This window comes from Misgurnus anguillicaudatus, chromosome 5, assembly GCF_027580225.2.
Source record: "Misgurnus anguillicaudatus chromosome 5, ASM2758022v2, whole genome shotgun sequence".
Lineage (NCBI taxonomy): Eukaryota > Metazoa > Chordata > Actinopteri > Cypriniformes > Cobitidae > Misgurnus > Misgurnus anguillicaudatus.
Window position 1 is genome coordinate 39,763,090 of NC_073341.2, and position 141,459 is coordinate 39,904,548.

General features: G+C 36.5%; 3 protein-coding genes across 4 annotated transcripts; 2 read left to right on the plus strand and 1 right to left on the minus strand.

The window, feature by feature from the left end:
* Positions 1 to 5,031: 5,031 nt before the first annotated feature.
* ptpn18 (protein tyrosine phosphatase non-receptor type 18) lies at positions 5,032 to 34,612 on the minus strand. The gene is made up of 17 exons (XM_055168754.2): positions 34,317 to 34,612; positions 29,670 to 29,778; positions 29,344 to 29,420; positions 27,256 to 27,351; positions 27,102 to 27,140; positions 26,938 to 27,006; positions 26,648 to 26,710; positions 26,180 to 26,322; positions 25,676 to 25,742; positions 23,616 to 23,693; positions 20,144 to 20,221; positions 15,942 to 16,033; positions 10,288 to 10,586; positions 7,258 to 7,280; positions 6,344 to 6,374; positions 6,048 to 6,143; positions 5,032 to 5,579 (listed from the first exon to the last, which is right to left on the minus strand). Exons 1-17 carry the CDS (start codon positions 34,395 to 34,397, stop codon positions 5,506 to 5,508), a joined length of 1,515 nt encoding a protein of 504 aa, XP_055024729.2. The 5' UTR covers positions 34,398 to 34,612; the 3' UTR covers positions 5,032 to 5,505.
* Positions 34,613 to 36,227: 1,615 nt separating this feature from the next.
* Positions 36,228 to 42,192, plus strand: mon1ba (MON1 secretory trafficking family member Ba). The gene is given in 6 exon segments (XM_073868166.1): positions 36,228 to 36,989; positions 38,469 to 39,122; positions 39,125 to 39,239; positions 40,881 to 40,892; positions 40,894 to 41,023; positions 41,169 to 42,192. Coding segments are annotated over 6 exon segments (1,299 nt in total). The 5' UTR covers positions 36,228 to 36,775; the 3' UTR covers positions 41,343 to 42,192.
* A 2,103-nt stretch (positions 42,193 to 44,295) lies between these two features.
* On the plus strand, positions 44,296 to 115,492 carry gripap1 (GRIP1 associated protein 1). Of its 2 annotated transcripts, XM_055167693.2 has the most exons (28): positions 44,296 to 44,560; positions 45,754 to 45,820; positions 46,200 to 46,261; positions 48,811 to 48,837; positions 48,962 to 49,069; positions 49,158 to 49,302; positions 49,407 to 49,525; positions 50,714 to 50,759; positions 50,942 to 51,012; positions 51,473 to 51,520; positions 51,666 to 51,697; positions 52,368 to 52,415; positions 55,140 to 55,239; positions 55,519 to 55,596; positions 61,865 to 61,957; positions 63,097 to 63,231; positions 64,569 to 64,664; positions 66,501 to 66,713; positions 68,528 to 68,641; positions 68,857 to 68,934; positions 74,189 to 74,284; positions 76,612 to 76,668; positions 78,459 to 78,558; positions 81,309 to 81,442; positions 84,498 to 84,614; positions 86,488 to 86,581; positions 100,735 to 100,901; positions 111,560 to 115,492. In XM_055167693.2, exons 1-28 carry the CDS (start codon positions 44,519 to 44,521, stop codon positions 111,638 to 111,640), a joined length of 2,568 nt encoding a protein of 855 aa, XP_055023668.2. In that variant the 5' UTR covers positions 44,296 to 44,518; the 3' UTR covers positions 111,641 to 115,492. The 2 variants fall into 2 exon arrangements, with proteins under 2 accessions (XP_055023668.2, XP_055023669.2); XM_055167694.2 differs by lacking the exon at positions 61,865 to 61,957.
* Positions 115,493 to 141,459: the final 25,967 nt, after the last annotated feature.

Genomic DNA, 141,459 nt, shown 5'->3' on the forward strand with positions numbered 1-141,459 from the left:
CACATTTACCCTACAGGCTTTAATGCTAACAGAGCAGCCATTAGCACAACACCAGAAAACAGTCCAGCTTTCCTCACAGACTTTTATTTATTGCTATTTTGGTTTTCAACTTCTCTGTTTCTCTTTACTTTCTCTTCCCTTTCTGTTACACAACCATCTGTGGAGTTGATGCTGGCCTTGTGTCAGTAATACTGAAACACTCAGAAATAATCTAACTAAAGCTTAAAAACATGTTTGGATATAATAAGGACATTATTTCTGTTCTGGATGATTAAAATTGTATTTAAAAAGTACATCAAAAATAACGACTAGGTATATTTCTATTATGTTTTGTCCTTTACTGGTCTGATTATTTTGCGTTGTTTTATAAAAGTTGATATAAACTATTGCGAAATGGCGGCATTTCCATTATCCGATGTTATTCAACTAAAATTGAATTTTCCCTCCTGCGATAAGTCCTTCCAAACGTCATGGCGATAGATGTTGGTAGGTTTAAGTATCACGGCCACAGCACTAGCTCTTTGGTGCGTTCAACTTGATGCTAACATCAAACTACTGCGAGAGCAAATCGAGAAATCATACGAAGCAGTTTGTTCTCGAATTCTTTTTTGTGATACTTAAATCTTCCTGTCAGTCTATGCAGCGCCACATTAAGTCGAATACACCTGTTTTTTATCTGAGACGCAGGCGTGATTTCCAAGTGTTGATGGTAAGGAAAGCCTCTTAGTTGAGAGTGGCCTTGTATGGGGTGTTTCCAGGAAGTTTTGTGTTTTTAAAGCATGATCACGTGACTTTTATGCATGTCAGGTGACCTGTAAATGCAACAAAATTAGCTACGTTTCCATTAAAGATTTGCGCAAAACTTAAGTTTACTTTCTAAATGTCGAGAAAAAACTTGCGAAATGACTGTGTTTCTATTAACAGACGTTATGCGACTAAAGCGCAGTTTGTGGTCCCGTAATAAGTCAATCCAAAAACCATTGCAATGGATGTGCTCGAGTTCATACAACGCTACACAGACCGTCATGCAGATGAGAGAAAAATACCACGGAGCGACTTGAAAGCATACAGAGCCAACCTGATCTCACAAATTTCCGTGTTATAGTCACAGAATATTTTGGTCATTTATCCGTTTCATTGTACCAAGCTGCTAAGGTGACATTGGAGTAAAAAAATCTAAAGTTTAGTTTCATGTGCGCACGTGAAACTATCGGAACACTTGAAACTTTTGCTTTCACATGCCCAGGCGGTAGTTTCACGTGTCGCGAAAGTTTCATGTGCGCGCACGATAGTATGACGTGCGCACGCGAAACTAGACTTTATTTAATTTTTTCTCTGTGTTCCCTTAGGGGCTCTGTATCATTGTCACGGATCTCCACATTTTTCCGTGTCCATACCATGGACTTTCTTTTCCGTGTCAGTTTCACGTATCCGTTACTTAATTCTTTTTCCTATTTTCTTACCATTTTCGCGTGGGTTTGTGGTTAAAACGACTTTGTGTAACATAAAATGACATCCTAACCTAAACCCCAAATCTAACCCATAACGTCAGGCGACAATTGTTTAAAAATCTGGAAAAAATTCTATAAATCAATAGTTAAAGTGACATCCTAACCCAAACCCATGCAAAAATGCAGAGATCCGTGACAATGACACAAATAAATAAGCAAAATATTCCGTGACTATACCACAAAAATTTGTGAGATCAGGTTGCACAGAGCAGTCAACTCCCAAATTGCTTGCGCTTTATTTTAATTTTTTTTGTGCTTGTCAGTTCTTGTGACGTCACATGAAGTCGACCACACCTCTTCTTTCTTGTCCTCCAATCAAACATACCGCCTGTATTTAAAGACCGATCATGCGACTTCTATGCATGTCAGGTCACCTGTAAATGCAAAATAATTTTATCCATCGCAGTTTTTTGATATATATTTATTTTTCGAATAGCCTGAAAAGCCACCTCATCTGAGCATATGAACTTTTTGCTATATATGGGAGTTTATGTGAAATTTTAGGCGCATTTTCAATTCGCTATTTCAATTTGTGCAACTTGCAGGAGTCGTTAAATGTAGCTAGTAGCTTTGTTTCCATTAAAGAGCACCTATTGTTCAATTTACGTTTTTACATTTCCTTTGGTGTGTAGATGTGCTTTTTTGACACTTTGCTTATGTTTAGCATGAGGATTACAACTCTACAAACTTTGTTAATAAGTCAGAATGCATGAAATAGCATTAAACCACCCCTTTAAATTGCTAAATTTGAAGAGTAATGGAAATGTAGCATGTGTTTCCATTGCAGTTTTGCGATATATTTCTTTATCAAACTGAAAAAGCACCTCATGCTGCGAGTGTAAAAACTCTTTTGTGATATATAAGAGTTTCCGCAAAATTGATGCATCTACTCCATTTTATATATTTTTTTAATTCACAATTTGAATGGTAATGGAAACGCATCTGTAGTTATTGTAATTTTCTATAATACAGTATTGCTAGGGGGCTTAGACCCCCTCATACAAAGACCTTTAATGTGCAAAATTCAATCTGTGTCATGCATATGTTTTAACACCCGCACCAATCAGCATCTATGCTTTATAAAAAAAAACACCAAGCATTTTATCATCATAAAACTTCATGTGCTGTAGCCGCAATAAAGCAATTATGTTTAAGCAGGTGATGTATGTTTAACACGATGTAAACAACAGTAGAGAACATCTCACAGCGCTTCTGTATTATACTGCTGTTACCATACAGCATGAGTGATTCATCATCACACACACACACACACAGATCCAGGAACAGTGCCAACATACTGTGCATCTGGGAAAACATGCTTACTGCTTTGAGCACAACTGAAGATACACATTGATTTTCATGACGGAAATAAAATCGCACCGGAGTTTAGAGGGCAAGCTTTATAGTTTCATCTCTGAGATGAGAACAGATTGTCTGCACCAAATATAGATCTCTTTATATACTAAAATAAAAAACAATGTCATGTAAAAGCACAGTACTTTCTTCTGTTGCAATGGTTGATATGAAATTATACAGGGAATGATTCATATTCGGTAGCTTTAATTCGTGCAAAATCCTTTTAAAGGATAGTTTACCGGAAAATTTAATTTCTTTGATAATTTACCCACGCTCATGCCATCACAGATGTATATGACTTCATTTCTTTAGTTGCACACAAACAGTTTTCATTTTTTTATTAAAATGCCTTCGTGTTTTTATCTTCTATGGGGCTCGACATCATCCAAAGCGCATCATCCATCCTTTAATAATTGTAAATAATGACTTCTGTGGGTAAATATGTCTTCTGAAATGAAATGATACACTTGTAAACAATTTATATTTTAAGCAGATCTGGCAAAACTGAAATGAAAACAAACAGAGTATGGTAACACTTTAATAACTTCGAATCTCATTGGCTCTCGCGTGACCCCATGTTTAGCATCACAAAAGGTCATAAGTTTAAACCCAGGGATCAAACATGTAATAAAAATGTATAGCTTGCAATGTACTGCTTTTGATGCAAGCATCTGCCAGATGCATAAATGTCATTGACAAAACACACATAACAACTAAAGTTCACTGGACACTGGTTGCACATGATTGAATTAACATTAATTAATTAATATGCAGGGTTCCCACACCTTAGTTAACTTCAAATACAAGGACCTTTCAAGGTCCAATACCCTCAAATTCAAGGACTAAATGTGGGGACACATTTCAAGTGAGATCAAGGTTACATTGTGTTACCTTTTAAGATACATTGTTACAGTTCCTTTTCAAGGGAACTCGCGCTGCATCACTGCGGTGACACTTTGGGGACGCCTCCAGTGGTAAGTGTGTCTGAATGTGTATATCAAACTCAATCAATGGTGAGGCTTAACGACAAAGACAGGGTGACGTGGTAGTCAGGAAGTATATCGCTATCTGAAATATTGCCAAAGACGGCGTTATAGGGACGCAGGAAGTATGGCAAGAGAGACGCAACGTCTCATTCCCTTCTCAGGGAACAACAGTTACATACGTAACCAGAGACGTTTTCATGTGTCAAACACAACTATGCAAAAAAGCATTTTGGTATGAATCAACATTTGCATACAGAAGATATAAGCATTTAAAGTGAACAGTTTAGCAAGTGTGCTTAAAAAGGTACAGGGAATAATATGGATTTTTTTCCAGAAAACTTCTTGCATAAAATAGATTCAAGCACTTTCAATGACCTGTATCTATACATGTATATTTTAGGGAATCCTGCATATACAGGGGAGTCGTGCAACATTTTTTTTTAAGGAGGCGCAGCATGCATACTTTGTGCATACATTAAAACAAGCTTTCACAGTCTTTTCCATGGCACTTTCTAAGTTCTGAGCCCCCTGCCTTCATGTAAAAACCACCTAAATAAATGTGTTGACTAACATTCATATCAAATACTGATATCAATTAATTGATATTTACATGACGTCTGTGACTGCGCGGTTGTGTCTGCCGCCTACATAAAGTAACATGTAACACAATCAAACATCTACCAAAACGGCAAAAATCTCTGAAAAGTAACAAGGAGGCGGCACAGATTTGATAATATTGTGCATATTAAACAGATAAAAAGGCAAGTAACAGATTAATGGACACTTCTTTGATTTGGGGTTACATGCAAAATCCATTTGGCTCGCAGTTTGAATGGGCATGATGCCTCTGGCCATATACATCATGCATGGAGTAAAATATGAGATTTTTTATCTCATAAACTACTTCTTTAATGATTAAAAAAAGTGCACCAAATATCACAAAATTAAATTCATAAATAAACTTTTGATTTTTTATTACACTGACCTGAGTGATCATGCTGTTTTCGAGAGTTAATAAGTGAAATTACACCTCAACACTGCCCTCTACTGACATTAACCCCATATCACAACAATAACACAGGGATCATTTTGTAAGAAATCCTTGATCTTATCAAATATAAACGTTTAATGTGCAGAGAAAAATTAAAACCTGAAAATGGTTTTCGACTCTTTGAGGATTATTATTTTTTTTTTTAATGAATCTTGAGCCATTATATTTTTGCTGCCTGTTTTATACAGATGAAAACATCATGATTTACACACATCACCATCCACATTTAAAATGTCAGTGAAGGCTACTCAACGTTCAGGAAGCCATTCTTAAAATAATTCAAATAGTTATTCTTAACATCAGAGAAATATGCAAAATAGTCAGCAAAAAATAAATTGCAGCGACTGTTTCCATTGCAAAAAACCCCAAGATTTAAATAACCGTGCTTGTGGTCAAATTGTCGCACCAGCATTCAGACTTGTATTTATAAAATATCTATTCTACAAACATTGATAAAACAATAATTATGCATTATTAACATAAAAACCAAAAAAAAGGATATTTTTTATCAGTCCCAAAACAGCTGCATCTACTGAATTTGACTCTTAGTCCACAAAACACGCCTGTCTTGCTTTCACACAAGCAAAAACCTGCGTCTGTTTCATCTTTCTGCACGACTCCAGTCAGCCGGTGGGTCTCGAGGGCCTTTGGGTTTCTTTACACGGCTGTTGAAACCTGAAACATACAAATAAATGACCATCAAAACAGATGAATAAATGTGATTGAAATGCACCAGGATTACTGTTATGGGTTTGTTCCTAACACTAAATACGAGTAACAGTCATATCCGTCTAAGCAAAAAAACATACTTGAGATGTGTTATGATGAATATTGTTAGTCTTAAGATCTTGTGGTGCTTTCTGCGGTGTGTATGATCTAGAAAGCTCAGCTTTAACCATTTAAGACATACATTCATATAGATTGATTTAGATTATTAGATTATAAGGCCTAAATTACAAGTAAACAGTTTATATGTATACACATTATGGGTGCTTTTAAATACCTAGTCCTAACATTTTGAAAAATTATAATACAAACATCTCCAAAGACAATAACCCAATAAAAAATAATCCAGACCTAAATATTCATCTAGGCCGAGCTTATATTTCTAATGTGTGCATCAGATATAACCGTGTTACCCACCCAGACTGCTAGGTGCAAACAGGTTGCTGGTATCTTTTACATTGCTTGACACATATTCATAATCATCATCATCATTTGTAAAGGACTGAGTCTCAGCTGAGGAAAAAACACAGATACAGACGATAAACAACTCAACAACCAAGCAAGTGAGAAACCGAAACTGTGATCTCACACGTTTGTTTGCTTACTGCTGATAAGGAGTCTTTAGGAAAGTCTGATGTCATTAACAACAAGAATACCCCCCCCCCCCAAAAAAAAAAATATATATTTATAGTTACTATAATAAATTAACTTACATGCACTCGATGATGTTGAAGACTTGTGTGGCTGAGAAAAAGAAATGATATATTCAATGACATTTGTTCATGTGATAGGAAAAAACTGCATGCATCAGTTCAACACATACTAGGGTCGCTAAATTTGTCAGGTTATTTTTAATTCAATACACTGTGTGCATGCTAAAGCTTGTTAATTTGAGTGTGATCTCAGTCTTATATCACAGGAAAAGGCAACGCTGATGAGAAACACAAACAGAAGATAAAACCTGACACATTAACATACAGTACGGTACAGTATACTGTGTGTATGCATTATAAATTCTTTGTAAAACAGTTAGATCCTGTCCTTGATTCTTATTGGTCAATAGCTGTGTTTTATTTATGATAAAACAGCTCTGACTGCTGTACTTAATGATTTTGTGTATGACTGTTCACAGTCGGTCAGGGACTATTTTTCTAGCGGAAGGATATTTTCTCATGAAAGTTGCATTGATGCATAGTATTGCTTAACCTCGTAAGACCTGGATGTCCACATTTTATTTTTTTTTGCACTATAATAGTTAATTCTGTGTAACTACCTGTTGTACACAAACATGGACAATTACACTGCTTCATGTTCAAAGAAAAATATATGGTTATTATATTTATTTCTTCTCCCTAACCCCAAATAGCTGGAAGAAATCCGAAAAAAAGACGAACCAAAGCTCAGGTATTAGGAGGTTAATATTTGTACTGTAAGGTTAGAAAAAGCAATGAGGTACGTGTATAAGTCACGGCTGAATGGGTGGCAAAACCCCCCCCTAAGCTGTGACTTATTCACGATGCAGCACAGCCTTTTTTTTTACCAAATTTCTAAGGGGGCAGTTATCCGATGATAGCACTTTTTTAAAAGTCTGTCATGATGAGAAACAAAACTTAATAATGAAAGTTACCTGTGCATCTCTGCCCAACGATCCTAAAAAAAAATGCAGGCACAAATAAAGATTTATTCATGTAAATTCAATTTATTTATGGGTAATGAAAAATAATTATTTTCCTGTCAAATAGGCATCTTTTGTATGTATATTAAAACGGGGGTTTCAATTGCATTGGCGCTACCGTAATATGATCATGCATAAATGCTCAGAAAATGGTCCCTATCTGTCTTTTCAATGGGGTACCCTTTCAATAAAGTATACCCAAAGAGTTCATACTAGTACCTCTTCATACCACTACCATATCATACCATATTATTATATAACGGTGTAAATAATATGAATGTTTGAAGGTTAACCACATTCCTGGAGGTTTAAGTGACATTAAAAGCAGATCAAATATTTGAATAGAGGATTTCTATCTATAACACCAACTTTAACACATAAACACAAAAGTTTGATCTGTTTAAAACTGTCACATGATCATGTTTCTTCCTTTAAGCCTGCATTTCATGCCAGTTAATTTTTTTGTCTGTTTTAATTCATTTTCAATTTAAGAGGCCATGCATGGGAAATTTTTCCAACCAGAGTTTCACATTTACAAAGAGCATAAAGTAACTGGTGCGTGGCACTGCGAAACCATAACGAAAAGGGTGTTGCTATGTGTTTGTCACACTTATAAATATAATGCTGCCAGACACCATGAAAACAGACACTTTTGGTTCAATAAAGAAACTTTAACATCCCAAAACATCTTTCTGTTTAACAAAACGTTCTTTGTAGTGGAGAAAGAAAGGATCTTTTCTTCTTTAAAATCCCCCTGTGGTGAAAATTAAGTTTTTATTGTTGTTTATATGTCTGTGGTGTTTTTAATAAGCTTTAAGACAAACCACGTGCAGAGCATTTTCTCCATAAAATTGGAAATTTCCAAAAACAGTCTCATTCTCACAGTTTAAAATCGCTGTCACAAACATCTAACCAATCACAGTTGAACGAGTGGATCAGTAGTTCAAGCTATAGATATAATGTAAGTATGCCGCATGGACTTACACACATGCATGCATGTGAATGCTCTCTAACCTCTTAACATAAGCACTAAAAAATAAAGTTGAATTGTGTGAAACTGGACTTCGCAGTTATGTGTCTGAAAATGTGTCTGTCAAATGTAGCATCTATTTACATATATATCTATGGTCAAAGGTGGTGTGAAACAGTGGAGGTGGGAACTAATTAGCATATTCATAAATCTGCGTATACTAAGGCTATGTTTACATTAATGCGTTTACCTTTTAAAACGCATTACTTTTGCCAAGTTTACGCCTTTCATTTACACTACGCCACCGTTTTTGACCCTCATAAACGGAGTCGTTTGTAAACGCTGAAGACCCTGTTTTAGTTTGCGAACCTCGGGGTTGCGCTGCAGTGTAAATGAACGTAGACGGAGTCTTATGTAAATGAACAGCTGATGTTAACGTGACAGCGCATCATTTTCAAAGTAAAAATTATTTTTATTCAGGTAAATGTAGGTTTGCAACGGAGGTTTTGCCAAAAATAGTAAACATCTACTAACCAGCTATTATAAACGCTATATGAGATCGTTTTAACATGTATCCTTATAGATAATGTCTGTTTTATATTTATGTCTGAGTATTGTTGGGTTTGAATATTGTTGTAATGTTGTTTATGTTTTGTTTAAATTTAGTTAGCTTATTACGAAAGATAGACTGTAATTTTAAACGTCATATAGGGCGTTGTAAAGGCCAATATAATGGGAGAATTGTAATGGGTCAGACATTATTTTTGAGTTTAATTTAAGTTTTGTTTTTTACTTTAAAATGAATTTCGTTTCATATAATTTGTCTCTTAATTTTAATAGATATTTTCTGATAAGTTTTGTGAATATAAATGAATAAAAACAATAAAATCAACGTCATATTAATATTTAATGCTCGGTTAGCCGATTGCGCTTTTTGCTATTTCTGTGTTGCTAGCAGAGGACGTGCACGAACCTCGCACACTTTTAAAAATTAACGTCAAATTAATTTTTATTCATTAATTGCACACTGAACAGCGACAAGTAAGAGAAAATAAGTTATTTGGTGTTTTTCTGAAGAATACAATCAGTTTTTTGAAAATGTTCAAATGGACTATAAGATCATAAATATGAACTGCAAACAATGAACTATTATAAATATAACAGCGTGAAATGGCTGAAGAGGAACTCCCTACACATTAAAGGAATAAGCATTTCTGTAGGCTAAGGCTATACTTCACCTCTTATTATGTTTGATTTAAGTTTGCATTTGCTAAAATTTATTTTTGCTTCCAGTTCGCTACTGTTTAGTACTGTTCACTTGAATGCTTCCTTTTTAAATCATAAAGACCTTTCTGTTTGGTTTATAACATCAACATTAACCTATTAATCATATTAATATGTTGTGGGGGGAGCTAGAACAATATAAGACTTTCCCAAACACATTTTTATAGGTTCAAAAATAGTGTCTGTTGTAGTTTCCGGCAAAGGATCCAGGTATACATTTTTGTCAATATCGCACACCCCGAGCCTTCATAAATGCGCAAAGGTAAGCTATTATTAGAGTAATAAGTTATTTTACACTTTTATGCACATGCCCAGTTACGTGATTGGTCATGTTTCATGAGTTTATGGTTGTGTATAGTGTGGATGAAGTGTTTCTTTTAAAAAATGCCAGTATAAACAAGGATCGTTTTTATTTTAAAATGCCGTTTTAAAACGCAAATGCTCTAATCAAACAGGGCCTAAATAAAGCAAAGGTGTAGAGTCATATTCAAGCTGTTTTAAAGCATGAAGAAATTACTTTGAATAGTCATACTTTTATATATGCTATTATAATACTAAAAGATGAGTACAGGGGGACTTTAATGTAAACATATGGACCACTTTTGCCTTTTTTTCAATCATCAGGAAAGATTCAAAGCTCACTTACTCCTTACAAACGCCACACATACAAAATTAAGATCAAATTGAACATTTAGCTTAATTGAAAAGCAAATACAAACTTTCCTTACCTGGCAATACCTCATAACCTTCATTATCTGTCCTTTTGGATCCCACCGATGCTCTCTGATTGGCTGTTGGTCTGTCATAAGCAGTTGTGGTTGGTAATGTCATGGGTAAAGCTGATAGAGGTCTGTTTTTAGGTTTAACCGTACTATAGAGAGCATTGTTATTGCCTCGGTTTAAATTATCATTGTCATATTGATGTACTGTGGGAGGATGCAGTTTGGGCTTGTTGACCACAGCGTAAGTGTCATTCATACTGAATTCAGGAGGAGGATGAGATAATCTGGACTTGAGAGGTGGATATCTGAAACCAAAGACAGGTACATGATATATCTATTAGTTAATTAATAGTACAATAATTACAATAATAGCTAATGCATGTTCCTGTAGTTTAATTAGTAGAGCACTGCATAGCAGCGCAAAGGTTGCGAGTTCGATGCCCAGTCAACACACACATATACATACATGGTATAACATGTACACAATGAATGCAATGTGAGTCACTTTGGATACAATCATCTGCTAAATTTCCTCTTATGATAATTCATAAATAACCTCATGCAAACATTAACATTACTCATACGAATGATTGAAGCAAACTTTTGTTTGTGTTACAGACATGAGTACATATTTATTTTAAAAAAATGAATCTTGAATTTAAAGAGGGACGTGAGTCATAAACAAATCAAATAACAGAGACTTGAAGGTTGGGCTCTTGTAACAGTACGCTATCATTTTACATTAATATTTAGGCATTTGGCATATACGTTTATCCACAGCAACTTACAAAAGTACATCGAAGCCATGCATGTGTGTTTTTTACATAAAATAATTCTTTATACAAAAAAAGTAGAGAACATTTGGTGAAAACATCACCTTAATATCTTTAATACAGACTAAGGCCATGTCAAAGATTTGATTAATTTCAATTTCCAAAAATTATGTTTTAGAGAATTTCCTGTTTTAAAGGTATCTCATTTGATCCAGAAACATTTTTAGTTATGCTGGTTAAAAGACTCCTCACATCCTGATAGCAATCACTATGTTAAGTTGTTTAAATGTATTTGTAGAAATGTATGTCATCTGTGAAAGGCATAGGATCAAAAAATGTTCAACCAATCATAGATCTCGGACCGAACGGACGTTGCCTTTTTTGTCCCTCATCCGTAAGCGTAATTTGATTGCCCACCGCGCACCTTTTTTACGCAGACACCATACGTCATCGGCGTGTTCACGTGCGCTCACCTCCCGTCTGTAAACAGAGGGAGAACGGCAAACTTTTCTGCTGAATTGACAAACTGCACAGGAGCCACAAAATGAAAGACATCTTTTATAACAACAACGGCAAAAACTGCCTGGATCAGCAAAGAACAAAAACCCAAATGAACATCGCTAACTTTACTGCTTTACCACGAGATGCAAACAGCTGCAGGAGGCAAAGGGTCTGAAAAGGTTGTTGCACTGTTTATTTTGGTAAGGTAGGTACGCGATATGTTTGTATTAGGTTGGATTCAGATATTCTACTTTGATGAAACATTGTGTTGCTTACAGTATGAAATTTGTGTTCGTTTACGGATTAGCGTAACGATATAGTTACTACTAATTCTGATGTAAACACGTTGTTTATGTTGGTTATTTTGGAAGTGTTATTCACTTTGTACTGCAAAGTTTTCTCTCTGGTGAATGGACATGAGATGTGGACGTCTGATCTGGGTGTGTTTATGTCTTTTGAAAGAGGCGTGACTTTGGATGTCGATTTGAAAAGGAGGGTGGGATCATGATTTCATTGGTAATCGGCTACCATTTTTCAAAATGTGATACTCTACCTTTAAAACAAGCTTATATTTAATGCTGCATTACAAATAAACTATAATCAGTCCCTCCAGAAAAACGCGATTGTGCGATCGCGCGATATATTGCATCAGCCAAAGTCTGCATATTTATGCGGGGCTGCATTTTTCCAAATACGACGCACTTTCACCGCATTAATTACATATTTCTGCTCACAAAATATGCGGGGCTTGCATGATTTCATAATCTCCGCATTTTCGTAGCAAAAAGTCACATATATATTAGCAGAAAGTTGAAAAATGTTGCATTTACTTCCCAAAAGCGCAGCCGTGTCCTCTATTGCCATGGGAACGTTATGAAGTGACGTGATTATGTGACGTGAACATCATTGCAGCTTTTGCAAGTTTCCGCAGTTTTTGCAAGTTCCGCAATTTTCACAAATTCCTGCAATTCCATAGCATAAATTGCACAAATATCCCGCATATTCCATCACATTTTTTTAGAAAACGTGCCGCAAAATCGAGGATTTTTGCCCGCAACAATCACAAAAAAACTCCGCGTTTTTCTGGAAGGACTGTATAATTTACCTGTCCGTGTCATATGAAATCTGAGAGTCTCCCATTTTTAGTGATAAGGAAAAAAAGTCTTGTAACCAATATGGTAAAAATTCTATTATATAATTATAAATATTTTAAGGTAACAAATACATTTAAAATTGTACAACCTAATGGCAAAAATATAAAGTTTATAAAGTATATTTTTACAATTGAATATACTTTTAACATTTTCAAACTTTTATGTTTACAGGTTTGTAACACAAACACCAAGTATTTTTTCCAGTGCGATGTGAATATACATATTTAAAATATATTTATTTTTATATACATTGCGAAATAGCATTTTTTGTATATTTTTTAAATATATTTAAAATTATATTATAAAATATAAATTTTTTGCTGTATGGGAAAACAGGTTTATTAATATATATTTGGGGTGGGCGATAAACCGGAAGGTATGATAAACCAGTAGAAATTTTGGACTATCGTCGCTATTGAGGTTACACGCCCACTTCAAGATACACACACGCACACACACACAATTATTTATAATCTTTATTACATCAGTCACTATTTATCTTCAGTGAGCTTGAGTTTTGTCTTCTTTTTATGCTTGTGTTTGTTTTTTGTGAGAATGATAAAAATTTGATGGCATTGAATATTTTAAAAACAAAAACACCTTATATTACTGTGACCCATATCGTTGCCGTGATATAAAATGAATCCTGCCGTTATATAAGATTTTGGTCGTATCGGCCACCCCTATGTTCAAAAAGCGTAGACACTTTCAGCACATTGTACCGCATTGAGCGGTGAATGTGCGCTTCAGGTGCTGCGTGTCATATTCAGACTCAGATTTTATCACGCAACAGCATCCAAAAGCAGCTTTAAAATGTTTTTTAAAACGTGAGGTTATCTTGTCAGAAGTTGGGCTACAAAACAGATAAGATGTCAAAGATGTTGAAGATGACACGAAATAAGAACCAAGCTAAAGTCACAATATTTATGCCTTGCCCTGCACTGACCCGATTGTCGTTTGTGCAAATTAATATTACGGTCCGTTTTCACTTCCTAATGATAGAAAACAAATGAAATAAATGATATAGGAAGCAACATGTGTTTCTGTGCCTAAAGTCAACACAGAGACAATTAAAGTCAATGTTTTAGCAAGCCAAGTTTAAGTATTTTTGGGTAGAATAATAAAGCGTAAATCCATAAAATCATTAATCTTAGTATTTTCAGTATTGTCATTACAGCAATAATCACAAAAGACCATTTTTTGGTCATATTTATGGTTGTGACTAATTTGATGCTCTGTGGTTTTACGGACAGGGATTATCTTAAACCAGGACTAGACCTTAGTTTAATTAGGAAATATAACTAGTTTTAACAAACATGGATTACTAAAAACATTACTTGTGTGCATGTTGAGGCTAAACAAAGGGCACTTGTGTATTTTAAGATAGTTTAAGTTTGGACAGCTCTTACATTTATTTTAGTCTAGGACTATTCTAATCCCTGTCCATCTCAAAATTAAGACCTATTCGCACAAGATTAGTATTACCTGGTGAGCTCTAGTGATTTGATTTATTGCGGAGATTATCCGTGATCCTAATCCCGTGCGAATCGACCATGTCTGTAATTTGTTAAGTAAAAATTCCCCCGCAATTGACCTACCGTATTTCGCCCAACACCGAGGTCCTGTGATACTATTTGTCTGGTGCGAATCGGCATCTCTGCAACGTGGCAGGACGTATATCATTTTTCAAGGCTTTTGTTATCCATGCGCCTATTTTTCTCTGTTTCTCTCGCACGTCAGCTCATAAGTGCACATACAGACACACATCCCTTTGCTTCTTATGGCTTTCCTTGTGAAACTTGAGGGATTTGTCATATATTTCTGATCTTTCCTCATCCATATTTCATAATTAATATTCAGAATGTGCAGAACTGTCATTAATTGAGATCTCTGAGTTCAGGCAAAGCTGTCAGCCACGTCATCGCAGAACCGTGTGACGCCCGACGTGACGGCTTCGTGACGCTGATGATTAGGACAAAAATATGATTAACATGGTAAAGGTAAACTCTCAGAAAGGATGTGTTACTTTTATTTAACACATTATGTGTTATTTTAACACAAGATGTGTTATTTTCACACATTCACTTTAAGAGTGTACCTTTTACCGCATGTCATGCCGTTGTGTATATAGGACAAGGTTTGACGCAAAGCCTGAGCATCAATTCTGGGAGATAAGTCAATAAATTTAAGTAAAGTCACAGGATTGCTTGTGCCGTGTGAACGGGCCACACAAAACTCAGATGTAAGGGGCGAATTACTAAATCAAGGTCCCCAGATAATACTAGTTCTTAGTTTATGCACCTTTAGTCGGGGTTTCACAGGCGGGGTCACATTTATTCTGTACACATAAAGGTGCTTCACAATGCCATAGAAAAAACATTTTTGGCTGAATTATCGACACCCTAGCAACTCCATTTGCATTGGGTTAAAAAGCATTGCATAGCAATCTCCTGGCAAGCCTGTACATTACGACAACAGGACATTTTCCATCTAATCAGAAGCAAAAATATTATTCTTGTGTGTCCATTACTGAATTAACTGTACAAAAATAAATATCTCATAACCATATGGCCAAGAGTTTAGAAATCACGATCCTCAGAAGATTCACTCATACAGTGAAATAAAGTTATGTTTTGACACAAAGGAAATGCTTTATCTCGAACATTTTGCCTTGGGCGGCTCGAATACATTAGCAAAATGCGGCCCGCGTATCTACAGCAACGTCTAATGACCGACTGCCACCATTGGCATTCAATATCTGGTATGAAATATGTTATTGATCCACGGGGAACAACAATGGCATAACACGGTGATTTAGGAATGATTAAATGCTTTGTTTGCTCAGCATTAACATTCAAATATTTTGATCAATCATCATTACGAGGGCACCCAAAACACAAATCTTACCATAAACCAGTGAGGGCTGGATGCATTATTTGACTGCCAATGCAAACATTATGAACTATGATAACCTTTTCAAAAATACACCAACTACACAAAGATTACAAGAAATAAAAAATTGTACAAGAAATCATTCCCTGTAGCATACAAAACTAACTAAACGCTCGACCGACTAAACGCTCGACTGACTAAACGCTCGACTGCGTCACAACGCTCTAGTTACCAGATTGGTACTGGTTTTCAATCTTAAATTAGCCTGTGGTTGTGTTACCCGCACTGGTTTTGACTGCAAACAGTAAAAAACATGGCATATGGTTGTTTGCGGTCTTACCTTGTTTTCTGCGGTATGTCGATGCAGCTTAGAGATCCTGACTTCAACGGAGTCTTCGGCAGAACCGCATTGATGTAGAGAGACTCTGAAGCCTTTTTGTTTCAAATATATAAAAAAAGGAAGCAAAAGAAATGTGAAGCACATGCACGGTGCGTGAAAGCCGTCACTTATAAAAACTTGTCTCTGTGTTTAACAGTTAAAGGACAACTGAGCGTTTTGCATAGAGGAAGCTGACAGTGTTTCCTGCTATACTTCTTTTTTCAAGCTCTGTGCTGAACGTCTTGAGGAAGTAAAACATGATGTGTGATGCATATCTCAGTTGCACACCGGCTGTGTATTAATCAGTAAAAAGAAAGATTCAGAGAAATTAACCGCAAGGATTGAAAAAGCGCAACCTCAGTCAAATGTTTACTATAAAAGATCACGAAACTTTGAAAGCGACAGTTTTTGTTTACATTGATTTTATTACTTCAGGGGAACATAAAATGCAGTTCTGTTTTTAATACAATAACAAAAAGAAAATGAGGATGAATAAACACAATAAACCCATTCCATATGCAGAACAACTAATAGACTTTGGAGTGTAGTACTTTTACTAGTCTGCACTTTTTCACTTGTATTCAAAGGAAGATGAAAGTCATTAAACATTTAATTTATAGTTAACACTTTACAATAATGTTGTATTTGTTGACATTAATTGATGTATTAGTTAAAGGGTACCTATGGCCTTTTTTACTGTAAGTGGGCGGGGCTTTATCAATGTGACCTCACATTTACAAGAGAATCAACTGCTTTGGTTTAATGCGGATTAAAAACAAGGAGTGGTTGGATTTTTTCAATGTAGGGTGGTTGTGTTCACACACTGCGGACAGGGATTAGCTTAAACCAGGACTAGGCCTTAGTTAAATTAGGATATTTAAGTCATTTAATGTATAAATAAACACTACTGGTGTGCATCTTCAGACACAACACTCACACTGATATATTTTAAGATATGACAGAGGAAGTTGTTTTCGGTCAAAACAACACTAACATGTAAGTTAGTCTGGGACTAGTTTTAGGCCCTGTCTGGGAAACTACCCCATTATGTCCAAACACCTTGTAAAAGTACATTTTGGTGCCCTTTAACCTGAACTAACAATAGTTTTATAGCATTTATTAATAAAATTAAAAGTTGATATTTTAGCTGTTTACCAACATTTATATATAGTTGCAGTCATACAATAACTGTATTCACAACCTCTCACTTTTATTCACATCCAAATTGTCTGAAGGATTTATGAATTACAGCGGTTCAATATGTCACCCCCCTTTCCCAGAAAAGGCCAAAAGCAATGGGACAGCCGACTCAAAAGCTGTTTTATTGACACATATTTTCTAGTTGTAATTTTCTCATAAAAGGATGTTAAATAGCACAAATTATCAGATTCATGATTTTACATTTCCTTTGGTGTGTAAGTGTGTATTAGTTCATGTTAAAGGGACACTTCACCCATTTGCATTAAGCTTTGTATAGTTAGAACCCCAGTCATGTTTTTGAATGGTCATGCATCATTTCTTCAGTTCCCGCTGAGACGGGAGAAATACAGATTTCAGTGTTGCACTTCCTTCTTTCAATGATGTAAAAATCATCATTTTGCATCATTGAAAGACGGAAGTCCAATATCTTTGTTGAGGGAGTGAGACTACAAACACCCCTTTTCTCGGTCAAATAGGCACCAAAATCTAAATGTATGTTAAATTTCACCTACAAATATAACACACTTTCAATAAAGATTAATGTTTCTACGGATGAAATGCTCCTTTAACGATATGCAAAAGGTACAAATCCCAAAGTAAACGATAATGTGAGTTATCGTCTCCAACATAAATCTCTTTTCTTGGACTGCAGCAAACACACGGATTGTAGGCAACTGTTTACTTCCCGGCCTGGTTGACGTGAACACGGCGGTCATTATCATAATCGTGTTGTTTCTATGATCACAAATGCAGATACGGTTTAAATGTTTTAGTATCCTTACCTTACCAATCTGTTACGTTCTGCCGCGCTGGTAAAGTTGATCAATCAGTTTGGTCATCGGCATTTTCTGGATCAAATTCGGCTTGTATTGATAAAGTATTAAAGACGATATTAACTCCTGTCAGCATTGCATTGTGAGCGAATGGTAAGGAGCGTCACATTTCCAGCTTACGTCAGAGGTATTCAGGCCAATCACAACGTACAGATTAGCTGGTCAATCATGGACACAGCGCTTTTCTGATCGATGAGTTTTGTACAAAATCAGTGCATTTGAGAAAGGGAGGGATTTATGGAGCAACAAAAATGTACGGTATGTAGAAAATAATGCGTTTTTTGAACCATTAACTACGTGAACACATTCCATTATAACCAATACACAAAATAACCTGGTTTTTAGCAATGAAATAGGTGATCTTTAAAGGGACACTCCACTTTAAAAAAAAAAAAATGCTCATTTTCCAGCTCCCCTAGAGTTAAACATTTGATTTTTACCTTTTTGGAATCCATTCAGCTGATCTCTGGGTCTGGCGCTAGTACTTTTAGCATAGCTTAGCTTAATCCATTGAATCTGATTAGACCATTAGCGTTGCCAACCAAAAGAGTTTAGATATGTTTTCCTATTTAAAACTTGACTCTTCTGTAGTTACATTGTGTACTAAGACCGACAAAAAATTTAAAGTTGAGATTTTCTAGCAAGCAAGCAAACAAAGCAAGCAAGCAAAGTCCTTTGGTTATTTTTGAGCGCAATGCTAATGGTCTAATCAGATTCAATGGATTATGCTAAGCTATGCTAAAAGTGCTAGCGCCAGACCCAGAGATCAGCTGAAAAATTAGCATATTTTCAAAAAAAGTGGAATGTCCCTTTAAAGGTCTGGAGTTGATTTTTAATTGTGGCGTTTAAACTTGGAAGCTATGGGTGTGAGCCCAAATCATGTGGTTCAGTGAGATCTCCATACAAGTGAAACATACCATATTTATGTTTCAAAAACAACAAATCCATCAGTCAGACAGGGGCATTATTAGGAGATGACAGATCAACAAATACAGGTTGTGACTAAAACAATAACACACTGGTGTGCTCAACAACAAAAGAAATCCTACACATCCATATTAGGTAACAGTGGTGCATGATGGCATTATCTCGCATGATAAAGAAAAAAACCTTTACGATGTTCAGAGAAGTGAAAGATTAATCCTGCATGAAAATGCATTCATACTGCCTAAACACTTTTTCAATAAAGATGTTGTCTGTTCGTATAATGAGATGCTCTTAAACTTCTCCATCATTGTTATTCTCATTAGTCTTTTACAAGTTAATATTGGTTTCATTTCTCCAAATAAGGCTTTTATACAGCTTTTCTGACTTTTTTTAGGAGTCTAATCTACCCTTCCTATTCTTGATGCTTTTGCATCTTGTGGTGATCTTCTTGTAAGATCGTCTCTTTATTGTTTTGATTGACAACGCCATCTTTACCTCCTTCTTCATTTGGACATAATAAAGGGTTTGTCTTTATCATGGAGAGGATAATGTGATCATCAACCATTGTTATCGTAAATGGCGTTCATTTTTTATTCAGAATGTACCTGTAATTGTTGATCTGGCAACTACTAATATTCCTCCTGTCTGACTGATGGATTTATTGTGTTCTTGAAACCTAAACATGGCCTGTATCACTTGCATGGAGATCTGTAAACATGATGTGGGTTTACAGCTTTCAAATGCAAATGCCACGCCTAAAAATCAACTCTGACCTTTAACATCCTTTATTTATAAGGAAATGATTTGACAAAGAGACAATACCCGTCCCTAAAACAACTTTTGAGTCAACTGTCCCACCACTCCTGACCTCTCCAAAAAGGGGGAGTTACATATTAAACATAAGCTGAGAGTGTGCAATTTAAGCTAATATATTTATTATATTACTCTAACTATATATAAATGTTGGTAAACAGCTAAAATACACAAAATGTGCCTTTGTTCCAATATTTATTGAGCTGATTGTAAGTTAATGCACAATGGCCAAACATTGGTATGAACATTGGCTTTAACTAATATTAACAAAAATTAATAAATTATAAAAAACTATAATACTCTTTGTTAGTTTATATAAGTTAATCTATTTACTAAAGTTAACAAATACGATCCTATATTAAAGTGTTACCGATTTATACAACATCTTACCTTGGTGTTTTTGTTTCGCTGTTGCAAAAGCTTTTCAAACATCTGAGCCACCGTATGAAAGACAAATTCATATTGCTCCTGCGTGCAGATTCACAGAGACACTTGACATTAAGATATATAAACATTAAAGGAATACTGTGGATAAATACCTGAACATGTGCTTAGTGATACAAACACACGCAAGATTGTGATTATGATAGTCTTCAAATAAAATTGATGATTTAGATCAGGGCTTTTCAAACTTTTTTTGTCAGCCGAACCCCATCGACCTAAATTATTTACTTAAAGTACACCGTGTGACAGGGCCGCTGGAAGTCATTTTGAACAGGGGGTGCTGTGAATTTTTTTTTTTTTTACAAAAAAACCTATGAGCCTATAGGCCCATTTAAAATCCATTTTAAAAATAAATACATTGAGTTTCACACTACTTTATTGTCATATACACTTTAGTGCACACAGCAGGGTCTGAAACACACAGACGTCAGTGACCGGTTGCATAAAACTTTAAGACTAGTCTTAAAAGTTAGTCATGAATTTTTTTCTTCAAGACTGATCATAACTATTTTAAGTATGTTACATAGAAAGGTAGATTGGTGTTATTTAAATCCAAATAATAAGACTTATTAGCCCTATCTAATTGCTAGTTAGTCAGAATTATTCTTAAGACGCAGTCTTAACGTCACGGCTATGTTTATGCAACCGGCCACAGATTAATATATGCGCTATTAATAATTAGAAGCAGAAATACTTATAACAATTCCAGGGGAAATTCGTTACAACTTCAGACATACATTACACACACACACACACACACACACACACACACACACACACACACACACACACACACACACACACACACACACACACACACACACACACACACACACACACACATATATATATATACATATACATACAACATATAATATTATAACAACATATAATATTAAATAAACTTCAAAATTTTCAATGTCCAGACGAACATATTTTACTTTCGTTTTTAAGTTAGTATCACACGTCGATTAACAGTGGTAAAATATTCTCAAAATTACATACCTTATAAAGACCTTTTTTTACTAAATAGTACTATTGCTGGCTTTTTAAACTTATAAATAATTCATACATTGAACAAAAATAATAATGGGTTTAGTTCTGATATTGTATACTTTTATAAAGAAATACATGCTGTATAATTACATTTTTAGAATATATTAGGCTTTATATAAGGTTTGTACTCTAAAAATACTTTATTTGTTACAAACAAGAGATAAAGAATTTACAAACGTTCTCATTTCACCATATCCACAGGTGAAGAGTCATTATACAATAAATTCGTGGGGAAGCATTTAAAAAACATTTAAAAATAGATGCATTTGTTTAAAAGCAAAGCATTTATTTAGATGAAGCAGCTACTTTGCGTCTTCTACGGTCTCATAATCGGTCATCATATATGTCCAAGAGAGTCAATAATAATCTTTTACATTTAAATCCTTTAAAAAGGAGTGTTTGTGCTGCTTCGCATCCATGTATGTGATAACAATCCCGTTAATACTGTATGCGCATATTATCAACGCGCTCTTTACTCTAGCAAAAGACACTCGCGTCGCGCATTGCGCCGGTTGTATAATAAAGTCCAAAGTCTCTCAAGAGGGGACTAATGCCCAAGGAGTTCAGAATTTCTGTATGGGCATGCATCAGCCAAAGGTGTGTGAGTCTTTTCTGGGTCCTGGTGAGTGCGAACCCAGAAAAAGACGCAAGGCGGAGAAGTGCGCTCGGATGAGGCCACGGAGATGGGTAGGCACATGAAATTAAAATCCAAAATACACGTAATAACCTACGTGTGTCAAAAATAATTTCCTAAAATATTCATAAGTAAAATATAGACGGGGTTGCCGGTTTACAAACATTACAGGGTGTGCGAGCATCCAGGAGGCAGAAAGCCCGATTGGTGAGCTGATATGCTACTGCAACAACCTTAATTATTGAAGCGTTCTTTATTGTTTGTATATAAATAAAACTTGGTTTTAGTTGGAACTGTTTTTCTGTCTTTATTTTTGCAGTGTTACTGTGATACATGTATGAATTATAATGTTAGGCTAGTAATGTAATAGTCGCATTTACTGGTATGTTAACATCAGGCACCCAGCACTGACTCTGTTGGTACTATTATCCACGCAACAACTCCTTTGCATTTTGACTTACAGACACAGCTAGCCTACAACACAAGGCACGTCTCTTCTTTCTGCCTCTCGCAACCAGTTAATGACGTCGCCGAGCAACCCATCTATAAATTGTACAAAAATTTTTACTTAAAAAAAATCTCCCTCTCGCCAACAGGGGGTGCTGCAGCACCGCAGCACCCCCACTTCCCGCGGCCATGCCGTGTGAGTTTTTAAGTAAACATTTTAAATAATTGAATAGTGCATTTGAATAGTTAACTTTAAAAGATGTATTTTTCATCTATTTAAAACATTTTAATAGTATTATTTTCATTATAAATACCGCCATATTATTTCATTATTACCAAACCCCTGCAATTCCCCAACAAACCACCAGGGCCGGGTTCCCAAAAGCATCGTAAGGCTAAGTAGATCGTAAAAACGATGGTACGAATCATCTTAGAATTACGGGCCATTTCCCAAAAGCTTCGTAACTTAAGTAGCACTTGAAAATCATTGTAGATCTACGAGTGGTCTGGAGTAATCGTTAATTCATAAGTGCATCGTAAGACAACACAGTTACGAGGTCACCTACAGGACAACCAGCAAATTGCACTCCTGCAATGACGATAATTTAATGTTTTAAATGTTTATTTATTTATTGGGTTCTTCTTTGTTTATTTTATATTAAATATATAATATAATATATTTAAAATTCAAATGAGAAATCAAATTTAAATGACTAAACATAAAATAATAAAAAAGGAAAACGTATTTGGTACAAGTTGGTAAAAAAGTTTTTTTTGTGTTTTTTTTTGTGCAAATTGATAAATGGTTCCTACCGATTGATACATCTAAAAAAAATTTGAAGGTAAATGGCATCTAATTAAAGAAACCAAATAAATATTTATGGTACAATGCAATAATCCACAATAATAAATAAACATAGATAATATAAACTAATAATAATAATAATCTAAACTAAAATATTAAATGCAGAGGGCATTTCGCAGTGGGACGACTCCTAACTAAATACGGAAAATAATATTTCATTATGCACAAATTATTAAAACATTTAAAATAGTCTTTGAACAATTATGAATAATAAAATTAAAAATATTAGTGCACATCGGCTGAAAATAATTAGCCTAAAGAAGCTTCTGCAAAAATTTGCACGTAGACGAACAACGAATGTTCATAAAGTAGCTCGTAGAAAGCGCTCTTAAGTGCTAAGTTCAATCGTTATCGGGAAACCCAGCCCAGATCAAGATGATAATTCTGGCAGTGCAAAAATCATTTTCAGATGTTACCTTAGTCTGCACAGCTGAAGGTCTCTGTCTTCTGAGCTCTAACACAAGGTCCAAGATATTAAAATCCTCCTTTATTTGCTGAGAGAAGAACATAGGCCAAAAATGTATTATGAATAATTTACTGCAATAATTCTAAATATTAGGCAAAGAAAATGAACAATTTCAAGAGCTTTCAAACAATTAAACCATATTAATATAAACTAATAAATTAATACATGTATATAAATAAAAACATACATCCATGTATGTGTGTGTGTGCATGTGTGCGTGTAAATGTTTCTTGAATATATACATGGATGTTTGTGTATTTATTCACTTTTATTATGCAAACACAAACTTTTATTTTGTATATTTTGTATGCGATTAATCAGGATTAATCGTTTGACAGGCCTATTTGAGTTTCTTTGTTAATGCCTTCACAAAATGTATTCAGATCTGCTTTCTCCTCTGCTTTCTAAACTGTTGCTATGTCCTGCTGACTTATCACCTGTTGGCGTATCACAACACTGTGGAAACCGAGATGTGTCATGAAAGTCACATACAGCATAACATGTAGCTATCCTCTACCAAGTAATTACAAATCCATAGGGGTTAGAAGCAAAAAAAATGTGGGTGGGTTCAAAGCTTTTACGGGAGTGGATGGCATTTTCTTCTGGTGCCCTTTAATGAAAACATTTGCTATTATAGCCTAAAAGCTTTGATTATCTTGTTGTGTCACGGGAGTACAGTTGCCGAAAGTAGTATAAAACACAAAATGGAGTTTAAATTTTATGGGCTTTAAAGGCGGAGGGGGGGGGGCATGATCTCTGAAAGCCAATGTTGATATATGAAATCACATAAACAAACACGCCACTACCCCAATAATAATAATCTGAACCACCTTTTGATAGACCCACCCCACACATATGCAACCAACGATTTTGGTGAGTAGACACGCTACTTACTGCTGATTGGCTACAACTCTCTTTTTCAAAGCGTTTTTCAAAAATCATGCACCCCGCCTTTAAATGAGTGAAGTGGAATGGATTTGAGGATGCAGCAGCGGGAAAATGTGGAACGGAGTTTAATTTATTATGGCTTTCCTCTCTAGTGGAATGAGTTTGACTGACGGTGCTCTGACAAGCAGTGTTGGGTAAATTACTCAAAAAAAGTAATTAATTACTAGTTACTAATTACATCTTCAATTACTCTCTCCAAAAAGTATTTAATTACTTATTACTAATTACTTTCTAAATCCTATTTAGTACATGATACAAGGATAGGCTTAAAATGGCTTGAAGAACTAATATATAAAAGTACATCAATTATTCTGGTCCCACTTTAGGGTCCAATTCTCTCTATTAACGAACTATTAACTACTTTTGCCTCAATATACTCCAACTGCTTATTAATACTAAAGAAGTTGTTAATTTTAAGTATTGGTACAAATGTTTATATGCTATTAAGTATTAATAAACAGCCAACATCTAATTAATATTAATGCTAATAATAATCAACCAGATTTGTAAACTAAAACCATGTTAAATCAACTATTGAATTATAGTATACATAATTGTTTTATAGGCCAAACACATGTTATTAGATTGCAAGAAAAATAAGAGTAATCCCTTACTTTACTTTTTCAAAGGAAAAGTGATTAAATTACAGTAACTAATTACATAGTAACTAGTTACACCCAACACTGCTGACAAGTGAACAGACAAATGCGCTAAATAAGAGAAAAAGTGAGTGGGTCCAATATCATTAAAGTGGTCTTATAATGGTTTCACCGCTCATGTACAAATCCAATGTGTGGAAAATATCTGTACCATATTACATTTCATAGCATCATATTTTTTCATTGCATCATACTGCATTGGATGACATTGTGTTGAACCGTATCAGTAGATTTACGGAGATGCACATCCCTAATATGATGATGTATTTCAGATTACTAAGAGTGTAATACTTTGGGTTGGATTTAAATATAGCAAAATTTAATAAACACAGACGTTCACTAAAATCAAAACATGCATAAAGATTTGTTGCATATGTGTGTTGTACAGTTATGTGTTTAATACCTCTGAAAGCATTAGATCATTGACATAGTCAATAGCACAAATGACCCCGGTCCTGCCACAGCCGGCGCTGTAAAAACAAGAAAACCTGTCAGATTTACATATGGTGATATGATCGATCCTCTCCTGAATCTAGTTTAAGGGGTCAAGGGGGAGATAATAAGCCATATTGTCAAGCAAAGCCTCTCTCGTGTACATAAAGAAAGGGTAATGAGGGAATTTGTGCTCAAGTCTGGAAGTTAACTGGTTCTCCAGCTTCACATCAGGTGCTGAATATTTAACATGTCTCGCTTCATTTAAATGGTGACATTAAAATGCATGGAACCATAGAGACACAGGCCGGCCCTGCTGCGCCCTACCAACACGGACGGGCTCGACCTGATGAATTTTCATGGACAGATGGGTCATTTGTCAGAGGCGTAGAAAAACACGGAGGCAATCACGCAATGGGGAGCGGGCGGGGGACTTGGAGGAAAGGATTGAGGGATGTGTGTGTGTGACACAAACCTGCAGTGGATGACTACAGGGTCCGTCTGGTTGGCCTGTTTTTGGCGAACCAACTCCATCATACCCAGAATGCCATCCGGCACGTCTGGAATTCCATGATCCGGCCAGGTGGTGTACTGGAAGTGAGATACTTTTCGAGTTTCCTGTACAGAAAAAAGAAAGTACGTCCTGTGCTATTTGTATGTCATATTGAAATGCCTGATGCAATGGGAAATATCCAACAGTGATATCATCACAGCACTTCCTTATTTGGAACATTACAGATTTTTACAAAACATTTAAAATAGCAATTTTGTGGTTTGATTTAATAATAATAATAATAATAAGTGCCGTGTGAAGTCTAAAACTTGGTGGTTCCTCTAATGCAACTCTTTTGGTTGTAATTGAGTAACCATTGGGAACAGATAAATATAAGTGTCATTACATCAGGTCTACATCATATCTACTTTGAAAACGGTGCACACTTACATCAGAAAATTTTACAACCAATGTCCGAACAACGATTTCTTCATCTGTATGGGACTCCTCGAGCTGCAGAAGAAACTATAGTAATCAGAAGACGAATTTCCTCTTGTCGGTCTTGCAATCTACACATGCATCCAACTGCTTACGAAAACGTCAATATTTCACCAAGCGTGGAGATAACATCAAATGTATGTGATTGCGTATAAAGACAATCCTGCTTGTGTCATGCACTGAATGACATCATCAGCTCTGAATGACAAAACACAAATACTGTTCATATAGACGACACTTACAGTCGAGACAGTAAAGGGGCCGAAAATGGATTTTCCTGTGGTTGATTCCCAGTAGACTTCACATTTTTTCTAAAAAACAGAGGTGAAAACAAAAACCTGCAATCATCTCAGCTTTTGAATAATTTGATGGATGAGACGAAGCGGTTGAAGAAGATAAAGATTACCCTTGCCATCTCGAACTCTCTACAAGCCATGATTATGACCTATCAGAACATAACACAACAAAGTCAATAGCATTTGTTTAGTATTCAACTTTATATGATCATTAATATGCATTTATCAGAAACAATTAGACATGCTTGTAATGCTATAGATCACCTTAACATTGTGTTGCCAAATCATACGCCAAAAATCCACCACAGTGTTGTTCAGAGGACCTTGAGTAGCGATGTATGTCCTGTTTCCAGACGCTCCCTAAAAGAAAGATATGAGAAAAACTGGCCTTAAATAATATGAAAACTCTTAACCCTCAACTCTTTTCGAGTTAACTCGTCATCCAAGAGAAAACGCTTTCTTGTCAATGACGAGTTTTTACGGCAATCCATATTTCCGCTATTATCCACTCGGTGGCGCCCTTACACAACCTATAAAACACTGAAGCATCCACTGATCCAAAATCAGTAAAAAATCTGTGTATGTTTGATCATCTCTCTGAATTTGATCTCTAATAATGGTCCTTTACAAAAAATGCAATAATTTTAGCTTTTTGCTCAAAATTTGGTATTTTTTAAGAAACCTACCCATATTTGAGAGGTGATAAAGAGAGAACAAAAAGATATTTTGTTTGTTTGTTTGTTTGAAAGGAGTGGGTCTGTTCTTTTATTTTATATATTGTATTGTATAAAATACAATTTATTAATTATACTTGTTCTTATATTTATAAAAGAAAATTTCTGGAAGGCATTAAACTTTTGTGAAAATCACAAAAAATGCTGAGGCTGGCTTGCAACTTAAAAAAAAAACAAGTTAATAAAATATTTTTTAATTCTTGTTTCTATATATGAAATATTTGTTTGGAATGTTTATAAATGTATTATACTAGGAGTGTCACAATATACCGGTATTGGCTGTCACGGTTATGAAATTTAGCTGACCGTTAATTGCCTAATAAATTGTGACGATTATGATGACTAATTGTCTGTTTTAGACATTTAATTCTAATTTTTTTGTTTGTTCATGAAATAATTTTCACACAGAACAGTTTTACCTGGCAGTTAATATTGCTTATCAAAGTTTTGCAGCATTTCTTTAAATGCTGTTTTTCCACCGTATTGAATGGCTTTCCAATGTATCGCATTACACTGTTAGTTAAGGAGCGCCATCTGATACGGCCTCATTTATACATGTGCTGCAGCTCCCCCTTGTGTTTTTTAAAGAAATGTGCAATCATTGCAGTGATCTGAAATCATCGCAATGAAGTTAAACAATTGCGATGAGACGATTATTTAATCATTGTGACAGCCCTAATTGGCAATAACTGTAAAAAAAAATACCTTCATGATTATCGATATTGTGACATGATACTATCGTATATAATTCAGCATCAGCCTTTTAAATGGTTAATAACTACACCTGCGTGTAGCATCATAAACAAGCGGCTTTCGTGGTCAACACGTAACTTCCGGTAAACTCTGCTAAGAATAACAGAAAAGTAGTTTATTTATATAACAAGCAAAATAAACATCACATAGATTACATATAGGAAACATTTGTTATTTTCGACGAGGTATTTGTTCAAGAGTTCAGTTTAGCAACTAGTCAGACCATTAATAAAACTGAAACTGGAAGTAAAGTACGGACCGGATGCGTAATCGCGTCACCGCACGTGTGTCCGATGATACCGTCTATAGTCATGGCAAAAAATCTCACAGTAAATGACGTCAGATCTGAGAATAGGTTTAGCATTACTACACAGACGTCATATCATTATAATTAAAGGTGCAGTGTGTAAATTTTTGCGGCATCTAGTGGTGAGGTTGCGCATCGCAACCAACGGTTCCGTCCACTGCTCACCCCTCGCTTTTGAAACTCATAGAGGAGCTACGTTAGCCGTCACCAGACAAACACGTCATCGTCAGAGACAACTCAGTTAAAAAAGTTTGTCCGTTAAGGGCTTCTGTAGAAACATGGCTGCACAAAATGGCGGCTTCCATGTAAGAGGACCCTCTGTGTATGTAGATAAAAACATCTCATTCTAAGGTAATAAACACATAACACTTCATTATAAAAAGGTCTTTATATACCCCTGATAATATAGTTTTGTATAATATTTAGCATTTATGTCAAGAGATTCTTCTAAAAATTACACACTGCAACTTTAAAGCAACTCCTCACTTTCTAAAGGCTCTGTACAGTTTCACATAATCAACAGAAAATACACAATTTAAAGCAGAAAGGTTGCAGTACCTTGACATAGTTGGCATTAATATAATCAGACTGATATTCAGATGTGGTCGGAGTCAAGCACACTCGGGTCTGATCATCTGGGGGTAAAAGAGAAAATATTGCATGTTATATTATGAGTGGTAATTTATCATGCTACACATTTTGGTAACTCAGTTTTAGCACATTTGAATGGCACTGTGATGAGAACATAAAATGACATGACACGTAGTAAAAACACAGTAGTCTACCCATAGTTGTGGTTTATGACAACCAACTAACTATTGTTATATACACAATTGATATACAGATAAATAGGAAAACTAATAAAACTTTTGTGTAAAACATACATGGAAGAATATCCTTATAGCGGTTTTTCTTCATATTATCTTTCATTTCTCCTGCTATGGTGGTGAGGCCATAATCCTCCTTTATCGAGTTGCTCTTCTGTCGCACTAACTGCAGAACAAAAGAGATAAACAAACACATAACATAACATCCTAACACAAGTTTAGACATGCTAAATACATTCATCTATCTCGTTTCAAAAAAATGTGAGTGGGTTGCATCATCTGACCACAAGGTGGCCTGCTTGTCTCTGCTTACCATGGTGGTTTCCTTAGCTGCGCATGAAAGACTAAATGAGGGCAGCTTTATGTTTTTAAGTCTGTAATATTAGGGATGTGGTTTGTAAAACGTAGGCAGACCAACTTACACTGCTATGACCAGACATGTGTCAAAATATAACCTTTATAAGAGAGATATTTATGGCCATGTAAATGTCCTAAAATAGATGCTCTTTGTCTTTAATTCTTAAAGAGAAGACATATGAATTGGTAAGTTCAATCGAATAGTTTTACATAATACAGTATCTTTAAGGTGAATACCTCAATTGGTAGAGTAATGCATTAGCAGCCCAAAAGTCATCATGAGTTTCAAATCTCAAGCAGCAAACATCCAGAAAAAAATGCATGCATACATTGTAAAGCATTGTAAGTCGCTTTGAATAAAAGCATTTGTTAAATGCATAACTGGTTGTAAATAGTGATTAGTATTGAGAAGCAGGTACTGTTTCGTCATGACTAACTACTTTTACTTCCATTCTCTAAATGCAGAACCGATCTGCTAACATGATCTATATTCAGTATGATACTCGGTTACTTCTCAGTAAAACCAGCCACAGGACATCTTCAGTCACTTCTGCATCTTTACCGCAAGCATTTAGTATCTGACGATCTACCTGAAGTGTGTAGTAGTTCACACATGCAGATATATTTTCACTAATATGAGCAAATGAGTCAAAAAACAACAGACACTTCTTTAAGACTCTGGCCAGATCTTAACAAAAACCAAAGCATAAGGTAAGAGCAAGCTGCTATAATAAGTCTGAGATGATTTTAAAGATTATTATAGTTCGCAAAGAGCAAAAGATAATTCACTAAAGCAGCCTGTTTAAAATCTATCAGACCTGTGTTCAGTTACAACAAACCTCTCTTTGTTTAACGTACATGATTTGTTTAATCAACTTATACTTCAATTGGTAACACTTAAACTTTTTGAGTTGAACCAACTTTTCACTTGTTACAATGTATTGTAGCTGCTAATTTTTAGATAGATTGTGACAGTGGCAAGGCTACATAAGGGCCAGGGTGGCACTGGCCCACTCAGATTGACGGCTGGCCCACCCAATCAGAAGAGACCAGAAATAAAAGCAAAAGAAATCACGCATAATTGATAATAATCTCTTTAATAAAAAAGGCTCATCATTCAGAAATAAATAACTATAGAAAGTTTATCATTTGCCTTATAAATGTTAACATTCAAGCCATTATAAACTTTTTGAGCGCAAGATGTTAAAGTGAGCTGTTTTCTGTGCGCAAAGACGCACACACGGAGATGCGCATTTCAAAATGCACGCGAACGCAGAATCTCCATAATTATCTTGAAAAACCACATTGTCAAGTATTATTATAAAAACAGTCATGTGTTAAAGTGAATGTGAACAGTGTATGAATCCGTGCTTATCTGATTTTAAAGTGGCAGTATACCATCACACTTTTGCAATCTGCTTATGTTTGTGTCCTTAGAACAAAAGGAAAATCACTTCTATAGCTTTAAAAAGATTACCATATTTAATTTACAGAATGAAGATGACAGTGTTATAATTCATTTGATTATATTTCTGTACCTAAATACTACTGTTAGACTTTATTTGTAACTTTGTTCTTTTTGGAAAAAAAGGAAGTTTTTTTTGTTAACATGTATTTTGTTTTGTTTTGTTTTTCTATTATTTATATTTTGTAATTGCATTTACATGTTCAAAATACAAATAAAATAAAAATAGTAATACAAAAATAATTTTCTATTTCTACGTGCTTATAATTTATTTTCCTTATATCCATTTTTTGCTGATCCGAAAATTATCCGATCCATGATCCGATCCATTTAATCACTATTGTAAAATTATGTAATTTAAGAGTAGGCATTGAGGTCCACCATATTTCCCCAACATATTTCCCCATGGACACACAGCACTGTCAAAATAATTTTTGCACTTACATTTTTAAGTTTACTCAACTAGGATTTACAAGTCAATTCAACTATCTTGATGATAAGTGATGAGTTGCTGTAACTTAATAAATCAAATTAAATTTGCTTTAGTTATGTCAACTTTATTTTATAAGTTACAGTACTCGTCATCACTAGTCAATAAAGTTAAAATCACTTGTAATTCTGAGTTGATTAAACTTAAAAAATTAAGTGCAAAAATATTTTTTTACAATAAGTGAAAAGTTGGATGAAAATTACTTTAATTAGTAGCACCTAAAATTTTTCACCTAAGGGGGTTAGATAATTTTTTAAGTTGATCCAACTTTTGACTTTTTACAGTGTTCTGTAAAATAAAAAGCAAAGTAAAATTACTTTCTTTTCTTCTTAACAAAATATTTAACAGATAACTGCATTTATTAAATGTAAATATAATCATTAGAAACATTCTTTTTTTAAGAACTGTAACTAAATGTCAAATTTAGCCATACATCGAATTACAAAACATTTTGCAAAAGTTTTTTGTATATTATTTCTTCCAGTAAACACGGATCACTAACATTGGGCAAAACAACCATTGACTGCCTCACGTCACCAATTACTGTCATGGTATGGAAACAAAAGAAGCGTCAGTATTCTGTAACATTTTTCCTTGTGAAATAATTCATACATTTTGAAAAATCACTTTGGTTAAGTTTTTGCAAGTTGGTTCTGTAAAAAGTTTAGCATCATCTACTGGCATGACACTTTGGTTTGACAGTTCATGATCTAATGCACATTCAAACACTTTAAAGTGTGGCGTAAATTTTCCATGTAACAACATACTGTACAGTAAACCTGAACAAAGAAGAAGTCAAAGAACTTAGCTAATTCTAATAATATTTATAACTTCATTCATTTATTTCTAACTGAATTATTTCAATACAACTGCCTCATTTTAACAAACACTGCACATAATTGTAAACTGTTGGTGGTTGTGTTGAGTTTTATGGCATTCAGTCTGCCAGTTAAGCTAAGAAAATTGCAAATTTACTTTAGTTTAACGTTAAAACAACACGATTGGTTAAGGAGGATTTCCAGTTCCCATGAGCCTGCATGACGTGAGCATTTTTGGATATTAAGTGATAACTTATGTGGTTTTCAGTAAAGAGAAAGATTCAACAGTGTTAAACTAGGGCTGCTCAATTATGGGCAAAATCATGATTATTATGATTATTTTGGTAAAAATCACAATGAGGATTATTTAACACAATTATTTATTAAGTAGTGTTGCTACACATCGGTTCAGCAGCACGCACATTTTATTTCAATCACACAATAATTGTTTTACCTCGATTATCTTGTTTTTGTGATTGTTTGAATCAAAAAATTTAATTGAAAATCAAAAAGGATTAATTGCACAGCCCTCTATTAAACATTAATGTTGGAGATTTAAAAGAGATTCCTTTTTTTATTTTTGTGGTTTCCATTGTTCAGAAGTGAAGTGCTTCTGCTTAGGCTGTTGGACCGATATGTGTTGCTTTATCATTTACTTATCATGAAGTGAATGCCATCACTTCACACTTGCTTACACTGTTCATGAGTCACATTGTCTTTTTCTATGACTTACTTGTGAACATAACATAAATTGTAAACACTATGTAGTAGTTTCAACTTCAACTTCATTTGTATAGCACATTTAAAAACAACCTACCTAAATATTAAATACAATGAAATATAAACTTTAAGTTTGGATTAAAACTGACTTTTTTAGTTGGTTTAATTGTTTTTATGTAATCTCAGTTTCCACAAAAGTTAAATACTGTGAACATATAGCGGCAGTTTCCCAGACAGGGATTACCTTAACCCAGGACTACAGGCCTTAGTTAAATAGGGATATTTAGGTAATTTTTAAAAGCATAATTTATCAATAAACATTACTGGTGTGCACCCAACACTCACACTGATATATTTTAAGATATGTCAGAGCAAGTTGTTTTAGTCTGGGACAAGGCTCAAGCCCTGTCTGAGAAACCCATAGGAACCCATAGGGTTTTACAGTGGGTACAAGGTACAGTATTAGTTAGCAGTGTACCTTTGGCACAACTGGTAGAGCATTGCAGTTACAGTAGTAGATTAAATGCAAAAACGTCTGCCAAATCATTAAGGAGGAATTTACACGTTTTCCTTAATTATTGCATAAATATTGAGGGGTTGTAATTGCTAGTTTTGACCATTGCCCCCTGAAAACTAAGTCCCTGTACCAAATGCATGAATGTAAATGATAACACCATTTACATTGCAAGGTACATCATAGTAGCATAATACGTGAAATAGTGCCCAAAAACATGGTAGTACAAGAGTCCTACGTAGGCTACTTTATAAGATTTGTTAATCATTTTAAAGTACAATATTTTCCAGTATAAAGTCAATAATACAAAAGAAAAAACTCGTATGAATGAATAACTCACGTTGAACTCCTTGGAGATGAGTTGATCTCCTGACAGACACCGGACCCGCTCCACAAACTTCAACAGGTGCGTCTCCATCATCACCTGTTCACTCTCATCAGCATCTTACTCCGCGATATATTGATACTGAACAAGTACTGAACACTATTCTGTTTCCGTTTTTGCAAAGCAGCAAGTAAATACACGAGGAAGTTTCTACCGCTAATCTCTGATCTGTTCTGCCGGTCACCACTCGCATTACTGCAGTGCGTAGTCAATCATCTGACACGGCCACGCCCATTTCAGAATTCCAGCCAATCCGCTGTCAGAATGTCACCTGAACAAAAATACACCGTGTTGGCTGCTCTGACTGCAGTTTGTCAAAATTCATTATTGGATTCTTTATTAAATATTTAACAGTAACAAAAACATAGCTTAAGACAGACACAGAAAAGAGTGATACATTAAAAACGAAAATGAAAGAAATGGCTGAACTTCATTAATCTAAATGATTGACGGCTGTGACTTTCTCACAGTCGCTGCGTGTTTGCAGCTTATAGTGGAGAAGATAAAATATACTGTTGTTAACCACAGTTTCCGTCAAGTAACTTAATAGTTTAATATCTACTGACATAGCAACTATTAATCTTCACGGTATTAAAACAATTAAAAACAAACAAATTTAAAAAGTTTATTAGCCCGAGTACCCAGGTCATTAAATCTGTAATCAGCAAATGGCTTTAAAATATGCTCTAACATAAAAACTTGAGACTGAGACAGTAACCCACGTCGCACAATATTCTTATCTCACGTAAGGTACAAAGGTAACTCACTCAATTTAGCATCGATAAACACCTCATCGATTTTACGAAGGAAATGGAAACCACATAAAATACAGCAATGGCGTGTATTTTTAACATACATGTACGTTTCGTATGCGTCTTGTAAAGTGGTACTGTGGGGCTATTCTTCCCTTCTATTTAACAGCAATTACGTCTGTCCCGTGGTAAATTTGTGCTCTCATTGAGAAAAAAATGCAAAGTTTTAAACATGGAAAGTATCTTGTTCTTTCGAGTATGTGTATGCGAGGAAAATAATATTGTAGCTTTATTTAGTTACCTACAGTCAAATCTTGTGGCTAGAAGGTATACAGCTAAGGTCAAAATCTCGCAGGTTAAATTGTTTGTTTTAATCCTAAACCTAGCCCTAACCCCAACATTTTACGACATTGAGGCCGTAGCTGTATCTTATCTAGCCAGAATTCTACCCCTAAACTCAAAGTCTCGCGAGATTTGTCCATAGCTGTATCGCCTCTAGCCAAAGAGGTTCTCTGCAGACCACGCGAAATGTCATTACGTGATTACAAAATTAATGTAAATAAAATTATGATTACTGACGCATTTTTATTAAAATAATAATAAAATAATTCACTGTAAAAAAAACTTTGCTGCCTTAAAATTTTCTGTTAAAGATTTACAAGTCATGTCAACAAAGATGAGTTGTCATAACTTATAAAATATAGTTGAGAAAAGTCAACTTAATTTTACAAGTTATAACAACTCATCTGTAGTTATAACAACTCATCTCTAGTCAAGATAAATAATAGCAAGTTGAAATGACTTTTAAATCAGAGTTGATTCAACAAAAAATTTTAAGGCAGCAAAGTATTTTTTACAGTATATACTATAATAAAGTTATTTATATATCAATGTACAGTATTTTAATGAGATGTTTGCTTGTCTGTGGCACTCTGTCCTGCTGAAAAAAACAATAAAACCATGTTCTAATAGAATATGGCCCAAAACACACTGCAGACTATTGTTTTTTGTTGGTCTCTAATGGTATGTATTGGTTCTATTGGTTCTATGTATTGGTTCTAATGGAATATGTATTGGGTCTAATGGAATATGGCCCAAAACACAATACAGTGTAGTGGTTTCAATAGTAAAAGCTAATGGTTCCTATAGGTATTTTAATGGTAACTATTAGAATTTTCTGTAATGGTTTTATTTTTTCAGCAGGGTGGGATTTAATAATGCATAAGTTTATTTAACGAGTTTTTCATTTTGTTAATTTATTTGTTAGCATACAGTCATTTTGACAAGGCTGTTATACTGTTACTGTTATTGAAATAAACATAAGCAGTTCTTTCTGCCTCCTTTGCCTCAGCCACAGACCACTGAGAAAAATGCATTCAGTAAGTAATTAACTATCATATTTAACTACTGTAATCCCTGAACATCATGTGATCCCTTTGGAGTTTCAAAATGAGATGTAATAGAGGGCCACATGATCCATTGTGTAACATCAATAGATTGAGTGTTTGCACTCATTTAAGTTTGTTACGGCAGGAAAGAGGGATGTGAGACACGGCAAAATGCTCCTGAGAGAGAAAAGAGGAAGCTGGGAGTTTCAACCTGAGGAGAGCAGAGATCATCGCTCTGAGGAGTTTTCAGCCAGCTTGGCCCAAACAAAGCCCAATGGGCAGAAAGAGGACTGTTTTATGTCGTTGTGAAGATATGATGGCAGACAGCTGGAGGCAACACAGAAAGCATGTGTTTGTGCTGAGTGAGGCAGGGAAGCCCATCTACACGCGCTATGGAAGTGCAGAAGCTCTCTCCTTCACGATGGGTGTCATGATGGCGCTAGTCTCTTTCATTCAGGCTGGAGGCAACACTATCCAGTCTATTTTTTCAGATGAGAAGGACAAATTTTATTTGGCACTTATCAGTTTAAAGACCTTTTCTGTAACACCTTTAACTCAGTAAACAGTGTTGGGGGAAGTTACTTTTAAAAGTAATGCATTACAATATTAAGTTACTCACAAAAAGTAACTAATTGGGTTACTTAGTTACTTTTCATGGAAAGTAATGCTTACTTTACTTTTGAGTTACTTTTGCATTACTTTTTCTTGGCTGAAGCTTGATCTCTTTCAGGCCTTGCAGGTGTTTTTTATGACTGAAAAGTTCTGCATTCAGAAATTGCATATTTCATCACAAAAATGTTGAGGTCTGGCCTACCATCTCAGTTTCTGACTCAAATGGTTCCCACACAGGCGTATACGCATTAAGTTTAATTCAGTACATAATTTTTTAAATCAAATTAATTAAACTACAAAAGTAACTTACATTACATTTTAAAAAAGTAACTCAAATATCAACGTGTACATTTATAAAGTAATGCGTTACTTTACTCGTTACTTCAGAAAAGTAATATTATTACGTAATGCATGTTACTTGTAATATGTTTCCCCCAACACTGTCAGTAAATAACCTTTTCTTATTTCACTGTGGAGTTTTGGTTCCTTATATACAACCAGCATTGACGTGTTCAGGTTCTAGTATTGACATGTTCAAGTTTTATGCTTCGTATTTTTTTTCTTGCCAGTTGCTATGCACATTAAGAAAAGTGCTACAGAAATCAAATTAATTATTTCAGAAATAATAATTTTCCTGAAGTTAATAATTAAATTCTTAAAGTTTTTAAAGAGAACCTATTATGCAAAATCCACTTTTACAAGGTGTTTGGACATAAATACTATGAAAAAAATCCAACCATTCTTTTTTTAATCCCTATTATACCGAAGCAGTCTCATTAGACATGCTGTTTTGATTCCCTTGTTAATGTGACATCACACTGATAAAGCTCCACCCATGACCACTGACTGACTGGTTAATTCTTCACAAAAGCTTTTCTAAATGTGCTTGTTAGCGCAATGCAGCTAAATATACCATTATCTCAGACTGTATTCAAAGTAATCCGATCTATTTTTAACTGAAAGTGCTCACTGTCTGTTGTTAATGGAGTGAGGAGCTCATTTGCATATAAAGGTACACACAGGTACACACAGGTTTGTTCTGACCTAAATAGGGGCATTTTGGACATGCTATAACAAATGATCTGTGGGGTATTTTGAGCTAAAACTTTACGTATACATTTTGGGCACAGATGAGACTTATATTGCATTTTGTAAACCTGGACATAAAACGTGGAATCTTCTTTTGTGAATGTGCTTGTGAAACGATCTCATGAGGGCTTCATATTGTGCATGCAAATGTGCTCTTTGTATAGATTTTTTGTATTTACTCTGATGCTGAACATATTTGATCCTTAGATTTTAATTTTAGATATATAGTAATGAGAGATATGAGCGAGTAATCCTGAATTATCTTGCAGATGAGCGAACGATTGTCTTCCTTCAGAAGGGGCCGTTGGTGTTGGTGTCCGTGTCTAACAGTCGTCAATCCGAACAGCAGCTCTGTAGCGAGTTGCTCCATGTTTACCATCAGATCGTCAGCATGCTTACCCAGGCTTGCATAAACCGCATCTTTGAACACAGCAAGAACTACGACCTGCTGCGTCTGCTGTTCGGCTCAGAGAAGGTTCTGGACAGTCTTCTCGACGTCATGGATTCTGAGCCCAGCTTCATGCTCTCCGCCGTCCAGTGTCTGCCTCTGGCGTCCTCTTCGAGAGACGTTCTGAGTCGCATCCTTCAGAAATCCGGCACCAAGAAACTGGTTTTCTCCATTCTTATCACCAATAACCTGCTTGTCTCTATCATTCAGGAGAAAATGGTTCTGGAGGATGCTAGGTTAAAACCGGCAGACCTCCACCTCCTCTTCAACCTCACCAGGGCTTCCTTTGCTTTCCAGGCCGGAGAGATATGGACGCCCGGCTGCCTGCCCTTGTTCGATCATGACTGCTCCTTTAATGCCTATGTGTCATATCTTGACCCTCCTGAATGTTGCGTCTGTCTCGTACTTTTGTCTACAGATAAGGAAGCATTTTATGCATTGGCAGAGTGCAAGAAGACAATTGAGGAGGCTGTCACGGCCAGAATGCTTTGCAGTGTTTGGCAAACACTCAGACGTACTGTGTTAACAATATCGGTGTGGCTAATCTAAAACACTTAGAACAATGTAGTCAACTCCCACAGTTCATATGGTTAGTGGCTTAGTGGACATCAAAGTCAGGATGGAGTTAAAAAAGGATCCTTCTCTGACCCCACATGAATAATATTACATACAAAAGTAAAATAGGTTGCAAATGGTGTTTAATGTAGTCTTTAATGCCTTGGGACTGAGAAACTACTGTAGTACATATAATCCGAAGCAGCATTGCACCACTTTTAATTCAATTCAATTTCATTTATATAGCGCTTTTCACAATTGGTAATTGTTTCAAAGCAGCTTTACATTAATAGAAGCTGTGAAAAGCATAGAAAAATCGATAGATAGCATAACATAATACAGATAGCATAAGCAGCAAAATTTGCTGCGGCTATGAATCAACATTATAAGCGAGCGTATTAATAATATAATGTATAGAATAGGGTGCTTAGTTAAGCCATTGACGGCTGACTTCCCGGGTTGAAAAAACCCCTAGGAGAAAACCCTCCTGACTTTTAGCCGGGGGAAGAGTCCTAGGAGGGAAAAAAACCCTTGGGAGATATATATATATGTTATCACGTTGAAGGACGGCCAGTAGATCAGAGGTGTGTCGACCTTCACATTTACTGGAACTGGGTCTGTTTGTCTCATTGTCTCATTGTAGGGGGAAATGTAGTCGGCGATCTACTTTTTTCTCCTTAAAGGTTGGGTTTTACTGCTCGACAGCTTATAAAAACTTATTTCTGGGTTCTTTGGCTTGTTAGCTGTATTGTCACACAGCAGCTTTTAGGCATATTCTGTTTTTTGTTATAAGCCAGAAATGACAAGAAGGCGGCCTCTCGCAATACAAAGTCAATGGAGACGGTTGGATTATTTTTCCCCCCAGTGTTTTTTTTTCAAATTTGCATAACTGCGCTCTGTCTCTATATCCCAGCACTTAGAGTATATCTTACCAGAGTATCAACACATTTTAGACTGTTGAATAATGAGACATTTGGCTCATTCAAAGCCCCTTTAACTTATGTTTATCAAAATCAGTGATTCTTTTGCCATCAAAGACACCAGATGGGACTCTAATTCCCAACAAATGATGACCTATTAGCCAATAATTCCAAATTTGGTGAAAGATTAAACCATAGTGCTATGAATACCACAACAGTAAATGCTTGATTAAGTTAATCACATATCTGGAATGTTTCAGTGCAGAAATGTAAGATGACTTATTTGCAAAAATACAAGCAACTAACTGATCATCAAAGCGTTGAAACCAGAGAGACATCGAGTCATGGGTTACATAAAAGAAGCCTGTGGTGAGGATTAGAGCAGCTTTGTATAAACCATGTCTTTTTATAGTTGACAGTGCACTGTGTTTTTTTCATATGGTTTGTGTTGACAGCCGTTTACATGCAATGTTTCCATGTGATGCATATCTACTGCTGCTATTTGTGTTTGTCATAGTGTACTTTAAAAAAAGTCTCATGTATTGTTTCTGTCTGTTGCTGCTGATAAACATCATTCACACCACCAGAAAAAAAGTCATCAGGTGTCCCAATGTGTGGTGAGCAATAAGGTCCTTACAAGTGCATACAATATCTTAATTCACATAGGGAACTGATTAAGACACCCCTCAGGTTATAATCGATGATGTACGCCGCTGTTAGCACGCTATGTGAGTTTCCCTTCTAACTTTAATCAGTCCAGAGATGGAGATACAAAACCCAGGAGGAGAAGATACATCTACTGGATCTGTATCGCAACATGCACAGAAGGATCCACAGTGGCTCACGGCCTTTGAAACTAATTTACCATTCGACAGACAGAGAAACACTGCTGGCATGGGTGTGTATTTTTCCCCTATCTTTAGTAGTTTAATAGTGTCCATGCAAATAGTCTCTTTGTTTGCAACATGAATTTAATCTGGAACATTGATGAAAGCTTGATAAGGCCTTTTAAATGCTTCACATCTTTCTGCTTTGTTCTTTAGGTCACTAGTAAGTTTGAGCTGTACGTTTGCTTTTCTCCATTGGTCACTAAGAAATCCGCGATCACTGAAGTCACCAAACTGCTGCGATGGATTAGAAAGGAAGAGGACCGTCTCTTTATCTGCTCCCTGCCAAAATACTCCAACACGTCTCAGGCAGGCAGAAGTACAACATAGAGACAGTAGCTCACTTTTTTTTTAATAGCCCCCTGAAATCATGATCACATAATAAACATACTGGACACAAACCAGTTGTTGTTTCACTTCTATATTTGATAGTTTCGTGTTATACTGTAAAGTCAATATTTAAATCCTCTTTGCTTCTGTAAGAGGGATTATTGAGCTGACATGCAAATATGGCATGCGAGTATTTTTTATAATTCATCTGGCAAGGTCACTTCCTTGTTTGTTGGCTTGTGTCCATCATGATTTTTAGGTAATTCTGTTCAGGTATTGTATATTTTAAGTACATCTGAATACTTTGGCTATACAAAATACACTCACCTAAAGGATTATGGAACACTTGTTCAATTTCTCATTAATGCAATTATCTAATCAACCAATCACATGGCAGTTGCTTCAATGCATTTAGTGGTGTGGTCCTGGTCAAGACAATCTCCTGAACTCCAAACTGAATGTCAGAATGGGAAAGAAAAGTGATTTGAGCGTGGTATGGTTGTTGGTGCCAGACGGGCCGGTCTGACTATTTCACAATCTGCTCAGTTACTGGGATTTTCTCGCACAACCATTTCTAGAGTTTACAAAGAATGGTGTGAAAAGGGAAAAACATCCAGTATACGGCAGTCCTGTGGGCGAAAATGTCTTGTTGATGCTAGAGGTCAGAGGAGAATGTGCAGACTGATTTAAGCTGATAGAAGAGCAACTTTGACTGAAATAACCACTCGTTACAACCGAGGTATGCAGCAAAGCATTTGTGAAGCCACAACACGCACAACCTTGAGGTGGATGGGCTACAACAGCAGAAGACCCCACTGGGTACCACTCATCTCCACTACAAATAACTAAAAGAGGCTACAATTTGCACAAGCTCACCAAAATTGGACCGTTGAAGACTGGAAAAATGTTGTCTGGTCTGATGAGTCTCGATTTCTTTTGAGACATTCAGATGATAGAATTTGGTGTAAACAGAATGAGAACATAGATTCATCATGCCTTGTTACCACTGTGCAGGCTGGTGGTGTAATGGTGTGGGGGATGTTTTCTTGGCACACTTTAGGCCCCTTAGTGCCAATTGGGCATCGTTTAAATGCCACGACCTACCTGAGCATTGTTTCGGACCATGTCCATCGCTTGATGCCCATCCTCTGATGGCTACTTCCAGCAGGATAATGCACCATGTCACAAAGCTCGAATAATTTCTAATTGGTTTCTTGAACATGACAATGAGTTCACTGTACTAAAATGGCCCCCACAGTCACCAGATCTCAACCCAATAGAGCATCTTTGGGATGTGATGGAACCGGAGCTTCGTGCCCTGGATGTGCATCCCACAAATCTACGTCAACTGCAAGATGCTATCCTATCAAAACGGGCCAAAATTTCTAAAGAATGCTTTCGGCACCTTGTTAAATCAATGCTACATCGAATTAAGACAGTTTTGAAGGTGAAGGGGGTTAAACACAATATTAGTAAAGTGTTCCTAATAATCGTTTAGGTGAGTGTACATGTGATATACACCGATCAGCCATAGCTTCACCTGCCTAGTATTGTGTGGGTCACCCGTTTTGCCACCAAAATAGCCCTCACTCGCTGAAGCATGGACTCCACTAGACCTTTTTATCAGAAAAGTTAATGTGTTAGAAGCAGGAAAAATGAGAAAGCGTAAGGATCTGAGCGACTTTGACAAGAGCCAAATTGTGATGGCTAGTCGACTGGGTCAGAGCATATCCAAAACTGCAGCTCTTGTGGGGTGTTCCCGGTCTGCAGTGGTCGGTACATAAAGTGGTCCAAGGAAGGAAAAGTGGTAAACCCGGCAACAGGGTCATGTGGGGCTCATTGATGCACGTGGGGAGTGAAGGTTGGCCGGTGTGATCCGATCCAACAGATGAGGTATTGTAGCTGAAAAAGTGAACACTGGTTCTGGTGGAAAGGTCTAGTGGAGTCTATGGGTCAAAGCTTTGTTTTGGTGGCAAAAGGGGGACCTATACACAAAAACCAGGCAGGTGGTCATAATGTTATGACTGATCGGTTTATTATTGATATGTTGTTGTCCATAAAAAGATACAGTTTATCGCATTGGTCATTCATTGGCCTTTGGCAGCCAATTTTTGACATAAGAACATAACGTTTGTTATTTGTAAGAGCTGAACTTCCCTGTCTAGTCACTGTGTAACTTTTTTAGATTGTATAATGTCAATATACAGTAGTTGGCTTTTGTCCACTTTCATGACAGTTGATAAAAGTGAATTTTCACCAAGAATTCTCACATGCATGTTACAGAAAAGCATACTGTGTTTACAATACAGTATATTTGCAACTATAAAAGTAAACAAATAAACTACTCATGTGACACATGAGGTCATAGTTAATGTTTAATCTACTGATGCAGTAATATTTAATTACTTACGAAGATTATCAAAGTAATATGTTTCCCTTCTCAGGTTCCTGCTTAATTTAAAATAGTAGATGCATGATACTTTCATCTCAAACTAGATATACTAGATAAGTGCATTAACACTAGATAAGCGCTTTACTCAAGCTAGGCCACAACAGGAAACTCAGTCTTTCAGCTTTAAGCCCACTTTGAAATGATAAAAAACACTGGGCACTTGATACATTTTTGTGGTTGTATTTTTTTCTGCCTCACCACAGCAATGCACTACACATACTGACACACTCCAGGGCATGTTTAATGTTGTAAATAGCAAAAATAACTGGATATGTGTCCTCATGAGCAAATTAATAACATTTTATATCACTAAGGCACCCTAACATCTTGATTGTTGCACAAAGAATGCATTATATCCCTATTATATATTATAAACCATTATAATGATGATTCAAATGGTCTCAAATGTAGTGAGCTGCCTTATTTGACAGCATTTTTAACATCAGTCGCCTACAAATGCTGTCTGGTTAGCTGGAGGGTCCTGCGGTCAAGCGATAGAACGTGCACAGCGTACGCGCGCCACCTGGAGAACAGGTGCACACATGAACGCGCCTCTGTCAACTCAAGTCGTTGAGAGATGAGGGAAGTCAGACAGCTGTAGCTTTAGTCATAATTTTGTCATAATGACAACTCTTTCTGTCACATAGACCTGTCAGAAAGCACAGTAATACTACACAGAGAGTGTGTTTATTTCGTCTTGTAGTGTTTTGCTGTGTGGGTGAAGATGGCGCAAGCGTTGTCTGAAGAGGAGTTTCATCGCATGCAGGTACAAACAGCGTCTTATTTTTACTCATCTTAACGACATTAGATTGTAAATATGTTTAAAATCGATACTGCTTGTAAATAGGCAAACGTGTGTTTACTTAAGAGCTGCAAGATGTGATTGGTCATCTCCTCATTGGATAAACACCCTGTTAGCTTTAGCCGCTAGCATGTCCAGCTAACGGTTATCAAGCGAAAAAATAGATTTTATGGACATTTTAATAAATGAATGTAGTAGTTTGGTTCATAAGAAGACCGTCTGGCTAAATGTCATTTATCAGTGTGATTGATGGGTGTGTGACGTGTAACAGAGAGATGTGTTTACCCTGCTAGCATGCTAACGTGTCATTAGTGTTCATTAGCAGCGTTAGCATGTAATGCAGCTGTTAACATTTTATTCGTGAACCACAGGGTCTCTTTTAAATGACGTGGTGAATTTTGACAATATTTTATGTCTGTAAAATTTAATAACATATTGCCTTCATGATTTTCAGTCATAGTCATTGTTTTTTTTGCACTAGCATCCTCTTGTTTACATGCCCAGATGAAGCTAATATTCATAGCAACCAGTTTGTCAGACTCATTCATTAAAATTTTGCATTGCGTTGATAAACCCTTTATATGTTGAAAATCACTTATTAACTGAACTTTTTACTTTAATAGGAATACACGGGAATTAAAGTTATTTGTTTTATGTAATGTTGGTGTTTCCTTGGTGGTGACATTGCTTTTAAACAGTTATCTATATGATTAGTTATCTATATGGGCAATTCCATGCAAATGTCAACCTTATTATGAAAAAAATATATTTGTTTGAAATTATATATTTTAATATTTGGTGGTTTAAATACCCATGCAAAGTCTATTAAAGCTTTTATAGTGTTTTTATAGTTAAGTATTTGCAAATTTTAGAATTGTCACGTCCGTAACAGAGAAATGTCACGTCCATAACGTTGAAGAGCTGCCCTTCGTTCATTTGTTGGGTATTGTTGCATCTGGATTGTGCATTTTAATTAACTTTGACTTTATTACTATAAAGTATGTTTTCTTACAAAAACGTATGTGTCATAAACAGATGGTTCAATATTTTGGTTATAAATTAATATTTCTGGTTTTGACTGCAAATGTCACATTCATAATGCTGGAATTGCTCACATGACTTTTTATAAATCAGTCTTTTAATGTGTGTTTCCTCAGGCTCAGCTCTTGGAGTTGAGAACGCAGAACTACCAGTTATCTGATGAGCTGCGGAAAAATACTGCAGGTTAGTAATGACTGTTAACATACATAACCATTCCCTATTCAATACATTCACCCATATACTGTATTTGTTCACCATCTTATAATCTGTACTGCTCCATCAAAAGTAATCCATTGAGTTATTGAATGTCTTCTGAAGCAATGTTTTTTTCTTAGGAAACATTTATATTTCATACTTCATAAACTATGACCGTGTGCATGTTTGCAAAAGAGTTGAGGTCAGGTGGAAGGCTGACGACATTACTGATACGACATTACAAAAACTTGTTGAAAATGGGGCACTTCCAGTGCCATTTGTAAATCTGAAAAAGAAAGTCATGTATTGCATGCTGTTATTGGCATGACATAACATAATTAAACAAAGTGTGGTTTTTATGTTATAGAGCTGAACAGTGTTCGTCAGAAGATCTCAACCTTGGAGAAAGACTATGTGAAAGCACAGAGGGTAAAGACTTTTATTATCATGCACTGCAAAAAATGACTTTTTTACTTGGTCTTGTTTTCAGTACCAATATCTAACAATTCTTAAATCAAGATTAGTGATTGACCGATACTGATTTTTTTATTACCGATACCAAATATTTGGATGCTTATGTGCCCGATAACCGATATGCTTTTACTGTTATACTTCTGTTTTTGACAAAATTACTACAACACTACTCACCTGAACAAACCCTTATAATAATAACAATCATAGGGGTCTGAAAGAGTGATGAATAATTTGCTGGATAATATTAATTTAATGAATAATTTTACTGGAATAATACATTGTCAGGAAAGGAACAAACAAAACAGCTTACATATCATTGCATTTTTTAACTGGTATACTATTTTATGTCAGAATACACATTGTCAGGAAAGGAACAAACAAAACAGCTTACATATCATTGCATTTTTTAACTGGTATACTATTTTATGTCAGAATTATTAATATTTTGTTGTTATAGCTTATGAAATGTCTGTTGACAAAGCACTGTTTATGTATGCATTTACCCCTGCATTAATTGTATCAAACTGCAATAGCTCGCGGAGGTAATAAATAATTAATTAATTTCCACAGACATTTATTTAGATGTTTTAATAATGTTTATCTGGTAAATGTTAATATAACTTAGGTAAATCTTGTTAAAAGTTAGCTACATGCGGTGGCTGTGCTTCAGCCTTTAACCCGGTGAGTGCACATGAACATAATTTTACGAGGCTACTGATAAGCATAACAGATAGCAAACCAGCAGCGGATCCGCACCGGAGTCTTAAAACACCCTCAAGATTTATACGTGTAACGTTCAATCTGATATTAAAAAACCGATACCTGATAATGAATTAAATGCTTAATATAATGATAAATGATAAAATGCTTACACTGCAAAAAATTATTTTCAAGAAAAAAAATTCTTAGTGTTTTTGTCTTGTTTTCAGTAAAAATATCTAAAAATTCTTAAATTAAGATGCTTTTTCTTGATGAGCAAAACGACCAAGAAAATAAGTCTAGTTTTTGGACCAAAAATATCAAATTTAAGTGATTTTGTGCATAAAACAAGCAAAAAAATCTGCCAATGGGGTAGGCTAATTTTTCTTGAATATTACTTGAATTTTTAGTGTTTAAGAGAAATGTTCAAGAATTTTTTTCTTACCCCATTGGCAGATTTTTGTTTTGCTTGTTTTATGCACGAGATCACTTGTATTTGTATTTTTGGTCTGGAGGCTGGACTTGTTTTCCTGGGTCGTTTTGCTCGTCGGGCAGAGGCATCTTGATTTGGGAGTTTTTGGATATTTTTACTGAAAGAAAATACTAAGAAAATCTTTCTTGAAAATCATTTTTTGCAGTGTAAATATCGGGAAACAGATAAATCGGTCAATCTCTAGTAAAGATGTATTATCTTGTTGAGCAAAATGACCTTAAAAAATAAGTCTAGTTTTAAGAACAAAATATACAGTTTAAGTGAATTTGTGCTTAAAACAAGCAAAAAAAGATTCCAATGGGGTAAGATTTTGAAGAGTTTCGTTGCAAAACGAGATAAATCCATTTTTTTTACATTTTGTCAAAACATGTTTATTATTATGTTATCATGTTATTATTTTTGTTTTATGGTGCTACTTAGCTGTATTTGTTAAGTTATGAAGTTTTAAATCAAAACAAACCAACTGCAGTTGAATTTAAATTAATTGGAATGCACAACCAAAAAACTAGATTTCTGAACAATTAAAAAAAAACGGTGGTTATCTCGTTTTGCAACGAAACTCTTCTTTTGTTGTTGAAATTTTCTTGAATTAAGTGTTTAAGAAAAAAGTTCAAGATTTTTTTCTTACCACATTGGCAGATTTTTTTTGCTTGTTTTAGCTGCAAATTCACTTAAATATAAAAAATAAATATTGTCCAAAACCTAGACTTATTTTCTACGGTCATTTTGCTCGTTGCGTAAATGCATTTTAATTTAAGAATTTTCATATATTTGTACTGAAAACAAGACAAAAAAAGTAAAAAGTCATTATTTGCAGTATGAGCTCTGCTGGTGGCCTTTGTTTTCAGTACACGGCCTTGTAAATGTGCTGTGTGCACGCAGTTGACTGTGCAGTAATCGTGACTGTGAGTAATTGACTGTGCAAGTCTATTACAGTTGTTTGCCCATTTTCTCCCCACTTCCGCAGTCGAGTAAAGATGAAGTATTTGCACTGGAAGCTCATAAAATCTCTCAAGAGTGCAGAAAGAGTTCCCGCAGCTTCGTTGGTACAACACTGCGACATCAAGGTCATGGGTTTGACACCCATTAAGAGCTATACTGAATATGCACTGACCTTGTTGTGCGGATATGACATTGTGTCTGTGCCAGGTGTTTTTTAAATATACAAGTCGTGAAGTTCTGCCTTTTAACATCCCCAACATATCAAGCAGTTGCATTTGTCTTTGTATTTTGGGTGTCTCCCCCCTTTTAGCAGTTATTGCACTTAAATAGTGATTGATATGATTTTCCCTTTTCTCATTTTTACCCTCAGGCTTTGAACAAAAGCAAGAAAGCACAGGTGAGTTTTTTTTTTGATAAAAAGTGAATTTAATGTTTTTGAATTGCTCTGAATATTGAATATCACGCATGGAGGAATGTATGTGCATGCTTGGTAACTGCTGTATATATATACTTTTTTTAAGGAGGTAGATGCCTTACTCAGTGAGAACAAGATGCTTCAGGGGAAGTTACACAGTCAGGAAGATGATTTTCGATTGCAGAACAGCACCCTTATGCAAGAGCTGTCCAAGGTGCTGAGCCCACCCCTCCTTTTTCTTTAACAAAATAACACTTGGTATCACTCCTCAGTTTTTTGATCGGCTACCTTTCTTTGTGTAGTTATGTTCCCAGATTGAACAGTTAGAGGTAGAGAATCAAGGGTTGAGGGAGGGTCAAGGTTTGGAAAGACCCGCCTCCAGCCCCACCTCTGCTGAGCTCCTGCGGCTCCAGGCTGAAAACTCTGCCCTGCAGAAGACATTGACAGGTAAGGCAAGATCATGTCTGTGAGGCATACATGCTCCAATCATTTGCATGAGAAGCCTAAAGGAATTAAATCATTATTAAGTATATTTGCATGTGTTTATGTAGCTATTCAAGAACGCAAAGATGTCCTCATCGATGGAGAGGCTGACACTAATGGAGTCCGGTCAGAGGCCAGCGGTCACAGTGAAGACATTGCTGTCCCAGGCAGTAATGAAGTAGACCAGGTAACAGATAATGGGTTTGAATCAACAGTGCAGTTTTGTGAGGACTGGTATGTTTTGTAGTCAAAAAGCCTGTTATGTCAGTGAGATGTCTTCGTCTAAGTCTTATAGCTTACAGGGTTCCCACGGGTCCTTGAAATCCTTGAAAGTTTGTGAATCTGGGGGAAAAATTCAAGGCCCTGGAAAGTTAATATCATAAAAATTCTGAACTTTAAGCACACTTGCTAAACTGTTCACTTTAAATGCTTATATCTTCTGTATGCAAATGTTGATTCATACCAAAATGTTTTTTTCCATAGTTGTGTTTGACACATGAAAACGTCGCTGGATACGTATGTTATTGTTGTTCCCTGAGAAGGGAACGAGACGCTGCGTCTCTCTTGTCATACTTCCTGCGTCCCTGTAACGCTGTTTTTGGCAATATTTCAGATAGCAATATACATCCTGGCTCCCGCGTCACCCTGTCTTTGTCGTTAAGCCTCATCATTGGTTGAATTTGATATGCACATTCAGACGCACTTACCCCTGGAGGCATCCCCAAAGTGTCACCCCAGTGACGCAGCGCGGGTTCCCTCAAAAGGGAACTGTAACAATGTATCTTTAAATGTAACCTTACTCTGACTCGACATGTGTCCCCACATTTTGTCCTTGAATTTGAGGCTATTGGACCTGGAAAGTCCTTGAAAGGTCCTTAAATTATTATTAGAAGTTAACTAAGGTGTGGGAACCGTGAGCTTAATGTTTTGTTGAGGCTGCAGGTTGTCATGTCAAAAAGTTTGCATAGAAAATATCGACCTCATTATAATCTTGCCATAAAGCTATTCTTAAACCACTTTTTGAAACTACCAACTTCAATTTAAGAAGTTAATAGTATTTTAAGGGCATTGTTGATTCAGCTCTCTTCTGCTGAAGTTCTTGGAGGTCAGGTTTAATGCAGCGGTCACAAAGGCTGTGTAAATATTGGCAGACACAGCAGAGACGCCACCATCAGCCGTTTCTGAGACATCATCAGCACAGGAAAGATAAAGGCAATGCATGGACAGTAAACCAGCGTGTAGGTCAAATCAATTAGTAAATCAACAGCCAGTCTGTTTTTACCATTACAGACAACATAAAACAAAGCGGTTCATAAGAACAATTCCTGCTTTTAATCTGTCTGCTTAGTATTTTATGTCGTCTTTTTCTCTGCAGGCCGAAGTGCAGGATGTGAAACAAGAACGAGATAATGATCGTAGCGGTGAGTACATCCTTTCTTTTCAAATGTGTGACCTTATTAAACTCACAGAAAAGGTAATTGAGAGGTAATTGATCTAAAAGCAGCCCTTGGTTGCACAATGTTGTATCTTAAAGATATTTAGGCCTTGTCTGTGAAACCAGAGGTTAAAGGTTAGGGTTGATATGTTTATGTTGAAATTGCAGATGTGAAGTTGAAGCTCCAAACAGTGATGGAGGAGAAATGCTTATTGAGAGAGCAACTGCAGTCACTGGAGGTAAAACATCAGTGTTACCCAAAAACTGCTGATGATAGTGTGTGTTTTTTTTCTCTTTTTGCTTTTCTCTTTTTGCTAATTTATGTATTTTAAAACTATTTTCTGGAGTAATTAAAGAAGCAGACATCAACCAGTTACTAATTATCATAAAAATAACTATTTTGAGTTTTACCATTTAGTTGCATTTATTGCTGGATGTAATATGTATTTTTCAATTCTTTTTTAAAAATTGACACCGCCGTCGGTGTATGAATGGTTGAGTGAATGGGTGAATGTGAGGCTAATTGTAAAGCGCTTTGGATGGCCATAGGTCTGTTAAAAGCGCTATATAAATGCAGTCCATTTACCATTTACCAATAAATTGCTTAAACAGGACTCAAACCAAAGTCTTGGCAACAATTCAAATGTTGTCTTGGCATTTCTGTGATATTTTATATTTTAAAATATTTTAAATTTTCAGACATCCAAGCAGACAGAAATTGTAAAACTTCAAGAAGAAAATGCTAAGGTAAGACATGAAAACAAAATGTTACCTTTTTTACTGTCTCTGTCTTTTATGCATGTTTCAAAGGTTTACATTGTTTAAAAGAAAAGAATGTCTTGATGTTGTCACATTTTAATGTTAATGTTTTCTTTCTTTTTTTAATTACTAGTTATCTGACAAACTAAAGAAAAAACAAGAGAGGTAAGTGTTGGTTGCTTGCTAAAAATGTAGCTTTTCATTTTGTCCTAAATCTCTTTTCTAAAAAAACTCTTAAAAAAAACACAAACTGAATTGTGCAGTGCACAATTAATCCTGCAGTGATTTCAATAGTGATTAAGTGATTTTCTACCTATCCAGCTAAAATATTTAAGAAATAATCCAAAATAATCCACAGGTGTGGTGCGGATGACCATCATTTAATTTTCATTTCCATTTAAGTAATGCACTAACTTTTCCTATGGGGCTGTTTCTCAGACAGGGTGTATCCAGGTCCAGACTTAAATGCATGTTTGAGCTGCTTTAATTTAAAAACATCTTGCACTGCCGTATTTTAACATACATCAGTGCCATTGTTTTGTCTCAAGATGCACACCAGTATTGTTTTTTGTAAGATATGTTTGTTAAAACTACTTTAATGTCTTAATATAACTAAGGCCTAGTCCTGGATTAATCTGAACCCTGTATGGGAATCCGCCCCTATGTGTTATAGTTTCTTAGCCAATCAGATCCTCTTAATGCTAACTCAATGATAGGCCCATGTCAAAGAAAAGATTCTATACATGAACTCTGTCTGTTGTTCTTGTTTTCCTGGATCACAAGATATTATCTGTTATTTTTATTATTGTTGTGTCTATTTATGCTTCTGTTTCAGCTTTCAGCGGCTACAGGTTGAGAAAGAAGCACTTTACAATGACAGCAGGTGAGAGAGACACACCAGCAGGAGATTTAAACAGTGAGCGGCCTGCGTTCCTGAAGAATATTTTCGACTCTTTTTCTTGGGATTTCAGAAAAATAAGCTCTGTGTTTCAAACAATTAAACTAGTATTTAATTCTGAGAAAATGTACAAAACTGTGACATTTTTATTAAATTTAGGCATTTAGCAGATTAGAATTAGGGGTGGCACGGTTCATGAAAAAAATCCGAACCGCTCGGTTCGCTTGTCTCGGTTCGGAGCGCGTGTGTGCCGTACGGTTCAACGGTTCATGGCATGCGCAATGTAGCCTCGTGCCCTGTATGTGACCCCAGATAGCGTGTTTCCCTTTCGCGAAAAGCGCGAAAGAAGAGGTGACTGCTGTGGAGAGTGAGTGCTGCCGGTCATGTTACATGTAGAAATGGCAAGAGGGAGAGAAATGGAAGTCTGCCCGGAGTTGGAGGATGCCCCAGTGTCGTATAAGTTTGGTGTGTGGAAACATTTTTTATTTTATGTTACCTATGATGACAGCGGAAATAAAACAATAGATACAACCACACGCGACAGCCTTCTCTCCGACCATTTATCTAATCTAAGTTAATGAACACTGTTTTACGTCTTTTCGTATTCAGCGCTATTTTTAGCCTTTCATTTATAAAACGAAAGCGGCTGATTTCCGCGTAGTTTCATTTTGCTAGCGTGTGAAAGTTGCGCGATCTTATTTCATAAACTGCCCCTTAAAGTAATCAGAACAGAAATGGTCAAAAGTGGACAAAAGAGACGGATTTAAATATAACAGATATAAACGTTATGTTTCTCTCTCATCCACATATATACTCTCTGCAGTATTTAAGCAGCCTCTCAGTAATAAATCTTAGAGCTACACTGAAGTAGGCATTTTGATAAATGCAAGTTATCTTTGTGTGCTAAAAAGGCACATAAGTTCATGTAGATGGCAATACACATTCTCTTTTTTGCCAAATAAATGAAAAGCATGTTGAAATCATCAATGTCTTCCCTCTTGCTGTATCAAAATCTCACCTGGCTTTTCTCAGAGATGGTCCCAATAATGTCCTTAAAGTCAAATTCAGTTTGTGCATGATTACATGATATAACTTTTTTAATACTGTATCCTAAATTATGGATAATTAATACATTAATAAGATAATACATTTCTGGAGTGTTAAAAATTAAAAGAAAAAATAACAACAAGAACCGTACTGAACCAAGAACCGTGACCATAGAACCGTGATACGAACCGAACCGAGGGTTTTGTGAACCGTGCCACCCCTAATTAGAATATATTATAATTAGAATATAGCACAACTGTTAAAGCTACAACATTCTATAGCATTTAATATCCTATATAATATTGTTAGTGCGTTTAATGGGGCGTACACACTAAACGTGAAGAATGTTTTCGCAATGCGTTCCAGCTTGCATGGAAGATGCATATAAGGCAAATAGTGCATGTTTGCGGCAGTCTTGCCACCCAATTCGCATCAATCCCATCACTCCATGCATATTCGTGTCTTTGCATTGACATTGTATTAGGGATGTGAAGATTCCCGGATTTGCACCATGCATCGGCATAAAAATGTAACAATGCGATTCATCAGTTTAAAAACTGTGCATTGGTTACAAATTTGCATTTGCATTGAGATGCATCGTTCCTAACATATTTTGCATTGGTAAAAGAAAAATATTTATGTCTAGGGGTATGATTCTTGTTTCGGGTGCGAGAGGTCCCGGGTTCAAATCCCGGACGAGCCCCCAAATTAGTTACGATCCTCAATGGTGTTTAGTAGGTTTATTATACTTTTATTATTTAGAAAGTGACCAATATTTTGAGTTTTTTTTTAAACGCTGCTGACGTATCACAACACAATGGATACCGAGGCGTGTCCTTCACCAAGTAAATACAAATGAAAGCTGCATCCTCCAACAAGTACAAGTAAATACAAATTCAATGTGTAGAAACTATCTGTACCATTTAAAATTGCTTAGCATCATATTTTTTTCATTGCACCATGCTGCATTAAATGACATTTTGTTGAACCGATTCGAAAGTGGACCGCACTGCATTGTACCGTGGTAAATCGTATCGTGTCGCATCGGTAGCTGCTTCATATTTATCTTTAATGAATTGTATCGTAGGCGATGCATCGATATGCGTATCTTAGTTATGAAGATGCACATCCCTACTTTGTATGTAATCTACTTGCGCAAATCATTTAATTCGTGTTTGTTGTGTACACCCCATAAGGCTATATCACACTGATCCTACTACAAATGCTAACTAACTTTGAGTTAAACCCTATCGTCGTTGTATTTTTTTACCAACTAAAATTTTTCAATCTGCACTAGTCTGCTAATGGAGTAAATAAAAAATTTGAAGTAAACCAAAGCACTTAGTTGCCTTTTTAAGAAAGGAAATCAAAATAATATTTGTTTACTGTTCAGTTCAGCAGTTTGTGTGGATGTCATGAAACACAGGTAGAAATAGAAATCCCCTGAACAGAAAATACATAAATCCTATTCTGTATCTCATATCCTGGTATGCAGTTTTTAATATCACCTCTGTTCACATGACATTGTTTAAGCTGTGCCATAGCGCTTGTTTCTGCTGAATTTATATTTTTATTTTGATGTTTAGCTATGCCTGGAAGCAGAGCTTCCCAACATTAGTCATATCAAGACTTTGATGGCGTATGATATATTTGTTTCCACAGGACTAAAATTGATGAGATCCAGCAGAGGAAAGAGGAGGAGCTGAAATCCATAAACCTACGTGTGCAGAAAGTTCAAGCCGATTTAATGGCCGCCAACCAGGTGAGATCCGCCGGAGGCCACCCTGCCAAATTCCATAACATTAGAGCCCATTTGTTGCGGTTATCATTGACCGATCGATGGATGGTCACTAAGGGAATATGATGATAAACATTTGTAAACCCCTGAGAGTGCAGTCGGTGCCTGAGGGACGAACTTCTGCATCTGAAACGCATCTGCAGAGATTAATGGACCGTAGACACCCCACTGCATCCATCACTGTCATACTAAAAATGCATTGAATCTTTCTGGCTGACGCTTCATGTGTGTGTGTGATTTCAGAATGTGGCTGAGCTGAAGGAACAGTTGCAGAGTAAACAGAAAGAGCATGAGATGGCCATCCACGCGCTCAAAGATCAGGTAGCCGCATCCCTGTTTCTCCACTGCTGTACGTGACGGCAATGCATACAAACCAAGACGCTCAGAGTTGCTTACCTACCTGCTATTGGCATGCAGGATGCATAATCTACTTTTTACTATTCCTACAAATAAAGCAAATCTCTTTAAATATTAAGGGCGTACTTGCAATCTGCATGCTGAAACATACCCAAGTGCGTTTGACACCCAAAGTGTGGTTTGCTTGAATAGTGTGATTATCCTTGCCTATGTGGGTGTCGTGTGCTTGCCAAGGTGCCCATTGGTACTTTTTAGCACATTTGCAACCGTGTAATGGCATGTCCCAAATGACCCTAAATAATAATTGTGCTCGACTTCATGCAGCGCTGCAGACTCATCGGTTTATGGCATTAAATAACCGTGAGAGAGATTTAAAGGCATATAAGAAGTCTGCTCATGTGGCCATGCCTTCCGGTTTTCTTTAAAGCAGTCGCATCATAATGACCTTAGCATACTCTGGTCCGGATCAAAACGTGTACTGTGAATATACACTTACCTAAAGGATTATTAGTAACACCTGTTCAATTGCTCATTAAAGGGGCCATTGCATGAAAATGAGAATTTTTCCATGTTTAATGCTGGAATTGGTTCCCCAGTGCTTCTATCAACCTAGAAAATGTGAAAAAGATCAACCCAGTAACTTAGTTTTGGCAAACCATTATCTACAAGCACATAAAAAAATAGGTAGTTTAAATTTGGCCCTCTTTATGATGTGATGTCAAAAGGAGCTCTTTTTAGAATAATACCGCCCCCTTAATCTGCACTATCCAATCACAGCACTGCCATTTAGTGCAGAGAAAAAGAGAGAGAAAAAAATTCACAGTACAATTGACTTTCAATTGCAATAAACCACCATCATTGTGATCAGTGTTTGCACTTCATCAACTCATTTGCATTTTAAATGACACACCCAAAACGGCACATTTTTGCACACACCAACAAAGTGTCAATTTTAACATGTTATAATAACTTATCTATATGGTATTTTCTTGAGCTAAAACTTCACATATGTGCTCTGGGGACACCAAAGATTTATTTGACATCTTAAAAAAGTCTTGTGCCATGGCCCCTTTAATGCAATGGTGTAATGGTGTTGGGTAGGTTTTCTAGTTTCTCTTAGTGCCAATTTGGCAGTGTTTAAATGCCACGACCTACCTGCATACCTGCAAACTAGACGCTTTTTGGCGAAAATCAGCGTTTTGAATTGAAAAGGTCATCCACGTGAATCATGTAGATCCGAAGAGTTTTTGTTTTTTGGTGGGGGGGTCTCAATTTCCCATAAACGGGAGTTTCAAAAACCTACTGCGGTCTTCTTCACAAAAACAATAAAAGCTCTTTGGTCATCACGTGAGGTCATCACAGTGTGGTTAAGGTTAGGATAGCCGATTGGCCAATGGATGGGAGCTGAACAAATGGGGTTACGTGAAGGGCGGGTCTTTGCGTTGCCAGCAGCTTCAATAAAAAGACCTTGGCTGCATCAGCTTTGTTAGTTTTGAGGCACTTTTGCTTGTCCGATTGCTGCAGGTTTTTGAAAATATAAGCCATTCTTGCTGGCATTAATTAGGCATCGTTTAAAGGTGGAAATCTTACTGTTCAGATGCATACTAGTTCAAGATAATTTGCGATTTATAGATTTCACATCTGAAAGAAACGGGTACGCGCGTTTTCTGTGCGTGAGTTTGTTCTGTGAATCACACGCAGAGGTGTAAAGTACTTAAGTAAATGTATTTCGTTACTGTACTTTTTGGGGCTACTTTGTACTTGTACTGAGTATCAAAAATATAGGCAACTTTTACTCTCTACTCAATTACATTTTTGATTGGGTATTTGTACTCTTTACTCCACTACATTTGAAATGACACTTAACGTTACTCGCTACATTGTTTATTCGTCAAATAAAAACGAGACGAAAGTGTCATGATGGATAGAATCTGTGGTCGCGAGGTTAGACGCACACACACAACTGAGGGACCTCATGTGGGGCTACGCAGGGCAATCGTATGAAATCAAAGTACTGCGAGAGCGAATCAAATGCATATGGAGAAGTCTGGTCTCGCGGTACTTTGACGTCAAACGCTGAATGGCTTGCGTTGAGCCACCGTAGCGGGACGTCTGCGTGCTCCGTATGTCATAAACTGAAGAGAAAAGTTAGCGTCTTATCTGAGAGAAGACATAAAGCGCAAACATATGGATGCATATCACATTTGCTTCTGTCAAGGGACCCTTTGTTAAACATGTGATGCTACAATCAAAACAAAAGTGATGCGTGATTGCAGGAGGGCCATCCCGCACCTCAAAAGGCAAGCACAAATGTTTATATACTCTGATGCTACTTTATCAGCTAACCTGAGCTGGTTGATATAACTTACTATATAAGCCTAAATAAACAAGCGATGTTCTGTACTGATTGCCTGAGTAACTTAAGTACATTTTAAGATTGATAATAAGTGTACAATTTCACTGTCCTTAATGTGAGATAGTGGTGTTACGTCTACTACATGTGTTTTCAATTAATCTTTCAAATGAACAACACGTTTTTAATATGCATTTATCATATTTCTGTTACTGTATATTAACTGTAACAACCTACTGGACTCTAATACTGGAATTTTTGATATATTTAGATTATAACTTTTTTAGGATTGGCCTATGTAAGAGTACACAATGACACTAGACTAAAATTAAATGGGTTTAAATTAAATTTAATGTAGACTAAAATCTCATGCCACTTAGTTGAATAAAATTAGACTAAAACTAAATGAATTCAGATGACAAAAATAACTAAAACTAAATTAAATTTTAGTCAAAAGACTATGACTATGTTTAATCTGTGAGGTGTTTGATTTCTTTTCTATATTAGGAAGTAAAACCTCATAAATAAACTTTCTTGGTTTTCACTGACCTACAATGTCTCTTTGTGTCTAGGACTAGTGCATCTTTGAGCCAACATTCAGTACGAGTAAAAATACTTAAGTACTTTTAAATTGTGACTTGAAACTTGTAGTGGAGTAATTTTTACAGTAAGGAATCTGTACTTTTACTCAAGTATGGCTTTCAGCTACTCTTTACACCTCTGATCACACGTACGCGTTTTTGATAAATGATCGTAAGATCAAATGTACGCTGGTTTCTACGCAGCATTTTATAAATGAGGCCCCTGCTCTGGCAGTTAAGTTAGCCTTAAAGGAAAACACCACCGTTTTTTAATATTTTACTATGTTCTTACCTCAGCTTAGATGAATTAATACATACCTATCTTTTTTCAATGCGTGCACATTTAATCTTTGTACAGCGGTTCATGAATGTGTTAGCATTTAGCCTAGCCCCATTCATTCCTATGGCTCCAAACAAAAGTTTTATTTTGTGCCACCATACTTATTCATGTAACTACTCATGTAACAGTCTTGAAATAGGGAAAACATGGAAGTGTTTGGTGGCTTCTAAATTTATCCCTGTTTGGAGCCATAGGAATGAATGTGGCTAGGCTAAATGCTAACACATTCAAGGCGCTGTACAAAGATTAAAAGTTCACCCATTGAAAAAATATAATTTACCATTCACCAGTTGTAAGGTTGTTTAATAGCGGTGCTAATAAAGGTTGTTTTACCTGAAGAATATTTTGTCTACACTTATTTTCTTTTTCCGGGGGTGGGGGTGGGAGGGTTGCGGCCGCGTATACAATGTGTCACCTTTTTCAGCCCTTCTGACTTTGCAGGTATGTACCTGAGCATTGATTCTGACCATGTCCATCCCTTTATGACCACCATGTACAGATCCTCTGATGGCTACTTCCAGCAATATAATGCACCATGTCACTAAGCTCGAATCATTTCAAATTGGTTTCTTGAACATGACAATGAGTTCACTGTACTAAAATCGCCCCCAGAGTCACCAGATCTCAATCCAATAGAGCATCTTTGAGATGTGTTGGATTGGGAGCTTCGTGCCCCGGATGTGCATCCCACAAATCTCCATCAACTGCAAGATGCTATCCTATCAATATGGGCCAACATTTCTAAAGAATGCTTTCAGCACCTTGTTGAATCAATGCCACGTAGAATTAAACCAGTTCTGAAGGGGGTCAAACACAGTGTTAGTATGGTGTTCCTAATAATCCTTTAGTTGAGTGTAGATGCTGTGTTGTGCTCAGGTACGTTCCATACAGTCATGTTTAATATGCAGTTAAAAAAAAATAGAAGGCAGTATATAATATTTAGCACAGTTTCTAGTAACACAGACAAAGACGATTGGGGAAAAATACAGAAGAGTAAAAGTTAATTTCACTTTTTGTTTAATTCTTAAATGTTTATTCCATCACAGATGGTTGTTAGCACATCTCCAGAAAATCTGCTATTTAAAATCTGTTGGTTCGCTGTGTACTAAACAGGTTTATAAATGAAAGCAGATGATTAATCTGCATAAAATTAGTGCATTTTTAATGATAATAGGTGTGACGGATTAAATTCTTTGCCTAATGCGCCGCATGTATAAAGCGCATGAGACTCACGTGGGTGTTGTTAGCAGTGCGCAACATCATTACATTTCTACAGTGCTCCTTATCAGATCAAATAGTAAAAATTGGGATGTTAATTTAAGTGCAAGAATGCAGTTTTTTGATTACTTTGCTGTTTTAATCCTGCAGTTGTTATCTCGCATTTTAAAGAAATAGTTTAATGGAAAGTTAAAAAGAATTTACTTGCATGTTGATAAGTTTGGAAGAATGTTCTCTGTGTAGTTTAAGTTATTAATCAACAAATATTTTGATTATAAACTCGAAATATAGCACACAGTTTGTCATTCTCAAAAAAAAAAAAAGGTTTTCTTTTATCAGGGAAAGCCCATAAACGGCGTAAGCAAAAAACAATCGGCACAGGTAGTTTTTTGATCATTACCTCGATTTCGCGTGGCATGACCTTAAAGCAACACTATGTAGTTTCCATGTAAAAATGACTTACAGCTCCCCCATGTGGTTGAAAAGTGCTACAGTGCCTGGTATCAGACACTGTTCTGCAGGCGGTTTCCTACCCTCCACCGCCACTTTCAGAGTGTGCTTGTAGCAGCTAGGAGGCTGCTCAGGTTGCAGCAACAGTACAATTTGTCCAGTTAAAAGTTGTTCTATCACTGAAATAATTTTAGAGACATTATTTAAAGGTAAAAAACTACATAGTGTTGCTTTAACCTGCTTTCTCACGGTTTTGTCCATGTTCGCATGTCTCTGCGTTTGAAAGATAAAAGTCACCTGCCATTTTAGCCTCGTTTAAACTCTTTGGTGTACACGTCCACTTAGGGGCTAATCACACCAAACGCGTTTTAAACACTTGGAAACGCAAGGCGCACTGCACTGCTCCTTCAAAAACGTGTGCTGCGGCAGTCAGAAACAGTGCGCATATAACCCTCACGGGCAGATAGAAAATCATTCAAAAAGACGCCTGCAACTGGCATAAGCGCGTTTGGTGTGATCGGCCCCTTAGTGTGTTGTATAATTCAACATGCGTGTCGTCTTTCTTCTGATAACAAACTCCTCTCTCTGTCTTAAAGAGAAGTTTCTGGAGTTAATAATCTCAGGAGAGATGCTGATTTAATTGAGCGTTTATGCAAAAGTGGTGCTAAAGATCATCTGAATAATTAAGGATTAGTGGGGTTCAGCAGAGGCGGGTTGGGTCTCTGCGGGCCGCTCTCGGTCCTGCTGCAGGTCCTGCCACCAGAACTGTGAGGTCACACATCTTAATGAAGCAGCGAGCTGATAAGCTGATGTATTTTTGCTTTCTTTTCGTTGATGCAGAAGTGCTTGACTGCATCTATAAAAACCTGTATGACTTTGGTTTCTAATTCTGCCTGTTTTCTTCTCTCTTCTTTTGGCTTTTTTTGGGTTTGTTCTTCTGTTCCCACTAATGTACTCTTCCTGTTTTCATCATCACTCACCCCTCAATCCCACGCTGAATGTGAAAACGTCTGTCTTTATTCATCCCACACATGCCTGTGCATTTCCTACTCTCATTTCTCATTACTTTGCATTTCTTTCTTTCTTTCATCCATGTATTCACTTAATATTTTGGTTGTCTGTCCTTTGGTTCATCTGTTCTTTTATTCATCCTGTTTGGTTGTCCTTTCTTTTTTTTCTGTCTGTTCTGTCTATTGTCTCTACATTCTTTCATCCACTCCATCTCTCTATCTCTCTATCTATCTCTCTTTCTCTCTGGTGGTGTTTGGTGGTGTTTGGGCGGAGCTGCAGGTAGCATGTCAAAGTGCTGTCAGTCAGGAGCAGGTGGAGGGTATGCTGAGTGAGAACGATGCTCTCAGGACAAATCTTGCAGCTCTAGAACAGGTACCTGATTGTGATATGACATCATGACCTTCATCATCATCATCATCCTCATCATTATCCTTCTGTAACCATGTCTGGTTCTTTGTAACATTACATCTCTACTACAGGTGGATAACTGCCATCCTTATGCCGTGGCCATTGCTCATTATCAGTCTGGATCTTTAGTGTTTTAATATAAATATATAAATGCATTCAAATATATAAATATTTTAATGTGTTCTCCATGTTTAATACAAAACATTAACTCATTTTAGAAACAATCTATGCCCATTTAAACATGCAGTGTGTAGATGTTAGCGGCATCTAGTGGTGAGGTTGCAAATTGCAACCAACGGCTCAGTCCACTGCCCACCCCTCGCTTTTGAAACGCATAGAGAAGCTACGGTAGCCTCCACCGGAAAAACATGTAATCGTCGGAAACAACTTAGTAAAAGACGTTTGTCCGTTAATGGCTTCTGTAGAAACATGGCGGCACATAATGGCGACTTCCACGTAAGGGGACCCTCTATGTATGTATATAAAAACGACTCATTCTAAGGTAATAAAAACATTACGGCTCATTATAAAAAGGTCTTCATACATCCCTGATAATATAGTTTTGTATATTATTTTGCATTTCTGTCAAGAGATCCTTCTAAAAATTACACACTGCAGCTTTAATCTTTATTTGAAGAAGACTTCTGCAGCATGTCGGCTACAAAATCTGCTGAAACTGGCACTTTAAAATGTGTTGTAGTTTTTAAAAAGTTGTCCATATTTAATATATTATTTCTTCATTGTACTTCTTCCAAACTTGAAAGTTTGTCTCCATATGCATGCATAAATGCATACATTTATATAAATCTTGCATGAAGGGTTATATTTAGCTTAAAAGCACTCATGGGTACATTTATTGTCATATTGAATTCTGCTTTGTGCTGAATTGCACACTGCTGAATTTGTTTTAAGCTGTTGACAACCAGAATGCTGAACGCTTAATGTATTTACTGATTTCACATCTTTAATTTGGCATATCCGGAAACAGGGATTGATTCATTTGTCATCTGTTTGTATTTTTCACTCTTCATCCTGTGTGTGTGTGTGTGTGTGTGTGTGTGTGTGTGTGTATTTTAACCTGCCATGTGTGTCTTGTTTCTCAGATACAAACTGTGAAGACTCAGGAACTGAATTTGCTGAGAGAGCAAAACATGGCACTTAACAGCGAGCTTCAGCAGAGACGGGGTGATCAGGAGAGCTTTCTGGCACAAAGAGATGATCTGAACTCTCAGCTACAGGTCAACATGCAAACACTTTTGACACATTTCTTACTTTCTGAATGCAACACATTTCTATGTACAGCACAATATTTGCTGTGAAATAATGATTTAAATGAGGGGTTTTTGGATTGGAACAAACTATTGTTTGGTATTTTTTTCGGCCAAAACAGATTCGGTATGTCAACCGAAAAGTCTTTCAGATCATAAATTTTGTGATGAAATATGCAGTATTTGAATGCAGAACTTTTCAGTCATAAAAAACATCTGCAAGGTCTGAAAGAGATCAAGCCTCAGCCAAGAAAAAGTAACGCAAAAGTAACTCAAAAGTAAAGTTAGCATTACTTTCCATGAAAAGTAACTAAATAACGCAATTAGTTACTTTTTTTGTGAGTAACTTAATATTTTAATGCTTACTTTTAAAAGTAACTTCCCCAACACTGTTAGTCAGTAAATGAAATGCCGTATTTTCACGAATGTCTTTCACAGCAAAACCCTCTATGTGCATGTAAGCATTTTTGTCAAAATATCCACTTCTTTGGATAAGACATAATAAACAATTGCAAAATCACTAAAAATGCAACTAGAAACATTGTAAATGGTGAAAGCACACATTACGGGGCGCTGTTGTCCATGTGATTGCAACATACGTATTCAGGTCCAAGTACTTACAGGGGACAAAAGTTTGAATGGGATCCATGGGCGTTTTCATGCACTTAGAGGACAAGTGCACAAAGTCGATGTGGCGTTTAGCGGATCCTTATAACAATTCAACGTGGCATGAAACGGATCCTTATAACAAAGTGGTATTTCTAAATTGCGCTAGGCGGGGATTAAGCACATTTGAAGCAAAGGTATTTGATTGACATATAAAGCCAAGAGCATTCGGTCAATATCATTATCTCATTTTTGAAGGAGGTGAAATTTAGCGTATTTTGCATCTGAGCTCTTCATATTAATCTAGGTGCAAATCACATTATTTTAAAGAGTAAGTTACATTGTAATGACTGGTGTTATACATTCAATTTTCAAAAATCTAGTTTGGCCTTGTTATAAAGACTTTTTTTTCAAGAAAGTAAAGCAGAAATACTTTATTTGTGCAGTTTTTAGTTTTCTTAAATAATCTCCAGTACTTTCCTGTTTGAAAGATCTGTCTGAAACTTCTGACCGATACCCTTGATCTGACTTATCAGAAATAAGCATTGACGAAAGTAACGTAAAACACAAAACTGACAATGACGAGGCACTTCTGTGTGTACTGAATGTGTTGCAGAAAGTAACTTTGAATGCTGTGTGATATTGATGTGTTTGTTTAGATGTTCTTTATAGTAATTGATTTGTTTCTCTCTGTTGATCAGGAGTCAAACCGAGCAAACAGTCGACTACTGGAGCAACTCACTGAAGTGGGACTAGATAAAGACAAATTACAGCAGGAGTTAGAAGAGGCCAGAAAGGTAAAGATCACACAGCGGTCTATTTGAATATATTACATTACATCAGTAGTAAACCCTCAGAGAGAACCTGAAATTTGTTAAATGTCGGCCAGTTACCTCCAATACAACTGCATTGCAGATCGATCAGAGCATGACATCATTGACCTAAGTTTACATGTACACTTATAATGCGATAATATCCAATAATCATAGGATTTAATGACACTAAGATGTTTACATGACTGGAGCTATAACCTCTTCACTCCTCTTTACATGCAGTTTATATTTTTTGATTATTCACACATAGCCCAATGTACAGCACAAATAATGAACTCACATGTACTGTCCACGTTTTAATTTACTTGCGTTAAATGACATACACGTTCTGGACGTATTTCATTATTTGGTGCCGTGATAAAGACAGAAATATTATAGTTTTATACGCTGCTGTCGCGTTATTTAAGCTGTTTCTGGACAAAGGCAGACTGGTGCATCCTAATGTCAAGATTAGGGCTGTGCAAAAAAAATCGATACAGCTAACTATTGTGATATTTCCACGATAGTGTATCGATATTTCAATCTTTACTATATATAAATATATATTTTTTTAAATTAAAAATCCCTCTGTGTGAGTCAAACGACCTCCTCCGCAGCTGCTGTAGTTGTCGCTGTCCAGTTGTCTGTCATATACGGCCAATGTCTCAGAAGTTAGCGGGAGTGAAAAAATGGCAGAAATTTTAAAAAACACCTGCAGCTTTCGTGTATGGACACGCTTTGGCTTTTAAAAAAAAGCTCTATTTTTTACATTTTTGATATAAAAAAGAAAAAGCATTGCAATGTATCGAAACATGCAACGTACCGCATCGTATCGCAGTACACCGTGCCATGACACATGTATCATGATACATATCGTATCGTGAGGCACTTGCCAATACCCAGCACTTGTCAAGATTAAAACGAATTTGTGCTTAAGGTGCTTGCCAAAAACATATGCGCACTATAGTGCAGTATAAATGCGATTTAAAGTGTTTACATGTCCGCATACTGCGATTAAAAACAGCGTATGCCACCTGTTTTAATACGATTATGCTTTCTGAGATTATGAGCTTGTGTTTACATGAGGTGAAGTATAATCGCAATATTTCCAAAATTGCATTATAATCGCATTATGAGGGTGCATGTAAACGTGGTCATTGTTGGGATAGATGCACAGGGATTGCTGCTGCGTTACAAATCATAAACTTGTACTGTTTTCATATCAGGCTAATGTTATTTTCTCATAATCCTGAACAGAACACAAATCTTTTAGACATTAATCTTATAATATTTTATATAGAGTTTATTTTGCTGATATATGTACTGTTAAACACAGAGACACGCCTCTTTCTGATCCTTTTAGAGTTCACACAGTTTCAACATCAAAGCATTTTAACATAAACGTTTTCTGCTCTCTCCAGCTCCTGTAGTTAATTCATCAGTTTGATCTTTTGACCATCATAATGACTCGATTAATGCAAATGCAGCAATCCGATTTAGACATAAATGAGGTTTCTTTATATCAAAGGGACTGTATTTAATACTTTAATATCATTTTATTATTTCCCCTGAAGTCAGTTAAGGTAATTTGCATAAAAATGGTAATAATTAGTTTTCTGACCCTTAGAATTAAACGGACTGAATTTGCCACTCTACCTTTAAATTACTTCTTTATGTAAATTATGTTATAATTGATAAATGTCTAGTAGATTTTCATTTTCATTTGAAATAAATTATAACCGAATGGGTAGTTACATCAAAGACAGTGACACACAGGGCTCATCTCATACCTGACTCTCCAGCCTGTCCTTGTTCTCCCAGACTGCAGATAAGCGTAAGGTCATGCTTGATGAACTGGCCATCGAGACGGCACAGGTGAAGTCTCGGCACAAAGAGGAGCTCGGCGACGTGCGTCTACAGCATGAGAAAGAGGTGCTGAGCATCAGAGCGCGCTATGAGAAGGAACTCCGAGGCCTCCACGAGGAGAAGAACCGCACGGAAGAGGAGATCCGATCACAGCTGCGAGATGAGAAGGTGAGAACAGAAAATTAGGGTAGAGATGATGGATGGACCATAGAAGTGGTGTTCAGTTTGTGACAACATCTGTGCAGTTCAGTTGATCACCACAGAAAATTTTATTTGTACCTCAGTTTGTTCAAACAAGAGAAAGTCACATTTTCAGTGGATGTCTATGGGGCAAAGCATACTGGAGGGTTTGTTAAATATGTACAAACTTACGTTATTCCATACAAAATACATCAGTTGTGTAAGCTTTAAATCATAATTTTAGGAGCGGGACTGCAGTTTTATGATAACAAACATCTGGCAGGCGTTTTTATCCACAACTTACAGTGCATTACAAGGAAGTATACAGTTGATCAGTATGTGTGTTCCCTGCTATTGAACTCATTACCTTTTGGGCTGCTAATGCAATGCTTTACCACCAAGCTGCAGGAAGACATAATCTTAAATGGATAGTTAACCCCAAAACTCACCCTCATATTGTTTTAACCCTAATGTCATTCTTTGTTCTTCAAAACCTAAGCACAGATTGTTTTAAAGGGTTGTTTAGGGTTTTCTGGTAACTATGGGAGTGGATGGTGACTGAGGTGGTCACTATCTTATAACCAGAAAAGCATTCAAGTTTTAAAAGGACCTAAAAGTATAAAATAAATAATTCCACTCGACTTGTGTCATACATTGATATAAGCGTTTCAAATCTGGTAAAAATATCTTGTTTCTTTGAGGATTTATATATATTTTTGTATTCATCAGAAAATAAATTCATACAGGTTTAGAACAACATGACGATGAGTAAATGATGACAGAATTTTCATTTTAAGGTGAACTATCCCTTTAAACCCTTTGCAAAGTTCAGGGTTCCCACGGGTCCTTGAAATCCTTGAAAGTTTGTGAATCTGGGGGAAAATAATTAAAGGCCCTGGGAAGTTTTTGAAAATATACATGCATAGATACAGGTCATTGAAAATGCTTTAAATCTATTTTATGCAAGAAGGTTTCTGGAAAAAAAATCCATATTATTCTCTGTGTAGTGTAGGATAATATCATAAAAATTCTAGACTTTTTAAGCACACATGCTAAACTGTTCGCTTTAAATGCACATATCTTCTATATGCGAATGTTGATTCATACCAAAATGCTTTTTTGCATAGTTGTGTTTGACACATGAAAACGTCTCGGGTTATGTATGTAATGAGAAGGGAACGAGGCGCTGCGTCTCCCTTGCCATACTTCCTGCGTCCCTGTAACGTCGTCTTTGGCAATATTTAAGATAGCGATATACTTCCTGGCTCCTGCATCACCCTGTCTTTGTTGTTAAGCCTCACCATTGGATGAATTTGATATACACATTCACTTACCCCTGGAGGCGTCCCCAAAGTGTCACTGCAGTGACTCAGCGCGAGTTCCCTCGAAAGTGAACTGTAACAATGTATCTCAAAAGGGAACACAATGTTACCTTGCTGTCACTTGAAATGTGTCCCAACATTTAGTCCTTGAATTTTAGTGTATTGGACCTGGAAAGTCCTTGAAAGTTTCTTGAAGTTGAAGTTAACTAAGTTGTGGGAACCCTGAAAGTTTAATAGGTTTATAATCATGACAGGTGTCTCAAAGTTGTTTTTACAAACTTTTCCAAAGATTTTCAGTGGTTATCAACAGGATTTTAAACTCCTTTCTGAACAGATAACTGAAGGAGTTGTGAGTTCAGACTGCACAGGTGTTGATCTGTGAACTACAGTAGCACACAGCACTTAACCTCAGTGTACTTCAGAGATATTGACACTGTAATAGGCACTTCAGAAAATAAAATGCTTTTTGCTTCTTCTCAGGCACGCAACAAAGAGCTGGAGGGCCTTCAGCCGTACGTAGAGGAACTAAAAGCTCAGGTTCAGTCGATGGAGGGAACGAAGGGCTGGTTCGAACGCAGGCTCAAGGAAGCAGAGGTGCAGTGTTTTATACAAATGGGTACTGTTAATGTACCTGTGGCTCTATCAATATCAATCTGACCACTTGATGTCAGTGTTGTTTATGGCGTCACACTTTACTTTATAAGCTGAATGTTAAAGGGTTTTGAGGCTTCATTTACTCGTGCAATTTAAAGTTTGCATTGATCATAAACTATCATCTTGTTTATGTCATATTTGTGTGCACTGAGCAGGAGACTATGGAAAATAAAGTTCTGGAGCATTCAGAAGAGATCCAGAAACTGCAGCGAGAACACACAGTTCAGCTGGAGGTACACTCGTTTATCTTCTCCATTTACATTGACAGATCTTAAAGGCCTGGGTTTATGATGCATACGTTGTTATTATACATATTTATAGGCTCACCCTCTCACACCAAAGGACTTTAATGTGCCGGTGCTTGACTTAAAATCCAAACAAATGTGTCGTTTTAAAGACAGCATAAAGGTCATACTCTCTTTAATAGAAAGAATAATCTCCTTAAACACGTTGATAATGTGCACTTGGATCACTAGGGTGAGGGAGTGGCTATGCGGATCGTGCACTTTCTTCTGGGATGCACTCTTGTGGTTATGTGTGGGCGACCTAAAATCAATTTTTCACTTCGTGTCCGGTCCTGATCCCACCCCGGTGCTTTCTTCTCCTATTTTCTGCTGTCAAATACAGGCAAAATCCATAGAAATAAACAATATACAGTAACGTAGTTGGGAAATAGCATGCACTGGGTTTTATTATAATTTATTTTTCGCTGCTCATGCATGCTTGGCTACATCAGCAAGAAGGGAACGTTTTTTCAGGAGAAGTAGTTAGGTTATGACAACCTGATGTAAGATTAGCAAAAGTGTTTCTTCAGAATAACATCCACTGATGAATTGTTGACAATAAATGTATTAGGCCGCATTTAAGTTGCATGTTTGAAGTGACTCAATTCAGATTTTTTCTCCTTATGTGGCACTGATCGGATATGACCCATGAATGTGTAAGCAGGAAAAAGCCATAGATTCTGATATTCTCTCGGTTTCAGGCCTCATTCATAGGTGGAAATAAATTGGATACATGCATTCACATCCACAATGTAAGCGGACAGATCGGATATTACCATCTCAAGATGTGTTATGCATCATTGAAAATGTGACACTGGCGAATGACGTCAACTCAGGTGGACACCACCCGCGAATCGCGATCACATGACTCAGGGTTTCCACGGGTCCTTGAAATCCTTAAAAGTTTGTGAATCTGGGGGGAAAATAATTCAAGCCCCTGGGAAGTTTTTGAAAATATACACACATAGATACAGGTCATTGAAAGTGCTTGAATCTATTTTATGCAAGAAGTTTTCTGGAAAAAAACTATTATTCCCTGTGTAGTGTAGGATAATATCAAAAAATTCTAGACTTTTTTAGCACACGTGCTTGACTGTTCACTTTAAATCAGGGGTGGGCAACAGTTTTAGCCTGAGAGACACATTTACTTTGGCAAAGTTAGCGGAGGGCCACACTTGGGAAAACTGCAATTAGACATAGTTACATGATTAAATGGTAAAAAATTATTAATTAAGGCTACTCTACAGTTACTTTGACAGCCTATTTCAAGGCCAGTGCCCGGTTGCATGAAAGTCCTTAAGCTAAGAAATCCCTTAAATATAAGGTTAAGGGTGCCCTTAATGAAAACTGGGTTGCAAGAAAAACCCTTAAGTGAACCTTAAGGCTGTCAATAAGTATTTACCCTTAAATGCTAAAGTATTACCTTAAGTTCTGCTATGCGTTGCAACAAAGTCCTTAAGTCACATTTTCCCTTAAAAACTTAAGGGACTATAACAGGTCCCTTAACATCACACGCGATGGCTGATTTTGTGGTTATTTAAGAAAATGAAGTACCAACGCGCATTTCTAACGATCGAAATAATACCTAGAGAAAAAGATGCGCATTTATTAGGAGAATAGCGGTTTGATCGTCCGTCAATCTTAAGTGTTTCCAGTTTGAATTACTTTGAGGTTTTATACACGCGGCACTTTACAGTCTGTTATTTGCGATGTTTCATTGTACACAAATCCGCCGTCTGTTGAGCTGCGTGCGTTGATTTGTTACCGCTGTGAGATTTTGTAACCATAGCAACCGCGTCTCCGCTGCCGTGTTTTGGCAGAGACTACCATAAAATACTTAGTATAAACACTTAGGTAAGGGTGACAGTTAAGACCTTTGTTGCAACGCTCTTAAATAAATCCCTTACCTCAGGGATTTTTTCTCCCTCAGGGAAACCCTCAACTAAGGAGTTTCATGCAAACGGGCACTGATATTTATTTTTGCTAGGCCTGTCTGACCTAGGCTACTCTAACATTACAATAACTGGATTAACCCTTAAACAGGCAACGTGCACCACGGGATACACTCTCTTCAGTGTCTTGTTTGGGGCATAAAAAAGATTTTTCAACCAAATCCTTCTATCAGTTATCAAACCTTGGTCTGTCTTGAATATGTGGGTAACATTATTTGCTTCAAGTTTATTTTATTGATTGGTCAGCCCGACCTAAATCCAACATGGCCACCGGTTTTGCAGGACAGTCAGATTTTGTGGTAAGAAAATGAATATTAATCTTACTTTTCTTCTTTAAAAAAAAATATTAATACTGCTAATATTAATTGTGAGCATTGTCTTAAGGTGCTGAAGAAGAAAATTCGGTTATATAATGTTTATATTGTTATTTAGCACATTTTGAAATATACGTATCCCCTGAGATACATTGCCTGATTAGGGTATAAAAAAGGGATTAACCACAATATGGCCTATCTTTGTATTTTGAGTTGAAAAATGTAATAAATGATCAAATTTGCAGGTTAAACTGATATTCGTATATTTAGGTGACGGCATCTTAGCATTTTTAACTGGATATTTTCTTTCGCGGCTTCACAACAGCTAATTTTATGGTATAAGGAATGATAGGGAATATGAGTTATAGAGCCAATACCAATGAATTCTTCAGATTTTGAGAAAAGTGATGAAGATGAAATTTTTTGTGAAAGTGCAGTGGTGTATTAGAACCAAGAAATGTAGGTAATTTTCCTCATGCTAGGCATGCATTCCTCTAAATTGCAGCCAATAAGAGGCCCCTGCATGAAACACATATAGACACATATAGTTTACATTGAGGGGTAGTTCAGGTAGTATGCAAAATTAATCAATTCTTAAATAATTTACCAAACTAGTATTATCTAAAAAATATATATTTTTTGCAGGTGGAGCAGAAAAAGCACCAACGAAGCCAATGAAGACATTTAAAAACTGCTCATTCTTAGTTAGGCCTACTTACATTTAGTTGTGTTATTTACATGCAATGTTACTAGTAAACCTGTTGTTTACACAGTTTAAAATGGATGAAAAAATATATATGGCATGTTTTAGAGCAAGAGAGGAAGTCAGAATCACATAATTTTTGCTGCAAATAAAAAATAAATTTTGATGACTTAATCCTTTTTTTATACCTTAATAGGGCAATGTATCCCGGGAGATACAACTCATAAAATCCTGAATATATCAAATATTTTAAAAATTCCAATGAATATCTATTACATAAGTCCAGATGATACAAAAAATGTCATGAAATGATTTTTTGCTCATCGTTTTCCACTCTTGCCTGTTTAAGGGTTAAATTATTTAAGGATTCATTTCTTACCCTGCATATTGTTCAACTGTCATTCATACTACAGCAACACACACACACACGATTTATTATTATTATTATTTCTTTTATATTTTATTTTATATTGACAACCACAGTGTTTCCCACAGGATTTTGAGAGACTGTGGCGGTGATGACGTCACACACCGATTAGCATATATGTGACATCATTGCGTCGTGTTTTACTCTTTGATTTGTCACATTATATTGCATTTTAACACAACTGAATGCTTTTTTTTTTACATATTATCTGTTCTGTTGTCTATAAAATAGTGACTAAACAGGACCCAGTAACTCTGTTTAATCAAACCAGCTCTTTCTTTAACTGCTGCTAAAAACGCAACATCGTCTGAAAAAAATCATCATACATTTACATGTGCGCTTTTTTATTTTAAATACGAGTAGTAGTTTTATTGTATATCGCAGACAATTTCTTGCAAATTCAAAAATTTGAGAGAATACACGGTTGCTGTTACTACAGAACATGTGCATGGGCATACCGCATCATAGGTAGGGAGAGAGGTCGGACACAGACTCACACCAGAACGGGTATTTGTGGGAAACACTACTGCTAACCTTTTGTTAAGTCATGATGAATATGATCAGCCGTCTTCTCTGTTATAACATCCGTGACGTTAACGCGAAAAAGAAAGTACACGCAGGAACGTGTAGTTAAAATACTTTTCACTGTTATGTGAGAGAGCTGCGCTGAATGCTACATGAGAGAGGGGAGGGGCTGTTGAGGCGCTGCACGTAACGAGAGAGAGAGAGAGAGAGCGCTGAGTGCTCGCTGCAATGAATTAAGACGTTTTAAATGGTAAAAAAAGTGTAAATGGGAATCATGAAAAATCTATGTGGCAGCCAGTGTTGATTCTGTCACTGCTAAATCAATGTATGGAAACACGGCATGACAGTTTCATCTAATTTGCGAGTGCATCGCGCGGGCCGGATTGAAGCACTATGCGGGCCGGATCCGGCCCCCGGGCTGTATATTGCCCATGTATGCTTTAAATGCTTATATCTTCTGTATGCGAATGTTGATTCATACCAAAATGCTTTTTGGCATAGTTGTGTTTGACGCATGAAAACGTCTCGGGTTATGTATGTAACTGTTGTTCCCTGAGAAGGGAACGAGACGCTGCGACTCCCTTGACATACTTCCTGCGTCCCTGTAACGCCTTCTTTGGCAATATTTCAGATAGTGATATACTTTCTGGCTCCCGCGTCACCCTGTCTTTGACGTTAAGCCTCACCATTGGTTAAATTTGATATACACATTCAGACGCTCTTACCCCTGGATGCGTCCCCAAAGTGTCACCGCAGTGACGCAGCGCAAGTTCCCTCGAAAGGCAACTGTAACAATGTATCTCAAAAGGGAACACAATGTTACCTTGCTGTCACTTGAAATGTGTCCCAACATTTAGTCCTTGAATTTTAGTGTATTGGACCTGGAAAGTCCTTGAAAGTTTCTTGAAGTTGAAGTTAACAAAGGGGTTGGAACCCTGCATATCGCGGCATTTTACTTTCTCTGTAGTTTAAGCTGTTCTGGGTCAGTATGTTTACCTTGAATTGTTTTGCCAAGTGTTAAGTGTAAATGCTGATATTGGATACGAGTCGCTTTTAAAAGATGATGTAAGCAGGTTGTCTAAAAAATCGGATACAGGCAACAAATTGGAATTGGGCATCCAGATTTGCCTTATAGATGACCTCATAAAAAAAGGGGACAACAAAAAGGAAAACTGTTTATTAGTGACTTTAAGCAAGTAAATAGAGTCCATTTATGTTGAAGTTGTGTATGCAGACAGACTGATTTTATTTAAGAACATGTTTTCATTCCTCCTCCATTCAGGCTAAAGCTGCAGAGGTGGATGCTGTCAAACAGCAAGTGACAGAGCTGGAGAAGGAGAGAGAAGATCTCAACAACACAATCGGCAAACTGAAACAGGTGTGTGTGCGTGCGCACGTACGTGTGTGTGTGTCTGCTGGTTTCCTCATGGCTGTACTGGAGTGTCTGATCCTCAGTGTGATGAGAAAGCGTGTGTTTTAAGATGCTAAATAAAGCAACACTCAGATGGATGATATTATGGGGGTGTAATGGTTGGAGCTCACCGGTAATTTCAAATGTAACTTAACAATAGGATGATGGGATTGTTGGACTGTTAATGTGTGTGTCTAAACTCAGTATCGCTCATTTGTTGCTGGCTGCTCGTCTGCAATGTGACTCTTTTTAGAGCAACAAAGCTGCTGTTTGATGGTGTCATCTAACCATTAGATTTTTTTTACTATGACTGACCTTTCCAGTGCTCGCAAAATTTCAAAATCCCTGGTAGCCTTTTGGACAGGCACTCTTCAGTTTTTGGTAGCCCAAAATATATGCAAGTAGCCCGAATAAAAAAGACGTTACTATTATATATACGTAGAAAATTGAGACAAGACACATACAGTATACTGTAGCTTTTTCGCAATTCTCTTCATTGCACATGCAATCTATATCACTTTTAAACTTGCTGCGGGATATTTGATTTTTTATGTGAGGATAATTAATGACTGACGGGATGATGTTGAAGGAAATTTGCACACAGATACAGATCGTCAATGACAAATCAGTACTGCTTGCTTGCTTGTACAGTTTGCGGCTTTGCGCTATCACGAATGGAAAGTGAAAGTAAACGCAAGAACGCGTTTAAATGTGATTTAACCCTCCTGTTATGTTCAAATTTTAGTAACACTTTTAATGTTTGGGATCAAATTGTTTAATATATGCTAAATACCTTCATCACTTTTTTATATACATAAATATATAAAATATGAAATATATATATATGTATATATATATACTGCAAGGCACAATAGCCCCGGGATGTCAGGCTTGCGATTTTGTGAACCCTGCTTATGATGGTATATGTGTTTGCGTAAGTTAGCGTTGTTGGCTAATTCACATTGCTAATGTTTGTCTGATCAGTTTGTTGGTGCAGTGCAAACACAACTAATTTCCAACAGTCCGACAATCCCATTTCAGAAGTTTGTTCAAGAAAGCTAACTAATCCAATCACTTTATAAATCATGTTAATTTAACATTTTGTAAGCTAAAAAATCACACAACATTTATAAATGTAATTGAAATTAAAAAAAATTTACGGTTAAAAAACGTATTCCAACGTTAAAATGAACTGTTCTGGTAACGGATGCTTAAAGACCTTTTGGGGCGGTTTCCCGGACAGGGATTAAGCTACTCCTAGACTAAAATAAATGTAAGAGCTTTCCAAACTGAAAACAACTTGCACTTATCTTAAAATACATCAGTGCCCTTTGTTTTGCCTCAAAATGCACACAAGTAATGTTTTTAGTAAGGCATGTTTGTTAAAACTAGTAATTACACGGCTCTCTGGAATGCTTGTTTCTGATTGGTCAGTTGAGACATTTGCAGGTTCGTTCTTTTCAAATAATAACCGCTCCAAAGTAATAACGCATAGCCGGACTACTTGTATGTTTTAAATCCCTCCGTGTTTTACGGAAAAAACAAAACATTTAAACAGTGCATAGAAGAACGAAAAACGACAAGACACAGAGAGCTTACTGAGACTGAACTTGACAAAATAGAGCATGACAGCTACAAAGCCAACACACAAAAAAATACAGAATGGGGATTAAAACTTCTCAAAGACTGGCTAAATGAGAAAAAAAATGGAGACAGACAAGTATGAAGCAGCGGATCTTAATAAGGTATTACGATCATTTTATGCATCTGTGCAAAGTTTCGCGGAAGGATAAAAATGTTAATTTAAAACAAATATGCCAATAAAATGTTTCAAATTCATATTCATGTCCAGTTTTTTTTCTTATGTAGCAAGTAGCCGTGTAATAAGCGGGATAATGTAGAGGCAGCCGGTAGTTATTGGGAAATAAGCCCCTTCAGTGTGATACCTTCGCGTCGGGTCCTGATCACACGGGTCCTGATCACACTGTCGGGGCTTATTTTCCAATAACTACCGGCTGCCTCTACATTATCCCTTACTTATATTTTCTATTTAAACTAAGGCCTAGTCCTGGTTTAAGCTAATCCCTGTCCGGGAAACCACCCCTTTGTATTTTAGTCTTCAATGATGACATAATGTTAAATGTATCAAATCTGAAAATTGAAAATATATTAAACACTGAAATGTGTTCATGAAATACAAACTGGTTGATAAAGCTGTAACTTTGAAATGAATTTAAACGTTGGTCTTAAAATGAGGATATATGCCAAACTTCTGTAACATTTGTGTATTTCAGGAAATCAAAGATGTAGTGGATGGACAGAGAATCCTGGAGAAAAAAGGCAGTTCAGCGGTAAGTAAAGCCCTTCAAACAGCTAGGAAAAAGATGAGTCAGGGCTTTTCTTCTCTCCATTTCCCAGAAAGTGAATTAATATAGTCCCAGGCGAAGGCCAGCACACCTCTCTGCCCTAAAGACCTTAAAAGAGACCTTTCTTTGATAAGGACTTTTATCAATGCTCTGTCCTGTCCTATCATCACTGTCTATCAGCTTTCAGACAGTTAGTCGATTGTGTCTTCCTCTGTTTCCGTCTAAAGAAGCTCTCCAGAATTTTGCCTCTATAAATAAAAAATATTTGATGTAAAGATTTGGTTAGGTTTTTTTAGCAATGATTGTTAGGTTATAAAAGGTGTCTCTTAGGTCCTTTTTGGAAAGTTCATGCTTAAGAGTCATAATTCATGAGGTGAGGTGATTATGGGGAAAACAGAATATAATGTTGGAAATTTAATTCTGTCTTCACTAATGAATATCTCTCTCTCAGGGGTTTTTCTCCTCCTAGGAGTTTTCCCCCTGGACTAGCCAGGAGGGTTTTCTCCTAGGGGTTTTTTCATCCCCTGGAGAGTCCGCCACAATTGGCTTAACTTAATACTTTACTGTATACGTTACATTATTAATTCACTCACTTTTCTATGCTTTCCCTACATCTCTTAATGTAAAGCTGCTTTGAAACAATTAACATTTGTGAAAAGCGCTATATAAATAAAATTGAATTGTATGATGGGCCGTTGAATTATTCTAATATAATGCACACCCAAGGTGGAAATGCGGCACGACGCCAAGCGGACATTGCTCTGGTGGTCATTTATTAAAAAACAATGCATACCCATTGAACATTTCTCAGCCAATCAGAATAAAGCATTCCATAGCCCTGCGGTATAACCATTTATAACTCACTGGTCATTCAGACAACCCACCACCAATTAAATTTTAAAAGTGTATAGTCGGCACATCCATAGGAACACATTTCTAGGGAATTTGGGTAATGTATACTTTAAATTCATTTTTGGATGAAATCACATGCCAAGTGCTTCAAAAGAAGTTTTCATTATGTTAATTCTTATCATCTGGCTAAAAAAGAACGCTTTAATAGCTGTTTTTCATCAACATTACACAAAATGCCTACAAATTAAACTGTAGTTTTGGGCAGCATTAACAAGTACAGTCGATATGTACACCACAACATTAAATTACACATTAAAATAAATACAATGTTGTTACAATGTTAAAAACAAAGTTGTGACTGCTGAGTTAGCGCTATATGCTAGTTAATGCGTTATGCTATTTAATGCTATATGCTAGCGTTTAGTTCTACTATTGACGTTACAGTTACGTTTTGCAGGTCCATACTGAAATAACACAAACTTACCAATCAGAAACGTTCATTAACAATCTCCAAACTATTGTCTCTTCATCTGATACACATTCAAACATAAGATCTGTTTACACACACACAGAGCTACTGTTGGAGCTGCTCTGAGAAACAGCCAATCAGAGCAGAGCTCAACATTATTATTCATGACTCTTTCAAATAAGGTAATAATAGACGATTTCATTATAAAGACAAATCCTATGGTTGTAAATTGACATTTAAAATCATTTCTGGATAATTTTGCACTAAATAAAGCCACAAACCTTCTATGTAGATGTCAAAAAAACAATTTAACAGATTATTAAAATGCATTCTTTGGCACCTTTAAAGATACCTAGGTTATATTTTCACAGAATGTTCTTTACATCATATAGGTTAATGTAAAAATATTTCTATAAAATCCATGTATTTACAAAAACTCTCTTTTCTTTCACAGCTGAAAGACTTGAAAAGACAACTTCATTTGGAGAGAAAACGAGCAGATAAACTTCAAGAGCGTCTGCAGGAGATCCTAACCAACACTAAGACTCGTACAGGTACAAACTCTTATGTTTGAATCACAATTTAATTCACCTTTTTTCAGCTGATAAATCAATATGATGAATATAGGACATAAGCTGTTCAGCTGCTGTTACATCAGACATGGACGACATGAAACATTTCAAGCAGAGATGTAAATATGCAGAGCTAAGCATGAATGAGGAAGCGGATGGGCGCGTCCTCACTGCAGGTCACTACAAATGAAGATTATTTAATAAATAATGGTATTTGTTCATGGTATTTGTTTTTTCTACTATGGAAGTCAGTAGGTTCAATTCGTGTTCAACAGATTAAAGAAACTCATTTCAGATTTATAACAACATAATGGTGAGTAAATGATAACAGAATTATCTCTTTAAATATTCCAGGTAAGTCATTTTTAATCCTGAATATTTTGTGAGTGGAAAACTTGTATGGTACTTCCAACATGCCTTGAACTCAGACTCTTTTTAGTACCTGGGTGTTTATGTTTTACATTGACTCAAATCAACACAATGTCCCCACTTCAAAGGGACATTTTTTAAACGGTGACTCGTGTGAGGATGAACCCAACACACAGCAAGGAGCCAAAGCCGGGGGTTTTAAATATTTGATGGATCCCCCCTCTAAAAATACTGCTACAGATCCATGCATACGTGCATTTTCTCTCTGTAGACTGTTGGCCATGCCAGGGCACTCCTCTTTTGCGGCATTTATAATTTAAACGACTGTAAATGTTTAATGGTTGCTCTACAGAAAGTTTAGAATCAGACATTTTAAAGTAGGAGCTTTATGTTTGTCAAGAGGTCAGAAGGATTTAAAGTCCATAAGTACACATACACACGCTTACTGATAGTAGTTTATGGGCTCAAACTTAGAAAAGAGATGAAAGATAATTTAAAAAAGATATTATTAATGGCTTTTACTTATTTTACTTTCTTTTCAGTCCCTCCAGAAAAACGCGATTATGCATGATTCAATGCATTATCAGCCAAAGTCCGCATATTTATTGTCGCACTTTTGTCGCATAAATTGCAGATTTCTGCTCGCAAAATATGCAGGCTTGCATGATTTCATAATCCCCGCATGTTCGTAGCAAAAAGTCATATATATCTTAGCAGAAAGTTTAAAAATGTTGCATTACTTCACACATGCGCAGCCATGTCCCCTGTTGTCATGGGAATGTTAGGAAGTGACGTAATTACGCGACGTGAACATCATTGAAAAGCTGCAAACAGTTTTTGCAAGTTCGCGCAGTTTTTGCAAGTTCGCGCAGTTTTTGCAAGTTTCATTGCATAAAATTGCATAAATATCCTGCATATTCCATCACATTTTTTTAAGAAAACATGCCGCAAGATCTTAGCAGAAAGTTGAAAAATATTGCATTTACTTCACACATGCGCAGCCATGATGCCTGTTGCCATGGGGATGTTAGGAAATGACGTAATTGTGCGACGTGAACATCATTTAAAAGCTGCAAACAGTTTTTGCAAGTTTGCGCGGTTTTTGCAAGTTTGCGCGGTTTTTGCAAGTTTGCGCGGTTTTTGCAAGTTTGCGCGGTTTTTGCAAGTTGGCGCGGTTTTTGCACGTTTGCGCGATTTTTGCACGTTTGCGCGGTTTTTGCAAGTTTGCGCGGTTTTTGCACGTCCGCGCGGTTTTTGCACGAATATGCATATCCTGCATATTCCATCGCATTTTTTAAGAAAACATGCCGCAACAATCACAAAAAAACTGCGTTTTTCTGGAAGTATTGTCTTTTAAAGCTCTGATTGAAAACCTATCGGGCTTTCTTCTCCTTAAGCCGAAAGTATACTAGGGACTAGGGATGCATGACGTCATTTTCGTCATCAGGAGGGTCCGCGGTCGGACAGTGCGCGTACAGTCCGCGTACAACAGCGCATGCGCGTGAAAATATTTAGACAGGGCACTCCACTATAAACAATTATACAAAGGAAATAGACAGCATTTACACACTGCCCTTACAGCCTGGTAAAGTAATAATTTGAATAAGAAATCATTTGTATTGCGTAAAGTGTCAAACGCGGCCATCTGCGTGTAGCCGTGGGGAGTATACTTGGAAAGTTGAGCGGACGAGTGCGCACGCAAGCCGGACGTGGAAAAAAGGTATACCCCGGACTTTATTCAGCACCTTAACTGAACTTCAACCCCTTTAAGTATCTGATTTAAAATAATTTTCCTACACCTTTACATATATTTTATATTCAGACGTTGCAGAAAATGTGTGCAATTTATCTTTTCTTGTTGGAAAAAATCAAAACGAAGTAAAAACATCAAAAGTCGTAAGCATAAATCAAACAACTCTTTCCATTTTAGGGGCCTTGTTTTCGTTATATTGATATAGTTTAGCGCGATGTACACCAGACAATAAAAACGAAAGTAAAAAAAGCTTTAACTTCAACTTCTAACATTCACTTACTAAAATTGTTATCTCTAGAGAACTTGGTTAAAGCAACAGAACATACAAAGTTAAGATAACTAAGACCACATGGAATCTACAAGCTCAGCAGAACGACAGCCATCCTACACATTCCCACCTGCTGAGTGTTTATTTTTATTATCATGATGATGATTCATTTTGATAATGCATTTAGATACCAATAAGTGTGTAGTAGTTTTATCTCCTCCTCACACATTTTGCCATGTGTTAATCCAGCCTGCAGAGATCCAGAAGGTGCCTTCAGATTCCATCTGTTTCTGAGGAAGCCCACTGTCGCATCTTCAAATCTTCCTGTCTGTATGTGTGCAGGTCTGGAGGAGTTGGTGTTGTCAGAAATCAGTTCCCCGAGCCGTACGCAGCAGACCGGTGACAGCAGCAGCATTTCTTCTTTCAGCTATAGGGAGATCATGAAAGATGGAGCGTCCGCACCCAGCACCAATAAGGTAGATCCCGTGAACTATATGAGTGCTGTCTCCACACTTGATGCGTTTTCTTTTCAGCTCCCAGGGCTCCATTGCTTTTCTGTCCACAATCTGATGAAATTCCATAAATACAGTCTGCTGGTGAATAAATGGGAGCGAAAATTGTTTGACGTGACATGCTGGGAGTTAATTGAGGGCACGCAAGTGTGTTCTAGTGCAGGGGTTTTCATACTGAGATCCGGAGTCCCCCAGAAAATTTAAAGAGAAAAAAGACAAAGCAAAAGTTATGAAAGCCTATGTGTAAATTTTTTTACGTTTGTTATCAATTTGCTGTCTTTATAATATCACAATTACTATTTATAATATATATTAAAAAATGGTTCTCTCGCTATCGATAAAAATGTGAAAACCCCTTCTCTAGTGCATTATCTTTGTCAAACAAGCCTAATTTTGTCCTTTGTGTTTGACACATGAAAACGTCTCGGGTTACGTATGTAACTGTTGTTCTCTGAGAAGGTAACGAGACGCTGCGTCTCCCTTGCCATACTACCTGTGTCCCTGTAACGCCGTCTTTGGCAATATTTCAGATAGCGATATAATTCCTGGCTCCCGTGTCACCCTGTCTTTGTCGTTAAGCCTCACCATTGGTTGAATTTGATATACACATTTGGACGCTCTTACCCCTGGAGGCGTCCACAAAGTGTCACCACAGTGACGCAGCGCGAGTTCCCTCAAAAGGGAACAGTAACAATGTATCTTAAAAGGTAACACAATGTAACCTTGATCTCACTTGAAATGAGTCCCCACATTTAGTCCTTGAATTTGAGGGTATTAGACCTGGAAACTCCTTGAAAGGTCCTTGAAGAAGTTAACTAAGGTGTGGAAACCCTGTATACTACGTATAATAAAATATTTTTTTTATTTGAAATGTTTTAGGGGAAAAATTATGTGATTTGTATTTATGCATTTTAAATATATTTAAAGGGGACATATCATGAAAATCTGACTCTTTTCATGTTTAAGTGAGATAATTGGGTCCCCAGTGCCTCTATCAACCTAGAAAATGTGAAAAAGATCAACCCAGTAACTTAGTTTTGGTAAACCATTCTCTGTGAAAAAATAAGCCATTGAAATAATACCGCCCCTTAATCTGCACTATCCAACCACAGCACTGACATTTAGTGCAGAAATCAGCTCATTTGCATTTTAAGGACACATCCAAAACTGCACATTTTTGCTCACGCCTACAAAATGGTAATGTTATAATAAATTATCTGTGGGGTATATTGAGCTAAAACTTCACATATGTCTTCTTGGGATACCAAAGATTTATTTTACATTTTAAACAAAGTCTTGTGAAACGTCCCCTTTTAAGGGATAGTTCGGCCAAAAATGATATTAAACCCATGATTTACTCCCCCCGAAGCCGTTCGAGATGCATATGTCCATCATTTTCAGACGAATACATTTTCAGTTATTTTAGAAAATGTTTTAGATCTTTCAGTTAATCAAATGTGAAGCTATGCGGTCCACATCCTTGCAAGTCCAAAAAAATAAATACAAACGACTCCACGATGATAAACAAAGGCCTTCTGAGGGTAATCTGCGTCGTTTTGTTGTAGAAATATCCACATTTAAAACTTTATAAACCAAAATAGCTCGCATCCGGTAATGTCGCCATCTTAGTCACGTCCGCATTCAGGATGAGAGCTTACGCAGCTTACGGAGGTTTCTCTGCTGCTGCTCTGTGCCCCCGCCCTCCGAATTTGTCATAAGTCATTAAGAAAAAGTGCTTACAATACACTAATACTCTGAATACAGATGAGTCTAAGATGGCGGCACTATTGGAAGGTAGTTATTTTTGTTTATAAAGTTTTAAATATGGATATTTCTACAACAACACCGCGCGGATTAACCTCGGAAGACCTTTGTTTATCCTCCTGGAGCCATTTGGATTTCTTTGGGGAAGGATATATGCACATTTTTTGGACTTGAAGGACGTGGACCCCGTAACTTTACTGTTTAGCAGCTGAAAGATATAAGACATTTTCTAAAATAACTGAAAATATGCCTGTCTGAAAAATGATGGACACATGCATCTCGGACGGCCCCGCTGTGAGCAAATCATGGAGTTTAATATCATTTTTGGCCGAAGTATCCCTTTAAGATGAGTATTTTTGTATTTTCAAAATACATAAAATACTGGCACGCCACCCATGCACATAAGCTGCAGCTGTACAACTTAGTGACTTTTATGGAATAAGGTCGTGGTCAATGTATTTTGTGTATTTTCAAAACACAAAATAATGTATTTTGTATTCAAATACATTTTCCACCCAGTATTTGTATTTTAGTAATTTTTCCTCAGAGTATTTTGTATTTGTGTTTTATTTCCATGTATTTGTGCCCATCTCTGGCTGTGTGCAATGATTTGATTAATTCTACTATTTAATCTGCATATCATGTGAATAATTACAATACAGTACATTTTTAAGCAGAAGTTGACAGCCTTTGTAAAAAATCTAGTAGACCTTCAAATGCATTTATCAAAAGCACAGCGATGTCTAGGTTCCTAATTTGAACCATCAATTTAAAACATAATGGAGGGAAACAAAGTCATGCATAAGATGTATTTAATTGTCATCATCTTTAGTAAGAGAATCTGATTTATTAAGCCTGACGGACAGTGAGCCTCAGGAGACCAGAGAGCAAACGCACAGGGACGTTTAAGAGGTGACCTTCTTCAGGTTAGAAAATAGGCTGAGGTTCTCCTTGAAATGGCCTGACAGGAACAAACATGTGCATAAGGTATAAAGTAGCATTTTCATGTGATTGGGAAGGTGATGGAAATCATTCCTTGGACTTTTATTGGACAACAGCTTGTTTCCCTGCTTTGGTAGCTCCATGTAACTTTCACATTTTAAGATTGTTTGATCGGAGAAAAATTTGCATTTTCTTTCTTCAGGTAAAATAAACCTAAAGTGGACCAGCAGATTTAACAGTCATCGTATGATGGTCCGTACTATAATAGTTGTTATAGACACCTAAACAAGGTTTGCTTTTTCTCCTTCCACAGTCCAATACCAGCAGTCCTCAATCACAGCGACCGGCTGACCTTTCAGACGATGAGGTTAGCGAGCTCTTCCAGAGACTTGCCGAGGTCCAGCAGGAGAAATGGATGCTGGAGGAGAAGGTATGGCATTTGGGTTAACCAGTCACCGCAGTCTCATTTTACTCAGAAAAGTTTAGCATAGTAGAGAAGCCTAGATTTACAGCACATATACTGCAGCAACCATTCAGGCATTCGGCCGTGTAATCCACAGAGAGCTGTAAGTGCAGAATTGTGTTTTTGGATCGTGAAATATTCATGCAGATATTGACGTTTTCACATTTTAATCGATCGGTCTTGTACAGTAACTATTGGAATAGAGTTGTGTAGTTAGAGCTTTGACAAGTAACATCTTTACTTCAGCTTTAAAAGAGACAAGAGTCTATACGTGCCAATGTCAGTCCTTATAAACATGTTATGTCATAAACTAATTCAATATCTATTAAAGTGTTGTAATTTTTAACTCAAGGCATCTGGAGAATCACACAAGCCTCATAAAACATGTTTTTATTATGGTTACACTTCAACTAAAAACAAAAACACTATTTTTAGGTATACTATTTTTATTTTTTTGTTTAAGGGGACACAGTGTGCACAGACATTAAAAGTAAAAAAAATTGAAATATTGGAAGAAGCTACTTTTGAAATGGCCTTAATATTTATTTACACCAACTGTTTAATTCTACTTAAGGGGGCGTGTAAACCAAAGTATTTAAAAATGGCTGAAAGTGCCAGTCAGACACCGACTGTGGGCGAATGTCAGTGTTTTTTTTCCAGCTAAACGATTTGGCTGCTATGATGTCGTTGAAAGATGCGCCGGTTGGTTGTTGTGATATTTGTCCTGCCACTCTTCTACTGTGATTGGACGGCCAAGTGAGAAGTGACATTGACAAGCTGAAAGAGCGGCACTTCGATTGGAAACAATTGAAAATGTACGACGGGGTAAACGCTTTGGTGTACACGCCCCCTATTTGTGCCATTTTAGTTTCATTTTAATTGCACACTAAGCATACAATTTAAAACAACAATAAAAATCTATTTATATCAGATGGTTTTTAGAGAACCGCATTTTTACATATTTGACCGTTATGTTACATTGATCATTGCGGTAATGCATTTTGGAAGTGTTTTTTTTATATAACAAAATGCACCAATGAGCTCGCGACCATTCACAGATTATGGCGCCAGTGCCTATTGCGTCTAGGTTTTTAATATAAATATTTAATTAATTGCGTCCAGAGTGAAGAACGTAATTAAAACAGTGAAAATCTCATAGAAGTGAAGAAATGAAAATATTTTGCCTATAAAAGCATGTAGAAGATGAATAGATGCTTAATTGATTTTAAGGTTGCATGCAAAAATCTACCTGGCTCAAAAATCTTTAAACATCTTTGAAATCTTTGAACGCCCCTGAAGTGACAGCAGATTTGTCCAGTGCAAACATATGAGATGTTTTAATGGACATCAGGCCAGAGATTCAGTACATAGACTTTAAGTTGAAAGTATCGGGATAGTTCACCCAAAATTTGAAAATGTGTCATTTCATTTTCCTTATGTTGTTCTAAATCTGTATGATTTTATTTATGTTGAATAAAAAAGAGGATATTTGATAAATGATGGTAAGCGCACAGTACCAATTCACTTCTATAGTGTTTGTTTTTCCTACTATGGAAGTCAATGTATACCGTCAAATGTGTGGTTAACATCATTTATTAAAATATCTTCTTTTGTGTTCAACCTAAATAAAGAAACTCATGCAGGTTTACAACGGAGTAAATGATGACAGAATATTGCATCTCTTTGAGATATTTCTCTGTTAGCATCCAAACCACAAAATAACTAGTTTCCTGTCAGCGATGTTGTCGTTGTTGTGTTAGCTGGCAGTGATCACAGCTGCAACTTCACGATTGTAAAGCTGTGACGTGCATCAGATCTTATCTGTGTGCTCTGTGTTTAGGTCAAACACTTGGAGGTCAGCTGTGCCTCAATGGCCGATGACATCTGTAAAAAGAGCGCCATCATCGAGACGTACGTCATGGACAGCCGAAGAGGTAAGCATCTCTCTCTTTATCTCTGCTGTCCATGCTTGTTTTCTGAATGCTATAGACTAACTGATGATGTCTACTGTTAGACATTTCCATTCTGGCTTTTAGTCTACAGAAAACTGACAGCCACATAAATGAACAAAATTTGTCTTTCACTTCTTCGCTTCTATGTCCCCTTTGAGGAGTTTTACACTTTAAAGGCGCTGTTAAATGGAAAACAGTATTTACCTCGGCATAGATGAATAATAAGATATATCGTGAGCCTTAAACACAATTGTTTTTTCCTTCTTATGTAAACATTGTGCATGCAAAAGACAGCTGGAAAACAGACCAATCTCAACATAACACCAACTGTGACGTTACACCTGAAATGTACATCACAACATTAAATTAAGTACAATGAGGTTACAATGCTAAAAACAAAGTTGTGACTGCTGAGTTAGCGTTATATGCTAGTTAATGCTATATGTTAGCGTTTAGCCTGAAGTTCTACTATTGACATTACAGTTTCGTTTTGCAGGTCCAAACTGAAAAAAAAAAACACAAACTTACCAATCAGAAACGTTCATTAACAATCTCCAAACAATTGATTATTCCTCAAAATCTGTGTCTTCATCTGATACAGACTCAAATATAAGATCTGTTTACACACACACAGAGCTACTGAAGGAGAAACAGCCAATCAGAGCAGAGCTTAACATTATTATTCATGACCCTTTTAAAAAAGGTAATAATAGACCATTTCATTATAAAGACAAATCCTAGGGTTGTAAATGGACATGTAAAACTGACTCTTGATAATTTTTGCACTTAATAAAGCCACAAACCTTCTAAGTAGATATCAGAGAACAATTTAACAGATTATTACAATTTATTATTTGGCACCTTTAATTTATTAGGGGAATATGGTAACATTAGATTTGTGTAGATTTTAAATATATTAAATAAACAAATGTTGCTTTTTGCGATCAAATTTGCTCGCCGTCGTGAATATTTTATGTAAACTTGAAATGCAACGGTCCTAAAATTGCAACTTGTCCGCTGCTAATATACTTATAATAATTTTTACAGCCAAGTTTGAAATAAATGTTTGTTGGGCTCATGCATATGCATTGTCGTGTTTTTAATTCCTCGTTTTATTGCAGTTGCTTCTATTTTTGTTTCTGAACTTGTGTCCATGCACAATCTTGTATAATGTCCCTATAAATGTTTTATTGGTCCTATTTTTAATGCTGCTATTTTTGTGCCACCGTTCTCAGGTGCACTTGAAAAGCACTTTGCAGTAGGCAAAAAAAAAAAAACAAGGGCTAATAAACTTGTGAATGTTACATGATCTCCAGATATAACAAGGTTTGTTGGGGGGGTTATATTATCAACCTCAGACTGCAAGGACCACCCAATATCCGCCTGGTGCATTTTGCATGTGAAACTATGAGTTATATCTCGATTAAATAGCTCTTTACTGATTGGTTGGCTTTGTGCAATTTCTGCGAGAAGGCGCACAGATTTTTATGTGTACATTTATTGGAATGCAACATCTCAGATAACCCTGTCTCTAAATGGCATGAATAAATCATTGATAAAAAATTGATGGTCATTTAGACGCTCTTTCAGTCAATTTGAGCAGTTACTGGACCATTTATGTTACAGAACCACCAGGCGTTTTGCAGAAGAGGTTTGGCCTTGTGAGGTTAGCTACGTGTGACTGCAGCAAGCTTTGTTTTATATGGAGCCCTGTGCCTCCTCTTAGTCTTTATCTCATTTGCACTTCTCTCTGTTACAGGACCAGTGTGTGTTATTACTGTAATAAAAATTAGTGATGGAGTGATCTATCTGCCAGGACGATTAATAGGCTGATATTTGGCCGTTTTGAATGATCTGATTTGGCTCATATCCGTGTCCTCTTGACTGATTAATAGTGTGATCTCCCCTCATCTGTTAAATTTTTTAATAGCGTTCTAGCTCACGTTGTGTGAAAGCGTAATGTGTAAAGGGGTGGACGATTATCCCAGTGCAATGTCTTGCCCCATAGACAATCATTGTAAGTTTATTTTAAACACTTTTATCCAAAGTGACTAAGGGCCCTATTTTAACCATCTAAGCACATTGTCTAAACGGGCATGTCCAAACCCACTTTTGCTAATTTAACAACGGAAAAAATGGTTTATGCGCCAACCGCAATGCCTAAAAGGGTTGTTCATATTCTCCTAATGAGTAATGGGTGTGTTTTGGGCGTAACGTGCAATAAACTAATTCAGCCCTCATCCCCTTTAAAAGCCAGTTGCGCCTGGCACCATGCCTAATACCTATTTAGAAAGTGAAATACCTATACTGAAAAACTAAGTGGAGGAAGAAGACCACCAGTTTAAGATTAATGTTAAAAAAATGTGTTGTTTTTATTTGTATTAAAATTATTATTATTTTTTTTTTTATTAAAACTTTTAAAAGTAGTTTTCTTTCTGTCATTGAAGTAAAAATAGCAGGCTTTAATTGCTGTAAATGTACTAATATCCTACATAATCATTGTAATTTCATAAAATAATTTGCAAATATGCAAGAAAAGGTTTGAACTCTAAAAATACAAACAAGAGAAAGAATTTACAAACGTGTGGAGAGCTGAAGCGTTTCAGCACTCGGACAGGGCCATGTTTTTTTTTTAATATTACTTAAAATGTTTCTCAACTCATCGTATCCACAGGTACCGAGTCATCATATACAATAAATCCTTAAGGAAGCATTTAAAAACAGATGCATTTGTTTAAAGCAAAGCATTTATTTACTTACCAGGCTACAGGTGAAGCAGCTCTTTACTCCTTCTAACGTCTCATAATTGATCCTCATTTATGTCCAAGAGGCTCAATAATAATATTTTACATTTTAATCCTTTGATTATTCATATTTAAAAGCTTTTTTGTGCTGCTGCGCATTCATGTATGTGTTAAGCAAACCCGCATTGTCGTCCCGTTTATAGGTGCATATTTCTAATGCGCTCTTTAAATAACAAAAACAATATTGCGCCATTGACTTTAGAGCAGGTTTTTGTTGGTCAATGGCGTAGTCTATTTTAGTTGCCTCAAAATAGCAACGCGCCAACAATGCGCCTGAACACACCTCGTTTTCAGACCAGAATGCCCATGGGTGCAACGTTGGGCACAAATGCATTTGCTATTTAAACAACGTGGCGCTAAACATGAATGATAATTGTGCTCAGTTGAAACTATCAAAAGACACTTGTGTCAGTCATTGCGCCGGGTATATGATAGGGCCCTTAAAGTTTGTCCAAGTTAAACATTTTATTAGTATGCGTGTTCCCTGGGATCGAACCTTTGACCTTTTGTGCTGCTAATTGCAATGCTTTACCAGTTATACCAGGTATATGAACTCTACTTATAGGGCTTTATACAAAACAGATTGCTTCAAAGCAGCTTAACAGTAATGGGAAAATTCAAAGTGCATCAATACGTTTGGTACAAAAAAATCAGTTCTGGTTTAAAGATGTTGAATTTTTTATGTGGTAATGAAATTTTAAATTAAAATATAATCGTAATCTTGGACAATTGAGCTTTTACTGTTATAGAACATGACATGTTTTTCCCTCAGTCTTAAAGGATCATAAAAAAATCCTGATAATTTACTCACCCCCATGTGATCCAAGATGTTTATGTTGGATATGTTTATGTTGGTTTTATAAAGATGTTTTCTTTGTTCAGTCAAAGAGAAATTACGTTTTTTGAATAAAACATTCCAGGATGTTTCTCCATATAGTGGATCTTAGCGGGTTTACAACCGTTCTAAATGATCCCAACCGAGACAAAAGGGTCTTATCTAGTAAAACCGGCATAATTTTTGGCCAAAAAAGGACTTTTAAACCATAACTTCTCGTCTTGCACTAGCCGTGCGATGCGGCCTTACGTATAACATAATCACGTGGAAAGGTCACGCATTACATATGTGAAATGCACACTTGCGGACCATTTTAAACAATAAACTGACACAAAGACGTTAATTAGTATCATTCCACATATAACAACGTCTGAAACAGCGTGTGTTATTTGAGCTTTAAAGTTTATATATTTCTTAGAAACTTTCTGCAGAATAAAAACTTAAACCCTCTTCTATCACTCTTTGTGAAGTTTTAGTAACATTGCAAAACCTGTTTTTAGAGAATCTAAACAGTTTTTGACAGCTTGTGTGCATGAAAACATTCAGCCTTGTGATACTGACAGGGATTTCTCATAGAGGTCTGGTCTAAGGCATTGGATCTCTGCACTCACAGTTTTATAAAAAGATATTTCGGCCTTGTGGGAAAAATAATATTGGTACTTTTAAATTGAACTGCCAAAGATTCACAAACAGAAAGCTTAACCTTCCTTACCTGTAGAAACTCTAGTTTTATTTGAAGTTTTGCAGTTTTATAATTGAATAGTTTTTTATATGCTATATATTTTAAATCATTGGTTAGTGCTTGGCAGTAATTGTGTAGTGCATGTAGATGTTCATTAAGGGTCCTTTCATACAACGTGACCCTGCATTTATGTTTCTACACTTAAATAAATAATAGTATAGTTTTTCATCACGCTTAACAGCCTCTCTGACCATCAGAATTAAAGCGGTTTTATTTGCCTGTGATGATTAATACTGTCATTTGCATTTAAATGATTTGTGGGTTTTTTAGCCTCTGTGTACTGGTACTGTTATTCTGTACTGGCACAAACGTTGATATACCATAGATTTCTGAATTGAGAAATGTTTCTAGCTTAGTTTCTGTAGATGTTCTGGGTACAGAAGCAAATAGAGCTGGTTGAGAAGAAATTAGAAATATTGATTCAATTTTAATCGATCTTCAATAACGATTTGGAAAATAGAGACTCACCCACAGACCACCTCCTCAAAGCAATTGGGGAAGAAGCGCTCGAAATTGGACAGAAGAGACGGATTAAAACACCAGGTGTAAACGTGAATCTCTCTCTCTCATCCACTTGTGATCTGATTGACCAAAACGCATCTTAATACCAGGTGTAAACAACCTCAATAAGAACCCAATAGCCTTGGGCAAGCATGAACGATGCTCAGAACAGTTGGCAGAAAGTTTATCATTCGCACATTTTTTAGGTTGAAATATTCAAGCAAAGAAGATGGGATCTCAATGTTTGCAGAACTGACATTTTTAATAAAATGTTGATAACTAATGGATATTGGGTTGAATGGGAATTAAACCATATACAAAAGAATCGCCTCGCCAAATAGGTCGCAATGCCCAGCCCTTACAGGGCGTATACACCCAAACGCGAATCCAACAATTTGCATAAGTAGATTACTTGCAAAGTCAATGCAAAGACGTGAATAGATGCAAACTCGGACAATGCGTATTACGTGAATTGGGCGGCGCGATTGCCGCGAAAATGCATGCTAATCACCTCAAACGCGTCTTGAAAGTTGAAAATATCCTGCATTTAAAAAAATCCTGCATTTAATCTAGAGCGAGGAATGCAATACTTCATATATTGTGTGTACGCAGCATTAGTCTAGGACTGGGGTTCTAAAAGAGGCTGTTTACACTTGGCATTAACATGCGTTTTCGTGGATCGGATCACAAGTGGACGACGTTAATGCCAGGTGTAAACGGTGTTCAAAACGTTTTGAGCTCGTCCACTTTCGACCACTTTCAACCACATTCAGAGGTAGTCGAAACCACTTTTGATCAGATCGCTTTGGAGTTGCGGAACACACATGTGGTTGAATGCTTTCGAACAGCCACACGCGACAGCCTTCTCTCCGCCCATTTATCTAATCTGAGGTATTAAACACAAGTTTTACGTCTTTTTTTGACTTCTGGCGTGAACATACGGTGAACAGCTCTATTTTTAGCCTTTCATTGATAAAACTAAAGCGGCTGATCTCCGCTTAGTTTCGTTTTAAAAGCGTGTGAAAGTTGCGCGATCCTTTTGCATCAATTTCGCTGAAAATTCAGAGAAAGCACTAACATATACATGTACAAAACACTGTGCAGCATGTTTACTTGCTAAACAAGCAGTGGACTTCGACATAATATTAGTTTGCGTCCATATAAACTCATAATTACTCCCGCTCGGGTTTGAATGACAGCAGAGAGACTCGCCCACCGTCTCACAGACCACACCCTCATAGTATTCAGAACAGAAGCGGTCGAAAGTGGACAAAAGAGAAATACCAGGTGTAAACGTAATGTGTTTCTCTCATCCACTTGTGATCCGATCGATGAAAACACATCTTAATACCAAGTGTAAACAGCCCCATAGTGGAGTCAGGGGACCCCTGGTGGTCCTCAATGCTTAGCTAGGGGTTGTGTGAAAAAATTTGTTATACATTATATATATTATATATATATATATATATATATATATATATATATATATATATATATATATATATATATATATATATATATATATATATATATATATATATATATATATTGTATAACCTGCCTGACGATATTTACATATAAGGACATCGAAGATCCATTTCAGTCTGTAATTTAAACAAAGTTTTCTTAATATTATAAGCTAATAAATATACATTTTGAAATATAATCTGTAAGAATGTTAGTTTCATCCCAAATGTCTATAAGAGCACCCCTTCTGGTTATTTTGTGTCCAGTCAGAGCTTTGTGGTAATCACTGAGACAATAAATATCATTTCATACTTTTTGCTCTATTTGAAGCAAGTCTGCTTGTGTTTCCCTGAGATCAGAGATGACAATGGTAATGTTGAATCTTTCTGCACCCCAATGTGTTCTCCTGTTTTAATTTCATGACTGACTGATTTAACATTTACTGGCAGACTAGTTTCCATTAAAGCTGGTGTCGCCTAATTGTAAATATTGTGCTATAAAAGTTTAAGATCTCTGCTCCTTTGGGGTGTTAAGATCATGAAATCGGTTTAAATAAGGGTTCTTCTTCACCCAGTTCAACCCCAAAATTATTTACTCACCCATATGTCTTTTTTTACTTGTATGGTGTTTTGGTAGAACCTTTAAACAATTTTCATGCAAGAACAGTTTATAGCTTAGCGCTCAGGGAAAAGATGCCAGTAGCTGCATTTCCATTGTAGATTTGCGTAAAACTTTTGCGTTATTGTTTAAATGTCAAAAAAAGACTATTGCAAAATGACACCGCTTCCATTAACCAATGATATGTGGCTGAAAATTAGTTTTTCCTCTAAGGCCTTGTCCACGCGGACACGGGTATTTTTATAACCATGACTTTTTTACGCGGTGTGGCCGTTCGTCCACAAGGAAACACAGTATTACGTCACTGAAACCGAATATTTTTGAAAACCCTTGCCAGGGTGAGGTTTTTTAGAACCAGTGTTGTCGTGTGAACAGTACAACTGGGGTTCTTGTTTCTGATTAAGGCTTTTGATTGGCCAACGTGGCTTTATGATTAGAGTTATATCACACCTGCTGGTGTGACATGCTCTTGACAGCGCGTAATCACGTGTTTTTGCATGTTCATGTAGGCGGAGATTTCTTTTAAACCGCACATGTGTGGAGGGGATTTTTTTAACCCGCAGGAGGAAAACTCCGGTTATAAAAATACCCATTTCCGTGTGGACTAGGCCTAAGTCATTCCACATCACGTCGACTGATGTTGGTAGGTTTACAAATATCACATTCTCCACACTAGACATTATTTTTAACCGACGAAGACGTAAGGATATTATCCAAAAATTAAAGGTGACATAGAATGATTGAACGGAGTATTTATTCTTGTTCTGTGATGTGACATGTAGACAAAAAAAAATTTGTTTGGGTCTGTAATGCCTTAGAAGCTTCCTAAAAACCTCTCTAAGAAAGCTCTATTAGGGTGGGGGATTTTAAACAAGTGGTTTTGCACCTATTTGGCTCCCCCTACTGGCGTAACTTGCAATCTCATTGGCTGACTTTGCTGCCACTCACAAAATGTAGCCAATTATTTTAAAGTGGAAGGGCAGTTAGATGCCTGTGATGTCATAAGCATCAGTTTTTCAGATTGGGCTGTTTTCTGGCTGACATTTCTAAAAGAGGAATTTCTATGAGACTGAGATGTTTAGCATGTTTAGCACTTTTTGTGTGTTTGTGAATGTGGGTAGACTACCATTATTCAACAAAGACAAGGTAAAAATGGTTTTTCATTCTCTGTCCCCTTTAATGCCAAAGAAAGCCCCTTATACTTAGGAGCGGCAATGTATCAGTGTTTCTTGGAGGAAATAATACATTATTTTAAATCAAAAGAGATATAGGAGTGTTATTCAAACATTATTGGCGAGAAAAGCCTTTTATGCTTGGGAGAAGACACGTATTGAGGTGTTTCTGGGAGGTTTTAGTACATACCAAGTCATCTTCAAATAATAATCATGTGAAGTACTTGCATCATGTGACCATTGCAGTTTTGCAAAATACATCTTTTCCGAATTGCCTGAAAAACCACCAAACTTTTTGCTATACATGGGAGCTTTTGCAAAATTCATGTGTTTCCATTGGCCTTTTTTTTAATTCGCAATGTCAATTTGCGCTATTTAAAACGTCATGGAAACGCAGCTAATGATATCGAACAAAGTGCATCTTTAATAAAAGTGTCCATTTCATATTTGCAACATGTAATCTTTAATATTAATAATTTATTAAATTAAAAGTATTTAGGGGGAAATAATAATAAGCAACAGCATACAGGAATGACTATTAAAATAAATAGTGACCGAAATTATATTTGTTTAGATTAACTTTCATTCAATGTCTCTCCAGTAGATTTGAGACTGAAAGCATAGTGTTTGCACAGGGAGCAAGGTCATCTGACCGAGATTATGAAAGAATTTGTTGTAAGAGCACATAACTCAATTTTATTGTTTATCCAAAGCTATGCTGTAGTCGTTATTGTAGCACATCAGTCTGATGTTTTAGAGACTAAAGGTAGAAACATTTCTCTTTACAGCAGTTGATGATAGACCAGAGGGAAAAGAGGTGAAAACTCGATAGAAAAGGATTGCAGAAGGTAGCGATGCTAGATGAGAGCTGACATTAGCAGGATGTAAATGATTCAGAATGCCGACATGCCTCAGTGAGCCCAACACTCATCCTCAATAATGCAGCGGAAAGACTGAGCACCTCTTGTCTCCTCCGTCCTTTTCCCTCCCTTCTGCTTTATCCTCGCCCCACCGTGCTTCCCTGTAAATTCATGCCAGTGATATAACAGATGAAACAGTGCAACATTTCATCTTAGACGAAGCTCTTTGAGTTAGGAATGGTTTCCGCTGTCACCGGGAACGGTGAGGAAATGAATTTCAGGAAATGTCTCGTTGTGGTAAGAGAAGCCAGACTAGCATGCACGATAGTCGTTGACCAGAGTGTTTTTAAATTCAAAGGGAGATTTGAGCTGAATAATCGTCCCCTACATTATTTAGGCTGTAAATTATGCCACCATTGGAAACCCATTTGCAAAACATTTGTCCGATAGACATTTTATGTCTCTGTCTTGAGTTTGGCATGTATTTCCTTATGGACAAATTCAGAAACATTATTAAGCAACAGTGGGAGATTATGTATGAACGTGCCTCTGAAGCATGATAGTTAGACAGCTGTGGGATGGGGGATCAGGCATGAACCGTCTTTCAGCATGACCGAGTTGAGAGGATGGCATTACAACGTCATCCAATCATCCATTCTACAACATACCGGAGTCATGTGTGGACAGTCCTGCTAAGTGCTTCTCCCCAGTGAAGAAGTCATATGGGGTAAGACGCTCAGGCAAACGACAGGCGCTGCCGCAGTCTGGAAACCCTGTTTTATACCGCTACTGATGCGTGAAGTGAGCTAACCTTTCGGTGTACTCCAACCCATCCTGATGCATCTTTCAAGGGAAAACTATCCTTACCCTGTGCCCTATGGCTCCAGACCTCACTGAGATAATGGTGGAGCATGCGGGTCACTTCAGAATTATTATTCTTTCCTACACAAGCAGGTTACTCCACTTTAAAGTGAATTACACCACTGGGAGTGTGTGCTAATGGTTTAAAGACAAACATGAGAAGAATGGATCTTTTATCCATACAGATCCTCAGAAAGAGATTGAAGAAAATCTTTATCTGGGATACAACAGCGCATGTTTAATTTTTGTAATTACGAAATGCACATGGCTGCAAACAGGTAGGAACCTTGTTGTGGAGATGAATTAGCTTGTGGTTTCATTTAAGCACTGCTTCTCCAGTGTGAAGTCGTAACTACTGTGTAGATTTAGCTGACTCCTGCATCTGCCTGAGGAGATTCACAATGAGCCTTGTGAAGTTCAGTCGAATGTGTTTTCCAGTTATCTTGAAACTTGTGTCGGCCTGAAGGGGAAAACATTTAAGGTCAAACGCTGCCGACATCTCTGTTTTCCTCTTTATCGGTCTCTTCTCCCAAACTGCCTCTGTCTACGGTTAGGTTCCACGTTGTTTTCAGTGGATGTGACCTCAGCAGTGCTCTTTTGAAGCCCAGCCAAGCGAATGATCAGGGTTCCCCCGAGTCGTGAGTTAGCAACATCTGCTGCGTGTCATCAGCGCCTGCCTCCCTCTCTCCCCGTCTTCATTGGATTCCTCTCGGTGACTTGATTTTGCTGGTTAAAATCCCTTGCTGGTCTTATAGCAGATCTCCGAATGCAAGAGAACCTGGCACCATTTCACAACTTAGAAAGGACTCTGCCTGGCATTTTCCAGCCATTAGAGCTCTTGTTGTAAATCTGCTTTCTGGATTCATGCATCTACATGGAGTGCTAATACCCACTCCCAGCGAATTAGAATTAATGACATTGATCAATATGAAGGAAACAACTTCCTTGTTACAGACAGGTGTGCAGTTTTCCATTTGCAGTGTCATTAGCATGCACATCGACGTAGCCGTCAAAGGATTTGTTCGCCTTGTTCCCCAAAGAGCTAGATGCATTAACAGTTATTCCTGCTGGGAAGGGAATTACACAGTGGTGAAAGAAGACACTATAGCATCTCAGGATGCAGTCTGTGATTTCTCTACTTCTGATGTTAATAGAATTGTAATGAACCAATGCATTGGTTGTAATGGGCTATTTGGATTTGAAGTTTAAAGCTGCGTGCACACCAAGGACATGAAGCATTTTGTTTTTCGCTCCAGATCACTCGCGGGATTTAACTTCGTGTTATGCTAATTTTTGCTTGTTGAATATTTTCAACTTTCGCGAAGACGTGCATAGGTGAGGTGAATAGCGCATGTTTTTGTGGCAATTTCGCCGCCCAATTGGTGTCATTCACATTGCCCTGCGTGAGTTTGTGTCTATTTGCGTGGTCTGTTTGCGGCGTCTGTTTGCGCAGTCTATTCGCGGCGCCTATTTGTGCCGCCAATTCGCGCCTTTTAATCGTGCCACCATTGCATCTATGCATTGACTTTGTATGTAATCTACTTACGCATATTGTTGAATTCGCGTTTGGTGTGTACGGCCCATATAGCTGCGCGCGCACGGCCAGTGACTAGCAACGACGGAATGATGCAATCTCATTCATTTCAATGGAAGCTCTGCAATTTCTGGCAACACGAGCGACATTTGATTGCAGAAAGTGGGTGTGTCCAGCTATGCAACAAACTTGAGAACAATTCAACTTTATGCAAATGATGAGTGACTTTCGGGATGACAACCAATGAGAGTGAAGCAGTGGAGTTCACTTCGTCAGTCTTTCGATAAAGTCGCTGACAGTGTGCACGCACAGTAAGATGACTGCTTTGTAGATTTATACTAGTTGCTGCCTATTTCTACAATTTTAAATTAGTTAAAATACAAAGATGACAACACAAGTATTAAAGAAGAGGTTTGTGTGGACTGCTCAAAGGTTTAAGGTCACTTTCTCTTTGAATACTTGATAGTAAATTAATTTTTTAAAAAAAAGTACACAAGTGCAACTATGGGAGCTTTTTAGACCATTTTGGAGTTCCCATCTGAGCTGTTTTTTTCTTCATTGTTTGGTCCGTGCATTTCAAAAACATTTTTGAATGAAATGTTAGTTTTGCACTATAATACATACGAGTCCACAAATTGAACCGTGGGTTCACACCAGCCGCGTTTTAGGCATCAAATTCGCGTCTAGTTTGCCGCTTGAACATTTTGAGTTTACTCGCTTCATTCGCGCGTGAAAGCTGTGCGTGAAATTTTAGTCATCAAGACATTCGCGTCATGGGAGGGGCTTAACATTGAAATCACTCGCGATTGATGCCTCTACTGCGGCTGGTCTGAACGCAGCATAAGACTTCAAATCCAGTTGATAAGATTTTAATCATAAACATTCTGCTACTACTATGAATGGGAGACAATGCAATGCTCAATATGGCCGCTCTGCCAACAGAAGTCCGACTTTCAGTTAAAATAACCAATCATCAATGAATCGGACATGTGCGCACCTGTGTGCATGCGCAGGAGCTGAAACGACCTCAAAAAGTGTTTTGTCACAGAGCTTAATTATCAAACCTTATGATACAGCTTATTGGTCAGAAATATGTTGTTTAATTGTGATTTTAGCATGTGATTTTAGATCTGTCCCCATTGTTTCCTATTCATATAGATAAGACTTTAGTCTTGCATGACTGAAATAACTGCTCAAAGGCGTCGCAAACTAAGGGACTTTGGCATTGTCTTTATAGGTTTGTGGTGAGCTGACCAGATAAAAGATCTAATATTGAAGATAAAGAGCAAAGTCTGCGCTTTGTACCTTGTGCTGTTTATCGTCAGGCATTAGGGGTGAGACAAATGTCCTCCAAGGCCTTAAAATCATGCTTCCAAAGGTTCAACTGGCCTCGGGGGTTAAGGTTAACATCTCAATTAGCTTTGATGCATCACGTACCACTTAATTTTTGTGCCTCCGAGCAATAGGACCAACTCCCCATGACCAGCAATGCTAGCGTGCCGCACTCGTCTTTAATATAAGTGAGGCTCTTCTGTTAGCCGGACATGTACTTCGCTCTCACGCCAATCTAATAAGGTTAAAGAGGCATGAGATTGCTAGCACTTAGCTTGATATACTGTGATGTAATAATGCATTAGGCTCTTCTGCTAACCGTGACGTGGTCTGTCATGAGAGTAGCTCTCAAGTTAATGTTTTAAAAATACAAGTTTACCGTGTATAATTTAATATGAATTCGTAAATATAAAAAATGAAATAATCCCATGCTTACATTGAGGGAGGAAATTAAGCAATAGAGTAGTTGGGACCAAAATATCAGAAACTGGGATGACCTTTTTATATCCAGTAACAAGCACGATAGCAAACACCTATGATAAGAAAAATGTTTAAAAGCTATATGGTTACATCTTAAATAAAAAAAATCAAATAAGATTTTATTTGATACATCCTTGAACCCACAGGAAGCTGTACATTTACCCCTAATCTGATTTCGGGTGTAAGAAGTTACTTGACAGCACCATTTAGGAACGCATTGCTCGGCTGACCTTGAATGTCTCTGCTCGTCCAGGTGAAGTGAAAACCGAGAAAGAAGCAACCCGATCGAACTTATTGCTTTTGCCCTTGACACGGCTCGATTCCCTGCTCTCCCTCAGAGGAAAAACTCAACTAAAGTATCTGTCGGTTCACCAGGAACCTGACAACACCTTAGTAGTCGAAAAAGTAATGTAATTCAGAGCATTCACCCTCTTCACCCTCCCCTCCATTAAGCATCAATTAAGCAACATGTTTTATTTTTTAACAAGCCATCTTGTCCAATTACATCCTCACTCCGGTGTTAATTTCCTAAGGTGATTTCTGTGGATGTGGGTTGCAGTCATGAACCCTTACAGGTTTGCATTTGTGTTACCATCAGGCCTCGTTCAGGGTTTGTGTTGTGATTCAGCTTTCATTAACGCAGCAGAGTAAAGCGCCGTTTATTTGCCTCTTTTGAAACGCAAACGTGAGACCTACGGGGTCTGATAGCACTCCAGTCGCTCGTAAATGTTGTTGTGTGTACGATTCACTGGAAATACTTTTCTTTCAGACTCAAGCACTCTGTATTCATTCAATAGACGCTAATGGCCTCCTGATAGGGATCATCTTTATTCATGAACGGTACCGGGTGAACATGGTTAAAAAGCACAAGCTGGCATTATAGTATGTTTAACATCTTTACAATTATACTATTTCTCTTTTTCTCTCAGATGGAGGTGGAGTGGCTCATGGACATGGTGCTCAAGGAGAACGTGGAGTTTTGAGCTCTGTGTTTAGGGATCTGGTGAAACCTGGAGATGAGAACCTGCGTGAGATGAACAAAAAACTGCAGAACATGCTAGAAGAGCAGCTGACCAAGAACATGCACCTTCAGAAGGTAAAACTGTTTGGGTGGGCTAAACAAACCTTAATTAAATCTTAAGAAAGAGGAATAGTTTAGATTGGCAAAGCATTCTTTATAGTAGGATTAGCAGGGCTGTATTAATTCCTCTTCTTCTCCTTAATTTAATGCAGTTAATTCAGTCTGAACCTTTTAATCGATAGACCGCTCAACCTTTGTTTTGTAGGTCCTGTTACCTTTGTGTAATCTTTTTTGTATTTTGTAGATATCATACATAATATTTAGGATGGAAAAACACTATTAATGGAATAGTTCACCCAAATTTGAAAATTAATTTACTCATTCTCATGCCATGCCAAATGTATACGACTACTAACTCTTTCCCCACCAACGTTAAAAACAGTTGCCAGTCAGCGGCAACATTTATGATTGTCACAAAAGTTTAATGCCTTCCAGAAAATTTTCTTCTATAAATATATAAACATACAATATTTCAAATGAAAAAAAAACCAGACCCTTTTTTCTAGGGCTGCAGCTATCGATTCTTTTTGTAATCGATTAATCTAGCACTGAATCGATCGATTAATCGAGTAATCGGATAAAAATTTTGTTTGTGTTTTTAAACAACCAAAACAAATAATGCATAACGAAAATGACGTGGCTGTAAAATGTTCAAGCATTTGGCTTTTATTTCTAAAAAAAACAGAGGTATTTGGCTCCAAAAAATAAGCCTATTAATTTCAAAGTTTATAAGTGCCAGTGCCAACAATTAAGCACTTTAATTTATTAATATGCATAACAGGTTTCATGCTGTAATCTAGCACTGACATCAAAGTAAATATCTGGTTTATGTACATTTCTACACCTGCGGCATTTACCATTAGGCTACTAACATGTAATATATCATTTCTGTGGTGAGCCTATTTGCTATGGTAACAACCTGTGTGTGTGCGCGCGCACGTGCACCTGTGTTTCTGTGTGCACGCGTGCTGTGCTTGAGGAAGAGTGACACCCCAGTCAGACGTTCAGTTGCTTCATTGCATTTTGGTACGGCAGAAAAACATACATTCCTTTTCAATAGAACCCTGCATTTGGTTTGCATCACTTGCATTGCGGTGCATTTTAGGTTAAGAATCCGTTCGAAAAAAACGCGTTACGACATCACGTCCCGCTGTATACAGTGAATGCATGCTGAAATTATTGTTGCGTGGCTACATAAAAGTTTAAGCATATGTGATGCATTGCGATCGGTCTGACTCGCGTGAGAGAGAATAACTTCCTTATGCTAAACTCCAATCAGACAGAGATTATTATTATGGAACAAAATATGTCAGATTACAAGTTGCCCATAAATGATTGCACTGTGGAGCCGTTTTTTTGGTACACACACACCTGTAAAGTGCATGCGTGTTTGTGAAGGGGTTCTTTTTTGAGCAATTGAACGTGAATACGAAAACATCAAAGCTAAACATCATATCTAGTCAAACCGCATAACGACATTGCTACAAACACAGTATGGGATTAAAATCAGTGGAAGCTACGTTACCTTGTTTCATCGACGCTTGGTGAAACAGCAGTGGATTCAGATGCTGAATGTAATGATCCCAAACTTTAGACAGTCTCTCTCTGCCGTTTATGGACATATTCGCTCCGCCATCGCGCCAAATAAATTCAAAATGTACCACGCGCTATGATGTGGTTCCTGAACATTGAACAACGATCCGTGTGAATCAGATCTCGGCGCGTGTAGTGCGCGTCATAGGAATTTAACGAGGCTTCGAGGCAGAATTTTTGCCTCGAGGAATTTTTTGAATCGAGTAAATCGAGTAACTCGATGAATCGTTTCAGCCCTACTTTTTTCAAAGAAACAGACTAAAAAAACATTTCATCCTATCTATTTTTTGTTTTTTCAAATATGGTTAACGTATTTTTCGGACTATAAGCCGGGTTTTTTTCATAACTTGGCTGGTGCTGCGTCTTATAGTCAGGTGCGCCTTGTAAGTCAGTATGAATTAATTTTGACATTTATGAGGCAGGAGACATCATTACCGTCTACAGCCATGAGAGTCCGCTATATGCTGCTCCAGTATTTATGTAATTAAATGGATTCAGTAATGCGGAATGACGAGTGTTCGAAATTCACACTAGTTGGCTTGTTCGGTTAATTTAGACTATTCAACCTTCCAGGTAAGTTCTGTATGTTATGGTTTATCGTTTCAATAACTGATAATATTACTTTAATGTACAGACATCTATTCAGCCTGTAAAATTCCACATTCTGAACAAAGTTGGGTGAGAGCGCCACCTAGTGGATAATAGCGGAAATATGGATTGCCGTAAAAACTCATAATTGGCAGGGAAGAGTTTTCTCTTGATTGGCGAGATAACTAGTCAATGGTGAGGAAAGAGTACACGGATAGGTCTACAAAAAATAAAATTTGTCATTTACTCACCCTCAAGTTCTTTATTTTGCTGAACATGAATGAAATATAGGTAATAACCAAACAGATCTGGGACACCATGCACTTCCATAGTATGATTTATTCCTATTATGGAATCAATGGTGCTTATAAACATTTCTTTAAAAACATTCTTTAAAATATGTTTGCTTTGTGTTCAGCAGAACAAAGTAAGTTTGAAACAACTTGAGGGTAAGTAAATGATGACAAAGTTTTTATTTAATAATTTAATGTTGCTTTTTTAAGCGCCATCATGTTATTTTATATGGGACTGTACATGGCAAAGCTTCAAAAGTACATACAGTACATCCATCATTATTGTAATGCAAACGACTTCAGTGAAAAGTATTCTACAGTAAAACAATATGTTTGCTTACATGTACACCATAATGCGATTATTTCCAATAATCAGAGGAAGGACTTAATGGCGGTAAAGCCGATGGTATACTAGGGATGTCCGCGTATGCGCGCCGTTCGCATTAAGTCATTTTCGTCATCAGGTGTGTCTGCGGACCCTCGAATAATATTTGATCGTATAATTAGCAATCAAATAACCAGCATTGATTGTAATATTTATTTTCTTAATTAACAGTAATAGTCTGTAGGGGTTGTTAATTCAGAATCACATTATTTCCTTTATACATTTATTCATTGAGTTCCACCTGTTTTCTATTATAGTTAGTACAAAAACATGTGCAGATATTGGCCTTGAACTTACAAGATGATTCATTTCATAAAGTGCAACTTGCATTTGATGTTTCTCGGAGAAAAAATATCAGATTGTTGCTGAGCGATGACTCATTCAGGTGAGCAGAGGTGAAGTGACCATAAAGGCTTTTCACCGAATCGCTTTCATCGTGGAGAAGAATCACACACCGACCGTATGATGCCCAGAGCATTTGTTTGATGGTGTTTGTGTGTGTAGGTGGCTCCTGAGAGCTCTTATTCATCGACAGCCAGAGGGTGGGCGTGTTTTAAATGCTATAACGTTCCCGCCAGCAGGAATAGAAAGTGCGCATCAGGCGTCCTGCGGGTGGATGCGTTTGATGGGATTACACCATCAGACAGATTGACTAATGACAATTAACCTCTCACACCCCTCTTGATATTTTCAGAGCGACACAGCGGTAATGGCAGGCTCACAATTTTTTTCACAGCTTGTTAGTTGATTTTAAAATTGGTAGTGGTGGTTATGCAATAGGAAGTTGTCTTTGTGTGCAAGGAGACACACGTTTTTGCATGCAAGCGTGAAAATCTTCCTCTTGTGTGTGAATAAAAATCTTATTGAGAGGGCGTCTGAGCTGATGGAGACAGTCGGGTTTTTGGCAGAGTGTTGCGTGTGTTGGTGTGGGTTGATGCCCAGGGGAAGTTGTAGGTTACAAAAGCACCCCGGTGTAACCTTGGCAAAGAAGATGACCAAGCTCAGATCAAGACGGACAAAGTTTGCAATAAAAATGTTGCATTGCGGAAATCTACAGAAGGGTCAAGCATGGTCATACCGAATGGATTTCAGATGTTTTCTGTTTGTGTCCATGAAACTACTTTTCAGATAAAATTTTGAAATATGTACAGTGCACACACCTACACTCTTAAAATGAAAGGTGCTTGAAAGGTTCTTCACGTCAGTGCCATAGAAGAACCATTTTATTAAATCTCTGTATAGTCTAAAAAAAAATTTTTATTCGAAGGAGCTTTTGTGAAAGACAAAGGTTCTTCAGATGTTAAAGGTTCTTTATTTAACCATTTTAGCATAATGAAGCGTTTTTAAAAGTATATAACCACACATCAGTTGAGTGCTATATTAATTCACCAAGTTGCTTGGCAACTGTATGCAGTTCAGCTATATTAGTTAAATGAATTATTTGTGGTTATTGGTAAATCTAAATACTATGAACATGGGTACATTTTTAAACATGCTTAACGCTTTAGAACTAGAAGCAAAAATAGGTTGTTTTCACTCATTTTGGTTTTGTTTTGTTTGTGAAATTCTAACATCAGGTGTTTTTTTTTTGCTTTAATAAATTACAAATATTGATTATTAGTTTGTGAGTTTATAAATAAACGTTAAATAGACAAAATTTAAGCTCATGCGCCAATATTTTAGCCTGGCTGCGCCCTCCTACGCACTTTCGCTCAATTTCATTTTCCTTCAATACTACGTCTGGGATTTCGGTCTATTCTAGCGTTCCGAGAAAGAACATTTTTGTAGGACCAATCAGCGATCAGAGGGAGTGGCTGAGAACGATGACGTTGATGTTGTGCATCAGTTTGAGTTGTAGTTCAGTAATGGCAGCAGAAAAAGACGTGACAAAAGCTATTCGATCCGTTGTTGCAAAACTGCCGAATATACAGAAGTTAAAGCCGGAGCAAGAACAATGTTTGCTAAGTTTTGTTGGTCTGATCATTCGGACTTGTTGTTTCCGGCCGGTTTCAGCGCCATGACCACACGTTAGCGATTGCCTATGGCAGATCTTGAGTGACTCTGGGCAGATCCAATAGTGTTGAACTTTAACAGAGAACCCGCCTATAAGGAAGTAAACGTTTCTCAATGGAGAGGCCAGACTCTATGTACAAATAAAATGTACAAGACACTGTTTGAACCAGGCTAACGATATTTCGCACCTGACTTGCGAATTCATATAACGTGGAGATATGTGATTGGTACAAAACCAGTACGTCACTGAGTGACCTTTCTAATAAAAAGCACAAATGAACGAAGCCAAAGATCATATTGTTGAACGGCTCCCCGCCCATTTCCCAACAAATATTTGCATGCTCAAAGTCTAGTGTGACCACGGCTTTATGCTCTCCACGAAACAGCAGCGATTGACTGACGGAAAGCAAGATATTTATCGTAATAAACCACATAGTGTCAAAAACAACTTTGTCTACTTCTGGAGCAATTTGAATTCAATTTGAACAGTTACGGTAAAATGAATAAACCTTGGTAAATTGTTTCAGTGACATAGCATTAAGCGGTTCTTCACATGCAGCCAAATAATCCAATAATTTCAATTATTTTGAAAGGGGTGGTGTACTCCAATCTGTGACCCAATCATCAGGAGAAAGGTACGCATGTAAACGTGTGAATCGTAGTATTTTCCCAATCGAATGTAAACATAGCTTGTGCACATGCACAGAACAATTCACGTCTTATATTTACCTCTTATTTACTTATCACATGATTCATGGCACAGAAACATGCAATAGCAAGGCAATGGCAACACGCTTTATTACGGTAATGGGGTCGCGCGCTGTACATGTCTTTCATAACATTAAAAGCAATAAAATAGTGTCAGGCCTTTCAAAATTGTGTTTTCTTTGTCTATATCTGAAAACTTCTTAAGAACAACTTTCTCCAACTCAGCTTTAACTATGTGGGTGATTCTCACGAAAACTTGGTTTTAAAAATGTCAAGCATGAAAATTGCCTAAATTTACTTTTTTTCCCACCAGACATTGAAAAACAAAGTCTGGAGGAAATGGGAACATTAATTTAAAAACTTTTACTTATCATTTAACACTTTTTGTAACATAATTTAAAAAATTTGTCCTAAAAAATCTCATTACCGCAACAGTCAGAAAACATCAACACTGACATATTTTCAAAATGACATGACAAATCTGAAAGAACATAATTTGGAGATTCTGCACATGCATTTAAAATCAACGTATTATGCTTCTATTAATTAAATTAACATTTAATAAGCATCTGTTGCGGTAATGATAATCAAAATGTCGTGTAAGCATTCTGACAAGACAATATTTCAAATTAACTGTAAAAAAATGATCTTACCTGGTAGACATCTTGAAGTAACTGGTCCATGTGCTTGGTCACTCGAAATCAAACTTTATTAAAATTCTGTATGTGTGCTTAAACTGTTCTCAAAAAGTGTTGCGGAGGATGAGAACATCAGGCATGGACACATCATTTTCCTAATTTTTCTTCATTATTATTATACATGAATATTCAATAAATATTTTTTCTGTCATCTAAAGTAGTCTAGCAAAACATCCATTTATTTTTTTCGTAATATTTTTGTGTTAATTTGATTAAATTACAACATAACGCATGTTCAAACACAGCCGGACACATTGCGGTAATGAGAATTTCAGCAAAAAATGAGATAAAATTTACAATTATAAATTCTTATGTTGAAATCACACATTGTGCAAGGTAGAACACAGTATTGTGTTAATTCTGATTCTTTTTAATGTTACTATATTACACATTTTAAAGCTAAAATCATTAGTGCCGTGGTGTTTCAATGGTTTCGTGAGAATCACCCATGTACATTTATCCAGATATAAAGCGTGAACTCGACGAGAGATGCTATGCACTGCATTGCCAAGTCCTCTGCTAGTTCAGATTTTGGCTACTTTTTCCACAACTTTATTATTTTTTGTGCGTTAAAGATCAAAGGATTTCGTTGATTAGTTATTGGGTTTTTTTTGGGGCTCTGAATTATCTTTGGGATGCTTTGGGGCTAGTTTTGAATGTTCATTGGGCTGGTTTCACTATACGCAAATCTGGCAATCCTGGCTGTGCGCTTGCGCAGGTGTTTGGTTGGGAATATATTGAATGTGCATGTAAACGAACATTTTAATCGGATGCAATGTTTAGAGTACATGTAAACTGTATTGTTGTTACCTGCAATCAGATTAAATTCAGTTGGATCTCCAAAATTTTGTGCATGTAAACATAGCCGGATGCTGTAGTAGAACCATTTTTAGTTCCCCAAAGAACCATTCAGTCAAAGGTCCTTAGAAGAAGCATTTCTTTCTTAAAGTTTTATAATTTAGAGAACCATTTGTGCAACAGAAAGCATCATGAGATGTTAAAGGTTCTTTAAGGGTCCATTCAGTCCTTTTATGGCATCATGAGCCACCTTTATTTTTAAGAGTGTATCTTATCATATCACTATCACCCACCATTTTATAAAAGCAAAAGCCATGTTGAACATTTGGATCTGTGAAAATGTGGAAATGTGAATTTCATCTGTGGATTTTTTATGATCTTGGATGCTTTGTACTACATGAACATAAACATGTGAAACACCAAATATTAGGATTTGCCCATTGAGTTCTGGGCGTGTGCGTATGGTGTTTGATACATAGCAACAATCCTGTAGGCTACACTGAGCAATGATGATGTGTTAAGCTTGTTAACAGCCGATTAAGCGTTCATTTTTCTTGTAGACAAGCTGAGACAAATGTGGAGCTGCTTAAACGCTGATGAATTCAAGCTATTGTTGCTCGTGATTTCCATGTTGGCAGACCTCGCTTCTGTTGTGTCTGTAAGAGTCAATGTTATGGATGACCCGGAGGCCTGTGTGGGAAGAATTTGGGCATGTTGAACAGTATTTTAAATTCTGATGACACTATGATATACTGAGTATTGTTTTTTGATTTATGCGATAAAGAGTCAATGTGAATAATGGAAGATGGAAACGCATTCGGCGAATAATTTCTGAGGTAGCGAACATGAAACCCACGTGACTGATCATCTAGCTGTATCAGCTGTTGTTGTCTTTATCATATATGGGGCTCGACGTCATCGTAATGCCCTTGCTGCTATGGATGCCGTAACCAAGAGTAAAATCAGAGTAAAATGGTCTGCTGTCTACCGATGCCTCTCTGTAATCCCACTCAACCAGCAAGCCATCTCATGAATATTTACTGCCTGTTGGACCGTCAGTCCAGAAACAAACAGCCCACTTAATATTTGATGTCTTTTTTGCTTTTGAATGAAGCGCTCTGCATGTGTTTATGCCCATGTGTGAAAGTGTAATAGCACGTGAGATCACAGTTGGCCCTTGAACTCCTTTGTGGGAACTTTTATATCACCTTTATAAAATACACTAGGAATATTTCAGGTTATTTTCGACCTAATGTACCACAGCTGTGGTGCTGGCGATTACCACAGGCAATCATTTGGACTCATCATTTGGTTGTTTTATTTTACTCTTTACGTTTGTCTGTTCTTTAGGCCAGTTTTAATGTTTCATTTCCATTCTATTACAAATTGAATCGGCAGTAGGGCATAAAGCAAACAAATGTAAAACACGGTAATTTACAGTCGACTGTAAATGCGTTTACAATGAAAGCTTAAAGGGCCAACATATAAACTGTGTTTTAAAAATAGCTCAGTGGTAAAGCATTGTGTTAAGGGCTGTTCACACTTTAATTTTAACTAAACACTGCAAAAAAATGATTTTCAAGAAAAAAATTCTTGGTATTTTTGTCTTGTTTTCAGTGAAAATATCTAGAAGTTCTTGAATGGGGATGCTTTTTCTTGATGAGCAAAGCGACCCAAGAAAATAAGTCTGGTTCTTGGAGCAAAAATTTCAAATTTGTGGTCTTAAAAAAGTTATTTTGTGCTTAAGACAAGCAAAAAAAAAATCTGCCAATGGGGTAAGCTACTTTTTCTTGAATTTAGTGTTTAAGGAAAATGTTCAAGATTTTTTGCTTACCCCATTGGCAGATTTTTTGCTTGTTTTATGCACGGAATCACTTGGGTTTGATATTTTTGGTCTAAAAACTTGACTTTTTTTGGGTTGTTTTGCTCATCGAGAAGGGGCGTCTTAGTTTGGGAGTTTTTAGATATTTTTACTGAAAACAAGACAAACATACTAAGAAATGTTTTTCTTACTACTAAAATAATTTTTTTGCGGTGTAACGCTAACTATGTTTGCATCCACATCACCGGATGAAAACGATAACTTTGTAAATCCGCTCACGTTCGTGGTACTCGTGCAAATCACTTACCTGAATGGCATTAACTAATACTGCATATTTCAAATGTGCGTGCACTTGAAGTAGATTTGATTGGCTGTCATTAGTTTATCGTTCTTCAGTTGGAAAAAATCGCTCAGAAAGTGATCCCAACAATATTGTTCATTGTATCTTTCTTGTTAAATTTGTTGTGTGAACTCTTTAATATAAAACGTTTTTTAAAACAATATTTTTTAATAGTTATCGTTATAATGCAAACGATTGTGGGTTTGATCCCAGTAAACACACATGATGATAAAATGTATATCTTGTAATGCATTGTAAGTCGCTTTGATAAGAGCATCTTCCATATGCATAAATGTAAAATTTCATAAATTGGTTCAAGTTTTTGCTTTTAACCGCAGCTGCTTTCCTTTAAGCCTTTGTATTTAAAGGAAAACACCACAGTTTTTCAATGTTTTACTATGTTCTTACCTCAACTTAAAAGAATGAATACATACCCATCTTTTATCAATGCATGCACTTAATCTTTGTACAGCACGCCGTGAATGTGTTAGCATTTAGCTTAGCCCCATTCATTCCTTAGGATCCAAACAGGGATGAATTTAGAAGCCACCAAACACTTCCATGTTTTTCATATTTAAAGACTCTTACATGAGTAGTTACACGAGTAAGTATGGTGGCACAAAATAAAACATTTCGATTTTTTTAAAATGAGAACTATATTGTATGTCGGAAGTGCATTTAGTTTGCAGCACTTCCACCTCGGCGTGCAAACTAAGTGCTCTTCCGCCATACAATATAGTTCTCATTTTTAATCACTATGTTTTATTTTGCGCTACCATAATCGTGTAACTACTCATGCAAGCGTCTTTAAACAGGGAAAAAATGGAGGTGTTTGGTGACTTCTGGGTTCAGACCTGTTTGGATCCTGGGGAATGGATGGGGCTAGGCTGAATGCTAACTGTGGGTTCACACCAGATGTGATTTGCGCGAGTAGATTACATACATACAAAGTCAATGCAAAGACGCGATCATACGCGTCCTCGCGCGGGCCGATGTGAATGATGCGAATTGGACGGCGCGATTGCCGTAAAAACACGTGCTATTCGCCTCAAACGCGCCTTCGCGCAAGTTGAAAATATTCAAGTCAAGCGAAAAATTCGCATGACACAAATTTAAAACACTCGAGTAATCTAGAGCGAACAACGCGATGCTACACGTTTGGTGTGAATTTAGCATTACACATTCACGGCGCGCTGTACAAAGATTAAGTTAACGGATTATAATTCAAGCTGAGGTAAGAACAAAGTAAAATATTGAGAAGCAGTGGTGTTTCCCTTTAAGTTATACAGTCAACGCATGTTATTGTGTACAAGCGTTGAAATATGTTGAACTATGTCTGTGATTTTACACTACTTTAGTCCGGCTGTAGGGCCAGCCAAAAGATTACGCACCTTTGTGAGCTTAATTGACTGAACTTGCGTTTTTTGTCTTGCAGGATCTGGAGGTTTTGTCTCAGGAGATCGTTCGTCTGAGTAAAGACGGCACTTCTGAGGAAAGCTCCAAAGCCACGGGCTAAAGCCGTACGCCCGATGATTCAGTACCCTTCTGTTTCTCTATCTCTCTCTCTCTCATCTCTTCACGGCTACCAGGAGGGAAGTTACGTCCATCTCTTGCAAGATTTGACCTCCGGCTGGAATCTCAGATGTTTAGGAGCACAGAGGGTCACAACAGATCGTGTTCATCTGTGATTTACATGCTACTGAATGTAATGTAACACTTCATATGTTTGTCTGTGACTGGAAAGAACTGGTGACACGGGGTCGGCGTACCGTCCTCTGCTGCTTGATACGTGTTAATGGGTCTGTGGCGTCGTCTCTGTGGTCCGGACGGACCGCTAGCGGCTTCTAAACCTACCACTAATGTCCCGGTTCTGGAGATTACACAGTGTGTAACAGTTCGACGTCCGCTTTCTTCAACTGCTGTCACTGTTGTGTATATTTGTTTTTGCTGAAAAAGATTATTTTGTGTGTGGGCATAGATTTGATCATCAGAATTGTATTTATTTGTGCCAGAGGATCCGTATGTCTACAGAAAGCTGCCGCAGTGCGTGACGTTTCTCAAGTTCTGCGGACTTCATTAGTATATCAACACATTCAGAAAGTTTTCTGGCTGTGATAATTACCAGAGCAATTTGTGGCTCTCAAAATGTTCCTGCGAAAGAAAACGACTCCCTGGACTTCCCTTATTAAACAGCAATCTCTCTGCGTCTTAACAACTCGCTCTGACACCTCCGTATCCGCCTCAGAACCGACAGCGCTGTTGAGGAACCCAGCAATTTACAACAATGCCCACTCGACTCCCGTCTGAAAACACCACATCTGTTATGTCTATCGTTTGGTGAATGTTGTGATCATTTAGGTTTTTTGTAAACATTTTAAGAGTTTTATTTTGAGATGGTTTCAATGTCATGTCATTGCGGGGATGCTTCAGTAGAAGAGTAAAGGAAACAGGTTTTGGGTCGTGAGATTGTTAAAAATATGAAGAACGTCTTATCGTAAGTTCTCAGGCTCTGTATTTTGTGCGTAATTGCTTGCACTTGATTTTTTCATAAAGCTAACCAGCGCACTACGGATCTCAGTTAAAGTAGACACTAGATTTAATTTGATGCAAGTTAATTACAAGATATATGTTCAGTACCCCTCTATTTTTAGGATTTGTATTATCATCTTGGTGTTAAAGGATTACCCCACTTTCATATTGGTCATAAAAAACAATTTACCCTTATGGGATCCAAGATGTTTATGTCTTTCTTTAGTCAAAAGAAATTAGGTTTTTTGAGGAAACATTGCAGGATTTTGTCCATATAGTGGACTTAAGTGAACCTTACAGTTTACAGTTTTAATGCAGCTTTTATCTATCGAAACCATCGCCATTTTTACCCAAAAAATATGTACTTTTAAACCACAACTTCTCATCTTGCGCTAGCCGTGTGAAACGCACACTTGCAAACCATTTTAAACAATAAACTGACACAAAGACCTTATTTGTATCACATACACAATGTCTGAACGCTCCTCTTTTTCCACACACTGCAAAAATGACTTTCTTGCTTCGTATTTTTGTCTTGTTTTCAGTAGGAATATCTGGAAAGTCTTGAATTAAGATGTATTTTCTTGATGAGCAAAATTATCTAGGAAAATAAGTCTATTTTTTAGACAAAAAATAAAAAATTTAAGTAAATTAGTCCTTAAAACAATCAAAAAAATTGCCAGTAGAAATGTTTATGAAAAAAGTAAACTTTTATTACAAGAATTCTTTTCTTATTCCATTGGCAGATTTTTTTTGTTTGTTTTAAGCACTAATTTACTTAAAGTTTATATTTTTTTCATCTAAAAACTAAACTTATTTTCCTGGGTCATTTTGCTCATCAAGAAAAAGCATCTTGATTTGGGAATTTGTAGATATTTTTACTGGAAACAAGACAAAAATACGAAGTAAGAACGTCATTTTTTTGCAGTGCACTTGTAAACATTGGAGCGCCCTGCAAAAAATTATTTTCAAGAAATAAAATTCGTAGTATTTTTGTCTTGTTTTCAGTAAAAATGTCTAGAAAGTCTTAAATTGGGATGCTGCTTTTTGATGAGCAAAACGACCCAAGAAAATAAGTGATTATCAATAAATTTAAGTGATTTTGTGCATAAAACAAGCAAAAAATCTGCCAATGGGGTAAGCAAAAAAAATCTTTAAAATTTTTCGTTCAAGGACTCTGCATCAACGTGCGCCTTAAACACTTAATTTAAGAAACGTCACTTAAATTTGATATTTTTGGTCTAAAAACTAGACTTATTTTCTTTGGTCGTTTTGCTCATCAAGAAAAAGCATTTTAATTGAAGAATTTTTATATTATTTTACTGAAAAAATACTAAAATACTACAATTTTTTGGGCGGGAAATTTTTTTTTGCAGTGCGGTAGTTTCACATACGTAATGGGTGAACTTTCGACGCAAGGTCACATTGGCGCATCACACGGCTAGTGCAAGACGAGAATTTGTGGTTTAAAATGACATTTAATTTTTTTTTTCAAACATGCTGATGGTTTCTTTAGATAAGACCCTTATGTCTCAGTTGGGATTGGTTAGAGTCTTTTGAAGCTGCATTGAAACTCTAAACTGTTGAGGTCCACTATATGGACTTGCATATGGAGTTGCATTTTTTATGAAAGTGAAATATTCCTTTAACAAAATATTAAAATGACATGGTTCCAGATTTCCAGTGAACAAAACTACATGGATAGGTGGAAAAAATGCTGGGTTATTTTCAACTCAGCGTTGGGTCAAGAAGTGATGAACCCAACCCGTTGGGTCATAATGTAATCGATACTGGGTTGTTTTAACCCATTGTTGGGTCAGATATAAATATTTTCTGGGTTAATTTAACCCAAAGGCTGAGTTTGTCCATTTGTGACCCAATGCTGGGTTAAAATAATAGTATATTAACCAAATTTTTGGGTCAAATATGGAAAAACCCAACTGTATAACCATTTGCTATGCTTGTAATTACCCAACCCAGCATTTAGATTGAAATGAATCCCATTTGTATGGTTTGTCCGGTAACTCTTTTTAGCATTGAGCAGACTGCTTATCTGTCTCTTACAGACTTGTTTTGTTTTGTATCAGAGTAAATATGGTGTCTACTTTGAATGAGGTCCATTAATCATTTTAGATGCAATGACCAAACAACTATGAGAAAAGATTGTTAGTTTAATCTGTTGCGATTGGACAACAGAACATATTAGATGTTTAGTGATTTTTGTGACATGAGATTATAAAAGCTGCGTCCATCCATTTCATAAGTGAATCTGTATTAATGAATATAAATGCATATATTCAACTTTGTTTTATTATTCATGAGCGGTTACTATTCTGTTTACTTAAAGCTTTTGTTAGGTTACTGCAATGCTTTAAACTTGACTATAACGACGGTTAATCGGCTCGTGCATGGTGCTTAATATGCCTGCTGTATCTGACTTCCAAAGGAAATCCTGACTGAATGATTTTCCATAGTTTTTCCATCCTACACACACCTCACACGATTCATGGGTGGGAAAACTGTGTTTTTGTTATCGCAACTGACATTGCAGTAAAGATTGACTTTCTGTAGATCATCACACTCCAAAAGAATGACGGATGTTTGCCTTTGAAGCTCAGATTGTTTCTTGTTTTAGTCTTATCTTATATCTGCTAATTTAGCTTTTCTTTAATCCAGATCATCTGCTAATCAGCACTAACACATGAAAATAAATCTAATTATATTACTAATCCCCAATAAACCACTACATGCTGTAGGATTCATATTTATTTATGTGCATTTGTCATGTCATGTCTTTCATATCTTGCAGTGATAATAAAGAATGGCTGAAACACTTGAATGTGAGTTGCAGATTTTTTTTATGAAACGTATTAGATTTGATTTCATGTTTTATTTATTAAATAGAATTAGGTAGCACTAAAACAATCAAGCAAAAACAAATCATAATTTACTTTTTACTTTCTTAACAAACATTTTAGTGGGATTAAATTCCTCAGTGCATGTATATTATTTGTCTTCATATTATTTCGAATTTATTATTGTTAGCCAATAGTTGTTTTTGATTCTGCAATAGTAAAGCAGTTTTCATAAATTAATGTTAATAGCAATATTAAAACCGATGCTCTGTTTTACAGATCTGGAGACACTTCTCCATGCATGTATATCAGGGTTGGCCCGCAATGACCTTTAATTTGGCCCGCCATGCCACATGAGATAAGGAAAAGGATAAATGTCATTGATGCAGATATTTCTAATAAAACATTTTTTAAATGTAACACTTTTAGTTTAATTTGTACAAAAATGTCAATTGAAATTTAATGCAAGATATTAAAGTGATTTTTTTTTTTATTAAACTCAATATACTCTTGTACTATACGCTAATAATGGAGAGGTCGTGGCAATGGCACACAGACAAAAGGAAATTTTAAAAATAATTGGCAAAATTATTTCTTTTTTACAACAGTTACCTTTGAAAATAAAAATTCATTAGTTATGCATAAACAGAGTAATGATTGTATTTTTTTAAAATATAAAAAAATTATCAATTAGGAGAATTAAGGCAACATTCATTTTAATGCAACAAAGCAACATTTACTTTCGGCCCAGGGCCATCAGTCAGGTTTGATTTTTGGCCCTTGGTAGGAAAAAGTTTGGGCACCCCTGATGTATATCATCATCTGACCATTATAATGCCATTTACTTTCAGTCTTTTCCAGTCATCTCTGCACAGATTACAGCTCGTCCAAAATACCACATAGAGATTATAAACAGACACAAGAAAGGTAAAGCAAATCACTTCTCCCTCAACCGGTTACCAGTCAGTTATCAGATTGGTGCTTTAATTCATTTTTAAAGCTTTAAATGGCCAAACCTATCAGACTTTCTCTGTTCATATTCCAGTAAAAATCTCAGATCTGTTAAGTTTTTGTTTCAGGTACTGTGGTCTGGCCTAAATAATAAAAGGGACTGTGCATTTTTTCTATAGCTGAATCCAGTTTATTGAAAAACAAGTTAATATTAAAGCCTTTTTCATTGTTGATGCTTTAAAAATGTAAATTCTTTTGCTTTATATTATACTGCTATTAGTTGTTTCTGGGAGGTTGTTTTTGTATTGCTGTTTTTAAAATCTTTCCACCAATTAAAGAGCACCAATTATCCGATTCACGGTTTTACATTGCCTTTGGTGTGTATTATTTGGTGTACATGTTAACGAAATGCAAAAGGTAGAAATCCCAAAGTAAACAATGACGCGAGTTATTGTTTCCAACATAAATCTCTTTTCTTGGACAACAACAAACACGCGGATTATAGGCAACAGTTTACTTCCTGGCCTGTTGATGTGGACATGTTGCTCATTATCATAATCCCACTCGCTTCTGACTCGCAGCCTGTAAATCGTCTCTATTTTCATATTTAAAGACTTTAATACTGACAAAACCATGATTCAAACACAAGTTTTGTGCAGTGCATGGTAGCGCTTGTTGTTTTTTGCTTTTACGATCACAAAGGCAGACATGGTTTTAATGTTTAAGTATCCTTACCTTAACAAAATCTGTTAAGTCCTGCTTGAGCCGCGTTGGTAAAGTTGATCGATCAGTTTGGTCATCTGCATTTTCTGGATCAGTTTGGGCTCATATTGATAAGCTAGTAAAGACAATATTAACTCCTGTCAGCATTGCATTAGGAGCTAATCTTTTAAACATGGTAAGGAGCGTCACATTTCCATCTGACGTCAGAGGTATTCAGGCCAATCACAACGTACAGATTAGTTGACCAATTGGATGACGCTGTGCTTTTCAGAACGATGAGCTTTGTACAAAATCAAAGGAAGACAGGGATTTATTGAGCACCAATAATGTATATGTGGAAAATAATGTGTTATTTGAACCTTAAACCACGCAAACTACACCAAATACACAAAATAACCTTGATTTTTAGCAATGTAATACTGTAAGTGTTCTCTATCATAATAAAGTTTAATGAAATCTGTTCTCAACAGGCCGAGGCAGTGACAGAAATCTGACAAACCTCTTCAAAGAAGTCATCTGATGGTGGAGTTGACATTGGTGATAATCCAGTACATTTCCAGCGAGTCTCCACCTTTAGTTAGTTAGTTTAGTTTATCCACATCGACAAACATCTGAGTGTGAGTGTCTACCTCCTGTATAGCTCAGCATTGCGTTAGCAGCACAAAAGGTCACAGATTTGAACCCAGTGAACGCACATACTGATAAAAAATGTATAGCTTGTAATGCACTATGCATGAATGTAAAATACATGAATGTCTCCGCTCAGGACAAACTGTGTTCACACTGCATCAGTGATGCTTGTAAGAAGCGTGTAAACAGATTACATGTATCATTGAGCAGCTCTTGAAGTCAGGCGGTTTATTGAATGCTTAATAAATAATACTGTCATGCTTGCACTCGTGTATAAACTTAAAGTTGCCTTGAAATTGAAATTAAAAACAAACTTTCATGAAATATTGTAGTGTTTTTGTATTAATTACTTATATTCATGATATAATGACATGATCATAGTCTTCACACTGCAAAAAAATCTTAAAAAGTTTCTTAAAACACTAAATTCAAGAAAAATTCAGATTTATGCACAAAATCACTTAAATTTGATATTTTTGGTCTAAAAACTAGACTTATTTTCTTGGGTCGTTTTGCCCATCAAGAAAAAGCATCTTAATTTAAGAATTTTTAGATATTTTTAAGACCAAAATACCAAGAACATTTTTTCACTGCAAAAAATGACTTTTTCACTTAGTATTTTTGTCTTGTTTTAAGTACATATACCGTATTTTTCAGTCGATAAGCCGCATTTTTTTTCATAACTTGGCTGGTGCTGCGTCTTATAGTCAGTTGGGCCTTTTAAGTCAGTATGAATTAATTTTGACAATTATGAGGCAAGAGACATCACTACCGTCTACAGTTGAGAGAGTCCGCTATATGCTGCTTCTGTATTTATGTAATTTAATGGATTCAGTGATGACGAACTTCACGCTAGTTGTCTTGTTCGGTTAATTTAGCCTATTTAACCTAAAAAAATAACTGATAATATTACTTTAACATACAGACATCTATTCAGCCTGCTGATCTGTCTGCTATTGTTTAGTTGAATCACTTGCCTTTCCAGGTTAAATGACTGTTCTTCGGCTTGGATTTTGTGAAATAATTTTCAAAATAAATGCGACGTATAGTCCACTGCGACTTACAGTATATTGTATGTTATTTTGTCTTAATGACGATGAGGTTTATACTCCGGTGTGGCTTATAGTCCGAAAAGTACAGTATCCATAGATGGTTTCATCAGGCGCACGTGCTGAGACGCGCTAAGCGTCTGGTCCGAACTTTACTTCCGGTTTCTGTTTGTTTAATGGTCTGACTAGTTACTGTAACTAAACTCTTAAACAAATACCTCGTCGAAAATAACAAATGTTTTGGGTTCCTATGTAATCTACGTCTTGTTTATTTTGCATGTTATATAAATAAACTACTTTAAAAGGACTTTGTTGTTATTTATTCTTCGCAGAGTTTATCAGAAGTTACGTGATGACCACGAAAGTCGCGTGTTTATGTTGTTAATGCTGAAACCATCTATACATTTATAAATCAAGATGCATTTTCTTGATGAGCAAAATGATCTAAGAAAAATTTCAAATTTAAGTGAATTCATGCATAAAACAAGCAAAAAACTCTGTCAATAGGGTAAGCAAAAGATCTTGAACTTTTAATTATCTTAAATATTTTTTAAAAAAAAATGCAAGAAAAATGTGTTTTATTAGCAATTGATCCAATCAGTTGTTTAACATTAGGAAAAATTGATTAAATAAACAACATCCCATAAATCAGATTTTATTTTAAGTTAATGATTTATTATAATTTTTGCTTGTTTTATTCACAAAATCACTTAAATTTGATATTTTTGGTCTAAAAACTTATTTTCTTGGGTCGTTTTGCTCACCAAGAAAAAGCATCTTAATTTAAGATTTTTTTGACAAAAATACTAAGAAATTGTTTTTTTGAAAATCATTTTTTGCAGCGTAGGTACTGATTTGTATACATTTCATACCAATATATGTATCTCTGAGGTACTAATATGTACCCGTACGTTTGCATGTATATGCATACGTTTATGTATGGATATATGTATCTGTCAGAAGTACATCTAAGGAAAATGTTAATATTCTTCTGATTTAAAAAAAGAAAATACTGCAGAATCAATGAAATTTTTTTTATGGCTGAATCAATAAACACTTTTCTGCTGGTTGTTATAAAAATAATAAACTGAAATTGTTTGGTTATTAAAAATCACTGCTCTTCAGTCAAACTCCTCAGAAGTTAAAAGAGTTTAATTTTGATGTACTTTCTATAATGACATTAAATATGTGTTCACTGAAGGTCATATTTACACTTGACACGCACAGGTACAACACAAGCCTTTGGTTTACTGACTGATATCAAATCAGTTTTTAATGGATAGAAAAACTGAAGTGAAATTCAATCATTTTGCCGTGAATTATATATTTGACCGTGAGTTGTAGTTGCTATGTTTATGTGACCAGCGGGGCTCTTCAACACCTTAAATGACATATAATTCAATCACTGATACATACTCCACAACATCATACAGCTTTTGTCCAAGATTGGTTGCCTTTTTTCCATTACGTCATAGTTAAAGACTCCAGTGAGGTTAAAATCTACATTTGGATTTGTATTGTGTGGTTTATTGGTGCACAGGTTACAAGGGATTCGCCACGTTGACCGGGGTTGCATTCACATAAATCTTTCATATCTTTGCTTTGGGTTATTCTTTGCAAATAGAAAGTGTCAGGTGGTCGTAAATTAAATGCATTGGAAGCCTCGGAGCGAATGGAAACTGGTGTTGTAACTGCTGTCTGCTTTTGTCTTGTGCTGCAGTAATTTAGCCTTTTAACTCTTGCATTGACAATGGAGTTGTAAAGATTGAATGCAGGGGTTGTCGTGTGGAAAAGTGTCCCGGGGGTCTTTGTGAATATCTGCTGCGTTTAGAAATCCAGCATGCTTACAACAGTCAGCAAGCTAGCGCTTGTTACTGTAAATTTAACATGAAATCAAAAGCTTACGTCACTTCAAGAGTAACCAAATAACAATTTAACCATTAACTCTTTATACTATCGTTATTATTGATGCAGTCTTCTTTAAACGCTAATACACTGTCAGAAAAAAATAATCCTTGTTGTCACTTGAGCAACCTTTGGATCTAAAGAGTTCATATTAGTACCTCAAATACATACAGTATAAGCAGGGTGTGATTTGCTGGGAGGGTTGGGGGGGATTACCCCCCCTCTGGTCTTTATATCCCTGTCAATGAGGAGAAAATGTACCCCCCATGATTAATGCACTGCAAAAAATGATTTTCAAGACAAAAATTCCCAGTATTCTCGTCTTGTTTTCAGCAAAAACATCCCAAAAATTCCCAAATTAAGATGCCTTTTCTCGATGAGCAAAACGACCCAAGAAAATAAGTAGAGTTTTTAGACAAAAAATATCAAATTTAAGGGATATTGTGCTTAAAACAAGCAAAAAAATCTGCCAATAGAATAAGAAAAATTGTCTTCAAATAAGTTTTGATTTTTCACAAACGCTTAATTCAAGAACAATGTTCTTATTCCATTGGCAGAATTTTTTTTTACTTATTTTGCTCATCAAGAAAATACATCTTAATTTAAAGTGATTTTAAATTAGTAGTTTTTTTTTAGTTTTTTAACCTTCATAATATATTTTTCAAGCCCCTTGTGATGGTACATCGACTTAAAATAGGTTAAATGACATGTCTACCTAAATGACAACCCGAGCACAAAAAGAAAACTACGAAAATCTGCTTTATGGCATACGTCACTTCCTCAAATTGGGACGTGAGAGCGCAACTATTAATTTTCCTGATGTTTTTGTCATGGCCAAAGCTGCAACTAAGAAAAAGAAACCCAAGGGAGAGTGAGCGATTAAAAAGAAGGAAGAGGATCAATTATGTTGGGCCAGCGTTTGCTCGTGGCATGAACTAAAGGAGGAGGGGTTCCTGACCGATGCTGACTTGGCCGTCATGCCTTTGGACTAGTAAGTAATGTTATATTGCTTGCATATATAACTTAAGTCCTGTCTGGCTTCCTAAAAGTTTTGCTGGATGCTACTTGTGGAGTGTAGAGAAAGACTTATATTGGGTAATACTGTGGCGCCGTGGTTGTGTCCTGGACCTACAACCCGGCGAGCCAGGTTTGATTCCCCTTTAAGGCAATTTTTTTATATAAACTTTAAACAAGTGACCACCGTTACAACTGGCTTGAAAACGTGAGCTTCGCAATCTTTTGAATCGTTTGAAATAAAATAAAACCCATGAAATTATATTCATATGACATGCTGGAAGACACACTTTGTGACCTAAAGAGTTGTCTTCTTTTCCTTTGCGACAGTGCTGCGGCGCTTGTGGCTTCTAGGGGAGCTAGATGTGAAAATACATGTCTAGCACCCTCTAGTGGCCATAAAGTTCTGCGGGGTGTCTTTAACAATTTTTAGATATATTTACTGAAAACAAGACAAAAATACTAAGTAAGAAAATCATTTTTTGAAGTGTAAAATCACTGCCATGCCATAATGCACAGAAATGTAAAATCAGGACTGGAGTACTGTCAGCGCTTCTGCACCTGTGACAATATGTGACATTGCATCTAAGTTACTGTATGTCATGATCAAAATGTTGGCAACACCAATAGTTTATTACAGTGCGAAAATAGCCAAATAATAAATGAAAAGGATTACAACAAGCGACAGATGTTTGAGCTCATGGCCTTTAGTGTCCTTGTTATGCTGTGTTCACACCAGCCGTGGTAGAGGCTTCAAGTGTGAGTGATTTCAATTTTAAGTCAATGTGAAGACGCGTTGACGCGCGTCTGGAGGTCTCGCGGCATGAATGAGGCGTTTAGTGTGGCGTGGTAGACACCATTCCAGCTCATTCACGTGTCTAGTTCTTGCGAATGCCGTGAATTGAGCGTTACCATGGCAAACGCGCGAGTTGAAAAATTGTTACTTTGGTGGAAAAACGCGACACGTTAACCAATCAAGAGCTTGCTCTAGTAGTGACGTGATTAAAGGAAGCAAGCAGAGTCGCAGAAGCCCCTCCCATGACGCAAATTTCCGCGTGAAGGTCTCGATGAGTAGAATTCCACTCGCGACTTTCATGCAGGAATGAAGCGAGTAAACTCACAATGTTCAAGCGACAAACTAGGCGCTGTAGACACGATTATGACGCCTGGCTGGTGTGAACCCACGGTGCGAGTAAAATTGGTCACATTTCTATTATTATTTTATTTCAACAGTTACATGAAATAGCTTAATAAACTGAATAATCAATATAGCATGTGGTTCATAATTTATTTTCATAAATAAAAAATATTTGAAAAAAAATCCTCTCTTCACAAATTGCACCGTGCATATAAGTACCAAATGTACACATATCTCAGCAGGCAAACATTTTGATATTTTTATAGGTATTGCCCCAGTGACAGCTTGGGACAGTTTTTATTTTTTATTTTTCTGAAAGTGTAGATAATTCAGTATGCTGTTAACATAAAAATAACTAAATAACCTTGCATATCTGCAGGATAGGTGCGTGGGACATGGGCCATCGCCAAAAATCAATATAGATGCAGACTGTATAGTGTGTGGGATTTGTCCGTTTCAACATTAAAATAAGATTCATGGTTCTGATAAGGGCTTTGTTTCTTATTCCTCTATCTGTGTTCCTGTAGCTCTATTGGTAGAGAATTACGTTGGGAGTGTTGTGGGTTTGATTCCCAGGGAACACAACGCTGAAGTCGCTTTGCATAAATTCTGCGGCTTGCAAAATTCTGAAATGTTTCATTCTGTGATGGGCGTAACATAAAAATGTAGCTTTAAGGTAAAAAGTTGAATAAAGTCAGGCTGAAGTTACTTTCAACAAGGATGCTATTTCTGTATTTGCATAGAAAGAAATCGATCAGAGATCTAAAAAGAAGTCCTGTGTACCCAAAATATTTTGCCAGCACATTTCCATAGATAGAAAGCAAACAGATCTCATTGCCTTCGTCCTCTGGAAAGGTTCTGGGTGTCGTATTGCTCTGTGATGTATTTAAACCCTCAGATAATATGACCCTGGATTGGGACGCAGCACAGTGTAAATATCCTTGACGGATACATCGAGAAAAACCAAACTGGGCCTGAAGTAGAGCAGACCATAAAAGATTAAGACAGAGGTGAGCTATATGAAATATTGAACGCAAACACAGACTGACTAAGCGGATTACGCAAACATTACGAAACACTGCGGATCCCGTGTGCCTCGATGGATGCTGTGTTGTAAAAGAGTACTTGGCCATTTTAAACAAGACTGCACCAACACCTCATAAAACCAGGAAATGGGAAGCCAAGTCAATTCCTGCTTAAAACCAGCACTGTGTAAAGCAGAACGTCCTTCAACAAAAGACAATTCCTTCATAGAGTTTTATTGCTTTCATGGTGATTCAGACCTGCAGTATGAAATTATGTTTGTGATTTATTGTATCATTCTGTGAAAATATATCATCTTGATGTTGACCAACTAAGATCATGTCAAAGATTGAAATCAGTGAGTGAAATCAAACTTTCATGCTCCTTACTTTGATCTCATCATTAGATTTTTATTATGATTGAATGGACTGGGAAATGTGTCGTTTTTGACCGGTGGTTTTAAAGATAGTTTTAAATTTCTTTACCCAATGTTCACACGAGACAGGTTTGTAAACATGAAGTTGTTCTGCTGAATAATTGTTCATCTTGAATAAAGATAAGAGTCTGTAGTCTTCTTTTGTGTGCATTTTTCTTTTTGCATGGCTCTCTGGAGGATTAAAGTCTCTGGAAGTGAACCCAACTTTCAATTGAGTTGAACGGGTGAAAGAAATCGACAGATTCAGATGTTAAGAGTAATTGAAGTGACACTCAACAACCTTTCAAATCTGTTTTTAATTAAAGGCAGCGTGTTGTTAAATTTTCATAATTACACCGCTGTTGCAGACAAAGTCCCTCTCTTAGATTTAGATAGCGACCTTCAATAGACGATCAACTCACAACTCTAATTTCGCCTTGGCCCTCCCTCTCTCTTTCTATCCCTCTTTCTCTCTCTCTCTCTCTCTCTCTCTCTCTCTCCTTTTTGTATTGTTCAAGGCTTAAGCTTTTGTTTGATTGTTTGCAAGATGTTTTTAACTGTTTTAATGAGAAGTTTTCTGTGCAAATTTTTATCTTGGGTTGTAAATATGTCCAAAGACGAAAGTACGAGTGTAACTTGTTAAATTTTATTTTGGGCAAAGTCAAAATGGCCATTTATATTAGCAGAAGAGATAAAATTGAGCAAAAAAGTGAGTATAATGTGGAAAGGGTGTTTTCAGCCATGATCAAATCAAGACTTCTGATTGAGTTTCGTTTTTATAAAATCATGAACTCTTTAAATGTTTTTGAAGGAATATGGTGTCACAGAGGAGCTTTGTGCTCAGTTATTGACAATGAACTTAATTTTGCACTTCTTTTTTAATATGTTTATTAAAACACGTTTGTAAAAATTGTTGACGATGAGTAATATTGTTATATAAAGAAGCTTGAAAAAAAAAATCTCTCTCTCTTTTTCTTTCTCTTTCTCTGTGTGTGTTAAATCATAATGTATTTGCCAAGATTTGGTTAAAAGGTATTTTACATCCTTTATGGTTTTTATTTTCCTTTAAAATCCATGTGGTTTTACGTTGATGCATGGCAGACTAACAGTGTTTAAGCTATTTACACTGCAAAAAATGAGTTTTTTTAGTATTTTCCACAAATATCAAATTTAAGTGATTTTGTGCATACAACAAGCAAAAAAATCGGCCAATAGGGAAAGCAAAAAATCTTGAAAAATTTTCTTAAACACTAAATTCAAGAACAATTTGCTTGTTTTATGCACAAAATCACTTAAATTTGATATTTTGGGTCTAACAACTAGACTAATTTTCTTGGGTCGTTTTGCTCATCAAGAAAAAGCATCTTTCATTTAAACGAATATTCCATTTTCTTAAAAGAAAAATCCAGATAATTTGCTCACCACCATGTCATCCAAAATGTTGATGTCTTTCTTTGTTCAGTCAAGAAGAAATTATGTTTTTTGAGGAAAACATTGCAGGATTTTTCTCATTTTAATGGACTTTAATATACACCAACATTTAATACTCAACCCAACACTTGGCAGTTTTTTTCAGCGGAGTTTCAAGGGACTGTAAACGGTCCCGGGCGAGGCATTGGGGTCTTGTCTAGCGAAACGATTGTCGTTTTTGACAGGAAAAGTGACAAATATGTACTTTTAAACCACAACTTTTCGTCTAGATCCGGTCCAGCGCGACCTAATGTAAATGCGTAGTGACGTAGGGAGGTCACGTGTTACATATAAAACGCACATTTGCGGACCATTTTAAACAATAAACTGACACAAAGACATTAATTAGTATCAGTTGACATACAACAATGTCGGAACAGTCCTCTTTCAACACACTTGTAAACACTGGGGCACGTTAACTAAGATTAACAAATGCTGTAAAACTATATTGATTGTTAGTTCATGTTAGCTAATGCATTTACTAAAGTTAACAAATACAACCTTATTGTAAAGTATTACTTATTATATACTATAAAAAAATTGCATTCACATTTTTTACTATGAAATGCTAAAACAAGCAGTAGACTGATAGAGAAAAATGTAATCCATCATCTGCTCGACTGAGACAACAAACTATAACTTGATTATTTCTTGTCAACAGATGAATGTGAGTGGAGTCAAGCTTGACTTTCATACTGAAAGACCAAAAATATAAGAATTCATGTTGTGCCAGCCAAGATTCATTGGAGCGAGTATTATGCTAAAATGTGTGGACAAATCTGTCAGCAGTTGTTGGTGGTAAATGTGTCACACCAGGCGTCCAGATGTGACAAAATGTCACTCGTTCCCGTGAAATATACATTCTTATGACATTTTATTTACGATGGTCATTATTCATTGTGGATTTAATGTGAACAACATTGTGTATAAAAATTACTTTAAATGTCTGGACTGCAGCTCAAAGCGTCTAATTAAATCTCTAAATTCAATTTCAAATTTACGTCATTAAAAATTATAAAAATATCTGTGACATCTAGCCCCGGGTCCTCTCTCACTGTCAGAAAACATTATCAAAAAAATGATCCCTAGCTGTCACTGAAGCTTTTTTGCTTAAGTTAGATGAATAATTTTTTACACAATCAACACAAACATCTCTGCTTCAAATGAACACTTAAAGTTTGTTTGTGTGATCTACAGTTATCATACAATTACACCAAAAGTGACAGGAGTGCAAACGTTACCCCATAGGTGGGGTACAGACAGAGGGTTTAGAAAATGTAGTTTAAACACAAATAATTCAATTAAATTCTGTCTATATACTAAAGGTGGATATTGTTTATATATCTGCCTATAATAGATAGATATCCACACATTCATCCATCCATCATCCTTCATCTAACCATCCGCGTATTACAGTATGCATCAATGCTTATAAATAGATTTAAGACAAAAAATCATAATTTTGTTATTTCCCCTGATATTGTATTAACACTTATCACTTAAATAAATATTATTGACATTGTTTTTATTTCATTATCATTGTATACCTGAGACTGTATGACAACTAACCCCGCTGTGTAAAAATGTTTTCAATCCCAGCTATCAGTTTCTAGGAGTTGCTGACATATTTCAAAATGCTGTTATGTTTTAGATAACAAGACAGTGATTAAAATAATATAAGGTTGGATTTGATGACTTAAACACCCAACTCAGAAATAAATAAAAAAAACAAGAAGAAATTTACTTCCATGCCTCTCAAATACTCTTTGTTCAATATCTTAACCAAAACACATCAAAGCATTTCACAATTTCACAGGAGATCTTCTGACAGTAAGAGAAAATGACCAAAAGCACAGATCGGTCCTGTAGAAATATGTAAAGTAGCCGTGTAACAATTAACCCGGCGTTAGTTTCTGCCGCTACACCTTTGCACCTAAAGAATTCATATTATCTCAGAGGTAAAATACTAAATAAAAAAACAAAAACAAAAAAAACAACAACAAAAAAAATAATAATAATATATATGTGTAATGTGGTAGAAGGTGTAGGACTACAAATTAGTTGGACTACAAATCCCAGAAGTCAAGATACTATAAAAGGAAACTAAACTTTGTATATATGTAAAATATGACTTCTGGGATTTATAGTCCAGCTTATTTGTAGTCCTACACCTTCTATCCGATTACATTAGGACTTTTTAAAAGGGTATTTAGTTCCCCAGTGACAGTGAGATGAGAATGGGGCTTGTTGTCACAAGTTGTAGCCTGACCGATGTGGTTAACTTGTTGTATAGAAACAAAGTGTGTGAAGATTCTTCATAAATGTTTCTCTTGTGTTTCAAAGAAAATCAACATACACATTCAAAAATAAAGGTGCTCCACAGTGATGTCATAGAAGAACCATTTTTGGTTCCCTAAATAACCATTCAGTCAAAATCCAAAAGAAACATTTTTATCTTACCCTTTCTAATGCTGCGTTCAGACCAGCCGCGGTAGAGGCGTCAAGCATGAGTCATTTTAATGTTAAGTCAATGTGAAGACACGTAGATGTGCGTCTGGAGGTCTCGCGGCGTGAATAAGGCATTTAGTGCTGCGCGGCAGATGCAATTCCGCCTAATTTGTGCGTCTAGTTCGCGTGAATGTCGCGAATTGAGCACGCAAACGCGCAAGTTGAAAATTTTGAACTTTGATGGAAAAACGCGCCACGTTAACCAATCAGGACCTTGCTCTAGTAGTGACGTGATTATACGAAGCCCCTCCCATGACGCAAATTTCCGTGTGAAAGTCTCGATGACTAGAATTTCACGCATGAATGAAGGGAGTAAACTTCAAGCGGCAAACTAGACACGAATTTGACGCCTCAAACGCAGCCGGTGTGAACCCACAGTAAAGAAGCTTTATTAGTACAAAAGAAACAGACAATTTATGAAACAGAAAGGTTTTTTGTATGTTTCTTTTATGGCATCTTTATTATATATGGGTTTCAGGATGATGAGAGGGTGAGTAAATGAATTTTCTTTCACCATAATAAAGAGATCACTTGTAATGTGTTTAAATTATGAAAACCCTCCTGAAAGTAAGGAGATGTTCTTTACCACGTGAACGTGACGTAACCATATTCAAATGCAGCTGTGTCTCAGCTCTCCTTTGGATAGACGTCACCGCGAGGTTATAGAAGGAGGAGACTTGAGTCACCAGGTTTAAAAATTAACCAGTTTCTTGATTCCTTTTACTGCTTCTATAAAAAGCATCTTCTCTCAGTTTGGCAACGAATGCTAACAACACAGGACATCTCTACTGAGTCTGTGTCTCATCTCTGTGCTGCTATTAAAGACCTTCATTATCTACTGTAGTTCATTTCCCTCTCTGATCTCTGCTGAACAATGGTTGCCAGAGGTTCATAGTTACGCCTGCATGATTTTTAATGAGATCATAAGCACTGAATGATCATCTGATGGATAACAGAAAGTTAAAGTCATTGTTCACATTTACTCGTCCTCATGTAGCGAATGTGCTGACAGTGTTATGACCGACACTCTTAAAAATAAAGATGCTTAAAAGGTTCTCCACAGTGATGTCACAGAAGAACCATTTTTGGTTCCTCGAAGAACCGTTTAGTTAAAGATACATTTTTTCATCTCTTTTATAACCTGAAGAACCTTCTTCACTACAAAGAAACAGAACGCAGGTAAAAAGCGATTCGGGTCATTTCAGGTCGGGTATATTTCTTTAAAAAGACCTCTATTCCTTTACGGCATTGTTTCTTGTCTTGTTCACACTGAGGGCTTTCCGGGAATGTTATGGGAATGTTACTAGGTCCTCTTTCTGGGAGCGATTCCAGGACTTTTACAGTACGTGTTTGCAATCATACAGAAGCCTGTCTGCCAATTTTATGGATATTTTCCGGGACCAAAGTGGTGTGAATGAGGTTCTGTAGTCCCCTTTATTTCTTGCTTTTGTCTTTGTCTGTGTGCTTGAGCAGGTGTGGTGTAAAGCGCTGTAAAAGGATTTATTGATCTGAGCGTTGATGTGTAAGAGAATCTTCCGGATGGAACATAAACCGTGTCATTGCAGCAGCGTGATGGGCTGCAGGAAAAGCTGTCGGATGAAGAGAGCGTGAAGGAGAAAGAGAGTAGTTTATCTCAGTCTAAATCGAGTAAGAAGTCATGAAGTCTGTCCTCCTGAAATGGCTCTTTGTGCCAACTGATCTCTTCTGTCAATCCTGATGAGATACTGTGACGCTATTTCCTCCAATACAAAAACAATCACTGAACGTTTTTTAGCTACAAGGTTCTTATTCTACATTCAAATGGAAACGAGTGCTCAGATGTAAGATATTTGTGTTTAATAGATTTAAATTTCAGAATGAAAGTACATTTCTTGATTTTTCCTAAAAGTATCTTCATACAATAATGAAAATGATTTGTTTTTCCTTAGAGTAAGTTTGGGAATTATGTGCTTCATTATTACAAAATCCTGGGGTATTTTTAAAGGTGCAGTGTGTAATTTTTAGAAGGATCTCTTGACAGAAATGCAAAATAATATACAAAACTATATTATCAAGGGTGTATAAAGACCTTTCATAATGAAGTGTTATTTGTTTGTTACCTTAGAATGAGACCTTTTTATCTACATACACCGGGGGTCCCCTTAAATGGAAGTCACCATTTCGTGCCGCCATTTTTCTACAGAAGCCCTTAACGGACAAACTTTTTTACTAAGTTGACGATGACATGTTTGTCCGGTGGCGGCTACCGTAGCTTCTCTATGTGTTTCAATAGCGAGGGGTGAGCACTGGACTAAGCCATTGGTCGCAATTCGCAACCTCACCAAGAGATGCCGCTAAAATTTACACACTGCACCTTTAACCCAACGGCTATTTTTATGCAAAGTGTGGTTGTACCACATGTAAATTTACTTATATTTTCATACACACTGAAATGTATAATATCAATGTTTTGACAGGCTAATACATTTATTATTTATTTATGAACAGCTTTACAGTACAGATTTGTACATATTCCTGTTCATGAAAATTTAAATTGTGGGCATTGGCGTTTCTTACTCATAAAAATGACATGTTTTCAGTCGTATTGTCTGTCTTATTCTGATGTTGAAATTTCACATTAAATAAATGATTGTGATTACACTTCTCTGTCTGTTATGCTGTCTGTAACAGTTCATAATTTTTGATTAACTGTTTTGGGTAGTTTTAGTGGTAGGACTGTATTAGCAGCATAAATATCTTTTAAATTCTATTGTTACTAAAATGTTCCTACATTTCCTACATATAAAATGCAATATATATCTGTCCATTATGTTGCATAATATAAAAAGAATGCATTTATATTTGAAATATTTTGGGATAAAAAGGTTTTGGGTTTAGGGTAAGGTTTGCGGTAGTGTTAGGGTGGTAAGATTATTGATAAAATGGTTAAAGGGGAATTATACAGCAATCTTTATGGCATGAAAGATTTGTAAATGTTTTACTTTTTTGTGTCTGTAAAACGTATGGAAATTTACAAAAAAGTATGTTTTGTGGTTTTGCAAGTTATGTATTAATACTACTGTACGTATAAACATTAACAACACAGTCTCACGGCAAGTCGTGTTATAGTAACGAAAAATTTGATAAATTTATTCGTGTTTGATGACACAAATTTCCGCTGTTTTCGTGTCTCTGGAGACAAATGTCTGTTTTGTCCTTCCCAGCACGAATTTCTATCAATGGCTTTTCGTGTCTGTGACTTTATTTATCGTATCATTTTATATTTTGTTTTCTCATCGTTCTTTTCTATTTTTAAACCATTGTCGCTTGGGGTTAGGGGGTTTGCGGGATGTAATTTTATGCATTGGTTTCTACATGTTTTTCATCCGCTTTTAAAACTATTCTCGCCTGGAGTTGGGGTTAGAGTTGGGGTTTAGGTTAGGAAGTCGCAGAAAGTGATTCTAACCCAAACCCCAAGCGACATGGTCAAAAAATAGAAAAGAACGATGAGAAAACAAAATATAAAATTACACGATAAAGAAAGTCGTGGCACAGACACCAGTGCCGGGTCGAGCATCTTAGGGGCCCTAAGCAGAATTTGTTTGGGTGCCCCATCACCAATTTCTTTATTAAAAAATAAAGAAATTACAAACATTTATTAAAAGAACAAAGTTGCACATTAAGTAAGGGCTAAAATTAGCATTAGGTACAGAAATCAAATTAAATTAATCATAACGCATGTGTATCCAGAAAGCTTCTTACTTTAGTGCCTTTTTGCGGGTTAAATGGTTTAAAATCACTTGAAATGTTAACATTTGCAAGCCCTTTAAACATGTGAAATGATAAACTTTCCCTATTTAAATTTGCATATTAATCCGCAATGTCCTTTTCTTTCTTTCTCTTTTCGGCACCAGAGGGATACATACTTTTCTGTGACATGGCTTATCATTTATTACAGTTATGTGCACTTGCACACCGGCACGAATTGTCAATGCACGCGAGGTGTCTATATTGCGCATGAGTCTCAAACGCTAGCTAGTTGTCTGCAAATCACATTTTTTTTGTCTTGAATTATTCATTTATCCATTTGTATTCATTCATTCATACATATTCATTCATTTATATTACTTGTTTAAGTTATTTAATTGTAAAAAAAAAAAAAACGATTGGGGGCCCCCTTGGTGGTTAGTTCGCTTATGCCTCGGGCCGGCCCTGCAGACACGAACAGCCGTTGCTAAAAATTCGTGCTGGAAGGACGAAAAAGAGATTCGTCTCCAGAGACAGCAGAAATTCGTGTCATCAAACACAAATAAATGTATCGAAATTTTTGTTACTATAACACGACTTGCCATGAGGTTGACATTAAGACCAGGCTGCCATTTTTGACCCAACAGTCTGTAAAATTCATTAGAGTCTAATTGTCAAATATAACAGAATTTATTTGGGCTAAATATGATTTTCAATTATTTAATTTTGATTCAGGGATGAATCAGACATGAGTCTGTTAGTTTATTGAAGAAGAAAATAAACAGAATCCGCATTAATTCCTCTTTGATTCATGAAATGTTTATGTGTGGATTCAGCCGATCAAACAAATCCTGCACACTCGTAGTCCAAAATAAAACACTGTCAATCCAGATTGTCTTTATCTCTCAAGCGCAAAACCACATACTTTCAAAACAGTTTCTGGATGTGTCATTCTGTGCGGCTGCGTCTCTTAATCCTCCATGTTTTTCTTCTATGTCAAGAGCTGCCAGCGGTTATTTGGCTTGTAGACGCCACTGTTGACTGTAAAGGATGTTGTTGTTGTATTTATTTCGAAGAGTTTGCATGCCAGGATGGAATTTCAGCTGTCGACTCTGAGGTGGCTGTAGATTATACGTTTGTACACGAGACTGACCCGTCACGTGTGCCTTTCATTGGAACCATATAGCTCAGGTTTGACTTTCACTGGGGTTGAAATCAGACTCAGGCGTCCCGTGACTTAACCGTGAATGACAACGGTGAGAACTTAATGTTTTACAGCTCTCAGCGGTTGACTAATTCAACACGATGGTTAATTTACAACACAGACGGTGCCCTATTCACATCTCCACTTCATATGAGCCCTTCGCCCTGTCCAAATCATTAGCCAGTAGGCGCTTGTAAAGCCGTGTCCCATGATGCACTGGTGCAGGACTTCTATTGATGGTGACAGTCCATTAAATTCTCCATCAAGAGTCGCTGCTATGCCCAGAACTCCTCATTTACACGGAGCACTGCTGGCCAAATCAACTTCCAGCATCATATTATGAATGCACTGAATGTAAACTATTGTATGACTATGAAATGTAATATCATTTAAATAAAACAGTTATTCATAGGCTGTGTCAGAAAACGGCTAATTCCATATTATATAGTAGGCGAAAAATAGTAGGCGAGGCGGGTAGTATGTCCGAATTCATAGTATTCCAAAAACAGTGGGCAAAAATGATGACAGAAGAAACCGGATGACCGACGACTACTGGCAAGATCCCGAAGTGTTAATTCAATTGACCATTAACTATCCCGTGAGACCCCAGGAGAGGAGTTATCCAACAATGAAATGCATTTGTTTTATTCAAAAATGTCCAAAAGTGGTGGACGGCTATTTTAAAATGCAAATACATTAAACAGCTGTCCCTTGTGGTTACATTGCGCTAGTTTAATGTTATTTTAAGCTCTTAGATTTTCTGACATAGAAGAAAAAACTAACAAAACATTTAATTAATTAAATTTATTAAATTAAAGTAGTTAACTGTTTTGCGGAGTATTAACTTTTTATGACATTTTAATGACAAATTATATTTGTACCACTGTAGTTGAGGTCAAGAAAAATATTCATAACGCTGTTATTAAACTATTTGACAGAGTATTAACATTTAATGACACTTTAATGACCAATTATATTTGTACCACTGTAGTTGAGGTCAAAAGTCAGTTATGTTGTCTTGGTAATGTCAAGTTGTCATGACAAGTTATGCTGTATTGGTTAATGTCAAGTTGTCATAACAACAAAGACATCTCAAACAATGTCATCTTTGCATTAAAAATGACATCATTAAACAAATTACACTAAATTTGTCATAATCGTGCATAAAAATCATGTCATGTCATGATTATAAAGGTGTCACGTCAGTCTTATGAACACCCTACCCTACATAATTTATGTTATTTACTGGCAACAGTTTGTTCAAACCTAAATGAACATTAAACATTAACAAGAATTTATTTTTACTGGAAAAAAAAATAAAAAGTATGCAAAGCATTATTCATGTAGTTTAGTATTTTGCTTCTTTTTATTTTTATTTTATTACATAACACAATATAACATATTTATGCATAAGTGTTTTTCCTGTTATAAAAATATGTCATTTATTTATCATTGAGGCGACCAATCACGAAGAGCTTTGTTGCCATCAGAACTCTGCATGCACTGCTTCAAGTCAGCCGCCGATCGGTCTGCGCAGCGCCGCATGAAATCGAACACACCTAGGGCCCTATTATAACAATCTAAGCGCAAAACTAAGCGGAGGAAGAAGACCACCAGTTTAAGATTAATGTTAAATAATTGTGTTGTTTTCATTTTTATTGAATTTTATTTTTTTTTTGGATTAAAACCTTTAAAGGCCGTAGAGTCTTTCAGTCATAGAAGTACAAATAGCAGGCTTTTAATTGCTGTAAATGTATTGATATCCAACATAATCATTGTAATCTTATAAAATAATTTGCAAATATGCAAGAAAAGGTTTGTACTCTAAAAATACAAACAAGAGAGAGCCGAAGCGTTTCAGCACTAGAACAGTGCCATGGGATTTTTAAAAAGCATTTCTTAAAATGTTTCTCATCCCACCATATCCACAGGTACAGAGTCATCATATACAATACATCTGTAAGGTAGCATTTAAAAAACATTTAAAAACAGATGCATTTGTTTAAAGCAAAGCATTTATTTACTTACCAGACTACAGGTGAAGCAGCTTTTTACGCCTTCTAACGTCTCATAATCCGTCCTCATTTATGTCCAAGAGACTCAATAATAATTTTTTACATTTTAATCCTTTAATCTTTCATATTTAAAAGCGTTTTTGTGCTGGTGCACATCCATGTGTGTGATAAGTAAACCTGCGTTGTCGTCCCGTTTATAGGTGCATATTACTAATGCGCTCTTTAAATAACAAAAACAATATTGCGCCATAGACTTTAGACTTTAGAGCAGGTTTTTGTTGGTCAATGGTGTAGTCTATTTTAGTTGCCTCAAAATAGCAATGCGCCAACAATGTGCCTGAACACACCTCGTTTTCAGACTTTTACGCCCATTGGCGCAAAAGTGGGCGGAAATGCATTTGCTATTTAAACAACTAAACGTTAAAATGATTATTGCGCAGGGTTGAAACTAGCAAAAGACACTTGCGTCACGCATTTCGCTGCATTGTGCCGGGTGTATGATAGAGCCCATAAGGTCATGAGCCTTCACATAGAACATGGGACTGGGAACCCTCATGACTAGACATAAATATTAAACAAGACTTTTGGCAGGATCCTGACAATCTGTTACTTTGACAATGCACACTACACCAACTTACTAGAAACTTTTTTTAATGTCAAAAATTTTTATGTCATACTTCCCCATTACATTATACTCTAATTTTAATTTTTTTATTTATTCATTTAGCTGACGCTTTTATCCAAAGCGACTTACAATTGCTATATATGTCAGAGGTCGCATGCCTAGGGGTTAAGTGTCTTGTTCAGGGACACAATGGTGTGTCACAGTGAATTTTCTCTTTCAGCTCTCTGTATGTTCAGTTGTTGTGACCGTAAAGATGTCTCTGACCGGATTGGGCACCCGTCAGACTGTGGCAGTGGGAGATTAAATTGCGATCCGTCCCTGTCTGCCCATTCTGCCCGTGGCTTCATCCATTATCTATCATCTACTTGAGGCTCAAGAAAGGTTAAAATGCTACAGTCAAACATGATAATGAACAGATACGGGATATGAGTCGTGGAGAGGTCAGAGAACGGCTCTTCCTGAACACGACCGATATTGATTTCACCCCGGTCGCACTTTAATGCTAAGATGAGGTCTTCTGACTGATAAAGCCAATGATGTTGTCCTTAGACCGCCTATTCAAAAAAAGTCCACTGCCAAACCCGACGGCATCAGTGAGAAGTCACAGGAAATGCTGTCGGAGAGAAGAGGATCATGATACCGATGTGCAACTGGATGCTCGATCACCACTGACATTCATATAATAGACATTATTCCAAAACAAATCATGGCTTTACCAGAAACTCCTCTCGTATTACTAAGCCGTTTATACCATCAAAGTAGCTGATATGTGATCCACTACAATACTTGACCCATTTTCCAGTGGCCGTATGAATATATCTGACAGTTTTCCGTCTCGACGGTTGGTGATGATTGAAGGTTCTGTTCCAGACGTAGACGATTACAAAGACATTTTTAAAACAGGTAGCAGATCTATCTCATCTCATATTTAGATTTAAAGAAGAGAGATCCATAAATAACAACGGTAAACGTTGTCAGAAACCATCAAGTAATTGGCCTTGAGACTTCCTTTCTCTCTGATGTCATGATGTTAAATGAGCTCTTTATTGTCTCTGGAGTCAGTAGTGAAGAAGAAGAGTGCTTCATCTGATAGATATCAAACACTGTTTTTACCTTTTGTCCACTAACGGCCCGAAGAGCTGATCTCTCTTGAGTTTTTATTTTACACTGTAAAAAATGGAAAATTACTACTTCAATTGGTAACCTAAAATATTTAAGCTTTAATTTATAAAAAAAAAACACTTAATTAAAAAAAATTATATACTGCTTTTCAAAATTGTTTAATTGTTTCAAAGCAGCTTTACATCAATAAAAACTTAAAGTGATAAGGTCTTAGTTTTTTAAATTGATCCAACTTTCACTTTACAATGTAGTTTTCATTTTTTTTATGCCTAATAGGTCTTCGATTCAGTTTGGTGAGGACACATTTAAAGTGTCTGCATTGCAGTGATTTATTGGTGCTTGACTTTTAATGCAGCCATAAATTAATGATAAGTTGCTCTTAGATGCTAATTTGTCAATAAAGCATTTTAGGTAAGCTCATAAATAATCAATAAAGAATATAAATCAGATTATTCTGCGCTTTAATTTTAAGGTAAAACAACATTTGAAGCTGTGTAAATGACTATACCAGCTAATAGCTTTGTTTTATTTATTTAGGCAGTGTTATTTTAGACTATCTATTTAAGATCAGATTCAATTTTCTTTTTCTTTTGAACGTTAAATGTCTCATTCCAGCATTATATTCTTGTTACATTAACAAAACATTTCCTGTTCTACAAATGGTCCGTTAACAATATGATAAATTTTCCAGCTCCCCTAGAGTTTAACATTTGATTCTTACCGTTTTGGAATCCATTCAGCTGATCTCCGGGTCTGGCACTAGCACTTTTAGTATAGCTTAGCATAATCCATTGAATCTGATTAGACCTGATTATATTTTTCCTATTTAAAACTTGACTTTTCTGTACTTACATCGTACTAAGACTAAGACCGATGGAAAATTAAAAGTTGTGATTTTCTAGGCAGATATGGCTGGGAACTATACTCTCATTTTGGCGTAATAATCAAGGACTTTGCTGCCGTAACATGGCTGCAGGAGGCGTAGTGATTTAACGCACTGCCTGAAAATAGTCCCCTGGTATTGAAAATAACCAAGGGGACTATTTTCAGGCAGTGTGTAATATCACTACGCCTGCTTCAGCCATGTTGCATCTTCTGTTGGTCTTAGTACACAATGTAAATACAGAAGAGTCAAGGTTTAAATAGGAAAAAATATTAAAACTCTCTGGTTATTTTTAGCGTGATGCTGATGTTGGCTGCTAACGTATATTTAGCATTTTGAAGTAGACGCTATCTGACGAAGCTCGCGCTATTTAATGTGCACTTCCAGTTTACGATACAAAAATTAAAAATAAATATTGTACCCGACCGCATTTTTTAAAAGTAGTAATTGTTTAAAATAGTTAATTGGTACCCGAATATCATTACAAATATTTTTGGATCACTCATGACCGCAGGCACCCGCTCATTTCGGATCAGGGCCCAACTTGGTGCAAATCGCACAGTTTATTTGCATCATTCACGTCTGGTGTAAACACACAGTTATTTTAAATCACATTTACATTTATTCTGAGAATTGACTACTAAAACGTCCGTATTTTACCCAACTATGGGTTAAAAACAACTTAGCATTTTCAAAAGTGTTGAGTGCTTTCAAGGAATGATTTGTTCTTATATGTACAGCATTTGCAATAATTTGTTGAATCCAAATAATTGAAATATTTTCAAACACCTGTTTTTTCCATTTTGCTGTAATGTGAACAAGATTTAATGCTGATAGTAGATAGATAGATAGATAGCACTTTACTGTCCGTGTACACGGAAATTTGTCTTGCAGTACAAGCTCCATCAATTACCACATAACACAACAATTCAATTCAATTCAATTTTATTTATATAGCGCTTTTCACAATACTCAATTGTTTCAAAGCAGCTTTACATTAATAAAAGCAGTAAAAACACAGAAAAACGACAGATAGCATAACATTATACACAATAGCATAAGCAGTCAAATTTGCTGCGGCTATGACGCGACATTATGAGCGAGCATATTACTAATGTAACGTCGAGAAGAAGAAGCTAAATTAAGCCCAAGCAGGCTACCTCCCCGGGGTAAAAAACCCCCTAGGAGAAAAAAAACAAAAACCCCGGGTTGTTTAGCCGAGGAAATAAAAATAAAAGTCCTAGGAGGGAAAAACCCTTGGGAGATATACATGTATATACACACATATTAACGGATAAGGAGCTTAAGCAGAGATTAAGCAGAGATTAAGCAGAGATTAAGCGGATATTAAGCGGGTCCTGCCGGTGGTCGTTGGTCAGGCATCAGCTGGGCATCACATTGAAGGACGACCAGTAGATCAGAGGTGTGCCGACTTTCACATCTAACAACATAAAAACCATACTAAAACATATAATCAAAACAGTCTGGCTATATGATCCACATCACGCACATATACTGTAGCTCTACCGGTGTCGGCCGTTGCCGCATTGACGTTTTGCTGTAGTGCATAAAAATGATGGAGCAGAAATATAGAGGAGGGTAAACGAGAGTGGCCATTAAAAGTGGGCAATCTATCTGGTAATAGGAATCATTATAGAGACATCATGAATAAATAATGTGTCCTGTTTCTTTCCTTTCTCTTTAGCTATCTCTCTCTATCTCTCCGTCGATAGTCAGCAGGGAATCCTCCCTTTCGTTCCGTACAGGAATGGGGCGGTGGTGGTGTAATTGTAATCTAATCAAGCTGATGAGTCAATCCTGGTCAAAACCTTCTTTAAAAAGAAAGAGGAATGCCGGCCTGATGGGAAAATGCTGGAGTCAATACGGGGGAGTGTTTTTTCCCAACCCGCTAATGTCTGTCATTATAAAAACATCTGAATCACTGGAGAAGAAATTACTCTGAACCGTGGCAACCGTGTAGGCATCTTATAGCAACTTGTACTGTTTACTAAGAATAAATGTGAAGAACTTTTCTGTTTTGTTTTGTGTTGTGCTACATTATCTCAGAAGATAATATCTCGGAAGATAATGTGCAAATTTAGGCATGAAATGGAAGTGAAGTTTATGGAGGCTTACTTTTCCAAGTTGTAGTGTTTAATTACTCCTCTCCGGCTTTTTCCTTGGAACTGATCTCATGGAGTTGCACTCAGAGCACTTATAGTCCCTTTACCATTAATGACGGAAATATTGATGTTAAATGTTATTAGGCTGGGAGCTTATCTGCTGAACGTTACATAGGAATATCTAACATCTCTTAGTTTAGGGTTTAAAAATGGATTTTAAAGTGTCCTGACGTACATTGAAAGAGGGACCCAAACAGTACAGTACCAGCTGAGTTAACCTTTACCTAAAGGTAAAGATACATATCTGTACTTACAGATGTGACCTTTATAATGGGGACTGTCCCAGTGACAGCATTTGTAGCTTTTTTTCTGAGGTGTGGGGACCCTGCAAGCAATTTTGAGTTTCAAAGACGTCTCATAGTTAATAAATAAATGAAATAAAAAATAAACTCATACCAGTTATTCATAGCCGGACTATATCGTGTTGACAGCTCTGGCTTGCTGAGGAGCAGAATGACACATGGAGCCTTTTGGAGAAATTTTAGACCTTTAAAGACAAAGTCCAAATAATTAAAAACCTTTATAGTTTCAAAATAGCTTGTTAAACTTTATAAATCTAAGTGTTTCATATCAGGAAGGTGGTTTTGAAAGTAATTGTGTTTCGGTACATTTGCTATGAAAAAAGTAAACCTCTATAAATGTAGTTTTGTTCCTTTGCACATTATTATCAGAGGTAATGAGATACCAAGGTAATAGTTTCTTCCAAAATAGTCACAAGTGTTATTACCTTTTTTTTTAAATATGAGATTACGATTAACTTATTGTAGTGTATAAAACTTTTGCACTCACTTTCTGGAGTGTTTGTTGCAGAAACTTAAGCTTAAATGTGTCTTTTTTTTTGACCGCAGTATAACCAAACAATCTCATGGCAATTCAAACTGTTTTATGAGGTGGCTTCATGTGAACTCATACAATCTTTTTGTACATTTTTGTACAATCTGCTTTCGCACCAAAGACTTTTGGTTTAGGGATGGGGTTGGAAATGGAGCTCATACATATTCATGCAAAGTATCTACCACATAACATTGGTTTGATTTACTGTGAGATCAGGCTAAATCCAAACATAACTGCAAAACTGAAACCGGTTTCAGACAGGTTTCCCAAAACCGCTATTGGTCAGTCATGAAAACAATCCCACCTTAAAGGCGGGGTGCATGATCTCTGAAAGCCAATGTTGATATTGGAAATCACCTAAGCAAACACGCCTCTACCCCAATAGAATCTGGACCTTCTGTTGATAGATCCGCCCGCAACCCATGCAATGATGTTGGTTAATAGACACGCCCGTTACTGCTGATTGGCTACAAGTGTGTTTTGGTACTCGCCTGACTCCCTTTTCCAAAGCGTTTCTAAAAAATCGTGCACTC

Coding starts and splice junctions, on each gene's coding strand:
- ptpn18 (XM_055168754.2), bottom strand. CDS start 34,397: ATGATGGAGACGCACCTGTTGAAGTTTGTGGAGCGGGTCCGGTGTCTG. Junction 10,587..15,941: donor GACATACCGCAGAAAACAAG/GTAAGACCGCAA, acceptor CTTTGGTTTCAG/ATATCCACCTCTCAAGTCCA. Junction 5,580..6,047: donor GTTTGCACCTAGCAGTCTGG/GTGGGTAACACG, acceptor TGTATGTTTCAG/GTTTCAACAGCCGTGTAAAG.
- gripap1 (XM_055167693.2), top strand. CDS start 44,519: ATGGCGCAAGCGTTGTCTGAAGAGGAGTTTCATCGCATGCAG. Junction 55,240..55,518: donor ATTTAATGGCCGCCAACCAG/GTGAGATCCGCC, acceptor GTGTGATTTCAG/AATGTGGCTGAGCTGAAGGA. Junction 76,669..78,458: donor AGAAAAAAGGCAGTTCAGCG/GTAAGTAAAGCC, acceptor TTTCTTTCACAG/CTGAAAGACTTGAAAAGACA.